The sequence below is a fragment of the Pyrus communis genome, chromosome 10, assembly GCF_963583255.1.
Source record: "Pyrus communis chromosome 10, drPyrComm1.1, whole genome shotgun sequence".
NCBI lineage: Eukaryota > Viridiplantae > Streptophyta > Magnoliopsida > Rosales > Rosaceae > Pyrus > Pyrus communis.
Genome location: NC_084812.1, coordinates 8,722,161 through 8,862,342, shown reverse-complemented (window position 1 = coordinate 8,862,342; position 140,182 = coordinate 8,722,161). Strand labels below are relative to the sequence as shown.

The following is a 140,182-nucleotide window of genomic DNA, read 5'->3' as shown; positions in this document are numbered from 1 at the left end:
ATCTATTGAGATTTTCTCTTAATTAGAACTTCTGAGTTTGCATTTTTTCATTAGAGTTGTATCGTGTATCCTGGTATGTATGACTAGGAATAAATTGATGCGAACTTTCAGTTAGTGGGAAGGAGTGAAGATATGAACTTGAAATATAAGTTGTGGTATTTCCTTCTCTTTCTATTTACTTCGTTACGTATTTGGTCTGTTTTAGGCAACCGACTGCAACTCCGCGGGGATAATCTTGAGCTCCTTTTAAAATCTGCACTCATTCTGAATATATCACACTACACGCTATTCCGTCAAATAAGTTAAAATAGTAGTTGTGTTAATGTTGCATGGACAATTCAGTCTTTTCAACTATGTTGGTGAGTTTTAGTGTTGCATAGGGATGCGAAAACTTTGAATTTACTCCCGAATCTTGAAATTCAACATTTCCTTCTTCCTTTCATTTCTTAATATAGAGAAATCGAACACTAACTTGAGTTTAACCCACATCTGTTAATCCATGGATTCCACTAACATGACATGTTATAGGCCACACAAACAGCTTAGTTGAAAAGACGACTGCTCATGCCACGTCAACACAAACGACGAGTCTTGTAACTTATTTGAAGAAATAGGTTAAACTGGGACATGGAAGAAGATTATAGGTGGTAAAGTGTGACAATATAAGCGTGGAGAGTAAAGTAAGGTACGAAGAAAGAATGGTAAAATGATAAAGTATAAAATGCAAGGGGTAAAACAAGATTTGATGAAGAACATGTGCAATACCTAGCTAAAAATAAGCCAAAATATTATGCAAAAATGTCACAAATTTTTTTCCACAGAAGTTATTCATAAAAAAGTTGAAAATTAAAGGGTGAAAAGTCGGAAAATTATTACCCTGGAAATCCTAATCCTATACGTTGCGCAGCAACAGGACAAATAACAACACTCCTAAAACCCTAAACATTTCAAAAGAACAGAGCTTCCACCCAAAACCCCCAAAAAGCTGCAAAAACCCTAAAAATGTCATCTTCGATTCCCCTCCGCCACCTCCGCCACCTATCCACCACCACCGCCAAGTCTACCCTCTCTATCTCAAAAGCCAAATCAAAGCTCCGAACCGAGTACGACCCTGACAAAGCCCTCCAGATTTATTCCTCCGTCTCCGAACACTACTCTTCTCCCACCTCGTCTCGCTACGCCCAGGATCTCACCGTCCGCCGCCTCGCCAAGTCCCACCGCTTCGCTGACATCGAATCCTTCATTGAATCCCACAAAAATGACCCCAAAATCACCCAGGAGCCGTTCCTGTCCACCCTCATCCGATCCTACGGCCGCGCCGGCATGTTTGACCAGGCATTGAGGACCTTTGATCAGATGGACCAGCTGGGTACTCCCAGAACCGCCATTTCCTTCAACACTCTGCTGTCTGCCTGCAACGATTCGAAGCATTTCGACAGAGTCCCCCAGCTTTTCGACGAAATTCCCAACAAGCATGGGGTCTCCCCTGATAAAGTGTCGTATGGTATACTGATTAAGTCGTATTGTGCTGCGGATAAGCCCGAGAAGGCGATGGAGACGCTGAGGTTGATGGAGGAGAAGGGTATTGAGATCACTGCGGTGACGTTCACCACAATTTTCAATGCTTTGTACAAGAAGGGCAATGGCGAAGAGGCGGAGAAGTTGTGGGATGAGATGGTGAAGAAGGGCGTTGAGGTTGATGCTGCGGCTTACAATGTGAAGATTATGTATGTCCATGGCGGGAACGCGGACAATGTGAAAGCTTTGATAGAGGAAATGGCGAATGCCGGGCTGAAACCGGATACTATTAGTTACAATTACTTGATGACTTGCTATTGCAGGAATGGGATGATGGAAGAAGCTGTCAAGGTTTATGAGGGGTTGGAGGGAAATGCTTGTAATCCGAATGCTGCAACTTTTCGAACTTTGATATTTTATTTGTGTGAAAGTGGGGATTATGACAAGGCGTATAAAGTTTACAAGAGAAGTGTGGAGGTGCATAAGATCCCCGATTTCAATACAATGAAGTATTTGGCTGCAGGATTGGTGAAAAAGAAGAAGATGAAGGAGGCCAAGGGATTGATACGCACGATCAAGAAGAAGTTCCCTCCTAATGTTTTAGTTGCCTGGAAGAAATTGGAGCAGGGTCTAGGTTTGGCTTCTTCTGATACTGGTGCGTCTTCAGTCGCAGATGAGGAGGCTAAAGAGGCTACAGCATAAGTATTGATGGGATTCCGGCTCGTTGGTCTGAGTTTAATCCGGCGATTATTGCATCTTCGGCTGCGGCGGGTGAGCCCATCTGATTAAAAGGCGAGCAAGGATGTCAATTGGCCGCATAAAGAAGCAAGTTAGAAGCTTTTTGAAATTGTAATACTGTATGAGCTTCAATTTTGAATATTTTTATGTTGGTTTTCGTTTCGTTGTCTGCAATTTGGCAGTTGGTAAGATTTACGTGTTCTTGCTCTTGCCGTCTTTTATTCAGAAATGGAAGCAGGCCCATTTTTATTTGCAAACCCTTTGGGACCTTAGCATCCTGCATATGCCATGGCCGTTGTAGTTTGTAATTGTGTTTTTAATAACATGTCATATCTGTTTGAAACTTATCCTGCCACATTTGGCCCCTGAATTCTGTGTTGTGCTTTTGGCTTATTGATGTTTCTGAGTTTAGCGGCGAAAATTTCAATTTTGCAACTCACACCAGAATGAGTTTCACAAATATATCTTGGTTCAAAACTGAAACAACTGTTCGCGGGAGTTGCCAGATTATAGAGGAAAGAGAGCTGCCATATTACTTAGGATAGAGTCGCCAAATTGCATATGAAGTTGTCATGTTTTAAAGGAGAGAGCGACCGGATTATGGATAGTCACTGGATACTGGAATGCAGAGGGGAGAGGAGTAGTCAACCAAAACCTATTCTGTTATACACGATTGAGAAATTGAAAGTCCAAGAAAAAAAACAAGGTCCAAATCATCAATATAAAAAATTTGTGGTCAAAAGTTTAAGCTGAGAATCTAAATCCGTCAACTGCTTACAATTTTTTTTTGGGTATATAGGGTCAGTTATCTTGAAGGAGGAGTGGGGGAATGAAGACTCAAATATCTCCTCCAGGAGAAGGAGCTGACTTGGCCAGCTTGACGAACTGCCAAGCGAAAACAAAGTTCCACTGCTTGTACCGGAAATCGGGACCCTCAGGTTCTCTTCTTCATTCTTGTACTTGTATAATTGTTTTCCTATTAACTTTTAAGGTTTTCCTAACTGTCTCTCTGCAGGAACATGAGGTTAAGTAGCTAATGTTTTGTTGTCGAGTAGTTAAGTTGTTCTATCTTTTGGTTGAGTTGTTGGTTGCTCTGCTTTTCCAAGAATTATTTGGGAACCTTTCGTTCAAATTGGCCATGTTGGTATGCCTCTATTTTCGTTTGTCTGCACTCATTTTTTGTTGAAGCTGCATCCACAGTAATAGCCTTTCTTTGTAGAGCAGATTAACCCTTTGTTCGTGCTTGATTTAGATGGTTGTAACCTGTGTGTTACTCTTAATGAAACTATATGAATATGATTTTTTAAGATATATTGCAGTTACTTAGTGGGAAAAGGCTTTGTTGTATTGCAGTATGAACGTCCTTCTTCCTCTTCCAGTTACTGTGCATGTTCCCAAAGAAAGAGTGCGAAAGGAAACCTCTCGTCAAGGACATGAATTGAATTTTAGAGTATGGTGTAAACCTTATGCATGTCACAGTTGCCCTTCTCTCAAGATACTCTTGCTACTCTTTCCTGCTGTGGTTTTCTGATTCTTACTATTTGTATTTATTTGACTGCTATTGAGGCAGTCAAGGTGCTTCATATGATAAAACTTTATAGGAAACCAATCTGTGTAAACGAGGTATTGAACTGTGTTTTCATAGCTTATCATTTTTGACGTATGTAATATAATTTTGATGGTTTTTGTGAATTCTTCAATTGCAGGCATCCCAAAACGGAAAGAGCTTGGACGTTGGGGAAAACACTTACACTATGACTTAGCTTTAATGTTATAATTTAAACCCGATATCTTTTGTAGGATGCGGATGAGAAGCTCTCTTGTAGTGAAATAGGAGTCGTACTTACGAACCCAAAAGGTAATGCCTGGGCATGTCTTTCATTTCCAAAAGCATTGTTTGCTCAAGGTTTTCACAACCTAAGAGAACTTATTTCGTTTTAGTTTTCTTGGGAGTCTTGTGTCTTTCTACCTCTATATTGTCAAAATGCAAAGGATTTTGTTTCAGTTGCGTTGTACATGTGTATATTGGCGTTTCCTTATTGTTGTATTGCTTGCTGAATTGGTGCCTTTTCATGTGCAGTTGATTCACAATTTTGATTCTTCTTCTTCCTCCATTTCATTTGGGCGACGAATAGCAAACATGACAGTATCTGTGCAATCGACAATAATAAAAAAACAGTGTAATATGCATATAGGGATACTAAAATGGGAGCCTCATAGGATTCTGGCAGGTTAGCCTTCGTACTTAGCTGCTGCTTTGTTCGTGTTACATTGTAATTCATCTCTTTGCCACATGAATGCTTCTGGTGTATAAGACAGATTATTGTTGAATTTAGCAGACAAATAAAATTTTGTGTTTATATCAAGCAGGGAGCAGAATTTGATTGGTGCTAGGACAAACAGCTGCAACGCCATACAACGCCCCGCCTCCCCGTTTTAGCAACCTTTCACTAGCACCTGGTTGGCGGGACATGAACTAGTTTGTGAATTTAATATAACGGTTTGTTTTAAGTCTTAATGCTTCTTGTTTCATTTCTGCCATACTATAGGAACTTCTGTAATATCTAATTTAGCACAGAAAACGTTTTGCTTCTTGTTTTCTCTTTCGACGAAGCCTGCGTAATGCAACCGTGTAAACAATTGCTGCAACTTTCTATACATGAGACTGATGAGCGTAAATCGAATAACTTGCTTAGCCATGGTCAATTTTCATTAACATCGTCTTGTTTGCAGATTACTCTTTCCTCTGAAATATTTGAACAAATGTCATTGTTTTAATTATATAGAATTCCTACTACAGAACAGAGACATACCAAACATATTCGTACTTTCATCAGCATTACATTGCCTTCACCTCAAAAACCCTAAAAATTTCACGTGTTTTTAACTAAAGATCTAACGGGTAAAACACTGGCATCATAAAAAATCCCTAGCTGCTGAATAGGAAGTAGAACCAACTCATAATTATTAAATCCAAACTCAACCAAGAACTAACTCGTATTCCCAAAAACTTTAATGGGAAATGTATATGAAAATGATGAACTTAAAATCAAGAGATTCTTTGGCAATGGTCTTTCGTGTCATGTAACATGTTAGTTCAAACACACACAAAGGTGATCTCATGCATTCGGGTCTTAAACAGGTTTCTTTTGGTGGACCTGAATGCAAGGGTACCACTCGTGTGTGTCTTGGATGCACGGGGTAGATCATGACACAAAATCCCCTGCACAAGAAAATCTCCAAAAAATTATGTTTATCCTAATGGCTGGGCATCGTTGATATTAGGCTCTACCCCTAGTTAGGTTCACAATTCTTGGACAAGAAATCTAGAAAGGACTATACAAGAGTACCCTAGCTAGAAGCCCTAGAGATTTAGTAGCCCATATCCCAATGCAGGTGGCAATAATAGTCCAAGGATAAGAATCCAAGGGTAGATTGGACGTAAGGATAGGGTTAGGGTTATGAGTCCTGAGCTGCTCCCACGACTGTGACTGACTGATGAGTCTGCCTAATGGTACTCTGATGAAAACATAGGGATTCTGCATGTTGTTGCTGTTGCAAGGCAAGCCTAAGCTAAAACAAGATTGGGGATTGATCCATAGATATAGGGTACTGAGCCCCATCAGCAGCTCTCATGCGCTAAAAGGAAGCTTTGCCTTACTTTCTGCACTAAAATGGCTCTTATAGCATTTACACCCATGCTTTTTTGCCATGGATAAGTTCCAATCCAACCCAAATCACACTTCCACCATTAGAGCACTTCCATCCCTAAAAAGTTTTGTGGCAATTCAATCTCCTCAAGTAATTAATAAACAGTAACTATACAAGTGCATATTCATCCCTAAACTAAATAGCCCAAGCAATTTGTATTAAAATATTATTTTTTATAAACTAATAAAAAATAATTTTATTTCAAATAAAAATAAAAGATTGGTTAAAAATATTGAAATATGGTGTAAGATGGAAGAACATGGTTATATACTTATAAAAAAGAACTATATTTTTTTTGTATTTAATCAATCTTTTATAATATTTATTTATTTTTATAATTGTTTAATAGTGGCTAACATCACCATGACGTCAGCCTTGCATCACTGCCCCCGAGGGTTGGGCCAGTCAATTATCCATTGGGTGCGCAACTGGGCTCCCCCGAAGCCCAGTGAAATGGACGGGCTGGAGTGGTTTTTTTTTTATTTTTTATGGAGGGGTGGGGGGGGAGGGAGGGGATTAAATCAACTATCCCCTAAGGAATATTTGTTGGGCTGAAAGTGCTCTTATTAGATCGCCAAGGCTCACCAACTATGACCCACACTTCCATACTCTAGTCGTATGAGAAAAACTCTCCTTAACAACATTCTCTATGTCCGATCCTCTCTCTTTGTTGTATGTAGAAGCTGTGACGGTTTGGTGTTAGTGCGAAAGAGTTCTTTGTTAACATACTTCGCATTGTGGTTTGTGAACCAAGAAACAAGTAACCACTAATAATTATGAAAGTCACTAGGAATAGCCTAGTGGTGAGGATGTGGGTAAGGGGTAGGGGTAGATTTAAGTATCGTTTGGTACGCAGATAGGACGGGACAGGACGGAACGGACGTTTCATGTTATGTTTGGTACGCGCAGGACGGAACGAGATAGTTGTTCTGTTCTACGTTTGGTACACGTTGGACGGAATGGAAACAAAACATTAAATGACTAACTTACCCATGTTCCGTCTGTTGTTTGGTATAATGTTTATGTGTGGGACGGGACGAGACTTTATTTTTTATTTTTTATTTTTGAACTTGTTCATATTTTGAACACATATATGCTTATCTATGATATATTTTTTACACTAGCACATGGCTGAAGATATGTTATGCCATGAATTCTATCTTTTATAACAATACCATGATTGGCTTCAACATGGTTGAAGCTTATCGGATCAATGATGTGAAGAGGCAACATTCAAACAATATGTATAGTATAAGTGTAAAAATTATGAGTCTCTATTTTCCAAAAGTAGGCTTCCATATATGTCTACATCTCAGTAGTCTTCAAACAATAAAAAACAATTACAACAATCATCTCAGCAAACTGTCATCAAACACTAAAATACAATTACAACAACTACCATCTCAACCAATTTTCAAACCCTCATTCCTCTCCACTCATCATATATTTCTCTTGCAAGATCATCCCTCCATTGAGTCCATGTCTGGCTTGGCCCCCAACAAAGATTCTATTTTTATCTCCCTCTTAATCTGCATTTTGAACCAAACAGAAAAGTAAGCGTCACCATAGTGATTCAATACAAAGCTCTTGTACAAAAGAAAAATTTTACTTCATATGCCAGGGGTAGTCAAAATTGTTTCTTGTGGTTGGTTAAACCTTCCAATGCACTAACCTCATTCATTAGGTATCTAACAAATGAAAGAACACTAACTTTCCACTCTAGGAAACTTAATTCTATGAAAACACCAACCGTATACAAGTACAGAATCCGCGATGACATGAAATATTAGTCTGGCATACATGATAACAAGAATGAAACAAATAGAATTACCCAACTGATAAGGACAACGAAATGTCAATCTTTTTCACATAAGAAGGTAAAAGCAATGCAAGTCACCACCTCGTAATCATCCTGCTCCCTGTACATTAATCACAATTAATTCAAAAAAGCAAAAACATTTATCCATCAAAATTCAATTTTCCCACCAACCCAAACCAGATTTTCCTCTATTTTCTCACAATCCAAGCAAGAACAAGAGAATTTCATTAGCGTAAGTCCTAGCCTTGGAGGCGGCGCTAGGACAGCGAATTGATTTCCAGATCTTTTGCGCTAGGGTTTCGTGATAAGGATGAAGTGGCCTCGAGGAGCGATGAAAGGTTGTATGGTGGTGATGGAGATGAGTTGCTGAGTACGTGATGCAGCGGACGAGAGGCGGTGGGGGCGGGTGGAAGTGGTGGGAAGAGAATGAGAGAAGAGATGGCGGAGGGTGAGGGCGCGTGAGGAAGAGAAAGTTATGGTTGTGGGAGACGGTGAATTCCAAGCTATCAATCAATTAAAGTCAAAAACTGAGATTCAACAAACTATCAATCTCATACCCAGGTAAATCTGCAGCGTGACAGAAGTGGCTTTGTGCTGCTGCCTGCTGGCTGGGTGCAGTCAGCAGCTACATGAGAGGATGAAGATGAGGAGGAAGGCTACGTGAAAAGAAAGGCAGCGACAAAGAATGGATTAGGGTTTGTTTTAGATGGTGTAAATATTGAAAAAGATAAGGGGCAATTTTGTCTTAAAATGTTACAATTTTGTGTTCTACGGATGTGGAACCAGTCGTTCCAAGAAGGTGATGTGGAACGAAAATTCAACCAAAACTCGTTACACGGGACAGTGCGTTCCACTGTTTTTGGCACACCAAACGTGGGACAGAATGCCTCGTCCCACTGCATTCCGTTCTATCCCACATCCCAAACAGTAACTTAGGTCCTAGGTTCGAAACCTAGTGGGGTGGGATGGGGGTGAAAAAAAAAAAAGCCACTATTAATTATGTCAAACTTTTGTAACTAGTGTCACTATTTTCATCATTTAACACATTTTTAAAACTTTCTGCACCAATTCAGAAGAAAAAAAAGTTTAAGACCACAGTAAAATAACCACTTAAGTTCATGGATAAACTTGTAATTAAGGCCATCTCCAACCGAGGGCTGGCCAGATTGCTCGTTTTAGCCCTCTAGCCCTCTAAGATATTAATATTTTAATGAACAGTACAGAGCCATATTTGCCTTTGTCTCCAACCGAGGGCCAAAGAGCCATAGAGCTCGTTTTAGCCTTGTCACAAAAAACCGTCTCCAACCCAAGGGTCAAACATAATTTATTATTTAAATTTAAGAACTACAACAACTTAAATTTAAAAATTACAACTTATATGTAAAAATTAGAACGGTAACTAGCCCAAAAAACCAAAAAAAATTAGAACTTAAATTTAATGAATGGTTTAGGTATTTATAGGAAAACAAAATTAGAATTTTTAAGAATTAAAAAAAAAAGGCCCATAAAAACCAAAAAAAAACAAAAAACAAAAAAAAAAATTTGAATACAAGGGCTAGTCAGCTAACCGTTGGATTCAAAATTTTTTTTAAGCATTCCTGTCGGTTATAACCTACAAAATTTTTGAATTTCTGGCCAGCCCCGAGCTGGTTGGCTGGTTGCTTACAGCCAGCCCTTTGGCCCTTTCAGATTTTGTGGGGCCCACGAACCCTCTGGCCTAACCCTCGGATGGAGACAATTTTTGGACTATTTTCGGTCTTCTAGCCTTTTGGATTCTTCGATTGGGGATGACCTAACTCTTTCAACTTTGAGCCAGATAAAATTAAAATTTAATTTCTCAGGTTGATAAAGATTCTCTGACGCCGTGTGTGCCTTCCCCCCACTGAAACCTACCCATTTCCAGAAAAGATTCATTCTCTTTGGCCGAGACAGATTAAATTAAAGACAGTCTTATCACTTGCCTGTCCCATGCAAACTTACTATTAACAGTATTAGTGAAGTCTTACTTTTTACTGCAGTGCTGGGTCACAATTAAAGAGAAGGCTCTTACCACCTGACTGATCACGACTGGTGAGAGAGAGGGAGTCAGTCATCACTTGGTCATCTCGTCGTGGATGGATGGTGGGATTCGATTCCATTGTGTTTGTGGTACATTACGCTACGTCAAGTCTGTACATTACATATCGAAGGGGAGTTTTCTTTCTTTCCGTTTGTGCGTTAAAAGAAAAGGTGAAAGGAATAGAAGCAACTGGTAGACCCAAAGAAGAACGAGGTAGTGGAATGAACAAGCACACTGCACGTTGGTCCATGAGGTAGGTTACGATTAGTTGCCCATGTGCGTGTGAGCAGTTTTGAACGATTGATACATGTGGAATTTATGTTATTTGTAACAGTTAGATCATGCATACATGCTTGTGGACAACTCTTACTAACAAAATTCTATAATCCCATTAAGCGTGACAAATGTTTTAGATTATTAGTGGGTTGAAAATGTTTTTGGAAATGTCTCTCATGGAGAATGTCCTATTAGCTACATGTAATGGCACAATCAAACAAGGTATGTCCAATTGATTAACAAACAATTAAAATCTTTATTAATGGTACAAGTTATGCTAGCAACAGTCATCTACACTCGTATTAGTAATGATTAGCAAACGTTGATGTATTGTAAGAATCGTTTGCAATTAAGTCATGTATTGATAGAACCATACTTTTCGTGTTTTATATACCAAAAGAACCTTAGTAATGAGCATTTCAAAAAGGATTAATGACAACTCCTTCATGGCTTCTTACAAAAAAAAATTGTCTCCTTGATCAAGAAGATCGTTTTTTATTTTTACAATTTTATAAAGGCTTGTTAATTGATTTGCCCATGCTAATTAGTCTCATTTTACCTTTTGAAATTAGTTTTGTCTCACTTTACTCTCACAAATTGTCATTTTCATTTCATTTAGTCTCAGTTCACCTTTCGTCTATTCCATCAAAAGGGCGTTAAATTAAAGAGTAGTATGGACATTTCATTTTGTACACAACTCTTTGCCTCCAACATGCTTGCTAAAACAATCTCACAACTCTAATTTAAATTCACATCCATCATTCTAGCGGATCGGTGCTGAGATGTAGCTGCAACCATTGGCTAAAAGCAAATAATGGGTTATGTTTCAAAACCAAATAATAGATTGTGTTTGAAAATATAATTCAAACCACTCATTGAATCATACGGCTAGATCTACAGCTCTGCACCAATTCACGAGAGAAACGTACAAGGGTTTGATTTAACATTTTGTACATGTCAAAAAATAAAATGTCAATATTGATCTTTGATTTAACATCTTGTTTACGGAATTGACAAAAATGTGATGAACTAAGATCAAATGGGACGAAATTTATAATTTCAAAAAATAAAATGAGACAAAATCAATTTCAAAAGATAAGATGAAACTAAATGGTAGGAACGAATCAATTACTAAGCCTTATATAATGTTATTCACTTTCATCTCCGAGGACCCGAGCGGGATAATCTCCATATGCACCAGCGTGCATCACGGAGAAGAGCGTTTAGCTTTATTCATTCATGTTCCAAGTTGCAAGTTACAGCATAATCATTACAGTCCAGAAGAGAAGGCTGGCTTTTAATCATTGGTTGGTCCAAATGGTTAATTGGTCGTCGTCAATATTTTTATTGATTACTAATCCGCCTGCGTTTACCGATCTGTCTCCTGTTCCTGTCAAACGAGGAGGGCATCAATATCATATCTTGTCGACCAAAAGTGCAAACTCGTTTATTAGCTGTTGCAACTTTGCATCCTCCATGTACTCCATAGGTCCATGGGGTTTCCAATGCCTCCGTTCAACACGGCTTTCATTACATACTATTTGCTTTATAATGACCATCAGTCCTGAGAGTATGAATGTTACTTGGGGACAAAATAAATCTTTTATGTGTTTATAAGTAATTAAGTTATTTTTTATATTGTCGGTTTGTGTTGTTTACGTGCTAGACTTGAAAATTCGTCACACATGACGGAAAGTATTGAGAGTATGAATCTCAAATATGAGAAAAAATGGACTTTGCATGTGCTTAAAAGTAATTGAACTAGTCCCCATATTGTCGATTGATTTTATGATGAAACCACAACTTCTTCAATAAAATACTCATTATGTCAAACGGTTTAACAAGGTTATATTAAGTAACTCTTCGAGGTGTTAGACAATAATTGAACCTGATTTTTCTTTTTGAGTAGTCAATCGCAAAGCCAAAAATTGTCCCAATCAAGCGCTACAATTAGTGAAGCTCCAAATCTCAGAACCCCACACTTCTCCCATTTACTGTAAATGCATCTAAGGTACGTAGTCAAGCATAGGATCAAATTTGAACATCGAGGTGAAGATTAATGAAATAAAAAACATAACTATTTGGGGTTAACATGTATGTCAAACTAGCTTATAGATTATAAACGGAATATAAGTTAAGCTAGTTCACATATATCCCTGCGAAGGACAAAACTAAGACTGTCGAGCAATTTTTTTTCTTCCTTTTTTTTTTTTTTTTTTTTTTTTTTTTTTTTTTTTTTTTTGTTTTTTTTTTTTTTTTTTAGTACATCCATATTTTACATTAAAAGAAAAGGAAGTTTGATTAAGCCACATAATGGGTAGCTTAATTTTGTATGTGGTACTTCTAACTAATTAACATGTGTTTGCGTGCTTTATCATGCTAACCAACTACCAAGTACTACGACAAAGTGATCATCAACTTTTACGTAGAGGAAAATTGCATGACAATAATACACAAATACATTGTGAAGAAAGTAAAGAGATATTAACTTTATTTTCCATTTCAATGATTAAAAGTTAAAACACTAGTTAATCATATTTCAAAGAGCCCTAGAAACCCTAGCTCTTGAGGATCTTGCACTACAACAGATCAAACCCTCCCAAATCTCAGTGAAAGCTTCAACAATAACCCTATGATGCTCTCTCGAATTCAACGACAAGAAGCAATGCAGCAGTTGCTCCAGTTCCCTCTCCTCAAACATCTGCTTTTCCAAAACCATCTCCATCATGGACCTCTTAAAATCCTCGTACGGATCCTCCGACTTCTTCACCACCGCGAAGCTCTCCCTCACTTTTCCCTCCACCCTGCACGGTATCAGTCTCTGAAACATCGACAGCCTCGCCGGCACGGCTTCGCTTTCCCCCGCCGCCGACTTCCTTGAAACGCTGCTCCGCTTCTTCTTTCTTCGCCTTGTCAGCGGTGAGGAGTCGGTGGACAAGCTTCTGGAGGATGATCTGGTGGAGACTAGGGTTTTGGTTTCTTCGCCGTCGTCGAAGCCGCCTCCGCTGCCTTCGCTGCTGGAAAGTCCGGTTTCGAACGAGGACGTGCTGATCCGGATGCGACTCGTCGTTCTTTTCTTCTTTCTGTTGACTCGTCGCGTTTTCTTCTTTTGTTCCTTCTCTATGGCGGAGGAGGGAGGAGGAGAAACGCTGTCGTTTGCGTTGGAGTCGGGAGAGGCGGAGGAAGTGTAGATTTTGCGTCGGGGGTTGATGTCGTAGACTTTTCCGACCACGTGCCACTTGTCCTCTCGGTCCCACTCAAACTTATGAAGATCGGGGGTTGATTCCCTGCGATCGTCGTCGGAGAGTGTTGGTCTGGGTCGGCAGCCGCAGAGTAAAACGTGGCGTTTGATGGATGAAGAGTGGTGGTGGGTTTTGGAGGGTAGAGGTGGTGTTGGGGCGGTGGCTAGGGAAGGGACAGGATTTGAGGGGAGAGTGGAGGGGTCTTTTGAACGGCAGGAATGGAAGGAGGGGATGACCCGGGAGAATCGGAGCTTGAAACGTTTCGCCATGAATGAATGATGGACGTTTCTCAGTAGCAATTAGCTCTGTGTTTGTGTTGGAATTGGAGAGAGTTGGGGATGTAGTGCAGCAATGTGAACAAAACATTGAACTGTTTGTGTGTGAGATCAGGAGGTGGTGGGGCTAGTATATATACAGAAAGGTTGTGTGCCCAATTCATGACAACTTCTTTCCAATTCCACCCATAAAGGGAAGGAAAAAGAAAAAGAAAGTAGTACCATTAATTTTGATAAGTTATAACAATTCACTGTTTCAATGTCACTCATATAATACTGTAAATCCTTCTAATTTTTTCTTGTACAAGTTCTAATCTAATGTTTGAAAAATGTTACTTTATCTGACAACATAAGTCTATTGTTTATATAAACATATATAAGAATCATAAGAGTCATGATAGTTAACAGTTGAAATATATGTTGAAAACTTCTCAAATCGAGACGTTATATGAGTGTTGATAATAAAAATTAAAAAAAAGTTAAAGTATGCTGCTTTAAAGGAGAATCTATATGGTAGGATATGTTAACAGGGTAGCCTATATATTCTGTTTGGCCTTATACTCAAAGTAAAGGGGTGGGTGCCTCTCTTTTTCTCTGTGGATTGCTGTGTTGCTGTCATATCTCTCTTCTTGTATTATTTTCGGGAGACGATCATCTGATCTTACATAAAAGGCTGAGGCCCAAGGGAGCCGACTTCCAAGAGAGTAAGACACAGTCATAATTATATGAGACCAAAGATCTGGGTGCATGTAATGTAACCAGTGCAGTATGCATGCAGTAGTATCCAGACGTACGATGATGGATTCTTGGCAGACGATATCATGGATTACAAAAAATGTTCATATTAGTATTATTAGATACATTAATGGTATTATATTCTACATTATATTCTCTTTTGTGAGAAGAGTCAATTGAGTCATGACAAAGTTCATATCTATAGAGTCCGATTTTGCACCTTGCAGAGCTTGCATACTGTAAAATTGTACGGTGGATCAATAGCCGATCTGCCCCTGCCCCTACCCATAAGCGCCATTGAGTTTTATAATAAGCTCAAGAGGCCATGCTTCTAATTATTTGGCTATGTGAATGGAAAAAGGCCTAGGCACCCCATTTTTTGTACGGAATAAGAAGTTGGAGTGGACTATTTTAGTTCAAGGATACTATTTAGACACACAAAGTTAATACACCTATTGATACATTCTTAAATTTGGTTAGTTAAAATGGAGATTGAATTGGATTAATTAAAAATAATTTACTCTTTTTTCCTATGTTATCTATCACAAGAGATATTGAACCTGAGGTGGATTCGAAGTTAATTAGGGTTCGAAGTTCGGGGACTAACTAATAAACAAGGTTAGAGTCTGTGAGCAGTGTGTGTCCAGATTAGGACCCAGGAGCCATCTTAAGGGACAAACTTCAAATTTTATAACCCAGATGGGTGAAAATGTTCACTTCCAGGCTGCTAGGCCCCAGCACTACTGCAGCTGGTGGTGGATACATAGTAAAAAGATTAGTAAAAGCAAGCTAGTCTTGTCCCTCCATGCAAACTTACTATTGCTAGCATTGAAATTGAATTTACGTACAACGTTGCCAAATTGTGAAACATGAAGGAGCCTAAGCATTTTAATGCTTGAGATTAAATGTGTAGGCAGATTGTAAAGTCAAAGAAAAGTCAACCTGAAGAGATTGAAGTATTTCATCAAACACGTGGTGGGGATCGAAGGAAATAAAATCATATTTGCATGCAAGTGTCTCTTCCTGTTTCCCTATTTTTTTTCCTCTGTCCTTTAATTTGGCTCAATGCTCTTTGGCAAGCAAAGTTAATGCTCCTTTTTGAGTATACAGTAGTCTCTTCGTATCTCAGATGTCCCCCAAGCACAGCAGCAATCAGCATGGCGCGCTCTGAGCACATCCCAGTCGTGACTCGTGGAGCTCGATTCATTTTGCTTTGCATGCATGCTTAAACTAATTTCCTTTGTTTCTCTTTTTCTTCAGCTTGCTTGTACTTTTTTTGTCTTTCTGAATTTGAAATTTGAATACCCTGTTACAATTTTGGTGGGACAGTATTATATTTTTGAAGGAAAGATCAATACGATATTATGGAAGACATTTAGCACTCCATTACAAAAGAGAAACTGGAAGCAAAGAGTAGTTGCTAAGAGATGAAAGCTTGGCATTGCACTACTAACGTAGCCCTACGGACCTTACTCTTATCCCGCACACCAGACGATTAGAAAGAGCCAAGACCATGTAATTTGGTTGTCAACTATTACTGTAGGTTACTTCCTTCACACTCATAGCAATTAGAAAGTATCAACCTCCCAATAAAGATCCCCTCCTCTCAAGCTGCTTATACCTTCTACAAATCAAATATAAAGAGTTAAGTCCAGGAGCTCTTCAAACAAGTGCTTGTAAAACCATTAAGTAGTCCATAGCGTGCAAGTCTGTAATCCACTTGATTAGCTCCACAACAAATATGGGTGATACTAACTCCAGTGATCTCTAATGCCAAAGCTTTTGCATCCTCACCAACTGCCCAATATTAGACATGCTTGGTGACGAATCCTGCAGTGCCATCATGCAGTAAATCACCCTCCACTCATAAATTGTTGATACCCCGTTCTTTGTCACCATTAGCAAACCTTGTCGCATCTCTACGGCTTCTGCTTGAAGAGGGAAAGGCAGTAAGATTGTTCTTCATTGCTAAACCCGCTAATTAAAGAAACCATTTGAATCACATATTACACGTCACATGCGAAAATTTCTCCATACACTAACTTTATGTCCTAAGAGAAATTATTTTGTGTATGAGTCACACCCAATAAGTGCTTATTCGCATGCTATAATAATGGTGTATCGCATAATTTATATTTACTAAAACTAAAGTATAACATTAACAAATACAGGCTGATTTTTCATTTTTTTCTCCATGAATTTTTTCTTAGTGTTGGGGCATAAGCTTCTTTATTCAATCAATTTTACTGTTAATTTTTTAGCATTTGTTCCATATGCTGTCCAAAGTGTCGTGTACGCCACCATTTGAGTAAAAAAAATAGGTTCAAAGTCCCAATTTGATGCAAAGTTAAAAGTTTATAAACAAAACGGAAAATTAATCATAAATAAATATATGTTCTATAACATGATTATATGGATAATACTGCATGATTGTGCAATTAATATTCATACTGAAAAACTTCTCGTCGTGAAAAACTTGGGCTTACTTGAATTTTTGTCTCTTCTAAATCTGGGTTGTTCTCTTCAAAATTACATGGCATACCATATCTGCCAAGAATCGTTGTCTCTTGGCCCAAACTTAACTCTACTTAAGCCTTCCACAGTAAGCCGAAAAAAAATAAGTGTGATACCAATAATTTAAATCATATAGGAATACACTTATACATTGGGCCAAAAAATTTAAGTGTGGACTCATAAGTTCAATATATTAAACTCATGAGCGTGATGTATTAAAATCATGAGTATGATATCAATATATTGCACTCACACTAATGTAGTAGTGTTGCTTGATTACTAGATATAAGGATTATACTCATTCAAACTACTGTAGAAGGCCTATAGCAATTTTGTGCTATTCTCTTCTATATTGCATATCATTTGCTCCGTCAGAAACTTTGAATAAAATACAGAAAGGTTAAGTAGTATTCCATATTGCTGCTACATAAAACTGGAACAAGATTATGGGTCAAGTTTGCGACTAATTTCCTGGTTTGATCAGTCAAATGACATCTTACCTAATTACCGTATATCTTTTGTCGTGCTTTTTCATAATTGCTATGCTATATATATTGTCATCACATTGTTCAGTAAGTTAATTTGATTTGCGGGTTTAAAATACTAGTTCAATAGATTTGATCAAGCCCTGAATATCTTTCTTTTTTTCTGTTTTTGCAAAATTATGTTATACAATGCAGTAGAGTAACTATATATTATCCTATAATGAAAAGTCTGTTGACAAACAAAATGGTATAGCTTATGGATAAGTCTTCATCAATCATTATAACAAAAACTTGGGTGAGTATCGCCTAAGTTCGACTCTCACCTCTCTATTTATACGAAAGTATAAACTCTCCTAAAAAATATTTTGAATCGCTACAAATTCGTACAAATATGCATGCATCACAACAAAGATTTACAAGATCACATATTCATACTCAAATTTAGTAACCCTAGATGGAAACAGAAAAGACCCTGAAAATTATGTAAATTGAATAAAAAAATTTACAATTAATTCGTCTTCAATTGAATGAATTCCTTATCCAAAAAACATTCTAACTCTTATCCAGAAAAAAATAGGTTGACTTTTACAAGAAAATTGTTAAATTGGAAAGAAAGTTAGACCTAAATGGAAATATAGCAAATCCGGATTATTCCTAATAATCTCATAATTATATCTAATTCTAGATGGAAACAGAAAAGGCCCTGAAAATTATGGTAAACTGAACAAAAAATATACAATTAATTCGTCTTCAATTTGAATGAATTCCTTATCCAAAAACATTCTAACTGTTTGTACCCGGTTTTGCGCCATCAGCCCACAAGGCTGTTGAATGTGCAGGGTTCTAAGCTGTTAAATGAGAGAAATATTAAGATGATTTCTAATTATTTTAGATCATTATGGTTGTGATAACTATTACTATTTTCTAAATAATTAAAATTATCCTAACAGAATTTGTTGATTATTTGCTGGTGATCTTTTGGAGTGAATTGGTTAGCAATCAAAGATGAGGTTATATGGTCAAAAGATGGGATTGCATTTGCATGCAGCGTGTGAAGCCATGGAGACTAAGTTGGGACTGCATTTGCATGCAGCGTGTGAAGCCGTGGAGACTAAGTTCATGCAATTGAGGGTCAGTGTATGATTGTTGTGTTTTTTTTAAACTACTTCTACTGTATTTTAAGAATAATCAACTATAAAATAAAGTAGATGAAATTTTAGTTGTTGTATTTTGAAAGAGTTATGAATAAGAAAAATAGTATAAAACATTTAGTAAATTTTAATGTAGAATTAATATAATTGTATACAATGCCAAAATATACATAGTAGGAGTAGGGGAGTCGATCAGTGGCAGGGACAATGGAGGTGGTGGTGGTGGTGATGGTAGCAGCAATGTAGGAGGTATGGAGGTGGTGTTAATAGTTGGATAGGGTGGTTGGGGTCTAGAGGTAACAATGGTGCTAGGGGTGGTGGTATTTGGTGGTGGAAGTTGTGGTTGTGGTGGCAGTGGTTGCGATTGCGGTGGTGGTAGCGGTGGGCGGCAATGATGGTGGTGATAATGGTAATAGTGGCGGTTGTGGTGGCAATAGTGCCGGTTGTGGTGGCAATAGTGCTGGTTGCGGTTATGATTCTAGTGGTGGCAACAATAATCTCTAAGGGATAAAAGGTGTGTGTAAGGCTAAATAACGTCATTTAAAAAAATAAAATAAAAAGATATTACAACAATTGAAAATATTTGTGGCGGTAGGTTGTAGCGGTCACTTTAATCTCTAAAGGATAAAAGGTGTGCCTAAGGCTAAATAATGTCATTAAAAAAGAAAAAATATTACAACAATTGAAAATATTTCTTAAAGGCTCAACTCTACTTTTTATTAAAACTGCTATCTAAAGGTCATTGCTTTTAAAATAAACAAGATATTTTACTTTTACCAAACACTTCTTTACTGCGTAACTTTAAAGTGAAACAACTTTTTATGAAAAATAAAAAATAAAAAATACCACACGGGGGGGCCTATAAGAGTCCAATTTGAAAAAATAATTAGCAATGTGCGTGGTGTTTGATTAATGCCGTGCAAAAGTTGGATTAATGTCCCTGATGTGCCGTTGGTTAGTGATAACAACGGGATGATTGGAGATAAAGAAGGGATTGCGTGTGGTTTTCACAAACAAGTTCAAGAGGATGGCAATCCATGGGATAATTGAAGATAACATTTTTATGAATATTATTTTTGGTTGCTTTAGTAGCTCGGCAAACAATTTTTCAGCATGGTCAGCAAGCAGGTTAGCATTATTAATACGGAGGCATTAGTAACGTGAGGGACCTCAACACAATACACAAATTTGTTCTGTGCAATCTCTCGTTTTACTTAGAAACTGTCTCATCTTTGAGAAAAATCCTAACTTACCTAACTCGGTCGACGAGTTTTCAACATCACCACCACCTTCGTTCACCCACCGACTGAGCTCGGTCAATAAGTTGTCACAAAACACATTCAACCTAGCTCATTAGTTATTCGGTTTGCAGGCCACGTACGTTTGACATTTTTTAGGATCGGCAAACTCTTATCCAGAAAATAAATAAATAAAAGATGACTCGTCAATCCAAAAAGGAAAATTGTTAAGTTCGAAAGAAAGTTAGGCCTAAATGGAATATAGCAAATCCGGGTTATTCCTGATATAATTCTTTGTACTTTGTACATGTGTATAAACAAAATTGATAATGCGTGACGTGATCTGTAGCTATTTCACTGCCCAATCCACTTCATAAGTTGGTACCACAGCTAGGCCTGGCAAACGGGTCATGTTTGTCGTGTTCGTGTCGTTTACGTGTAACACTAGTTATCTTAACGGATCGTGTCGTGTCACATCCGTTATCTTAACGGGTCCTTAACAGGTCGGGTCACTTTACCCAACGGGTAAAGTAACCCGACCCATTATGACCCGTTAAGAAAAAAATATTTTTTAAAAAAAATTTGCACATACCACACATTGCCACATAAATATTACTTCACAACATTAAAACATTTGTTGTTTAAGTACTATATCTACACTCGAAAATAAGAGCCTAATAAAAAAATAATACATACACTACTAATCTATTACAAATATTAAATATGCAAGGATATGCAAAATGAAAGAGTTTTTGTTTTCAAGATTGTAAGTCTTTCTCAAAAGTTTACACCTCTATCTACAAAATTTTCAATTTACATCGATCATCATGAAATTGTATTGAAACTTTGGCTTGATCTATTGCCTTGAAGAGTTATGTTAAAGATGTTTTCAGTAAGGTTTTCCACGCCAAAACTCTCTTCCCCATAAACTAAGTATAGAAAAACCAAACATTAAAAATCATTCAAATTATGAGAAGTTTACCAAAATAATTAAGAAAAGAAATAAAATAATAACACTATACCATATAAAAATATATTAAAATAATCGTTAAATCGTGATTTTTCATTTATAACTGTCGAAAAGTTTTGTCCCGTTACTTGATCTCTGAATGTTTGTTTTTTTGTGATTTTTTGATGATGTGATCTCCAAGCATATACAAACAAGTTTGACAGTTTAGATCGTTGAAATTAGTTTTGGAGAATTCGTATCCCATCAAAACGATAGATTGGCTAACAGTTAGAGTTTATTTATACTTTCATTAAGTATAACATAAGATTTTGTGGTATCCACTTGTGTAAATATTTTAAATTGAAGATCGAATTCATTTATTGTATTCATATAGGGTCAAGGAGTGTAGCTGTAAAAAAAATCATCAAAATTGAAGTTAAAATAACCGTTAAATCGTGATTTTTCGTTTATAACCGTCGAAAAGTTTTGTCCCGTTACTTGATCTCTGAATGTTTGTTTTTTGTGATTTTTTGTTGATGTGATCTCCAAGCATATACAAACAAGTTTGACAATTTGGATCGTTGAAATTAGTTTTGGAGAATTCGTATCCCAACAAAACAATAGATTGACTAACACTTAGAGTTTATTTATACTTTCATTAAGTATAACATAAGATTTTGTGGTATCCACTTGTGTAAATATTTTAAATTGAAGATTGAATTCATTCATTGTATTCATATAGGGTCAAGGAGTGTAACCATAAAAAATCATCAAAATCGGAGTTAAAATAACCGTTAAATCGTGATTTTTCTTTTATAACTGTCGAAAAGCTTTGTCTCATTACTTGATTTCTGAATGTTTGTTTTTTGTGATTTTTTGCTGATGTGATCTCCAAGCATATACAAACAAGTTTGACGTTTTAGATCGTTGAAATTAGTTTTGGAGAATTCGTATCCCATCAAAACGATAGATTGACTAACACTTAGAGTTTATTTATACTTTCATTAAGTATAACATAAGATTTTGTGGTATCCACTTGTGTAAATATTTTTAATTGAAGATCAAATTCATTCATTGTATTCATATAGGGTCAAGGAGTGTAGTTGTAAACAATCATCAAAATCAGAGTTAAAATAACCGTTAAATCGTGATTTTTTGTTTATAACCGTCGAAAAGTTTTGTCCCGTTACTTGATCTCTGAATGTTTGTTTTTTGTGATTTTTTGTTGATGTGATCTCCAAGCATATACAAACAAGTTTGACGGTTGGGATCATTGAAATTAATTTTGGAGAATTCGTATTCCATCAAAACGATAGATTGACTAACACTTAGAGTTTATTTATACTTTCATTAAGTATAACATAAGATTTTGTGGTAGCCACTTGTGTAAATATTTTAAATTGAAGATCGAATTCATTCATTGTATTCATATAGGGTCAAGGAGTGTAGCTATAAAAAATCATCAAAATCGGAGTTAAAATAACCGTTAGATCGTGATTTTTCGTTTATAATCGTCGAAAAGTTTTGTCCCGTTACTTGATCTCTGAATGTTTGTTTTTTGTGATTTTTTACTGATGTGATCTCAAAGTATATACAAACAAGTTTGACGGTTGGAATCGTTGAAATTAGTTTAAGATAATTCGTATCCTATAAAAGCAATAGATTAACTAACACTTGGAATTTATTTATACTTTCATCAAGTATAACATAAGATTTTGTAATATCCACTTGTGTAAATATTTTAAATTGAAGATCGAATTCATTCATTGTATTCATATAGGGTCAAGGAGTGTAGCTATAAAAAATCATCAAAATCGAAGTTAAAATAACAGTTAAATCGTGATTTTTCGTTTATAACCGTCGAAAAGTTTTGTCATGTTAATTGATCTCTGAATGTTTGTTTTTTGCGATTTTTTTACTGATGTGATCTCAAAGTATATACAAACAAGTTTGACGTTGGGATTGTTCAAATTAGTTTCGGAGAATTCGTATCTCATCAAGTTCCAATGGTGTGTGTGTGTATATATATATATATGACATCCCACACTGTCCAGGGGAGTGATCCTTATATGTATATTCTCATCCCTACCTAGCACGAGGCCTTTTGGGAGCTCATTGGCTTCGGGTTCCGTAGGAACTCCGAAGTTAAGCGAGAAGGGGGCTAGAGCAATCCCATGATGGGTGACCCACTGGGAAGTTGCTCGTGAGTTCCCAAAAACAAAACCGTGAGGGAATGGTAAGCCCAAAGCGGACAATATCGTGCTACGGTGGTGGAGCGCGCCCGGGAAGTGATCCGCCCCAGGCCGGGATGTGACAAACTGGTATCAGAGCCTAACCCTGGTCGTGGTGTGTCGACGAGGACGTCGGACCCCTAAGGGGGGTGGATTATGACATCTCACACTGCCCAGGGAAGTGATCCTTATATGTATATTCTCATCCCTACCTAGCACGAGGCCTTTTGAGAGCTCACTGGCTTCGGGTTCCGTAGGAACTCCGAAGTTAAGCGAGAAGGGAGCTAGAGCAATCTCATGATGTATGACTCACTGGGAAGTTGCTCGTGAGTTCCCAAAAACAAAACTGTGAGGGAATGGTAAGCCCAAAACGGACAATATCGTGCTACGGTGGTGGAGCGGGCCCGGGAAGTGATCCGCCCCGGGCCGGGATGTGACATATATATATATATACACACACACATATATATTTATTTATTTATTAAGTAGATTTAAATCTATTTATTTTGTACGTATAATTGACTGGTGCACAGAGTATTTCATCACGTGTGTCATTATAAAAATAGTGGGATATGTCATATGTGTGATAAAAAGTTAATAACTTCAAAAAAAAAAAAAAAAAAAAAAAAAATTTCTCACCACTTCTATTAATTTTCATTTTTCCCTCTCTTTTTTGTCTCCTTTTCAACTTTTCTTATAATTTTCACTTTTCCCTCCAGCATTTTTCCCTAATTCCCTCACTTTTTTGTTTTATTTTCAACTTTTCTTATCATTTTCATTTTCCCTCCATTTTTCTTCAAAAATGGTGGCATGAATGGAATGGAATCAAATCAATGGATGCATCATGCATCATGCATATTAATTAATAATTATTATATTTTTTATAAAATTTAATTCAAAATTTAATATATATATATATATATATATAATTACATAATTATTATAGATAGTTAATATTTTGGGGGTATAATTATTATAGTATATATAATTATTATAATTATTATAGACTTTATAGTTAATAATTATTACAGTATTTTTTTAGGGTTATAAAATTATAAAAATAATATTCTGTTTATCGTGTATCGTGTTACCCACATGTATAACCGAATCAACCCGTTATCTTAACAGGTGCTTATTGAGTTACCCGATAACGACCCGATTCGTTATCGTGTCGACCCGAACACCTGTTAATTTCGTGTCGTGTCGTGTCGGGTTATTGGATCGTGTCAGAAATTGCCAGGACATCTAGTATTATATGAGAATAGTTTTGCTCCCGACCCCCATCACCATCTTAGCTATTGAGTTTAAAGTTTGAGATATGTGGAGTGGATGAATACAAATCTTAAAATTTAAACTTGTCCAACAGTAACAAGTAGAATTGTGAGCATTACCACCATTTGAAGGTGGTGAGCAAAAATGTACCCTGTAATCTAGAGTGTAATATTGGATAATGCTAGGAAGTTTAAATTTGTAAACTAAATTTTATAAATCAAATGACATGGAAGTTGATGATTAAATTATTGCTTAACGTGCTTATTTTTTTATTGGTGGCATATCATTTAGTTTTCAAATTTAATCTCCCTAACATTTACTAGTACAATATTATTGTGTGCCATAAGTGAAAGCAATTCTAATTATGTCACTATCCAAACAAAATAAAAATAAAAATAAATAATTTCACCAATGTTGCTACAATAATGCATGGATGGTGCAAATCTTCCAGGTGCTTTTCTGTTACACCTTTTACATAAAAACAATTGAATGCTTAGTACCACAAATATGAAATACCCACTTATTCGATCCCACCAAGAGTTTTTATCCAAATTTTAACCAAGATCTCGTTTTCTTTTTCCAAATGTCTGTTTTAGAGTCTAAAGATGCCTTGGTCAATGGCACATCAAGCGGGTGAATTTGGCCGATTATACAGGTCGGATTTCATGCAATTTCTTCGTGTGTTCATGCATCTGAGGTTCTATATATATCAAGTTGACGATTCTATTATCCAGGGAAATTTTCATATACAGTACAGTACCACAATCTTATTGTTTTTCCATTGAATGTTTCCCTACAATAATTGTTATAAAAAGAGACATAAGAATTGTTAGTGGTACCCAGATATAGAGTGTGACAGACACACGCTACAAGCTAAAATAAAGTGTCAGATGAGCGCAGATATGCCAGAGAATATTACTACATCCCCGATGGAGGTGGAGGGCAGTGGCGAAAGCCATGAAGCCCCGGAAAGGATCAACAAGATTTCTGTTGCTTGTGCAGTGGTTGCCTCCATTATATCTATTATATTTGGCTATGGTATATGCTACATTTTACACTCTAGTTATTTTTCTTTTAATCTGTTAACGCTTGTAGTTTATTAACCCCCGTTAATTAGATTAATTGGCTTGTAAACAATTTGGTTTTCCCTTAGTTATATTTTTTTATTATACATGAATGCATGATCCTACAATTTATGAAGATCGTAATCATGAAAACAATTTCTTTCACAATATAGATACTGGTGTGATGAGTGGAGCCATGATCTTCATCAAGGAAGACCTCAAAATCCACGATGTACAAGTCGAAGTACTTGCAGGAATACTAAACATTTGTGCTCTAGTGGGATCCTTAGCAGCTGGAAGAACATCTGATTACATCGGTCGGCGTTATACTATTGTTCTAGCCTCCACTACTTTCTTAATAGGTGGAGTGCTAATGGGGTATGGTCCAAACTATGCAGTCCTAATGACTGGGAGGTGCATTGCAGGCATTGGTGTAGGGTTTGCACTAATGATAGCTCCAGTTTACTCTGCAGAAATTTCATCTGCCAATTCAAGAGGCCGTCTAACCTCGCTCCCGGGGTTTTGCATAAGTCTTGGAATCTTAATAGGATATGTGTCAAATTATTTGTTCGGAAAACTGACTTTGAAACTCGGATGGAGAATGATGCTAGGAGTTTCTGGAATTCCTTCAATTGTTTTAGCTTTTGGGATTCTCAAAATGCCCGAGTCCCCAAGGTGGTTGGTGATGCAAGGTAGGCTAGCAGAAGCTAAGAAAACTTTGTTACTAGTTTGTAATTCCAAAGAAGAAGCTGAGCTTCGTTTTCGCGATATCTTGGTAGCTGCTGGAATCGACGAAAATTGCAACGAAGATGTGGTGAAGGTCAGTAATACTACTAGGGGTGAAGGGGCTTGGAAAGAACTATTATTGAGGCCGAAACCCGCCGTCCGCCGGATTTTCATTGCAGCGGTTGGAATCCACTTTTTTCAGCATGCGACAGGGATAGAAGCTGTTGTGTTATATAGTCCAAGAATTTTCAAAAAAGCTGGGGTCGTTGGCAAAGACAAGTTATTGCTTGCCACAGTTGGAGTTGGGGTCACAAAACTTTTGTTTATAGGTGTAGCCACAACGTTCCTGGACAAAGCTGGGAGGAGGCCCCTACTGTTGATCAGCACTGGTGGCATGATTATAGCCCTAGCAAGTTTAGGGTTTGGTTTGACCATGGCCGAGCACTCCAGAGAGAAACATACTTGGCCTCTAAGCTTCAGTATCGTGGCAACTTACGTGTTTGTGTCATTCTTCTCAATTGGCCTGGGGCCCATAACATGGGTTTACAGCACTGAGATTTTTCCTTTGAATCTTAGGGCTCAAGGTGCTAGTATTGGGGTGGCTGTGAATAGGCTCTTGAATGCTACAGTTGCTATGAGCTTCATTTCAATTTACAAGGCAATTACAATTGGAGGGGCCTTCTTTATGTTTGCAGGCATAGCTGTTATAGCTTGGTTATTTTTCTTTTTCTTCTTGCCAGAGACCAAGGGAAGATCCTTGGAAGAGATGGAAATGGTATTCAGCAAAAATAGTGATGCTAGTAGGTCTAAAAATGGTACTGTATGAATGGGATCAAGAAGTCATGTGCAGAATATGACTAAGTTGGGGATAAAATTAGGGGAACCTAGAAGTTGAAATCTGTATGTGTGACAATAAATTAATTCACAATTGTTATTTTTTTATTACAAGAGATATTATTATTTTACATTAGACTAAGACGATGGGAGAGTTTAAACTAAGGATGCAGTGAATTGCAAAGAAAGTCTCTATCCCCTAGGGGAATCCACCATAATTGCGTATAATTATTCATTAATTAGTGTATTGATTTAGGGTGGTGCCAGCTATCCGACGCCCATTTTACCTCTTACATCGAATAAATTAAAAAAAATTAATGAACAAATTAAACAAGCATGTATGATAAAAATAAAAATAAAAAATAAAATAAAATAAAAGAATGTGTAAATAACACTATTCTTGATTTATATTATGCTTTTACCAATTGCAGTAGTGTAGTGAAGAGATTTTATTTTTGGTTTATTCAAAAGCTTAATTATGAGGTGATTACAGCCTTTGCTTAATTATTATATAGTGGACAGATCACAATCTTTGCTTATATGGTAAAAGATTCCAGTTCACACTACTAGAAAAAGGCCAAATGCCATAGTTCACCTTGCTTTATTTTTTGGGATGATTGTTCAAACAGAACAAACAACCGTATATATGAGGGAGTTATTACTGGAGGACCTTTCTTATGTGTTGAGAGGAATTATCGGAAACCTTCATTTTTTTCATGATATCAAAATTATGTTGCTCCATATGTGAAGCCTAAAGGTTAAACGTGTTTCACATCATCTGATTGTGTTATTTACGTATTTGGTTTGAAAATTCACTATGAGAGGGTGTGTTGAGAGGAATCCCGCATCAGGTTAAGAATCAACATTTCATGTAGGGTTGGGCACAGGCCAAGTTGAGCCCAACTTTGAAGGGACCAGACCAAACCTGGGTTTAAAAGAAACAGGTTAGGCTGAGACGGGTACAACAAATTTTAATACAAGAATCGGACCTAACCCATCCACGGGTCTTTTTTTTTTCCTTTTTCCTCTTCTTTTTTAGCTCTGTCGATCGTTCCAAGAGATGTTGGATCATGGCAACAAGAATGTAAGCCTTCTAATTCTCTTCTTCTTCAAGTTTCTTATTCCCATTTAACCCTTTCAATCCCTACACAAAGATTGGGGGATTCTCCCCCAACCTCAAAACCCTCAATCCTGAAAATGGAAATCACACCAGCAATTCATGCTTAAGCCTAGCCACACCAGCAGCTTTGGTTGGAGCCGCTGACCTTGATGCACAAATCGAACCAGAGAGACGTCGTCTTCTTCACGGATCCAAGATCTCCACCCTTGCCATTACAAATTACACCAATTGATGAATCAAAACAAAATCTTACATACCCAAAAGCAAATTTTCCCCAAAGCACTTATTATGCAATCACAGTCCCAAAAACCCTAAATTCCCAAATCGAAAACCCACATAATTCCTAAATCAAAAACCCACATAATTCCTAAATCAATTGAAAAGCTTATGCAAAAATCTTAAATTCCTAAATCAGAAACCCTAATTTATAAATTACCTAGGGATTTGCAGGATGATGGTGGTGTTCTCGACGACAAGGATGATGTGGTGGTGGTTGAAACTCGTGATTGGGTGGACTGGTGGAGAGTCAGGAGAGGATGTCACGATGGTGATGGTGGCTGGCTGCTGTGAAGTCGACATAGTCGAGGTTGACTCAGTTACTACGGGTGGGAGGGAGAACGAGAAAGTATGGATAGTCGATGGACGAAGATGGGCCTAGGCTCGAGATTGAGGCCTGAGACGAAAGAGAAAAGAAGATTCAAGGAGGAGAGATAAGAGAGTTAACGCCCGTTATGAGTGCTCCAGTTAGGAATTCAAGGGAGAGATAGTCTATCTTTGTTGAAGAGAGTAGATGGTGCTGGTTGCATTAAGGAAAGCAGATGTGGTGTCCGAGTCGAGATAGAGACCTCGAGGTCGAGGCTCGAATTCTAGAGGGGGGGAGAGTTAAGTTGAGTGAATTGGGTTTGAGAACATGAGAGATAGAGAGGATGATAGATAGAATAGATGGTATAGATTTAATAAGGTAGGAAATCAACGATTCGAGCTGGGGGGCCGTTTTCTCCAATTTCTAGAACCAGCCCACCCCGTTATTTACCTAGACCTACCCCCCCCCCCCCGCGGCTGCCCCATTTTGTATTTATAATTTGTGGACCCGCCCCAAACCGCATAGATCAGCACCGACCCGTGGGTCCAGGATCCATTTGCCCACCCCTAATTTCATGTGCTTATAAATAGTAAAATTACTTCCCATATTACCGATTGTAATTGTATAATGCAACTTTAAGCTTCTTCAATATGTTTGCAAGCATTTCTGTGGTCGCTTGGGCCTTTTTTTTTTTTATTTGTATTTTTGCATGTCAGAGAAAAGACTAAACAGGGATCTTTGGAAGAGATGAAAATGCTTTTCTATAGATACACTTGTGATTTGATTCTAAAATTGAAGTTACAGACGGTGTTGGAATGCAGTCAAAAAGCAATGGTAGCAATTTACAATATAATAATTTGGAGAGCATATTAGGTGAAGCTTTGTATAGATGTATACATGGAGACAAGAACATTTTGTTATCGATCTTGTCAATAATTCTTTCACCAGGTTAATACTTTCTTTTTCTTTTTTGAAAAGCGACAAAAGAGTGATTCATTAATTAAAATCAAACAATACAAAAAGGTGTCATTATGGATACATATTTTTTACTGACCAAATATTGATTGGATAGAAATTTGCCCATCAACCACATCAGATAAACTCCTAAATGGCTACCATCAACAATTACCATAAACACGAACGACAAACAATACAAATTTAATGCATAGACGATAGACACAACAAGTTTAGTATTGAATAATCACACAAAGTCATCACTAAAACAAGCGAGGCCACATCAAACACTAAAACTGTAAGGCTACAATAACTTATCGGAGTAACCACAAAACAGGTCACAAAATAGATCACAAAACAATTAACTAGATAATTGGCGTATGAAACCACCAATCAATTCATTTTCATCGTGAGGGCCACCGCTGTTAGGAAGATTTGTCACCTCCATTGAAAGAGCTATCACAGATCTATTCAGATAAGACGGCTCAGTTGTGGGTTAGCCGATGAGCGCACATGCACCATGGAAACCAAGTTGTAGAAGGTGAATCCGACCCCCTACAACCACAAATCTGCCCATAACCACGAATCAGGGCCAAATTCAAAGGCATACTTGGTTTTGGAAAGAAAACTCCCAACAAACTTTGGAGATTTGTCGGCAAAAATGTGGGAGAGAGAATGGGAGTAGGAGAAATGCAAAGTAAAAGCAAGTAGAGACGAGAACACATAAATGATGCATGGAAAGCCAAAATGAGGGAGATGGGAGATGGTGATGGGAGGGAAAGGGGTAACGCCGTAGGAGGAAGGGAAATGGAGAGACGAGAAGAAGTACTATAGGAGGGTGAAGATAGATGTTGGGACCAGCGGCTATGATGTTGTGAGATTTAGGTTTTTTTAGAAGAAATGCTAGAGAGAGCGGTTGTTGGGGTTTTTATTTTACCATGTCAATAGTATTTTGTAACATCGTAAAAGTAATGCAACCATATTTCTTATACTACATTTGTACTACCCCTCTAATAGAAGTAGGGTTCACACACACATGTGAGTCTCGTCTCTATTACAAAGGTAATATAACTATGGTCTGAAAATTATGGTAATAGTAGCATTTTTTACATCGTAATCATTTACGTCTCTTAAAAAAAAGTAATGTTGTATTTACCATATTTTTCATACCACATTTGTACCACCTCTCTAATAGAGATATGCCCACTAACATAAGTGGGTCTCATCTATATTAGAGAAATGATACAAATGTAGTATGAAAAATATGGTAAAAATAGTATTTTTGTAAAAAAATAAAAAATAAAATAAAAACCACTAAAACACATACATGAAGACAAGAATACTTTGTAATTTGAAGGATTTAAAGACACAGATATACAATTGTTCAAGTGGGCCATGTTAGACTATAAAGGTGCATTTGTTGTATCTGACTATCTCGGATTTGACTAGCTTCAAGGGCTAAGCTAGATTGGCTTAGAATAAATTAAACTAGACTAACTGACTGAAGTATTTGATGTAGTGGCGGACTAAAAAATTGATAATTAACAAAGTATTCTATAATATTATATTATTTAATACATATTTAATAATACTTTATTATTAATTTAACAATTTTCTTTTTCTTTTTCTTTTTTTGGAAAAACTTTACTCTCTCAAGAAACTTCTCATTTTCCCCCTTGTTAGCTCTGTCCCAATCTCTCCTTATCTTCCTTTTTTCCCCTCTGTCTCTCTCATCTCTTCGTCCCCAAACTTGTTTTCTCCACTCAAAATTGTTTGCAGAGATGACTGGAGCAAAGGATTGCCATTTCAAGTCTTCAACAATGTTTCACAGCTCTGTTATTGCGTTGTCAATCCTAATTTCACGAATTCAATAGTAACTTCTCTATTCAATTAGCCAGTTTTGAAGTGTGAAGCTATCAAAACTTCATTCATATGCACGATTTGGTGTAGCAGTTTATTATTCTTTTTTCGAATTTTGGTATTTGGAATTTGATTAGGCAGTCGGTGTGGGCGTGTCGGCTGTGAGCTACAGTTGCCCCTTTGGCTCGGGCTATGGAAAAGCAACTGCTTAGCCACGGTGATAGCGTTACAGGAGAAAGATGGTGAAGCCCAGGGACTGGATGTTAGGGTTTAGCAAGCGCAAGCTTGGGTCTAGATTGTTGAGAATGAATCTCACATTGATGAGAGAATGACCTTGCATAGGCTTATAAGAGGTTGGACTATTCCTCATATTGTCAATTGGTTTTATGGAGGAACTCCAACTTTTTTCATTGTATCAGAGCAAGTTGTCTCACGTGTGAAGCCAAACAGTCATATGCGCTTCCAGTCACCCCATTGTGTTGTTCACGTGTTAAGCTTATAAGAGGTTGGCCACACTAGAGGGGACGTGTTGAGAATGAATCCCACATTGATGAGATGAGGGACCTTGCATAGGCTTATAAGAGGTTGGGTTATTCTCCATATTACCAATTAGTTTTATGGAGGAACCCCAACTTTCTTCACCTCAACTTTCTTCATGGTATTAGAGCAACCAAACGGCCACACGCGCTTCACATCATCCCGTTGTGTTGTCCACATGTCAGGCTTAAAAATTCACCACACAGGTGTGTTGAGAATGACTCTCACATTGATGGAAGGATGGACCTTGCATGGACTTATAAAATGTTGGGCTACTCCCCATATTGCCAATTGGTATATGGTGGGACCTCAACTTTCTTCATAGATGTCGGCCACTTTTTCATTTTAGTCCTACTTAATACCATGTGAAAGTTCGGGACTCTTAAACGGGGTTTAGCAAAGTGAAGACAACCTCCTAGTCGAGATGAGTCTCATTTATTGTAGTCCAAGACCAAACCAAACGTAGGATTATAATCCTACTTATGCCAATCTAAGCTAGTCCCACCTAAGGAGGTGTAACAAACGCACCCTAAGAAACCTTTTTTTTACTAGTAAGAACATAATTATATGTTATTCAATTTAGTTTAAAAAATATGACTTAATTATGCACCTAAAATAGAAAGTTAAAAAAATCAAATCCATCTATAAATCTTGCCCACATGACACCTACAAGCAAGGAGAACCTTTGGCAAATTCACAGCCACCCCCATCCTCTCATCATCCCCACTTTCTCCACATAGCTCCCTCTTTTCCCTCATCAGGTTTGAGGAAGGAGAGCAAGGCGTTTTAATTAAGCCCTTGACTCTAAGTCTCTCTCTTTTTTACTTTCCTTTTCACCTTCTCTCTTTTATGAGATCATAATACACATGAGGAAGCTTTGTCCAAATATTGATAAAGAAGATGGCCTCGAGACCGTTCTTGAGGTCCCCATACCAGAAGAGATGTTCACGAGTATGGGAAGCAATGTGCAATTGCGATGGCAAAACATGTTAACGTGGATGAAGGCTCAAACTTCTGACAAATGGTCTGCGCCGGTCATCGCCGGACGCTTAAACGAGCTGCGCTTTTTGCTTTACCTTGTTGGCTCTCCTCTCATCCCTCTTCAAGTTCAATTGGGACATTCTGTACATCGTCCAGTTAGAGATTCTTCCATTGTAAGAATCATCAATCCATCTGATAGTTATTATTTACTTATATATTTTGTTACGGATTTCTATTGTTGTTACGTGAAAATGAATGGTTATATGGCATCTAACATCTTTACTTGTTATGTTAATGTTATTGATAAAATCTCAAACTAATGAAGAGTTGAGACAATTCATTCGAATGAGTACATAAAGAACTTGCGTATTGTCCATAAATGAGAGAAGAATTAACAACCAAATACATCAAGCAATAATTCCACTCAATAATGAGAATCTGAGTGCAGATGAAAAAAATGAGAATCTGAAGATCACTTCCTATGCTTGAAATAATCACATAACTCCACTCAATATGTGACAGCAAGCTTCAACAGCCAAATACATCGTGCAACAGTACACAGCCGCAACGGGAGGGCAACCAGCACTGAACTCGGTGAAGAGCATGTGTGTGACCGGCGAGGTTAAGATCAGTGCATCGGATTTTCACCAAGGGGACGTGAGCGTTGAGGTGAAAAGGAGATCAGACGAGAGGGGTGGTTTCGTGCTGTGGCAAAAGAATCCGGACTTGTGGTGCTTAGAGCTTGTTGTGTCTGGCTGCAAGGTCATCTGTGGAAGCAATGGCAAGCTTTCATGGAGGCATTCCTCTAACCAACAAGCACCCGTCTCCCAAGGCCCTCCTAGACCCTTGCGTCGCTTTCTGCAGGTATATATATATATATATACACATATTTTTCAACATTTTCTTATTTACTTTGGACATAATTATGAAAATAAATATATTTTTCCAAATGATTTGTGCACGCCCTTTTTCACTTTATGTACACTTCTCTTGTTATCGGATACAAATAAATCAAAGAAAAATCAAATGTCAGAATGAAGAGAGCGTAGAAGGTGAAAATGGTGTGCACAAAGTCTACTCCCAGCCAGCTCGACCATCAAAAACCTAGTCTCATCTACTTGAATCCGTTCAAGTTCTCAATCTATTCAAAACCCATTAGTACGTTCACACAGAGAATTTGTTCATACAAGTAGGATTTTTACATTTCTTGACAATTCTTGAGTGATTAACTTACTTCGTGGCACTGACAATGTGATATGAACATGAACACATGCAGGGTTTGGATCCAAGGGCCACGGCCAATCTATTCGCAGATGCAATGTGCATTGGTGAGAAGATCATCCACGACGATGATTGCTTCATTCTGAAGCTTGAAACAAGTCCAGCAATTCGTGAGGCACAGAGTGGTCCAAATTATGAGATAATTCACCACACAATATGGGGATATTTTAGCCAGCGATCGGGTCTACTGGTGAAATTTGAGGACTCGAGGCTGCTTAGCATGAAGAACAAAGGGGACGACACGGATGTGTTTTGGGAGACAAGCACCGAGTCGGTGATACAAGATTACAAGTACGTGGACGGCGTCAACATTGCTCACAGTGGGAGGACTAGGGTTAAGGTGTTCAGATATGGTGAGCAGTCTGCAAACCACAAGAGGGAGATGGAGGAAACGTGGAAGATTGATGAGGTGGATTTTAATATATGGGGTTTGACAATGGAGAGCTTTCTGCCCCCTGCTGAAATGAAACAAGGATATAGTTGATTTGATTGAGAATTTTTGTTTGAAATTTATAAGGAGATAGCTGAAAGAAAGAAAATTATGTAAATATTAGTGAGTGTGGAAGTGATACACATGTATGGCAAGTGATGAAAAGATTTCGTAACAGCAATTTTGTTAAGCTGCATAATTGAATTGAAATTTTGTATGTACGTAATTTTTTTAAGGGGCGTTTTGATATAAGCGCCTTGTTTTTTAATTTTTTAGACTAAACATACACTCTTTTTGAAAATTTGATCAAACATTTTTCTAAAATTTTGGTTATTAATTTCAGTTTTTCACATAAGTTCAATTTTGTTTAGAATTTTAGTTTTTCACGACTTCTCCTGGGCATTTCGTTTTCTTTTTTTCTTTCTTTTCCTATTATCCCTATATTTATGCATTTATTATCCATCTCTATGCATTTTTTTATTGTTTGTTATAATTTTTACTTTTTTTTTGTGAATACGGTAGAATATTTATAAAAAAAAATTGTCAAAATTTATTATTTAGAAGACCCAACACATAATAAAGATTTGTTTAATTATATAGCTACGTCTAGGTATCTATAATACAGACACTTTTAGTTTTATAGTGGATTTGATTTTTTGTATTTCTCAGTACATTTGGAATGTAAATATACCAAAATTGTTATCTGATAGAGACATTTGGTTTTGTGGTACATTTGAGATTTTTTGTTCATTTGGTCTTTTGGTACAATAGGAATCTAAACGTACCAAAAGGATTACCTGACAATGGGCACATTTGGTTTTATGATACATTTGAAATTTTGGTACATTTGGTTTCTCTGTATATTTGAAATCTAAACAAACGAAAAGGGTTACTTAACAATGGGTACATTTGGTTTTATAGTACATTTGAATTTTTGGTGTATTTGGTTCCTTGGTACATTTGAAATCTAAACGTACCAAAAGTCGATACTTTTGTTCTCAAATGTACCATAAGTTTTAAGTATATTTTTTATATATCTATACAGGCAAAAAATATGTATTGAAGACTTTTTATTGAGACAATTTTAATAAAAAGAGTTTTTTTTTTAAATGAGGAATTCGTTAATTAATTTTTTATTTTATTTTATTAAAAAATGTCATTGAATGCATAGAAGGGGATTGATGAAATTAAATTTCTATATTATAGGCAATTAGTTGCTAAGCTACCTTATGCCTCTATATAAATGCATTTAAATGAAGAACATAGAAATTAAATAAATAGAAAATGATTGAGGTAGTAATTGATCGAAGCACCTTAATTAAATCTTTAAAATGGATGAATGTTTAATCTAACAACTATAGAAAAAATATAGAGCATTCTAATTTTCCCATTTTTTTAATGACAGTAGATAATAATTTTGATCAAGGGTTTGGCTTTGCATGTATAAAAGGTTTGATGATGGAGTTGTATGATTTTTTTTTTTTATTTTTTTTTTATAGCAGTTGGTTCTCAATGCTCAAATCTGACTGTTCATTTTTTGAGTATCTAATTCTTTGTTGCGGTGTAGGTCAAAAACTGATATATGAGCTTTTAATATTTGATTATTGGGAGAAAAGTAGTTTATGACCAAAAGGCATGATCAAAGTTTAGTGAAGTGAAGTGAAGTGGAGTTTTTGGCTCCTGTAGTTTGTTTTTGCATATTCAGATACATGCAAGTACGTAAACGTGTTCACTAAATTCTGCTTGCCAAATGAACCAACAAATTTCACTTTTTCAAACACGATAAATCACATTTGTGTTAAACATGCAATGCTAGAAAGGCTAACTATTTATACTAAATTTTACAAATTATATGAGATTATTGATGATTGAATTATTAGTTAAGTATTGATTAACGTGTTTATTTTATATGAGTGACACATTACAGGGTTTGCAGATTTGATAAAAATAAAATAAAATAAAATAAAGTTTACTTATGAATATTATACTATACCATCCACTGGAATTGGATCCTCTCCTGAGCCCAAGCTCAGAAGCCTCCTGACTAACACACAAGGGTTGTTAGATTTTGATCCAAAGGCTACAATTATTATAACTTTTAGGAGGCCCCCTATTTGTAGCCGTTTGATCAAAATCTAACGGCCCTTGTGTGTTGGTCAGGAGATGATCCAATTCCCCATCCACTAGCTTAAAGTCTATAAAACGACGGATGTTTTAGTATGTTAGAAATACAGTTCGATACAACAAATGTAATAATGCAATTGGTTAAAAATTAAAAAAAAACCTAAAGATATTATTACACTTAATGTATCAAATCCTGTTCCCAATAGATTAAAAAAAAATCATATAAAACTTCCAAAGCTAGCTACGTGTTATTATCTAGCCAAGCAAATGCACGAGAGGAAGATAAATCTTTGTAGGGACCATGATACAGATAGGGGCTTTCTTCATAGTTTGACACATTTTCCAAATTGAATCCGGGACACCATTCCGTACGGGCAACCTCCGAACTTGATTGGTGACTTGTTATTAGAGGATTGAAATTCATTTGTAATTATAGTGTAGGATGCCTTTTTTTTATTTAATCGAATTGAAATCCTCCATAAAATTTTATGGAGACCTGAATAAACAAACCCAATCATTCATTGTACTCATTCATTTTTGCACTATTATTGTAAATAGGTTTTCTTTTTCCAAAATAATAATAATAATAATAATAATAATAAATCCTATTCAACTATTAACACCTATTTGTTGTACGCCTATTTAATTGAACGGTCTAGGGTTTAGAGAGAGAAAAGAGGGGGGGGCCACAATTAGAGAGAAGAGATAGTGATTTAATTGTGATGTGTGTTTGATTTACCCCATTGTGCCTTTATTTATAGTAGTATGATAGGTAAAAACATTTCCCTTTAGGATTACAACATTTAATAGGTAATCTACTCCTAATATGAACATAAGATACATTCTCAAATTCCCTAGGATTTACATAATCACATTCTTATTCTAAATATGACTACAACATTTCCCTTTGAGTTTGTAAATACTCAACAAACCATCGCATCAGATCTTCAGTAGATAAGGTAGAATAGTTGATAAAGTCATCGACACAATGGGTGATCTTGAGTCTCAAATTTAAGGAAGTATGCATTTGTAGTAAAACTCACAAAACATCGCTATGGTAAAACCCAAGGTATGGGGCAAAACCATAGACTAAGGAGAACAGTGAGACGTATGCATAATGTCTAAAACAAATGTCAAACAGGACGGAAGTAGTGAACTAAACGGAGTATGATCATCCTAGGATAGGTGCCTCGTTACAACCTTGTTAGGCAGCAAAAACCGAGTAGGAAAAATGCTCCTAATCGTAGAAAAAAAAGTACATTAAGATCAAGTGAGTATTCTTCTAGATACTCCCCTTGAGTTAGACATAACTTCTAAATAAGAGAACTACAAGCGACTCAACTCAAATAATTTATGCATACCGATTCCTTGGACGAGCTTCTGAAATGTAAACTTGGGCAATGACTTGGTGAAGAGATCAACCAGGTTGTCCTGGGAACAAATTTGCTTAACTTCAGTGTTCTGATCTTGCTGTTGCTGGTGTGAGTAAAAGAACTTCGGTGCTATGTGCTTAGTGTTGTCTCCCTTGATGTATCCCTTCTTTAACTGCTTAATACATTGTCTTCAAAGATCGTCGTAGGAAGATCAACGACTAATGTAAGACCACTAGTGCTTCAAATATGCTCCATAACTTCGCTTAGCCAAAGGCACTCACACGATGCTTCATACAGGGCGAGAATCTCAACATGATTCGACGAAATCGCAACTAGCATTTGCTTTGTAGACCTCTAAGATATAGCGGTATCTCCAATGGTAAAGATATAACCCGTTTGAGAACGTGCTCTATGTAGGTCAAACATATATCCAGCATCTGCATAACCAACAAGGCGATAATCAATCCGAGAACCATAGAAGGCGGTAACACTCGAAGATTCATGGGTATAGAACAAGCCCAAATCCGTAGTACCCTTGAGGTAATGGAAAATGTCTTTAACACCATTCCAGTGCCTGCGTGTGGGCGCATTGATGTATCTTGCCAAAAGATTAATAACGAATAAGATGTCAGGTCTAGTGCATTGATCTAAGTACAATAAAGCCTTAATTGCACTTAGGGAAGGAACTTCGGGTTTCAAAATCTCTTCCTTATCCTCATTAGGACGGAAGGGATCTCGTTTAGCATCTAAAGTCCGAACAACTATGGGTGGACTCGAAGGCTTCGCTTTATCCTTATTAAAACGACGCAACACATTTTGGGTGTAGTTCGATTGATGTACTAGGATTTCATCCGAACAGTGCTCAATCTCCAGGTTAAGATAGTATTGAGTTTTCCCAGGATCATTCATCTCAAATTCCGAATTCAAGTGTGCAACAATTTCCTCAAGCTCTACGAGAGTCCTGATGAGGTTCATGTCATCGACATAAACTGCAACAATTGCAAATCCGGAATGTGACTTCTTTATGAACACGTATGGGCATAATTCGTTGTTCACATAACCCTGACTTGTCAAATATCCACTTAGACGGTTATACCACATCCGCCCGAATTGTTTTAATTCGTAGAGTGACCTCCTCAACCTAATTGAGAGAGTGTTCCGTGGTCTAGAACTATTTGAACTAATCAATGGAAGTCCTTTTGGAACCTTCATGTAAATTTTCGTATCTAAATCCCCATAGAGATACGTGGTTACCACGTCCATAAGCTGCATATTCAGTTTTTCGAAATCTACTAAACTGATTAGGTAGCGGAACGTTATAACATCCATTACGGGAGAATATGTCTCCTAGTAATCAATCCCAGGGCACTAAGAGAAGCCTTGCGGTACGAGGCGTGCTTTGTATCGCACTATTTCATTCTTCTTATTACGTTTCCTCACAAAAACCCATTTGTAGCCAACGGGTTTCACGTGTGGTGGTGGAGGAATGATAGGTCCAAACACTTTACGTTTCGCGAGCGAATCGAGTTCGACCTGAATTGTTTGTTTCCAGTTTGACCAATTAATTCTACGTCGGTATTCATCGACGAAACATGGTTCAATGTCATCGCTAAGCATGATGCTAGCACCTACTGAGTACGTGAATGCATCGTCGACGATCATCTTATTCATATTCCAAACCTTATCCAATATTGCATAATGAACCAAAATCTTGCGATTCTCGAAAAGCTGGTATGTTTCGTCTAAAGCATCATAATAATCCAGAATAACCTCATACGCTAGATTGGATGAGTGAGTGATGGTCAAACTCAAACTAGGGTTACTAGTTGGTGCAAATTTCCTCTTTCGGGGTTATGAATCCTTTGAACCAAGGGGTATACCATGCTTCAGGATCATAGCAGATAATTGGCTAACCACCAATGTACCTTGCCGTGTGGAGGGTGCGGCCTCCCCACCTTCGGGGATGGTCTGACCTTCCCAGGCGGATTGTTAACGTACACGGGGTACATATATCATTGCACGTACATTTACAACTGGTATATGTGATATTGTCACATTCGCTAGATCATTAAAAACATCTGGCATGCTTTGAGCAATGCTCTAAAGATCTATGATTCAACGTACCTCAGTTTTAGACTGGGCAGTGCGGGGATCTAAATGAGACATAGTGAGAGAATACCACGCCAATTCGCGGCATTCTATGGGAACGTTAGCATGCTTATCTCCCTCTAACGACAGGAAGACTGTCTCATCAAAATGACAATCCGCGAAACGTGCGGTAAAAAGATCTTCTATCAAGGGTTCTAAGTAACGAACAATTGATGGTGAATCATAAGAGACATAGATTCCCATTTTTCTCTGAGGACCCATTTTGGTACATAGTGACGACGCTATTGGCACATAAATGGCACACCTAAACACCCATAAATGCGAGACGTTAAGCTCGTATCTAGTGACCAACTGGAACAGTGAATGTGGTTGGGTAGTGATGGGTCTCAGGCGGACCAACATAGCTGCGTGAAATATTACATAGCCCCAGGCAGATATCGGCAGTTTGGTTCTCATAACCAAAGTTCGAGTTATCAATTGAATGTGCGTTATGAAAGCTTCTTCCAGGCCATTTTGGGTGTAAATATGGGGTACAGGATGCTCCACATTAATCCTTACTGACAATAATCGTCAAAAGTCTGTGACGTAAACTCTCTAGCGTTATCTAGTTAAATCAACTTTATTGGATAATCAGGGTGGTGAGCCCTTAGCTTAATGACTTGAGCTAGGAGTTTAGAAAACGCGGCGTTGTGTGTGGACAACAGGCAAATATGTGACCATCGTGTCGATGCATCAACCAACACCATAAAGTATCTAAATGGTCCACAGGTTGGTTGGATAGGTCCACAATTGTCCCCTTGAATCTTCTAAAGAAATTTAGGGGGATCATGAATAATCTTTGTATCTGAGGGTTAAGTATTCAACTTCCCTAAAGAACACGCTTTGCATGGCGGAATTCTAACATAGGGATGTAACTTATGCTCGTGTGAAGATTTGAGGATACGGTGCATCATGTCACGTCCATGATGTCCCAAATGGTCATGCTAAAGCAACAAAGTGTCCTGGAATGCAGGCATAGGGCCGGCCACACTATGGGCTTCTATGCCACAAATAGTTACGATGTACAACCCACTCAGCAGACGTTCCAACTTCTCGTGAATACGCTTCTGGCCATATTCATACGAAGTGATATGAAGAAATTCAAAATTATTATCTTTAGTGGTTTCAATATGATATTGATTATCTCGAATATCTCTAAAACTCAACAACGTTCTTCTAGAACATGGAGAATAAAGTGTCTCCTTAATGGTTAAAATTGTACCATTAGATAACATAATACGTGCCTTTTCGTATCCTTCAATCAGGTTGGATGGGCCTGAGAAAGTTGTCAAATGAGCTTTCTTGGGTATTAAGTTAGTAAAATAGTGTCGTTCACGCAAGATGGTGTGCGTGGTTGTACTATATGCCAGACAACTAACTTCCCTACTAGATATACCTAGAAATAAATTGATTGGATTGGTCACATGCATAAATATAAGTTCATTCAATAAATTAAGCAATTCGAGAAAATAATATCCATTCAAATAACAATCCATTATTCAAAACAACCCAAAACCAAACAAATTATTCCAAATGCTTAGAAAAATTGTTCAAAATTAAACCATAAACCTAGAAAAATAGGGGGTAAGGGCCAGCCAGTCCTAGTGGGTTCGGCCACTAAGGGTAAACACCCTAAAAACATGTCTAACTTATTCATTCATAGGAGCTGACGCATCCTGAAAATCTGATATCTTCATTGATGTAGTTGCATATTCCGGATGTTCCACATGTGCAAAGTTAGACTCATGACTGGAATGATACTTGGCAATAGCCTCAGGGGAAGCTCGGCATATGCGTGACCAATGATCCCTTGATCCACAACGATAACACATGTCCAATTCAGTAGAAGCGGGCTAAATGGGAGCTTTGCCCTTGTTCTTGAAGTTTGGGGCCTTAGAAGCGAGTGGTGGATGCTGCTGGGTCACATTTATTCCCTTAGGTGCGGCACTCTGTTGACCTTGGGCCCCTGGTAGAGCTTGTCGCCCATTGCCACGGCCATGACAATTCTTTCGTTGTTTATAACTGCTAGAATTGGTCACATGCGCTTCAGGCGCAGTATTCGAGCCAGTGGGTCGAGATTGATGATTTTTCATCAAAGATGGTTCTGCTTTTCAGCGAGAAATAAAACAGAGATCAAATCTGAAAACTTGGTGAAATTATATGCCCTATATTGTTGTTGCAGGACAATATTGGTGGCATGGAAGGTCGTATAGGTCTTCTCCATGAGACCCTATTCGGTTAGTTCCACTTTGCAAAATTTCAACAGTGAACGGATTCTACAAACTTCAGAGTTGTATTCATTCACAGACTTAAAGTCCTGGAAATGAACATGCTGCCAGTCGTGTCTTGCTTTAGGCACGTATATGTCTTTTTGGTGATCGAAACGGTCAGCCAGAGCAAGCCAGAGGGTGCGTAGGTCCTCATCAGCGAGATACTCAGTCTACAGTACATCATGGATGTGTCTTCGAATGAAGATCATTGCAGTAGCCTTTTAAGCTTCGTCAATAGGTTTGTCGGCGACGGGTGTTTAGATGGTGGCTCTAATACCCTTTGCAGTCAGATGGAGCTTCACGTCTTGAACCCACTTCAAATAGTTTCTTCCAAAGACTTCTAAAGCAAAGAAATTGAGCTTGTTCAAGTTCGACATGTCCCTAAAACAGAGGGAAAAACGTGATTAGTCATATGGTAAGCCGTAGACATATATCGTAGAACATACAGGTTATATAGACATGTATTAGTTTAATTTATGCATGAAAACTACAGGTTTCATGTGGTATTTTTTAAATGAAAACTTCAGGTTTCAAATGCATTAAATTTGAAACTACAGGTTCAATTTAGTTTTATGAACAATTAGTTCATAATGAGAGGTTCCTACAAGAAACACATAATGCAATATACTAATTTGAATATAGTGGATTTGAGGTTCTTCGGAAACTCAAGTGTGAGAGCTTCGTTACTACGAAAGTATGTTACGGTTCAAAAAATAAAAATAAATTATTAAATCGTTAATGTCCAAAAGTGATATTTAGGTCAATAATTTTGGATTCATTATCAAATTAATGGACTACATGTCACTTTTAATTAATTCAATAAATCGAGCCTTATAGGGTCAATTGTAGAAGCAAAAATACGATTAACTTACGGGTTAAAATTATTTAGAATGCTAAAATAATAGCATTTGGGTCGAAAAATATTGCCCCAAAAATAATTAGGCTCGGGTTGGGTGCCTTTAGTAAAAAGCAGGGCCCTAAAGGGCCTTAGGAGTAGGAGAAGCCTCAACCGCAGCTGGTTTTCAATTTTAGGTTGAAGATGGGGCACGAGTTTCAGGCTTAGCATGTTTGCTGGCTTGTGGGTTTGGATGAGAAGTCCAGCCGGAATGGTCTAGCTGTATGTGATGCGAGCCGGGCTGCTGCAAAGCCTAGCAAGCATAACAACTTGCTGGTGTGGACCTAGAACTAGGGTTGCAGGCCCGCAGTTGTGGCACAAGCCCAACAACCATAAAAGGTTGCGGCGTGTAGTTCGGGGAAGAAAACCCAGCCAATATGGGCTAGTTGAATGGCGCGGGCCAAGGTGCAAACAGGTTCAGGGCTTCAGGCCGATCAAATTGACCCCTGGCCAAGGCTTAGCAATGGCGTGCACAGTGTCGAGGCCTAGTTCTCCCTTCTTTTTTTTCTTTTTTTTGGAAATCCCCTAGGGTTTAGGAAACCCTAAATTTGCTTCTAATGTAATTTTATACTTTGACTCACATATTCCACATAACAATTTAATTGTGCGATACATGAAACAAATATATATATTAACAAAGATATAAACATATACAATGTATCTATCGTAAGGAAAATATAAACATAAAGGGGTTCATGTATCATGGGAAATGTTTTCATGCTTCGTGGACATTTCAAATATCTTCTTTTATTTTAAGCGTACCTGATTAGCAAAAAAACAAAAATAAGCCTTTGAAGTTTGTGGATGATAGTCTCCTCCTACGGTGCGTCAATTCCTCAGCTTCTGACAAGAGCATGCTGATAACATGTTGTAGGCTTATTTGATTGAACAATCTAGGGTTTAGAGAGAAAGGGGGGCCGACTACAATTAGAGAGAATAGATAGTGATTTAATTGTGAGGTATGTTAGGTAAAAACCTTTCCTTTTAGGATTACAACATTTAATAGGTAATCTACTCCTAATAGGAATATAAGATACATTCTCAGATTCCCTAGGATTTATATAATCACATTTCTATTCTAAATATAACTGCAACACTATTCAGCTATTGTGGAGGGCGGTATTGTATTTAGAGTTTGACGGGTATTTTTGGAAAGGACTGGATCAGAAACTACGGTCAACATCATATGGTTGATTTGTTATAGGGGTGTTTTTGGGAAGGATCGGATTGGAAACTACCTTTCAATTTCGTTTCAAAATTTCATAATCAAATTGGATCATATGACAATTTTTATATACATTTTCGTCATACTCGGAAATTTTGGAATTTGAATTTTGTAGTATACTAGTATGCTTATTCTTTTTAATATATAAGAACATTGAACAATAACATACAAAATAATTTTAAAGTATATAATTTAAGTAAATAACCATAAAATCAGAATAATTGAAATTTTTTTTTTATCCGAATACGTTCATAGCACTTCAAAATGTTCGAAAATTTAGAATTCTCACATTCTCTTAATGCATTTTAATTTCTGTCCTAATTTTGGTCTCATTCATTAAGGTTGTTCTCAAAAATGAAAAATATAGAATCTTGCGTCTCTAACTTTTCCACCAATCTATATCCTTATTCGTGATCAAATCCATTTTTTATTTTGAAGTTTGGCAAATGAAAAGCCTTCGTGGTCCTCCCTGGTTGGTCACCGTAGGGCGCAGCACTACGCCGACAAGTGTCCCCAAGAAAACCACCATAAGTCTCCCCATTTGGAAAAAAATGTCGGAATCACGGCAAACCCACAGTTTCTACACAAGGACGAGTCAACCATCAGCCGCCACGTGGGGCATCCCCGTCCCCTGAATGCCACGCACTCGAATTTCTGTGGTGGTTACTGGCCACGTTAGTTACGTGGTGATCTTGGTCTCCCCATGCATTGGCTTGTGAGATAACCAGTCAATGAGTCACGACCTACCACCAAGTATATATAAACACAATCCCTTCACAATATTTCATTTTCTTCATCAGATATCATTTCGTTACGCGCTTTAATCTGTTTCTGTCTCTCAGCTCCCAAAAAGCAAAAGAAATTTTCTGCTTTCTCTCTCTAAATCTTTCTGCTCTCTCTATATCTTCCTGTCTGTCTCTCCCTCTTCAGAAAATGGAAGCTGCTCCAACCCGGATGGATAGGAAATCATCGATAGAAACCGAGCCAAGAACGTTGCGGATAGACCAAATTAAATTTGCAAGGGTACCGTTCTAATCTTTTCTGGGTTTTTGGGAAATGCATATGCTCCTTAGCAAGGATATCTCATTTCAGGTACCAGTAGCAAAAAGGGAATGATTTATTATTTACCGTATAAGTTCTTTTTATTAGGTAAAAGGCATGCAGAGAGTAAGATATACAAGAGGTTCTATATATGGCGAGTACATGATCATTTTCTTCTTCCTTTTATTGCTACAGTATATGACGAATGCATGCATGATCATTTTCTTATCCTTTCTGCTACAGCTGGAATCATGAGTTTGAATTTGTTTTCCATTTTATCTATTTTTTATGGGTTTGTAATTTTTAACTATGGTGATATCTTGCAGGAGGCAGCCAAGTATGTGGTGAATACAAAGAATATAGAAGAAGCAATGAGCATTTTCACAGAGGTACGTTGTGGTTGAAAAACCATTTTAATAACTTTTCTCGATGAATATCTAACAATATTAGAAACCAAGATTTAAATCAACTAAATTAATTATTAATTTGTAGGGTTTGAAACCAGTAGTTAGTTCAATCAAGCAAAATGGTGATGAAATGATGATAGATTCAGTTGAGGAACCCGAGTACTCGGATGATTATTTCATAAGACCACGAGGACCCCAGGATGTTGTCTCAGCTCCTTTTTAGCTGCCGGTTCACTCTTATAATTTAATTACTGCAGGTGTTTTGGATGTAAAATTTTGTACATGATATGGATTTTTTATGTTTTTCTTTTTCGTTCAGTCGGTTTTTTGTGTGACTTGTTCTTCATACGATTCCGAGAAAGTTTTGAATTGATTGTTTTCCTAAAGTACTGGGGCGAGATATTCTATGGAATGGTTTTTTCTTGATAGATTTAGTCAATCAGTTTTAGTTGTATTTAACCTGGTCAGGTTTTAACCACGAGTTAGTGGTATTACAAGATTTTTTTTTAAATTAAAAATTGAAGATCTCGAGTTTGAAATCTGCGGTTGATGTGGAAGTCATACTTATGGTCATGAAATATTAAAATACTTATGTGAGTCTTCACGACCACTGAAAAATAGTGGTAACCATAGTTTGTCATCAATTGTTCTTATTTTTATAATAATAATAAAATTAAATTACATTAAATTAAAAATAAAAATAAAAAAAACTCGATCAGGTTTTAATGTTGGATATATTTTAAAACATGGGAGGTCACTATTTTAATAGGTGCACGTGATATGTCCTCTTCGTTTTGGTTTTAGGAATTTTTTATTAAAAGTTTTAACGAAATACTTTTAGTATTATTCATTTTTAACGAAAAATTATATTTTTATTTTTCTTTTTGATATCATTTAGTATACATTTATTTGTTTTTTTTTCATTAAATTAAAAAATATTTAGATTTTTCGTTATTTTTTATTATTATTATTTTTATATGTTTTTGTCGAAAGGAGAATTTTCATTAAAAAAGATAAACGGTACAAAACTTAAGATAGAAGGACAGCAAACTACTAAAGCAATAAGTGAGCTACAACTTAATACCATTAGAGCAAAAAAAATTTCAGTGTGACTTGTACATAGGGTAGTTCACCACGTGTTACTATACAAATAATGGAATATATGTGCTAAAATGTTAATAACTTAAAAAATCAAATTTTCCACTTCTATTAAAACATTTGATGTACTAGTTGTATTCTCTTCATAATTAAAAATTTCTCCATTCGAGCTGTCCAGACAAACTTAGGCCTAGCAAAAATAAAAAGGCACCAAAAGGAAACTTTAATCTTCAAAAGTAGACCTTAATCTCTAAAAGTAGCGCACCGCACCTGCAATGCTTGCAATCGCAGAAAGGAAAGCAACTCAAAGTTGAATTGGGCAATGCATTGCAGCGCCATCCTTGTTCCAAATCCAAAAACACACTCGAATCGTAAGTTTAATTTTAAAACGTCGAACCAAATCGAACTCCCATGATAAATTTAAAACAAAAAAAAAAAAAAAAAAAAAAGGTGTTTAAGACAAGAATTCTAAGTTTCTAACATAGTGGTGAAAAAAAAAACTCTGAAGTATGAATAACAAAAAACTCGTGACATCAAAAATGCATAAGTCATATCCGAATTCACATAGCTCAAATTCCTAACTGAATCTGTAACGCTAAATAATAACTATCACCACACATAGAAGTCACATCGCCATTAAATCCACCCATATCTAGCTATGAAGAACTTGTAGTATAAAGAGGATCTGGGAAAGAGTCAATCTCTAATGATCAAATTGTGCATCATAGCGACTAAGAGTTGTTATCTAACAAAAATTTTAAAAAATAAATGGGCAAATCGCATCAGAGTCATTCAAATTGACAAAATAAATAAAGCTAGAGCAAACGAGAAAATTCTAGAAAGCATCTTGGGGAAGGATTGAACCGAGGAACGAGCAAAACATCGACAATATAAATAAAGTTAGAGCAAACGAAAAAATTCAAGAATTGGGGAAGAATTGAAATCAGGAACGATCAAAACAAAGATGATTAAGTATTGAATAATGAGTATAGGTCAAACTATCTCGCCACATGCATGAGACTTGTCATTTGCTTTAGGAATTGAGGCTAGGTACATCTTGATGGAGGCTTTGATTCCATTTCAATTCCTCTTTTACTTGGTCGATGTATGAATTTTCCATTTCTATACCTATTAAAATTTTCATTTCAAGTAAGGCCAAATCAAATTAATATTCCATGTCGTGATAGAATATTTGAAAGATAACCACCGTGTTAAAAACAAATTAGAATTCAAACCCTCATGGTAAAGACCGTTTGCAAATTTATCCCAAAAGCGAAATTTTTCATTAACTCCATTATAGGTGCGGAGATAAAATTGTCCAGCACCACCTTTTCTTCCAGTTACCTTCTTCTCTCTTGGTCTTTCCTGACGCTCTAATTGTAGCTTCACCTTCTCATCTCCTCTCTCTTCAACCTTTTTTTTTTTTTTTTTTTCAAGAGGAATATAAATAATTATAGAAATTATTTCCAGCCTCATTCTTGCAGCTATTGCGCTATACAAAATTGTTTAAAATGGTTACTTCAATGGATGATGAAGGGACTTGCCGACAGCAGAGGTAATGAGATCGATCCACTGACCTGACATCTATCTTCCAACTTCTTCAATCTCTTATCGAGGCTTGTTGAGACCTAGCTAGGTAATAAATACAAATCATCATAGAAATCAAACTTTTGGATTTGCCAAAAAGGTCGCCATGTGAAATGGAATAAGAGATTGCAAACAACCTAACTGAGGAATCGGCCATGAGAGTGTGAGAGAAGGGTGGACGGTGGGGAGAAAAGATATCGGATTGATCTTGAATACCGGTTTGTTAACGGCAAATTTGAGAAGAGAGAAAGATGACTTTGAGAAAGATATGTAAAGCATGTTAAAACCATCTCCAATCCTTTGGTTAAAACCTAAACTTTTTTTTTTTAATTTTTTTTTATCTCTCCTTCTGTGAGAGTTTCTTCCCCCCCCCCCCCAACCCCACCCCCAAAAAAACCAATTTTGGTGAGGACCTTCATCTTTGTCCCTTCTCAGGCGTCGACTTTGGCTTTGGCTGGAGTCGGTTGCCCCCTTTCCCTTTCTTCTTCTGTTTTCTCCTCTTTTCCCTTTCTCTGATATGTCCTCTTTCTTCTCTTCTGCTTCTTCTTCTTCTTCTTCTTTTCTTTTCACTTCTCCAAATGCTTTCTTCTTCTGTTTTCTCCTCTTTTCCCTTTCTTTGCCATGTCCTCTTTCTTCTTCTTCTTCTTCTTCTTCTTCTTCTTTGATGCTTCTCCCTTTTTTCCCCTTCAGCTTGTCTTGTTCTTCATCTCTCGTCGGTATACCTTTTCACTTCTCCAGATGCTTCTCTTCTTCTTCTTCTTCTTCTTCTTCTTCTTCTTCTCCAGATGCTTCTCCCTTTTTTCCCCTTTCCCCTTCAGCTTGTCTTGTTCTTCATCTCCCGTCGGTATACCTTTTCACTTCTCCAGATGCTTCTCCCTTTTATCCCTTCCGGCCTGTCTTGTTTTTCATCTCCCGTCGATATACCTCTCCCTATCTCTTCCTCAGTCCGATCTTCAGCCATATTCTTCTTCTTTTTTTTCACTTCTCCATATGCTTCTCCCTTTTTTCCCCTTCGGCCTGTCTTGTTCTTCATCTCCCGTCGGTATACCTCTCCTTATCTCTTCCTTAGTCCAATTTTCAGCCATAGTTCCTTTTGAGTTCGTGTGTAGAGCTGGGTGTTTTTCCTAGCTCGGGTGTTTCCCACACCACCACGTTCTCCTTGTTGTTTGCCGTTTTCGACAGTGTTGCTTGTGGGTTTCCATGAGCTTCTTACTGGTAGTTGGCTAATCCCTCTTTGGTGCCAACTATCTCCTGTTAATGGCTGTGATCTGGTTGCTATTCATGGTTGGCGGTGGTGTCTGTGACACACCCCGACCCAGAAAGTCCACTTGGACCCTGAATCGAGCTGTGCTGGCCGACACCTGGAAGGTGACGAAGCCATAAAATGTGATAGTGTATAAAAAGTGAATAAATTTGAATCTAAAAGTGTCTAAGTACCAGAGGGCGCTACGAGTGGGAGCGAACCCATTTCACACGCGATGTCAGAGCATAAGTAAGGTACAGTAGTGTGGGTAAGAATCATACCCTTAAAAGTAGCCACCAAAACTAAGATTAGCTATAGATTCTTGTCGATACAAACTCAGCAGCTAAAACCTGGAGGGCACCAAACAGAAGGTGTGAGTAAGCAATAAAACCAAGCTATCCAAAGTTATTACCTTTCTAAAAGTAATGCCCCTAAATGTAAAACCCGTATCGTTTTCCATAAGACAATACGACATATATACATATATCCAAACCATACTCAGAAATGACCAAAACCACGGTTTGCCATTAACTCCACCATACATTAATAAGTAGGCCAAATGAACTAAATCAATACAAAGTGATATATCAGTCAGAGTCATCTAAAATGACATGTACAACTTATCCGTATCTCATCAATCATGGCTAGCATATAAGTCGGAGTCACCTCTAGTGACCTGTACGACTTATCCATATCTCATCAGTCATGGCTAGCATATAAGTAGGAGTCACCTATAGTGACCTGTACGACTTATCCATATCTCATCAATCCTGGCTAGCATATAAGTCGGAGTCACCTATAGTGACTTGTATGACTTATCCATATCTCATCAATCCTGGCTAGCATATAAGTCGGAGTCACCTATAGTGACCTGTACGACTTATCCATATCTCATCAATCCTGGCTAGCATATAAGTCGGAGTCACCTCTAGTGACCTGTACGACTTATCCATATCTCATCAATCCTGGCTAGCATATAAGTCGGAGTCACCTATAGTGACTTGTACGACTTATCCATATCTCATCAATCCTGGCTAGCCAATAACTCAATAAGTATACCTGCACACGAGTCGGAACCACCTAAAGTGGTCTGTACGACAGGGCTGGGTGTAAATAAGTGCTACGATCATGTGAAGACTGGGCGAATAATCGCGGGTCACCTACGAGTCGGAACCACCTAAAGTGGTCTGTACGACAGGACTGTGCACCTACCTTGAATCCAAGGTGAGCATAAGGTGCGGGAGGTGAACATCACGTGAAGGACTGTGCCCTGGCCACGGGCGGGAGCACTAACACCGGGGTGCAGGTTTATGAGCTCTCAATGCATCTTAATATAACATATGCAACTCATGGCAACTAGTACGACAGTATCGAAGTTGCCTAACACATAACTGTAGTCATGCTATAACGCAATCGATTCAACTAGTACCATAAACTCACCTGAACTTACCTGGGCGTCCTGAGTTCACCTTTGCACTTGAAAGCATTCCCAATAATTATATGCAAGTATTATACATATTGCTATACCATGATGCAATCTAATACTCAACCATGTCGTAGCATGTTCAATTATAAACAATACAGTGAGAAGTGTACAATCAATAACGCCTTACTCCCAAACTACTTATTTTCAGGGATAATTATCCATGACGACCCAATTAACACTAATTTAGCTAACTAATTCATAAAACTAAAACTTGCCTTTACCAATTTCCTTCGCCTTACTCAATTTCCCAAGCAAAGCTTTTGTCTCAAATATTTTATGGCTGCATCTAACGTCTCGTTAGACTGCCTACGTACCCTAGACAGGGATCAAGCCATTCGTAGTTCATATAGTACTTCAAGCATTCACAATAATTATATATGAAAGTAATATGCCTAATCAATTTATAAGTGTCGATAGAACTCTCAACAATATGTAAGATAAAAAGGAAAAGATCCACTCACCTGGAGCCCACGCTATGATTCTCTAGCGCACGCATCGAGGCGTCCTGAATGATTGGTCCCTGTGACCAATTATCAAATCACATCTCAGAACTCTTATCCGTAGAATATGTGATTCACATAAAACACAACCTCAACGACATTCTAAAATAGTTTGATACCCATTGACCACAAGTCAACCGTCGATCAAAGATCGACGGTAGGGTTTACAACCCTGTATAACTTGACCCGGAAGATCCGCATATCAGATTTCCAATCCGCAACTCCCAACGATCCACAATATGTTTCTAGAATAACATACTAAAATTTCATTACGATCCAACGGTCAGATCTCCGCCAATTGCCTAAAACAAGTGGCCGTGAACATTTATTTTACTAACTTACAAATCCAATTCAGGAAGATCCGTAAGTCGGATTCCCGATCCGTAAATTCCTATAATCTTTAAATATTAGGTATTATAATGTATCCAATTTTGGTGAAGATCCAACGGTCGGATCATCGATTCACATTTTATCAAGTAACGTATCGTAACGAATTTAGGTTCCAACTATCAACCTACGTCATTCAAATGACAAAACTGAATTCAAAACATTCGACATAGCCTAAAAATAGCATTGGCGGCTCACTGACCACGCGCCGCCGCATGCGCCGCCGCGGGTGGCGGTCGGCCGCCCCGACTCGCCGGAAAATTCAACTATTTCCAAAAATTCTCAAACTTCACAGAAATGAAGATCTCAGTGAGTGGAGCAACTTTCATACCTGCCACGAAGTCCAAAAGTGGACGGAAGATGGTCAATTTTGCCCACAAAGCCGGCGGGTGCCTAAAACTTCCCGACGTCGATTCGTCGTCTACGGTGGTCCAACGGGGTCATCGTTGGTTGGGTTTTGCTCCTGGGATGATGGGCTACAAAGCCCAAGTGGTGGCATCGGCCATTGTTTTGCCGATTTGACGGAAAATCGAAAAGGGTGGCCGGAGCACCATTGATTTTCGTCAACTTTCGTGGCCTCAAACCGCCTCATACCATGGTTAATCAAGGTGGTTCTTGGGTGGGTTTTGTAGAGGGGAGTGAGAGCTTCAAGATGGTGGTGGTGGCATCGAAAAACTTCACCGGAGTTGGCCGGAATCGGCCTTGGAAGATGGGTGGTCGCGGGTTAGAAAAACCCACGGGAAAGCTTGTTTTTTTTTTTTTTTTTTTTTTTTCTTCTTTCTCTTTTCCCCATTTCTGATTGGGCTTCATCTTAAATAACCAATTTCTGATTGGGGATTTAATTTAATTAACACTAAACCTTGAATAACCAATTTCGAACGTCCGTAACTGTATCGTTATAATCCGGACTCGCAAACGGCTTTCGCCTATGCGTTCACATCCACAAGTATTACGAGAATATGTTAAAAGAATAAATCATACGTCTCTCTAGACGATGGCCAACGGAAGTCAAAGTCCTTGCCTCTAGGGCAATTTCGTAAATTCACGCTTTTAAAATAAAATAAAAACGTAAAATTTGGAACGGGTTGTCACAATCTACCCACCTTAAGAAAATTTCGTCCTCGAAATTTAAAATCATCAATCCAAAGTAGAATACTCAATATTAAAGAGATATATGTATGTAACTACATACACGAGGAAGACACAAAGTGAGAGCGACTACATAAAAGAAGATGACATTCCGTCATGATCGGAGTGTAGTGACTCTTCTTTCATGCCTCCAAATTCCTACTATCCTCTCGTAAACGTGTTCAAAGCGTAACGCACTTCGAAATTAAGCATGTAATATTTTTGGGTCAAGCCCAAACAACCATTAACGAATTAAATAAGTAAATACAAATATTAACGTAGAATAATCTACTTGTTTACTTGCTTAACAACCCAACGAATAAGTTATTAATATTACGGTCTGCACCCCGCAAAACCGACAATTCACTGTTGTCTTGATAAGCAAGTAACAATTCCCGAGGGTGCAATATTACCATCTTGCCCCTCAATGGGAAATACACATGTCAGCCTCGATCGTACTCATTCACTACCTTCTGAGGCAACATCGTCAATAACATAAATTTTCTACATCACAATCTCAATCAAATATTTGTTCGCAATAATCTGCTGTAAATCACAAACTGCACATACAATATTTGTATTATATTTCGAAGGATATCATACTCCTAAACAGGAATGTAACCGTAGTTACCCATAATTCTAACAAAAGTATGCGTCCATTAAATATGGTTGTGGGTAAAATCTCCATACATTAACTCCAATGATACCATAGTTAACCCGAAATTGTAACTGTGGTTACAAGTGACTAGAATGGAAATAAGGATATACTGCAACCATGCTACTGGTGGAACAAACAAGATGCAACTCGTCCACAAAGGTCTGAGTAACTCACTTCAAACTAATCGTTAATCTAGGGATAGAAATGCAATAAGGAACAACTTCTAGTACTCAAAACCTTCATAACGACTTCCAAAGGCTTGGAAGTGAAACATGTAACACGATGAAATATAAATACACCAAGATGATAATATTGTCAGGTTTCTGTTTGCTGAATTTGTAGAAAAGTCTAGGAGTAGTTTTCTCAAAAAGTCATCGTCCTCTGGACGCAATTAGAAAATTGTAGTTGCCCAAGGAAGTTTGAACTCTATATCCTCAATATCCCTACAACATTAATCAAAAGTGGGGTGCATCTAGAGTGAGGATTCATTTAAAACACATCAACGGGAGCCTCGATTGTATCTCTTTGCTACTTCCACATTTGGTCACGTCACAAAGAGAACTTCTAGATCACATCACCCGAAGAGGTTGACTACATCTCACTTCTATCTTAGTGGTCTTCACAAGTGTCTTATTGTTGAAATTTCAACACCCATTTTCAGGAAATAACTATTGCCAATACTTCAATTTTTTGAGCAAGAATAATATTGTTTTCTACTTAAGTAAACAACCACCAATTGGAACATCATATAAGCGTATCATTGGTTTAGCATCACGATTAATGAATTTCACATTCTTTACATATACCACACATCTCGAACTGCGCATATAAAAAGATACTTCCTAACTCCATTCATACAAAATGATTAAAATCATTTGAACCATTTCTTGATAGATTAAAGGTAACTCTATATCAATACTCATATTTCCCAACCAAATAGAATAGGACATGCTGGAAGTGTGCGAGAGTAGATACACGATAATGCACTCATAGATGCTAATTTAATTCTACTATTGCCTCTGACAAAACTTAGCTTGTTTCAAAAAGTAAATGTAATAAAAAGTTCTAAGATCAATGAAGATTTGGACACACATTACTACATAAAAGTCCCAATCAATATTCCAATAAAATTAGAAATTGTTAATTCTAAGTCATAAGTATGATGGTTCATCTTTAGCGGTTCTACCACCGAGAAACATAAGCGTTAACCTACTAAGAAAGTCTGAATCTGAATTGACTTGTCACATCAATCGACAATCACTATGCATCATCAAAATCTCCACCGAGAAGTGTCATTTAGCCTTCGAAATAAGGTAATGACTGTTGACTTTAGGTCAATGAATAAGATGGTTCGTTTCAAACGGTTCTAATCGTGAAAAATAAAAGCAATACTCTGCCATGTTGCCATACCAACTTAACAATGTGGTGGTATCCGCGGTAAGATTTTTGGGATATGACGCCAAAAGTATACGTCATCAAAATTTGCAATACTACTAACCAACTCTACGACACGAACTAAAATGTCTTCACAGTTTCCTCCACACTTATAACAATCTAACAGTGAGATATCATCCAGCATTTCGATTCTAATGTCTACTTATGGAAGTGATCGAGAGGTGGTTAGTCAAAGGGTTTTCGTTTACCTAGATAAGTGATAGGGTAAAAACAACAATCATGAGTTTAACGTCCTATTGCAAAGCTTATTCCTAAGCTTCCATGATTCTAATTTATTCGGCTCAAGCGAAGTAGTTCATTGATCCTAGGAGGATTTGATGATTGCTTTTCAGATTTCTACAACTCCTAGGATATGACAACTTACATTCGCAAGCCTATTCTCACACATTTAATAAGTACAACTACGAAAGAAAAAATCTGGAATAGCGTTGATTGAAAAATCTCAATGCTAGAAAAAAAACCTTGCTTAATATCTACTTTCAAAAAGATTTCATCGACAGTCGATCTTCCTCCTAAAAATCCAATATGAACACAAGTACGCTTGAAGATATTAGTGCTAATAGGGACCGAACAATAATTATCCCTCCGATGATCTTCCGCGAAATGTTACTAAGAAATCAAGACTAACTAAGATTTCCAATCTTTAAAGAATCAATACTAACGGCGATAGGACAATGATAGAATTATTTGGTAATATCTCTGGCGATACCTGATTATCAAAACATTAATTTAGGTCATCAACTTGCCTCAAATCTACACTTCCCCCCCTCAAGGGAAATCTTCGTTTTAGTTCTATGGACATGGCCAAAATGATTTTATAAAATGTCGTCAAGGCCACAAGATTGTCCAAAACTGAAGAAAAGTTAACAAATTTTTCCATATTCGACGAGGTGGCATCATTCGAACGTCAAACACAAAAACCAAGAGTGCTCACATCACGCGTGTGATGAACACAATACTGCCCAACATATGCTCTGATACCAAACTGACACACCCCGACCCAGAAAGTCCACTTGGACCCTGAATCGAGCTGTGCTGGCCGACACCTGGAAGGTGACGAAGCCATAAAATGTGATAGTGTATAAAAAGTGAATAAATTTGAATCTAAAAGTGTCTAAGTACCAGAGGGCGCTACGAGTGGGAGCGAACCCATTTCACACGCGATGTCAGAGCATAAGTAAGGTACAGTAGTGTGGGTAAGAATCATACCCTTAAAAGTAGCCACCAAAACTAAGATTAGCTATAGATTCTTGTCGATACAAACTCAGCAGCTAAAACCTGGAGGGCACCAAACAGAAGGTGTGAGTAAGCAATAAAACCAAGCTATCCAAAGTTATTACCTTTCTAAAAGTAATGCCCCTAAATGTAAAACCCGTATCGTTTTCCATAAGACAATACGACATATATACATATATCCAAACCATACTCAGAAATGACCAAAACCACGGTTTGCCATTAACTCCACCATACATTAATAAGTAGGCCAAATGAACTAAATCAATACAAAGTGATATATCAGTCAGAGTCATCTAAAATGACATGTACAACTTATCCGTATCTCATCAATCATGGCTAGCATATAAGTCGGAGTCACCTCTAGTGACCTGTACGACTTATCCATATCTCATCAGTCATGGCTAGCATATAAGTAGGAGTCACCTATAGTGACCTGTACGACTTATCCATATCTCATCAATCCTGGCTAGCATATAAGTCGGAGTCACCTATAGTGACTTGTATGACTTATCCATATCTCATCAATCCTGGCTAGCATATAAGTCGGAGTCACCTATAGTGACCTGTACGACTTATCCATATCTCATCAATCCTGGCTAGCATATAAGTCGGAGTCACCTCTAGTGACCTGTACGACTTATCCATATCTCATCAATCCTGGCTAGCATATAAGTCGGAGTCACCTATAGTGACTTGTACGACTTATCCATATCTCATCAATCCTGGCTAGCCAATAACTCAATAAGTATACCTGCACACGAGTCGGAACCACCTAAAGTGGTCTGTACGACAGGGCTGGGTGTAAATAAGTGCTACGATCATGTGAAGACTGGGCGAATAATCGCGGGTCACCTACGAGTCGGAATCACCTAAAGTGGTCTGTACGACAGGACTGTGCACCTACCTTGAATCCAAGGTGAGCATAAGGTGCGGGAGGTGAACATCACGTGAAGGACTGTGCCCTGGCCACGGGCGGGAGCACTAACACCGGGGTGCAGGTTTATGAGCTCTCAATGCATCTCAATATAACATATGCAACTCATGGCAACTAGTACGACAGTATCGAAGTTGCCTAACACATAACTGTAGTCATGCTATAACGCAATCGATTCAACTAGTACCATAAACTCACCTGAACTTACCTGGGCGTCCTGAGTTCACCTTTGCACTTGAAAGCATTCCCAATAATTATATGCAAGTATTATACATATTGCTATACCATGATGCAATCTAATACTCAACCATGTCGTAGCATGTTCAATTATAAACAATACAGTGAGAAGTGTACAATCAATAACGCCTTACTCCCAAACTACTTATTTTCAGGGATAATTATCCATGACGACCCAATTAACACTAATTTAGCTAACTAATTCATAAAACTAAAACTTGCCTTTACCAATTTCCTTCGCCTTACTCAATTTCCCAAGCAAGGCTTTTGTCTCAAATATTTTATGGCTGCATCTAACGTCTCGTTAGACTGCCTACGTACCCTAGACAGGGATCAAGCCATTCGTAGTTCATATAGTACTTCAAGCATTCACAATAATTATATATGAAAGTAATATGCCTAATCAATTTATAAGTGTCGATAGAACTCTCAACAATATGTAAGATAAAAAGGAAAAGATCCACTCACCTGGAGCCCACGCTATGATTCTCTAGCGCACGCATCGAGGCGTCCTGAATGATTGGTCCCTGTGACCAATTATCAAATCACATCTCAGAACTCTTATCCGTAGAATATGTGATTCACATAAAACACAACCTCAACGACATTCTAAAATAGTTTGATACCCATTGACCACAAGTCAACCGTCGATCAAAGATCGACGGTAGGGTTTACAACCCTGTATAACTTGACCCGGAAGATCCGCATATCAGATTTCCAATCCGCAACTCCCAACGATCCACAATATGTTTCTAGAATAACATACTAAAATTTCATTACGATCCAACGGTCAGATCTCCGCCAATTGCCTAAAACAAGTGGCCGTGAACATTTATTTTACTAACTTACAAATCCAATTCAGGAAGATCCGTAAGTCGGATTCCCGATCCGTAAATTCCTATAATCTTTAAATATTAGGTATTATAATGTATCCAATTTTGGTGAAGATCCAACGGTCGGATCATCGATTCACATTTTATCAAGTAACGTATCGTAACGAATTTAGGTTCCAACTATCAACCTACGTCATTCAAATGACAAAACTGAATTCAAAACATTCGACATAGCCTAAAAATAGCATTGGCGGCTCACTGACCACGCGCCGCCGCATGCGCCGCCGCGGGTGGCGGTCGGCCGCCCCGACTCGCCGGAAAATTCAACTATTTCCAAAAATTCTCAAACTTCACAGAAATTAAGATCTCAGTGAGTGGAGCAACTTTCATACCTGCCACGAAGTCCAAAAGTGGACGGAAGATGGTCAATTTTGCCCACAAAGCCGGCGGGTGCCTAAAACTTCCCGACGTCGATTCGTCGTCTACGGTGGTCCAACGGGGTCATCGTTGGTTGGGTTTTGCTCCTGGGATGATGGGCTACAAAGCCCAAGTGGTGGCATCGGCCATTGTTTTGCCGATTTGACGGAAAATCGAAAAGGGTGGCCGGAGCACCATTGATTTTCGTCAACTTTCGTGGCCTCAAACCGCCTCATACCATGGTTAATCAAGGTGGTTCTTGGGTGGGTTTTGTAGAGGGGAGTGAGAGATTCAAGATGGTGGTGGTGGCATCGAAAAACTCCACCGGAGTTGGCCGGAATCGGCCTTGGAAGATGGGTGGTCGCGGGTTAGAAAAACCCACGGGAAAGCTTGTTTTTTTTTTTTTTTTTTTTTTTTTCTTCTTTCTCTTTTCCCCATTTCTGATTGGGCTTCATCTTAAATAACCAATTTCTGATTGGGGATTTAATTTAATTAACACTAAACCTTGAATAACCAATTTCGAACGTCCGTAACTGTATCGTTATAATCCGGACTCGCAAACGGCTTTCGCCTATGCGTTCACATCCACAAGTATTACGAGAATATGTTAAAAGAATAAATCATACGTCTCTCTAGACGATGGCCAACGGAAGTCAAAGTCCTTGCCTCTAGGGCAATTTCGTAAATTCACGCTTTTAAAATAAAATAAAAACGTAAAATTTGGAACGGGTTGTCACAGTCTGAGGCGGCGTTACTCGGTGGTGGATGACGTTTCCAGAGGCTGGCTTGGATCTCTGTCAGTGGAGGCGATTTCTGTAGAAGCTTCTCGGTTGGCTGTTGTGTGTTTTTTTGGGCTTCACTATTCTAAGGCCTCTTTCTGTTTTGATGTTGGTTTCGGCCCTTTTTTGGTTGTGTATATTTGTAAGTTGGACCTTTGGTTTGCTTGTAATTTTGGGCTTGTTGTTTAATGGAGTTTTGGCTGTAGTTTTGCTACGGTCAAATTTTTTCCAAACAAAAAAATAAAAAATAAAAAAAAACCTAAATTTTTTAACTCATAACAGTTTTTCTCCTCCAACCCTTTTGGCTTAAAGTTTTAGCTTGAGATTATTAAACAATGAATTTAGATATATTTTCTCTTAAAGTAACTTTTTTAAAAAAAAAAAAAAAAAAAAAACTATGTAGACTATCCTAATTTGATTTTATAACATTTTAATCTAAAAATATTTAGATTCCGATAAATATTGAAAAATCACTGAACCGATATCATAAAACTCGTGGAAAACTATGAAAGGATATGAAACACATAAAAAAAAATTTAATTACTTTACCGTTGGGTTTAAATATGGACCGTTATATATATATATATTTTTTTTTTTTTACCGTTGGATTTGATCATATTAGATCTTAACCATTGAGTTCAATGAATTTATAAATATAAAACTAAAAAAAAAAAAAATTACACATATATGGTGAGTTAGCCTTACTAACTTAAAGGGAATCCTCAGGTTAAATTTGCCCCAAGGAGTTTGTTTAGAACCCAAAATTTGAGTTTTACTTCAAGGGTTGGAGCATATCTAAAAAATGTTGACATTTTTATCTTACATTTATTGGAGAGTCAAAGAAAATCTCACTTTTAAATTAATTTGCTAAATTACTTTTAACATAATAGTTTATATTTTAATTTTTTTATCACAAAAATTATCTTCCGAATACGCTATGAAATCATTAATTCGATTTCGCCTTGAAGTATCTCACTTCGAAGTTTTTGCACAAAATCGAGATCCAGCGGCCACAATTCCCCCGCCACAGCCCATCAAAATCAAACCCAATTAAATGTCAAATCCATCGAAATTTATAAAATGTGGTGGCCCGCATGTCTTTCATTGTTTTTTTTTTTTAAAAAAAAAGCTCCACACCGTGCTTCCCTGAAACAGCAGATCCAACCAGGAAAGCAAACACTCCTTCGATTGGATCCTCCACGCTCACAATGTGCACAGCAAGCACAAGATTCACGTCCAATTTCCAAATATAGAAAGAATAAAACCACAAAATAATCAAGATTTTTGGGTGTTTGAATTTGAATTGAACTCAATCTTTGTGGGGGTTAATCCGCAATGAAGGATGACGACGGCCTTCCAACAACGATGGCGGCCAGCAGCGGGAAGAAGGAGAGCTCGGATTCGGGTCTAATACTCGGCAAAGGCAGGTACAAGTTCTGGGCTTTGGCCGCGATTTTGTTGCTCGCGTTTTGGTCCATGTTCACCGGCACCGTCACGCTCCGGTGGTCGGCCGGCAACCTCAACCGTCTCTCTGACGACTTCGACTCGCCCATTCACGACGATCTCGACGTTCTTGTATGAGTTTTCTCGTTTTGTTTTTGTGGGTCGATTTGGTTGGATCTCTGATTTGATCGGTTAATGGGGATTTTGGATTTTTTTGTTTTTTTTTTCCTTTTTGGTGGTGGTGTAGGAAATGGAGGAGAGGGAGAAGGTGGTGGAGCACATGTGGGATGTGTACACTAATAGCCGTCGGATCAGATTACCGAGGTTCTGGCAGGAGGCATTTGAGGCTGCCTATGAGGAGTTGACCAGTGACGTCCCTGGTGTTCGAGAGGAAGCCATAACCGAGATCGCTAAGATGTCCGTTCGCTCTGTGGATCTTGATCCGCCTCCGTTCCAATCTGCAGTGAGTGCCCTATCCTTTGTGTTGTTTTGTTTGATTACTTAAGGACTTGTATAGGGTTCATTTGCTCTGTGTTAATCAAGCTACGTTGCTCATTATCTGTAGATTGCATTGCTCTTTTAATTAGTGAAATGGGTTAGTAACTTAGGGAGTTGGGTACTACTGTTAGGACGTCAATTAGCAAGAGTGTTCCATTAGTTAACCTGTTTATGATTATTGATTATTGGTTACCAAGAAAGCAATAGAGCAGAACTAATTCAAAATTTCTTTGCTTTCATTGTTATGAAGATCGGCTGGGGCTAAGTAGGAATTTAGATTTGGATGCTCCGATGTTATGAGCGTTACTGCTTGAGATTGACATTATAATCAATTTAACTCGGGTGATAACTTTATGCTGCGTAATCAGTTTTTATCTTGGTCTGTTGTCAATTGTTTTTGGTTACTAGGTTAATCTTTATAGGAGCACTTGAAAACTGGGTTGATTGAGATCGCCCTGGCCAATGTCCGAATTCAACCCAAATCTGTCATTGTTCAGCTTTCAATTGATTAGGTGCTGAAATTTTGGGCAGGATGAGTGACAAGCAGGACTTCTAGCCACATTGGCTGTGGAATTTCAATAACCATTTTGCCTTCAGAATTTGGGTTGCTGTGTGGTTAACAAGAATTAGGTTTCACTTAGCTGACTGCTAAGAATTACCTTTCACCCTTTGTATGAAACTTAACTGAATTCATTTTGCAAGTTAGCTGCAAACCGAGATGAGCAACCAGAGTTTAGGTGGATCCATTTGTGCATCATTAGTATTTTAGCCGACTTAGTTGCGACCCTAGATTGTAAACTGACAAAGGCCAAAATGTCCCTACTTGCCAAGAACTTTCACCCTTTGTATGATAATTTACTCAATCCATTCTGCAAGTGAAACTGAGGGGCAATTGGAGTTATTTTAGAGTTGGAAAGGGTGAGAGGTTGGCAATTTCCTAGTTGTATCTACATCTGTACATCATTAGTTTCCTTAGCTGACTTAGCTGCCACCCAAGATTGTCAGAAGACTAAAGGCAGAAGCTACTTGCCAAAAATGTTCACCCTTTGTATGAGGATTAACTTCATCCACTCTGCAAGTGAAGCTGAGAGGCTGTGGGAATTATTTAGAGCTGGAAAGGGTGAGAGGCTGGTGATTACCTTCTTAAATCAACATCTCTACATCCTTGCTTTCCTTGGCTGTAGGAACTGAGATTCACTCCCTTCCAGTTCATGCATGTTGTGATGCGTCTGGATGAGCATGTTCCGTAACAAAAATCTGTGTGATTTTCGTTCTTGCAGAAAAATATGCGATTGACATGTCAGATTACTGAATTCAATTTTCTCGTTGGGTAAAGCATTTGTGCCAGCCTTCTTTTGGTGTTCCCATTTTGTCTTTTACGTTTTGTACCATGTAATACCCATAATTAACTAGAACGTAAGGTTTTCTCCATGGGCCTTTGATAAGAATTATGCTAAAAGCGCAGAGGATTTCCTCTGAATGGAAGAATTTGTTAAGCATGACACAATATGTGTAGTCAATTAGCTTTCTAAGTGACAAATTAGGCCTGGAATGTTAAATTGATGTTTTATACTAGCTGAGCAGATGGTGTTCTATTATGTAAATACTAAAATTTAAAGCATAATAAGAATTAGATAGCTGTCCACACATTTAATTTCAACTGATCTCGACAGCTAACCATATTGTTTATCCGAGGACAATGTCAGTTGTATTTGTATGCCTGTGTCATGCCCAACACAATCACCACAATGGCGCATGTTCTCTTAAGATAACGTGGTCGTGTGGTTGATGGGAATAATTAATTCAGAAGTTCGACCTATGCATGAAACCTACTCGTTTAGTTTCTTGGCATGAACATCTTGATCTTGACTAAAGTAATCACTTCCTTGTATGTGCCCTGATGATTAGACCAAGCCTTACCATTTGGTTCCTTAATATTTGCAAATAATTTCATAGATGCCTACATCTTAGCATGGAAATTTGTTTATGCATGGTAAGTTTTAACAAGTTCCGTCCTTCTTTATCAGAGCGCACGAGAATTTAGCAAGACTTTGAAGCAAGCAGAGAAGGGTAGAGAACTGGTGACTTCTACGGGCAGTGGTCGATGATGTCTGGATATGTGTTGAGGACCATCGTCCAAGTCTGCATTATCATGCAATTGCAACTGTGTGCTGCCCAGAGTCTGGTGACCGGTAGTGATGCGCACGTCACACTCGGTTCTTGATATGTTTTTCATAGGGCAAAACTGTGTAGTTGATTGGGTTCTTAAACGTTCCAGTTTTGGAGTAGATGAGTTCAAACGTGCAGGAATTTTGTTTTTGGTTTTTTTTTTTTTTTTTATATCTCTTTTATAAATTTAATTTTTCAAGTGAAAGAAATTCGGAAACGTGGTTCGTGTAAACTTATAAATGTTCGCACTCCTCCGAGATGTGGAAATGGATCATCTTTGGATCCTTCTATCAAATCCACATAATCCACAAATTTGAGCTCTTAAAATTTGATTCAACAGTTAAAATTATTATAATTTTTAAAGAGATTTTCTGTTTCTAGTCGTTAAATTAAATTTTAAAAATTTGAATTGATGAATTATGTGAATTTGGTGGAAGGATCTGGAGATGGTCCCTTTCCGGCTTTCCCTAAGATGTTGCTTTGACAAAATTGATTGAATTACAGTGGGGTCCAAAGTTTGACACTTTGAAGGTAAATCTTGCCGATATCAGATGTGGACCCACCGACAAAATCTTACCAAATGTCTACGCAGACTACGCTATCCATCAAAACAAAAATATTATTTGGTCGGTAATCACGAAACAATTGTCACCCTTAAATTGGAGAGATTTTTTTTACGGTGTTGGGATATGATTCAGTATATCAAATATCATAATATAAATAGTTAGATGCTTAAAATTAAAATTTAACTACTTGTATTATAATACTTCGTGTACTGAATTATGTTACCGAAAAATTTATCCTTAAATTGAATATAAACACTTTGAAAATAAATGAATGTGTTTTTATTGTTTCATACGTCTTTGAAATCATCAAAACAAAAGGTTATGCATGCATATCGGACCACGTGTTTAAGCTCTCAGATTCAGGGACTGCTCTGGTCTAGGCTATCAGATAGGCCCAAGAGCCCATAACCCTCCAGGTAATTACACTTATTAGTGCTAATTGGGTTTGTAATTATACGCATTTGGAATTGATTTCTGATTGAAAGTCTGGATTTTGATGATGGGTTTTCAAGTTTTGTGGTGACTTGGAATTTGATTTTTGTATTGTAGGAAATCTCGATTGCAGCCGATGTACCCAAGAAGGAAATCGGTAAGAACATTAAGATGCTTGAAGAAACACTGCAGCTTAGTCAGCCCATCAACAGCAATTCCTTATCGGTCAATTCACTACGGTTTTGCACTCTCCACCATCTCAATAAATATGCTCAAGCACCCTTCATTTCGATGCTGTATTTGCTACTTGGACTGCTCATTGAATCTACTCTTGAGAACGAGTTCATATTGATGGGAAAATAGACATTGTATGGGTTTATAAGAGGTTGGACTACTCTCTATACAACCAATTAGTTTTATGATAGAATCTCAACTTTTTTCATGATATCAGAACAGGTTGTCCTATAGGCGAAGCCCAACGGCCATACGTGATCTACGTCACCCAAGTTGTTTTGTCTAAGTGTTAGGCTTGAAAATTCGCCACACGTGGTGGGACATGTTGAGAATGAGTTTCACATTAATGACATAAGAGACCTTGCATGGGCTTATAAGAAGTTGGACTACTCCTCATATAGTCACTTGGTTTTATAGTTAGATCTCAACTTTCTTCATCTGCGTTACTTGAAATGAGTTGTTATCCTTGTCAAGTCTGACCATGATTCACATACTTTATTGTGGAAACTGGCAACTCACATTGTCATCAACAAATGCTTCTGCACGTGTAGAAGCTCCCCATTAGCATCTTCGTAGCTGCAATTTATATAGCCTGCCAACTTGAAGACAAGAAAAACTCAGGTAGAGATTTGTAAGGTGACTGGTCTTACTGAAGTCTCTCTCCGAAAAGTCCACGAAGATCTCTTGGAGAACTGGGATGACTTGCTCCCATCTAATTATGCTCCTGCCGAGCATTCCCTACCACTGTAATCACTTCAACTCGTTCTTTGGCCTCTAAAGTTGATTTTGTTGATATACCACTTTATTTGGAGAGAGAGAGAGAGAGAGAGAGAGAGAGAGAGAGAAAACCTGACAAACCAAATAATGGCTTAGACTTGAAGGCTCCAACTAAGGCCGGCCCAGGCCCAGTGCAAGCAGGACGACCATCCGGAGCCCAAAAAAATTAGGAGCACCAAAATTATTAGTGTGCATATTTATATACGTTGTTATAAGATTATAAATTTATAAAATTTGGTTTAATAACATAGAAATTTAACTAGAACTGGTAATTTTGTTGTTTGAAATTAATGAGGAGGTTTTGGGTTCAAAACACCATGTGTGCTTATTTAAATTTCATTTTTTACAAATTTCTTTTCATAACAGTATAAATTTATAAAATTTGACTAAGTAATTAGAAGCAATGGTTTTTGTACCAAAATTAACGAAGTGCATGTTTATTTTTTTTTATTTTGACTATGTGCATGTTTATTTTTTTTTATTTTTACGAATTTTTGTTTAGTTGTTAATTTATTTTTAATTACTAGTTAGTAACTATGTGGGTTGCTATTTTTAAACATTCATTCCAATTCAAGTCTAATCTTCAACAAAGAGTAATACGTAGACTAAATTTTTAGACCAAATTTGCAAATCATATGACGTGTCATCAAAAGGTTTAATTTCGTGCCCATTTATTACTTATACATATCCCTAAAGACTCGAAAATATCATTATTTTTTAGTCATATATTGATGAGGTTGGTAAATAAGAAAAAACACCTCAATATTTATACAAAAAACACTTTAAAAGTTCAGATGGAAGACAAAACTCATAATCTATCTACTTGTACACCTAAAGTTTTTTGGTTTCCTTCTCTCGATACAAAATTAATTAATTTTTCCATGTGTTCTAAATTACTAAGTTTGAATTGCTTTTCTAAATATAAATGTATCAATGTCTTACGTGTAAAAACAAATAATTTTTTGTATGAAGTGACGTCACATTTTTTGGCTTCGTCCCGGGCCTCACAAATCTCTGGACCGGTCCTGGCTCCACCCATATGTAAAGATGAGTATGAGCGTTAAGGTAACTCTCAAGGTGTGTTGAATTATTCAACTACTTTCTGGTAACCCCAGGTTCCTTACAGGACTTCTGGTCTAAAGGCAATAAGAAAGGAGTAAAAACACTCATCATCCTCAGTCAAGTCAACAGTACCAGCTAGACTCTAAGTCACCAACACAATCAGCAATTACTTAGTGAAGAAGTTTGTTTGCTATAACTGTTTTTTAACTAATCATAGATTAAGATTAATTAGTTACATTAGTTGGTAACTAATCTTTATTAACTTTTGTGTATAAATACCCCAATGTAATCAGTTTTTAATCAATGAGAAATACTTTTCTAATAAGGAGTATCAAAATGGCATGGAAGGAATGGACATCGACGAGCCACAACCTAACCAGCAGCCTAACCAACAGTTGGAACTGAAGATGGATAAGGACTTAAAGGGTGCGTTTGTTTGCACTCACTAGCATTCACTAGATTGGACTGGACTAAGTGGTAGTCTAGTCCTGTGTTTGATACAAACCGGGACAAGATTTAATGAGACTGGTCCCGACTAAACGGGACTAAGCACTTCAGTAAATGGTCTTAGCGAGACCCCCCAAAATTGGTCGGACCGCTAAGCCAACTCCTCCTTGTTTCGTCCCTCCTCGCTTCGCCCCTCCCATCTACTTGTCCCTCGCAAGATTCGAAACCCAGGTCCCATATATAAACTATGCCTCGCTTCGCCCCTTTCATCTACCATTTCAAAATCCAGATCCTGCAAAATTTGAAGCAAAATAGGCAAAAAATTTTGCAATATTTCCATTTTCAAAACCAAATCAAAATCCAAAATTCTAAACAAGAAAACCATTTTTTTTTTTTACAAAAATTGTTGTGCATCTGAAATCCACAACAGTCACTCTAATCACACTGCACCTAGTCCAAACTCCCTGATCGTAGACCTTCGCCATTGATGCTGGAGAAGCAGACCCATGAATACCCAGATAACTTAGACTCTAATTTGGGTTCTGATTCGCTAATTGTGTCCTAGAAAAATTAGGAAGAAAGGAAGATGAACGGAGAGAAATACGAAGAAAAAGATGGAGATGGACAAATAAAAATTTGGAAGAAACTGAGGGAGAGGAACAGAGCAAAATAAGGAAGAAAAGGGGGGATTAGCGGAAAAGAATTGGGAACAGAGATGGGAGGTTTCTAGAATGAAAAAACCAGACAGTAATAGTAATAAAATATTACTAAATATGTATTAAATAATATAAAATATTAATAAATATGAATTAAATAATATAATATTAGAATTTGTTATTATCTAACTTTTTAGTTCGACACTGTATCAAACGTTTCACTAAGTTAGTCCAGCTTAATCTAGTCTAAGCCAGTCCAGGTTAGTCCCTAAAGCTAATCCAGTCCGAAATAATCCGATACAACAAACGCACTCAAAGGATCTTACTAGTACTCAAACGCCACCTCACATTGTAAACCACCACCCCACCCACCCCCACGCGCGCCCACCCCCCCCCCCCCCCCCCCCCCCAAAAAAAACAAAAAAACCCAACTTCAGGTGCGTGTTCAGTTACTAGGCAGTTTCGGCACCCATCTTCATCAGTCTCCTCTTCATGTTATGCATGTGGTGCCGCCGAAGTTGGCACCTGGATATACCCAATGTTTAAATTTTTTCGATGCGGTCGATATTTTCATAGGAATATCCAAAAAATCAGAGGAAGGTTTGAAAATAGGGGGTGAAGTCTAAACTTCCCCTCATATTGAAAAAACTCTTAAGTTTAGGCTAAAATCGACAAATATTGTTGATATTTCTACGACCTCTGTTAAATATCGGAAAAACTTTTATATTTCATCCAAACAAATGTTTGACAATCCCCAAAGTTTCATTTTATAATCCCTAAAATTTCATTTTAAATGTTCATAGTTTCCATCGAAAACAACCGATATCGATATCGATATTCGCTATATCTATCGATATTTCCACAAATTTACATATCGATATTTCTACTGATACTAATATTTTAAACACTGATTATACCTAGCTTAGAAGTAGTGGTGGAAGTGAAAATGCCAGACAGAGTGGGGATGTCTAGTGGCGTGATTGTTGTAGATAGCCTTGAACCTTAAACGTTACATCGAGGCACGGGTGTAGCTTCCTTCTCTTCTTCTTCTTCTTTTTTTTTATTTTTATTTTTATTTTTTTATGTCAAAGTAGCTTCATTCTCTTGATCGACGCAATTCTTCTGTACATGGGTGAGAAATACATACACTAGTTAGTTGTTTTGGGGTATAAAAGAGGTTAAATATTTGTTAATAGTTGTAGACTTTTAGTGTTGTTGTACTAAGTCATGAATTGTGTGTAATTTACGATCTGCATCCGCTTTGTAACATGATTTTTGTGTTAGATTTTTTATTTTTTTAGTAAAAAGGTAAGTATATTACCATAAGAAGCAAACAAACTTACAAACTATACAACCAAAGGTCCAAGGACAAAAGTACATAGACATGCAAAATGAACCAGCCAAGCAAACCAAAGCAAAGCCCAACCAACAGTGTGGGCACAAACCAGAAAAAACTAGAGAAAATCGAGAATTCAGTAGCAGCCACTGCTGCAACAGTATTCCAAGATTCGCCCAATTCCACGCCTCCAACCTCACGCCGGAAGTCGATCATAACATCTAACTCCAAGCACCACCTGGTATGCATCCTCAATTGAAGAAATCAAGCAACCAAAAGAATTTTGGCTACCAGAAGAAAGAAGCTTGTGAAAATCCACGAGTAACATTGTCAAAAAGGGCAAACATAGATAAGGTGGTGATGTTAGGAACACCCGAGCCTGTGCAAGCACCAAAGCTATACACACCATCTCAATAAAGTATGACTGCATATTGGAGTATGGATGAACAAGGATGAGGGACGCTAATGGGATAAGAAGAAAAGGGCAAAACGAAATAGAGAGTAAGGGAAAACGCAGTCGAAAGTAGAAAGATGAGACAACGAAAGGAAGGAGAGAACGGCTAACCAACCCCAATCGAAGCTAGGGTCGCGCCACCAGGAAAGAAAGTCTCTCACAAGGGGAGGGGGGGGAGAGAGAGAGAGAGTCTATTTCCTTTTATTTTTGTGTTAGATTTCAGTCCCAAAAAATCAACAGCTTTCCTTAACAGCCTTATATCCTTTACTTGCAAAACTGAAGCTTCTATATGAGGGTTGGAATTGACATTGCCAACCATAATTCTGATTCAACCAATGAGCAAGTAGAAACTTGAACTGTGTAGACTCTCTCTGATTTGCTCAGGATAAATTTGCATAATACAACCCTAGAAGGTCACATGTTATGCACGTGTTGGAAGTTAAAATGCGGTAAAATGTAAGACATGGAGAATGAGTGAATTGGTCCAAAATGAAAATTAAGGGTAATAGTAGAAACAAATAAAAAAGTAAGGGCTCGTTTGGAAGTGCTTTTGAAATGACTGACAAAACTTTTAGAGGAACACGTGTTGGAAGTTAAAATGCGGTAAAATGTAAGACATGGAGAATGAGTGAATTGGTCCAAAATGAAAATTAAGGGTAATAGTAGAAACAAATAAAAAAGTAAGGACTCGTTTAGAAGTTCTTTTAAAATGACTGACAAAACTTTTAGAGGAAAATATTTTTGGGTTTCAAAAGCACTTGAAGTGCTTCCTACAAGAAATATCAGTTACATGCTTCTTCCAAAAAATAATTTAAGTACTTTTCTAGGATTCACTAGCATTTTAACTAAGAATTAATTTCAACAATATTTTCACCAAAAACGCTTTCAACCATTCTAAAAATACATCCATACAAGCCCGAAGATCTTATGCAACAATCATAAGTCTATGATATCCATGAACTATTATTGAGAGTAAAGCCTAATTTGAAATATTTTCTTCCATATGAGTAGATTGGTTGAACATGAAAATTGAAAGTAAAATGGAAACTTATCATAAAACAGATTTTATGTCATTACCATATTTTCCATCATCCACATCTAGTAAATATTTTTTTTTTAAACGATAAGATAATGTACCTTGAATCTATCTAAGTCACAAAAAAATGACTCTCTAACTCGGGGCTAAGCATTAGATTTTCTTATTACGGTTATCCAAAAATAATAATACATAATAGACAAAATCTATTATCAAATTTTCAATTTATGTCGTTATTATATTTATGTTATATCCATATCAATTGTGTGATATGATTCATATTTTGCTCATATTACTCCGACTCATGTCACACTTTTATCAACTGAAAATACAAAATCATATTACACGACATTAAATTTAAAAAGCTCAAACTCAAAGATTATGTCACCTTGTTAACCACAAAATATGGTTTTTTACTACGACATTAAAACTGCTAAAAAAGCATGTCGTAGATAAATAGATAGAAACAAAACAAACAAAAGCAGCGTGGAAATTACGACACGAAACGCAAATCGTTCGTCATGAAGCATTGTGGCAATCCCGTAATTTGATCAGATGACATAGGCATTTCTGTAACCTCTCCGATATTTCCCTCAGCACTGACGTCTGTTTCATGCGGAGCCGAAATCCTCTCTATCTCAATCTCTCTCCCCTCTGTCTCCCCCATACAAACAAACACAACAAACTACAATCTCTACCTTCCATTTGTACACGTCACCGATCCGCGTCTTCGTGATCGAACGGCCACTTATTTTTCGATACGGGTAGGTTCAGCCCCACGAACCCTAGCCACGGAGACCGAAGACTAACGAGCCCAATCAAGAGGTTTATCCCGAGTCACCCACCGCCCAATACGAATAGGAGAGAGAAAGTAGAGAGAGAGTGGAATTTCATTTTTGGTCCTTTTTTTGTTGTTTTTTTAATCCTGAAGCATCTCCTACTTGCAGAAGAGTCCGTACATCTCAAAAATTAGGGTTTTAAGGCGGTTCAGAGAGGGAGAAAACGATTAGGATTCGTGTCGTTTTGATCTTCGAATCTGTGATTTGGGGATAAATCTAGGGTTACTGTTTTAGCTCCCATTTTTGTTCTTCCCGGGGATTGAAAAATCGTAGCTCCGTTGATTTTTCACAAAATATATATAAGAAAAGAAAAATTAAGGGTAAAATTCGTATATTTGTTCTTTGTATGAGATAAATTAGGGTTTCGAATTGATGGACGAGATCTGGGAGCGAGCCGTTGAGACAGCGCTAGAGGGCCAGACCGACCACGCCGCGGCTCGAGCCCTAACCCTAGACGGCGCTGTTAAGTGCGTCCAGGGTCGCCTGCCCCCGCCGAGCCTTCTAGAGAAGTTCCAGAACCTTCAACACCTCTCGATCGCAAACGTCGGTGTTTCGTCCCTGGAGCAGTTCCCGAGGCTTGAAAATCTCCAGAAGCTCATCCTCTCCGATAACAGAATCGCCGGAGGCCTTGAATTCCTCGTTGAAGCCGGACTCGACTCGTTGAGGGACCTCGACCTCTCGAACAATCGGATTCAGCAGGTCGAAGATCTTGCACCCCTCGCTCAGCTGAGGCTCGTCTCGCTTGATCTGTATGAGTGTCCGGTCACGCACGTCAAGGATTATCGATCTAGGGTTTTTGGATTGATTAAATCGTTGAAGTATTTGGATAAGATGGACGCGGATGAGAACGAGAGGCCGGAATCTGACGACGAGGAGGAGGAGGAAGAGGACGAGGAGGATGATCCTGGGAGTGGTGAAATCGACGGTGAGGAGCGGCCGTTTGAGATGACCAATGGGCATAGTGAGGCGGTTGAGGGAGTTGTGGATGCTGATGAGGATGAAGAGAGTGATGCGGATGAGGAGGAGACGGTGACTGCAGGCAGAGTGAACGGAACAAATCACCCGGCCGAGAATGGGTTTCGATTTGCTGCGGCTGCGGAAGATGGCGATGAGGATGAGGAGGAGCCCGATGAGGATGATGAGAATGATTCTGGTGAGGAAATCGATGAGGATGGTGAGGATGACGATGTGGTGGAAGTTCATGAGATTGAGGATAGTGATGATGAGGAAGATGGGGTTGAGTATGATGAGGATGATGATGACGACGACGATGATGAAGATGACGAGGAAGAGGAGGTGGACAATGATGAAGGGGATTTGGCAGAGCCGGAAAGTACAGGGCGGTTGACGAGCACGGAGGGAGAGATTGATGGGCATGAACAAGGGGAGGATGATGATGCAGATGAAGATGATAACGGAGAGACCGGGGAGGAAGAGCAGTTAGTAGAGGAAGGTGGAGAGTTTGAGGAGGAGGATGGTGATGAGGAGGTGAGCAATCCCTTCAAATAACATTGTTAAATTCTAAATCTTGGTGGTCTGCTTTTATATTTACAATTGGCTATAATTTTATTTGCTTATTGTTTCTGTTAATTTATTGATTTTTCTGGCTGTGTTTAACTGTTTATGGCTGATGTTCTTTTAGATCACAGGAGAGGAGAAAAATGGCTGATGTTCTAATTATGATATGAGCATCTTGTGCATATGGGTTGAAATTGATTTTCTGCGTACATCTGTGTGTATTTTTCGATTGGTATTGTCGTTAATTTTTCTTGTAGGTTTACGAAGATGCTTCTTTTGAGTGTCTTCTCCAGTAGTATGAGATAATGTTTGTGCTATTGTGTGCTTTTGTGTGGTGACATGTGGTACATACTACATAGCATGCTGGGAATGTTTCAAACCTATATTTTAGGCTGTTTTGCCTTATTTGTAGGTAATTGTATTTATTTCGGAGTTATGACAACATTATTTTTTAAGGTGTTGTGTTATTTTGTGCTATTGCTACAATATTTTGTTTCTTTGGTTAAAAAAAAACATTATTTTTTACCTTTTCGAATGTGTTGTGTTATACCGGGACTGATGGACTGCGTGTTTTAATGTGTAATTTCTTTGTTTTGAATTTTCCAATTGATTTCATGTTTTTATATCTTGTGGACCATGAAATTGGAGGTGTTTACTATAAATTTTGAAGGCCTTTTTCAGGCATATTTCTGTTGTTTTATTTGAATTTTTGTAAAGTTTATTTATTGACTGCACTTGAATCATGGTTTTGAAGTTGGCAAATAAGTCATTAATAAGGTCTAATATTCTTTTGTTATTGCTGGTGTCCCAGTACCTGTATGTGTTGATTTGGCTGTCAATTTTCCTCCTATGTCAGGTTACATGAATTTAAGTATTGTTTTTAAGAGTAGTTATGTTTCTGCTCTTTCAGTCCTGCCCGCGAATGCTTAAGAAAAGTTGTGTAGTGATTAGTGCTGTTATTTGATTATTGAGTTTGTTGTTTATTTAATGTAGTTTCAGAATTGATTCTGTTCTGTAGATTCATATGTATTTGGCCGTCTTTGCTTTGCTTCTTAATTCATCAACTTACAGAAATGTGATTGGATCGCAGGAAGAGGACTGTGGTGCAGGTTACTTGGTTCAACCAGTAGCACAAGCTGAGGAAGAAGATGCTGGCGGCAGTGACATGGACCCCGGAAATGACCAAGGAGATGGTGAAGAGGAAGAAGTGGAAGATGAAGAAGATGAAGTTCAGGTGCTACCGCCCTCCTCATCATCCCAACCTAAGCGCAAGAGAGGCGGAGATGCAGATTCAGATGACAATGGAGAGGACGACGAGGAAGATGACGATGTGGTTGAGTACAGCAAGTCTTCGAAGAAGCATCGTTGACAGAGAGTCGGTAAACAATCTGGTGATGGTATTTAATGCCTTTGTTGATGGGTCCTTTGTTGTCTTAGTTTGGAAAAACAGAGAAAACCTCATATAGAGAGCTTAGATTTAGATTTGGTTGGTTGGTTGGTTGGTTGGTAGTAGAAGACATGGATTTTCCTGAGATGTTGGACAAACAACATATATAAAAGGATGTTTAAAAAGTCGTTGGTGAATCACATAGCCGTTGCTGGTTGTTATTCAAACGACAGTTATGCGCGGTTTTTGCTTGGGATGGAAGGAGGGAAAGAGCAATTGGGAGTTGGAGGGAAAAGAAAGAGACTTGAAAAACTGTAGGTTTTTGAATGCGTGTTTGTTTGTCCAACCGGGTTTTTTTTTTTAGGGAAAAAAAAATGGGGGGCAACGTAAACACTCTTTGTAGATAGTCCTTTTATTTAATCTTCTTTATATTATGTAGCAGGTGACGTGGAATTATGATTTATGTGAATATTTACCCAGGTGGGAATTTGAGACCTAATGTGTTATAGGTGTCGATATCTGGTGCAAGAGTGCAGCAAAATAAGGTGCACTTGGTTGTATGGGGTATTTTTCACCCAGGTGGGAGTGAGAGTATAAGTCTATTAAAATGAGCATATTTTATAAAGATAAAAGTTTGTTGGTCATAAGATCCGTCCTAGTGAGCTGAATTTGTAGACGGCTTTGCTCAAAAGCTAGCTGCTGAGAAAAGCAGCTTCGCTGCGCAGCAAAGCTCAAGCATTTCATGGTCTGCTCCTACTTTCCAGTTTAGAGCGGCTTGCTGAGCCTTGAGAAGGAAGAAAGATATAATTACGAAACATACCCCTAAAGTTTGTGGTCTTTTTCATAAAGGGACACGGCCACCTAATTTTCACATTACTAAAATTATTTTAAATCGTTAAAACAATTCAAACCGCTCGTCTCTACTACTGTCTAAAGCCAATTAAATCACGGAAAATTATTTTTCCACACATTATTTGTCCTTTTTTACTTTGCAATCTTTCTTTAATCAATGAATTTAACGAATTAAATTAGAATCAAGGGCCAGAATTGAAAATCAATAGACGTGTTAAAATTATTTTTGTTAGATTAATTCTACAACCGATTGTATTTATCGCTCAATTTATGGTTTAACATACCGAAAATACAAGATGATATAAATCTTATAATTGCGTTAAAGTGATATATCAATTATATCGTTATTTATATTACATGTCGTGTACCAAATTTGTCCAATTTATATTGCAAGTATTGGAGTGTCACTCGGTTGGATAAGGCAATATTTTGATACCGTCTTTCGCCCTCCCATTTTTCATAAATTAGTTCTCTAAAATACACCAAACACCATCTCTCAAAACCTCAAAGGATGTTGCTAATTTGTCCAGCATCCCCCTCACTATTCCCAAACCCACTTCACAATTTCAATGCCAAACACAAAACAACCAGATTCCAACCCCCAGTGAAAATCTCAGCCAAGGCAAAACAAACCAGCGACGACAGCACCACCAGCATTGCGGAGATAGCAGCCATCGCTGGAGGCTTGGTTTCCACCCCAGTGATTGGCTGGTCCCTCTACACTCTCAAAACAACCGGGTGCGGCCTGCCACCCGGACCCGGAGGTTCAATCGGTGCACTCGAAGGGGTTAGCTATTTGGCCGTCCTGGGAATTGTGGGTTGGTCCTTGTACACCAAAACCAAAACCGGGTCCGGTCTGCCCAACGGACCGTTTGGACTGTTGGGTGCTGTTGAAGGTCTGTCTTACTTGTCATTGCTCTCCATTTTGGTGGTGTTTGGGTTGCAGTTTTTTCAGAATGGCTCCATTCCTGGTCCTCTTCCAAGTGATCAGTGCTTTGGTTAATGTGGGATTATTGGCCACTACAATCCTATCTCGTGCTTGTGGACATGGTTGGTCCTCCACTTTGTCATGCTTTTCCATTACTAGGATAATGTATAGGGTATCTGTCTAAAAGAAATGCCATTACAATGTTTTATTTTCCGACTTTTCATTGTTCTTTGATATCTTTTTTATAGCCGTTACAATGTTCCTAATTGACGGGATGATAGATCACAAGTCATTATACAATATTTTGAATAATATGTAATGTATCATCCCATGTGCTAGGCACACAAGTAAATCTCACCTAACTCACAATGATATTCTACTTCTAGCAAGGAAAATTGCATTCAGCTAAACAATGAGCGATTATAATTAGATATAGAATTCAACAACAACGCTATACATCGTATAAGTTTAATTTAAGACCTCTTATTTATAGATTAAGAAGAAAATCACTAAACATGTTGTAATATCCTCAACTTAAACAGTTAACCTTTTCTTGTTTATTTCAACTAGTTTATTTTTTTTGGATTTGCACAATCTAATCAGCTTGCTGCTTATTTAATAATCATGTGTGCCCAAAACGAATTCTAGAGTGAAGATGGAGGTGACAAGATGGTAGAAACTTATATGTAATTTGGTTTATTAGAGAAATGCTATTACTTAATTACTTATCTTTTAAAGGTTTTCATTTCATGTTGTCAAGAGTAGTCTTATTTGATGTAGTTAAAAATTTGAATTATTTGAGATTTTATAAAATTAAAAGAAGGAAGTGATGTTTGATGGAGAAAACTAACTGAAGAATTGAAAATTTAAGGTTAGAAGATTATTTGCCGCTGCCATATCTTGAGAGTTGATGTTCTGAACTTTTTGAGTAGCTCGACAAGTAAAAAACAAGGAAGAGTCAATTTTGACAAATCCGTGAATTTTTAGTCTCGAGACTTGTTTATTAGGGGTCTATTATCGGTATTTTAAAAACTCTAGACCTCTATGATAAAAATCTTTATTATTCGTTTTCCATGTTTTAGGAAACCTTTGGGAATTAATTGTTTTTTATTTTATTTTTCTTTTGGAGCTAGAGTTTGCTAAGACTTTATAAACAACTTTTAGGTGGTATTGCAACAATTTATTTATATTAGTATGAGAATGGTCCTTCAACTTTTATCAAATTAAAGCAATGGTTCCTCAACTAAAAACTCATTACCATTAGTCCCTCAATTAAAATTAAACTTTAGTTTTCTCTATTTTTCGGTGGATTTCAAATTGCTAATAGACTTCAGCTTATGTTCTAGGATTTGACGATGGTCGATCCTACTTATCACGTTTCTCACCTCGTTAGTTGGTATCGAGCAAGGATTTGCCTCGCTTGATGGTAATTGGTTCTAGGGGATCAAAACTCTAGGCGATGTTCATAAGGGAGTTCAAAATATTGAAAGGGAGAATGTTATGAGATTCGCCATATTGAAAGGGATAATGTTATGAGATTCGCCCCTATCCAATCTCATGAATATGAATTTCAAGATATTGAAGATATTTTTGGAGGAAGTTTGTATGTGACTAATAGATGATATCCAGCGTTACTTTGAGATCATGAAAATTCCAGAAAAGAAATAGTAAAAATTACTTCATCTAGACTATCAAGAAGTGCGTCTTCATGGTGAAATCATCCACAGAAAGTTCGAGAAAAACAAGGCAAGTTAAATATCAGAACATGACAAAAGATGAAAAGTGTTTCGCCGAACGGAATTTTCCTTCACATCGCTTTATGTTCAATGATGTTGATGATTGTGCAATTAAAAGTAAACAATTGGTCTTTTGAATTTACTTCAAGAATTTGACATCAAATTGATTATTAAGAGACCAATCTAAAAAATTTCAAAAGCTCTTACAAAAATAATTGACAAGTCGATTGTTGAGCACTTGAAGAAAAAGAAGTTAACCAAAAATTCTTCTATTGTTAAAAAAGATGGTCTCAAAGAAGAAACTCTAAATTTTCACGTGTAGAATTTAAAAAGAAAACGAAACTCAAAAGACCAAAGTGAAAGTGTCTTAGATAATACAAATCTCGAGGTCGAATTCTTCTCAAGTGTAGGAGAATGTGAGAAAAAAGAACAAAATCTCTTATTATCTTCCTCTTATTAAGTCTCATCCTTCCCAAACCTTCACATATGTCCTTTCTAATCCTGGCCGGAAGGAAACATTCCGAACCAAACAACCGCAATTGACTTAACCTTGTAGTCAACCTAGAGTCCAACTTTCACACGAGAATTTTTTAATTGTAACAGGAATATAAGTAGTACATCACGTATTTTAATAGAAGTAATAAAAATTTTTATTTTTTAAGTTATTAACCTTTTAGCATAAATATTTCATTATTTGTATAATAATATGTGTATCATCCGTGTACCGTGACACTGGAAAAACTCTCCTTTACCCAGGAGAAAAAGAGGGGCCCAAAACCAGATGCAAAGTCCAAAACCACGGCACCCGTTTCTTCAGAATCTTCGTCCCGATCGACTTGACGACTCCGATAGGTACGATCCCTCTTCTCCTCTCTATTGGCACTCTGAGTTCTTCGATTTGATCGATTAATTAGTGTTGTTAATCATGATTAACTCTCTGCAAATTTCTACATTAATGTCGTATGCTTTCAGATTTTTTCATGGAAATTACTTAGGGTTCTTAGTCTAGGGTTTCACTTTCTGGGTTTTCTGTGTCTTGATTGTGTTTGAAGGATTTTGGTGTTTTCATTTCTGTTATTGTCTGTTTGGCTGCTCAGAAAATTTAGGGAAAGGGTTTTCTTTTTCATTTTTCAGCTTGTGTATGCTCTCAATTTCTCTTGTTTGTAAATGTGAGAGGAAAACGAGGAGCCGTGAAAGCCTGAGGTGCCTTGAAATTGCAGGGTTTTTATTTTCTTTTGGAAAATTGGAAGATTCTATATTCTGTGTGCAAGTTGATTTTGGAGGGTCGTTAAGATGGGGGAATCTCGTCTTTGATATGCTCTGAGATCCCAAAATTTGCAGTGGCTTTATGTAATTTTAATTCAGAGAATATGCAGAAACTGATAGGGATTGATGGTTGTTGGTAATTAGAGCGAATTGGTCGATTTCACCGGGTTTATGAAATTTATGTGGTACACTATCCTTTCAGGCTTATACTCATAAAATCGAATTTGCATTTGATATTCTGTATGAAAACATTTGAAATACGAGAGAAAGAGAGATCTGATTTTTTTCTTGGTTGTGTTTGTTTGTCTGTTTAAATGTCTCTTTTGCTTTAGCTTACGTTGGTGAACCTGTAATCTTAACATTTCTTTCTGAGACGTTTGAAGATTGATTGTAGTTGAAGGAGAGGAAGATGAGCGTGATAAATCAAGGAAGGAGAGCAAATAAGTTGGTAGGAAACAAAAACAGTATTTTATACATGGACCTCAAGGACATCATTAGGAACCATGCCCTCCAGTTTCTACCTGCTAAATCACTTTTCAGGTTCACTGGAGTTTGTAGGGACTGGAAGCTCGATATCACAACTCCTTTCTTTGCCCACAAGCAGTCAAATAGCTTTCGTGATATCTCGGGCTTCTTTTTTCAATCCGGAACAGCCCCACCTTCATTCATATCTCTTGACCCCAAGGCGTATGGTGTTCCAGATCCATCTTTGAGCTTCTTGCCTGAGCCGGTTGAGATAAGGAGTTCTTCCAATGGATTACTTTGCTGCCAGGCTCATGATGGCTCTAAGGCTTACTACATTTGCAATCCTGTTACTAGGAAGTGGAAAAAACTTCCCAAGCCAAATGCGGATCACGGATCTAACCCTGCTATTGTTCTCATCTTTGAACCATCTTTGCTCAATTTTGTGGCCGAGTACAAGCTCATATGTGTTTTTCCATCTGTTGATTTTGACAATGGGTATGAGTTTGAGATTTATTCCTCCAGGGATGAGACCTGGAGAGTTTCTGGTGAGATTTACTTTGGCCATCAACATCTCGTGCCAAGAACTGGTGTTCATGTGAACGACATAGTTTATTGGGTATTGGATTATCAGATTCTTGTTTTTGACCTCACGATGGAGCGCGCACAGCAACTTTCTGGCAATTTTTATGGAACTGGAGGAGTTGGGGCCCTGGGTCTGATGGATGGAAAGCTTTGTATGACAACGCCTAGTCATACGGGACTAACTGTGAAAGTGTTGGCTAACGCCTACACGAACACTATGGGGATGCACAGCATTGCCAGGGCATGGGAAACCAAACATCAGATCAGTCTTTCACCTCCACCGTTCAGGGCATCGGATTATAACCCTCGAATGACCAGTAATATATTGTTTGCCGGTGGAAATGTGGTTTTGTACCGGAGTGGCGGAAATTTGCACACGTATGACCTGAAGACTAAAGAAACTCAATGTTTGGGTGATGAGCTTGATCAGAATGCGAGGATTGTTTCTCATGTGAATAGTCTTGTGGAGATCTAGCTGGCCTCGCTTGTGGCTTACTCTGCCATTGTGGAACCATGAAGAAAAATAAGGCATTGGAAGCAAAGTTGAATGGATATATTCATGTGGTTGCCTTGTACTGTTTTTATGTTTAAATAAAACTCTTATCTTTGGTGTATCTATCGAATTAAAGGCTCTTTTGGTAACTATTTCGTTTAGTTTTTAATATTTGTGAGGTCAAAAATAATGTTGTACAATAAAACTTGCTGCTCAAAAGATAAGTAGGAGCTCTTACTCAAAACTTTTCGTTTTCGATTCATAGGACTTCGTGTAATTGTTCATATTATAAATGATTGATCTGTGCGGAGAAAATAAGCAATATGGCCCATGCTTAAATATATGAGAAAATTGTAGAATGACCCTTCGACCTTAATGGAATTTGAGCAATAGTTTCTCAACTAAAAATTCATGATCATTAGTCTCTTATCTCATCATTAAAATGTGCATTAGAATCATTTTCATCAACTCTGTAAGAACCTCCATTAAAATGAGCCGTATAACATGCACATGAGACTAAATCAAGGGAAAAATATGAAGGGAAAAAAAAAAATTGTAGCAATGGTCCCTAAGCATTAACCCAATTAGAACAATAGTTCCTAAATTTTAACCCAATTGGAGATATGATCCCTCAATTTTAACCCACATGTAGCAATGGTCATTTCACTGTAGCTCATTTCGACAAAAGTTCAGACAAAGTTGAAGAAAATGACTATAGCTGCACATTTGATGAGTTAAGGGATCAATGGTCACAAATTTTTATTTGAAGGACGAACATTCTAATTGGATTACCAACATTCTAATTGAATTAAAATTGAGAGACCATTGCTATAATTTTCTATAAATATATGAATGATATCAGTAGTTTTGGTCACATGGCGACTCAGATTTATACTTAGTTAATCTCAATGTTGTATCAAAGATTAATTTGGATTAATTTCCTTGAATTCATTTTTTTTCAAGCAAAAAAAAGGAGATCCATTTTCGTGGATTTGGGCCTACTCATTTTTTTTACAAACAAATTGGGCCTCAAGCAGTCAAATAGTTTTCGTGATATCTCGGGCTGCCCTTTTCAATCCGGAACAGCCCTACATTCATTCATATCTCTTGACCCCATTGCATATGGTGTTCCAGACCCATCTCTGAGCTTCTTGCCTGAGCCGGTTGAGATTAGGAGCTCCTCCAATGGATTACTTTGCTCTGCCAGGGTCGTGATGGCTATAAGGCTTACTACATTTGCAATCCTGTTACAAGGAAGTGGACAAAACATTGCTACACATTGCCATTGTGTTTGTGTAGGCTTTACGCAATGTTTGTACAGTCCGTGTGGGAGGATTTGGGACCGTAGGTATGATGGATGGAAAGCTTTGTTCAACACGTTCTAAACCTCCCACGCTAACTGTACAAACGTTGCGTAATGCCTACACAAACACAATGGCAGTGCATAGCAATGTTAAGTCATGGGTAACGAAACATCGGATCAATGTATCAGCTTTGATGTCATCTGGAACCTGTGGTGGTCGAATGTTTCATAGTGTAGTGTTTGCCAGTGGAAATATGATCATGTTTCGGGGTGGTCGAAAAATGCACATTTACGACATTAGGACTAAAGAATTTAAGTGTGTTTGCGATGGGCTTGTTCAAAGTGGAAGGCTTGTTTCTAATGTGAACAGTCTTGTGGAGCTCTAGCTGGTGTGAAACTATGAAGAAAAAGGAGTCTTCAACTTTTAGGTCGTTTTGTTTTGAACTTTTAGTAAAGTGCTTTTCTTTTGGTCAATAAATAGTAAAATGCTTATTTCTAGTTGGCTTTTTCTTAGCCAATATATATAAAGTGGATAGGAAAGTTCTTGGATTTGAGTTGATAGAATATTAAATATTATGCTTTGGAAACTAAGAACAAATCACACCCATTTTAAATTTAGCTAAACAAAAAACATGCTTTTTAACCCTACCATTTCCATATTTGAACTATCATTACTCTCCACTCATTGTTGTTGAAGAAGCATTAAGTCCTTAATCATTAGCAAAATCCTTTCATTAATTTACTAATTGCTTATAATTCTCATCAAAGACAAATGGCTCATTTGAGAGTGATTATGACTCTTTCATAATCATTTTTCTCGAGAAAACCGTGTTTTTCAAATGTAGTTTTTCAGATAATGTCACATAAAAGGACAAAATCATGACAATTGCAAGATGGACGTTTTTTCTTTCTCCAATTGATCCCAGTGTTTATATAAATATATATATATATATATATATATATATATATATATGTATGTATATAACTTGTGATTCTACAGGGGGAGGAGAGTCACATAATATTTTTTGACTTTTTAGCTAAAAATTGGTCTCTGAGATTTAAAACCAATAGAAGCGGTCCATGAAATTGTACACTGTAACATCCCACATCGTCCAGGGGAGTGGATCTTGTAAACCTTATATGTATATTTCCATCTCTACCTAGCACGAGGCCTTTTGGGAGCTCACTGGCTTCGGAGTTCATCGGAACTCCGAAGTTAAGCGAGTTCGTGTGAGAGCAATCCAATGATGGGTGACTCACTGGGAAGTTACCGTGTGAGTTCCCAGAAACAAAACCGTGAGGGCGTGGTCAAGGCCCAAAGCGAACAATATCGTGCTACGGCGGAGTCGAGCCCGGGATGTGGTGGGGGCCCAGGCCGGGATGTGACAATTTGGTATCAAAGCTAATCCCTGGCCAGATGTGTGCCGACGAGGACGTCGGGCCCCTAAGGGGGGTGGATTGTAACATCCCACATCGCCTAGGGGAGTGGATCCTACAAGCCTTGTATGTATATTCTCATCTCTACCTAGCACGAGGCCTTTTGGGAGCTCACTGGCTTCGGAGTTCATTGGAACTCCGAAGTTAAGCGAGTTCGCACGAGAGTAATCTCAAGATGGATGACCCACCGGGAAGTTCTCATGTGAGTTCCCAGAAACAAAATCGTGAGGGCGTGGTCAGGGCCCAAAGTGGACAATATTGTGCTACGATGAAGTTGAGCTCGGGATGTGGTGGGGGTCCGGGGCGGGATGTGACATACACTGTCAATCATTTTTGTCCTTCAATGAAAAATCTATGTTAAATTAAAGAAACCACAATTCAAGTGGAGGGAATGATTTGATAAAAAACCTCAATTTAATGGAGATTTTTCACGACTAAAATGATTTACGGTAGACAATCTCACGAACCACTCCTATCGATTTTAAATATCAACGACAAAATTGAAAGGGTTTTACCAATTTCAAAAACTTTTTTTTTTTAAGTCTATTTTTTCCAAATGTAAGTAGCCCTTTATTCACATAACATTCGAAATTTTTTACCGTTAAATTTTTAACTACACATCTAACATTTTACACACATGGTACATGTTATAAACCCATGGTAAAATTTTCGTTAATAAACTCCTAATGAGATTTAACTTCCTAAAGACTAGGCAGCAAAATTATTCGTGAAAAATGCAGTAATTATCTATTAAAAATTTACTGCGTATCAAATTACGCAGAAAAGATGAATTTTTTTTTTTTGAGTAAAAGATGATTTCATAGGATTTACAATTTTCCGAACTTAAAACTTAAGCAACCGATTGACCTCGCAACGACTTTTACAACCATTCTTAGTCGTTCACGTGTCCGCGGAAAACCAATACGAGTCTCGTACGCTGCTTTTAACTGCTCTCACAGAGTCCCTCACTCTGCACAGACTTCTCAGTTGGTCGGGCTCTGAGTCTTCTCTCTCTCGACTCCGACGCAGCGTTCCGATCGCCGGTTTGCTTCTCAGGCGTACGACGGTACGCTGTTGGGTATTACTTCATCTTTTGTGTCTTTATTTTTCGAATGAGAAGCTTCTCTTTTTTATTTGTTTATTTATTTGTGTTTTTTTTGGAGAAATCTTGAATCTTTCAGGACGTGCATGAGTAGGGGTTTCTGGGGTTTTTCCGATCGTTTCTGATCGTTGATCTGTCTCTGTTTAATGGGTTTTGATTGATCATAGTCGTTTTATTCGTATCTGTTTGTTCTGGCCTCTGGGTTTCTTGCTTAAACAGTAAGCTCTCTGGTTTCGTTCTGTCTTTGACTCACTTTTCCTGCAGTTATTTACCCTTTTCGATTTGTTTGGTTACTGAGAAACGCAAAGAAGGGTAAAGAAAACTGGATTGAACCCATTTTGTTCGAATTTTCAATTTAATTTAAAGAAAAACGATTTGTTATTTCCATCGGGAGAAAATACCATTTGTTACTGAGGAAATACCATTTATTTATGGGGTTTTGTTGTTTTTCTCTTTTTTGCAAGACCCATGTTTAAATTTTGTAAATTAAGATATTAGAATAGCTAATTGAAGCAATCGAACAATGACTTTGTGGGATTTGTTGTGATCTGATGTCGTTAAGTTTGGTTTGCTTTCTTTTGTGCCAAGCAACCATAATTTGAATGCTAGGGTTTAATCAAGCTGCTGTGCGAACAGTTGTTCTTTTGTATGGAACCAAAATTCTTGTTCTGAAAGACTGTATTTGGCATCGAAGTTGTTCTGAGGTTTAAGCTTGTGTTTCCCTCTTGTTTGAAAGTTGTGAATTTTCGTAGGTCTCGATGTTTGAGAAATTCACTTAACTGCATTGAATGATTTGTCATTGTGCAGCTGTGAATTCTGAGGATCCTATCATGGATAACGATAAAGATGTTGGCAGCGACTCTGACTCTTATGTCATTGTGAGCATTGCCAATTCTGTGTGCAGTGATTCTGAAAGTGTTGCGGATAGTGATTCTGAAAATTACGAAATTGTGAGTCCTAAAAACAATGTGGCTACTGATTCCGGAGAAGATCTATTCGATGGAAGCACACAACAGTCGAAGAATGTGGAAAAGGACGGTTATGTGTGGTCTGACTTTGATTGTGGTGAGGGCACTGATTCTGAAGAAGTTCTATCTGATGAAAGCGAACAACATTTGAAGAAAGTGGATATTGATAGTTATCTGAGTACCGATTCTGAAAAAGAACTATCTGATGGATTCAGAAGACGGTTGAAGATTATGGATAATCACCATTACATGGATACTGTACTCACTGGGAAACAGTTGAAGATGAGGCACTGTTCTTGTGAGGTATGTGACTGTCGACAGCCCTAATGTTTGGTATTGTGTATTATTTATGGGATATGTTTTCATTTCTTTTATATTAATCTTTTGCTGTTTTGATTAATTGATGTTGCATATGATATTACATTCAGATTATCTACATATTTAATTTTCGCTGTATGAAAGCTTGGAATCCAAGCGGTTGAGGGGATCCCTGTATACGTTAGATGATAATTTTATGTTCCCCCGTGTAATTGGTTTTGGCTATGAATTGGAGGCGTTGGCATTGTTGATGTGATTAAATGTTCAATTTGTATCTTCTTATTTTTTCTTTTTCTCTGATATGCATCCTAATGATTGTCTTTACATGCAGTTTCACACATATCCATGTAAAAGAATCGGTCCTGCCCATGACTGTTCTAAACTTTCCCATGATGAAAGGCTTTATAAGAGAATGGACATAGGTGATGTTGCAATGGAGAATGTTCTTCCTTTCCTCCCTGCAAAAATGCTGTGCAGGTTGAGAACTGTTAGCAAACAGTGGGATAAGTGGATTTCTAGTCCTTTCTTCAGTCATAAGCAAACTTACTACTTCAGGAAAATCTCTGGTCTTTTTTGTCAATCCCCTGGTTGCAACCCTTACTTCCTTCCACTTGATAATGATTCTTACGGTGTTCCTAGATCTTACCTTAACTTCATGCCTGAACCAGTTACTGCAAGGGCCACTTGCAATGGTCTGGTCTGCTGTCAGAGCAGAGACGAAGAAGATACCTACTACATTTGCAACCCTGTGAACAGGCAATTTAGAAAGCTTCCCAATTCAGTTTTGTATCATGGATCTGAGTCTTATCCGGCACTAGCCTTTGAGCCTTCTGTGCTTGGCTTTGAAGTGCATTTTCAACTTGTCTGTGCCTTCTCTGTACCCGGTCATTTGGGTGTCTATTTTGATATATACTCTTCAAGGTCAAGCAATTGGGAACTCTCCGAGACAGTATGCTATGAGCTGGAGGCTACAAAGTTGGAAGGTAATACCCTCTTTCTGAAGGGTGTACTCTTTTGGGAAACTTTAACGGGTGTCATTCTGGCTTTTGACTTGAAGGCGATGCAATATAGTATTCTGTCACTCCCCTTCAGCACCGGACCACGCGGTGTTATTTCACAGATGAATGGAGAGCTGTGTTACATTCTGCCTCGTGATGAACTCGGTCTGTACTCCGTGGAGGTCTATGGTAACATGGACATGAGCCTGAAGTGGAAGATTATTCTCTTTGGCCAGAGTTTCTCCTCTTATATGTACACATTTCGGGTATTGGCTTGTGTGAATGATGATCTGATGATACTTCTTGTTGGACAGAGGGTGATTGCGTATCACGTGAAAGTCCCGGAGGAAAAAGTATTGAAAAGAATTGATTACGGGCTTGCTGCTGGAAATGAAAGGTATCTTCCATATGTGAACAGCCTTGTGCAGATCTAGTTCTGTCTGCCTTCCATTTTATTATGTGGTTATGTTTGGATCAAGTTGGTTTTAAGTTAGTGTCGAAGTTCTTATTTCTCATTGGCTTTTTTCTGGACCTGGTGCCTTGATGCACATGTGCTTTTGTCAGATGGTGCTCTTGCTCCATCAACTGATATTGTGTTTATAAATAATATGGTGCTTGATGTTAGCTTTGGTAATTTGGGAATTCTGTTTCTTTTGGCCTCTCGAAAACGCCAATGATTTTTTGGTGGTGGTTTAAAATTGCTGATATTCACAAGTGCTTTTTTTGTGCAATTGCTGAGCAGTGACAATAACATTTTTGTATAAAATGTCACAATAGGTATTGACTTGACGCCAAAGAAAAAACAGTGACAGAAACTCCCTGGAAATCCATGGGTCTCCTTCATCTTGGAACCATCGCTTCTCAGCTTTGGACTTGAGTGTAAACTCTGTTTATCTTCTTGTGTGGCTTTTTGTCACCGAATGACGGAATATTTGAACTCGGGACATCTTCCGACATTGTGGTTGAAAGAAGTTGGTTTTCTTTTTAATCAAATGAGGAGAGGGACAAGGAAAAAACCACCCTTAAACTAGCGTTGGGGTTGAAAGAAGCGTGAGCTCCAACGAAACACAAATATTTGGAATTACAGAAAGTGCTAGGACGCTCACGAATGAGGATCCGGATTCTCTTTGTGAGGATTATAGGGATTCTCAAATCATGTCTGTTCATCGTACATTATGCAGCCAGAGATCATTTTAAATACTTTTATTTAAAATTAAATAGGAATAGTACCTGACAAAAACTGGCTGCACGATATACGATGAACGGACATGATTTGAGGATCCGATCCTCATTAGACGCTCACCCTAGTGAAATGTTTTTCTTAAGACGGATTTATTATTATTATTATTAAGGAGAGAAGTGAGAGTTCGGAACTTCCTCCTCCTTTTACGCTTTTCCCTCTATTTTCTTTCACCACCCTGCGCTTCCCCTTCCCTGTCTCTTTACCCTTTGTCAGCAACTATCCATGTTTAATGGAGATTCTTTCCAAATCCCATCTCTACGCCTTATTTCGGATTAGATCCTGCGTTGAGGTTGGATTTGTGGTCAGGGGCAAAGTAGAAATCGAGGTTAGGAGAGGCCTCGAGGCCATATGAAGAAATTATACAAAATATAATATAACTAATAAAATAAAAGTTGAATGTTCTTTTTTTTGTATTGGAATGTAAAATTTTGATCAAAAGAGAGTAGTTGAGTCACGAAGAAACCAATGACATGTTTAATAAACATTGAGAAATTAAAAAAAAAAAATTAGTGGGGCCCACACAAATTTTAGAATTCAATTCCTAGTATTGGTGGAATTGGATTCCTTGGATATAGGTGATAATCCAATTCCAAGTGTTACGGGAAATCCGGAATGCAATTCTTCAACAAATTATACCCTCACTTTATTTTCAAAATTCCAACACTACCTTTCGCATTACCAGAGCAGATCCATCCTCTGCTGCCAGCGCCCTTGTGCAATGCCACTCTTTCCCTGATCACTGAACCACCCCAGGCCATCAACCCAACCCAAATCCACTTGCCCTTAGATGTCGTGAACTTGAAACAGATAATCTTGAAATCATAATGCAATGGATTGAAAGGGAGAGTTACAGTGGCGATGAGGAGTAGGTTTCTATGAACCGAAAGATAAGTTTTTTTTTTTTTTTTTTTTTGGACGAGAGAGAAAAAGATAAGATTATTAGGGTTTCTTTTATTTTTTATTTATTTATTTCTCTCTTTTAATAAATAATTTTATTATTATTAATTAGTATATAAATAATAAGGTTAATCTCAGTTTACTACCCTAAAGTTTCTTGGTTTTCAACATTTGGTACATGAAGTTTTTTTCATCCCAGAGTCATACCTCAAGTTTTAATTTTGGGACAGTCTCATACATCCGTTAAGTTTGCTGTTAAGTCAGCCGTTAATTGGTGATGTAGCGTCTACGCGGATAATGGTTGTGTGCCACGTGTCATTAAGGGCCGATGTGGAAAAAAAAAAAAAAAATTAAAAAAGTGTCGCCCTCCCCTTCCCCTTCCCTCCCTTCTCTCCTCTGTGCTCAACCAACCCTTCTCTCTTCATGGTCGCTACTGGCATCACCTTCCGTCGGCCCCAACAACCTGATTACCTCCCCCCAAGTCTGAATTTTCTTTTTTCCTTTCTCCTCTAACTCAGTTTGTCTTTCTATCTTCTAGGGCCCTCCTTACTACCACCCCTGGCCCTACTTACCACCACTCAATACAGATAACAGAGAGAAAGCCTCATTCATCTCTCTCTCGAGGCTTTCAGTTGGCGAAGATATGAACGGCGGCGTTGCGAGAAGGGAGGTGTGGCGGAGGTGCGTCGCAGAAAAACATCACTCCAAATTTTTCAATGTTCTCAAACAATCACATGGTTTAGATTAACTCACATCAGAGGCATAGGAAAACAAACTCAGCCTTCGATTGACGGTTCTATATTAGGATCCATGGATTGAGCATGGATCTGATGGTTGTTGGACTAGATGCATTTTTACCTAATGGTGGTGGGATCTTTGGGACTTGGGCATGCAATCCCGACTCTCTGAGCTTTTCACAATGATGGCAACAAGAATTTCTACGTTTTTCGAAGGCATGAGCGCGACAGTCATTTCTCGAGGCTTCGAGTAATCTCAGAACCTGAATGGATGGAGGGATTCTATTGCAGAGAAGGTTGAGGGTTTGCTTTGTATATTTGGAGTCTGTATTCTGATTTGAGTTTCGATTGGTGCCAAGGACAACGAGAATCAGGTTGTTGGGGTCAGCGGGAGGTGACGTCGGTGGCGGCCGTGGAGAGAGAAGGGAGGGAGGCTTAGGTGGGCTTGGAGGAGAGAAGGGAGGGAGGGGAGCGGGGGAGGCTGATATTTTTTTTTATTTATAATTTATAATTTTTTTTTTCACGTGGACCATTAAAGACACGTGGCACACAATCATTGTTCGCGTGGGTGCCACATCATCAATTAATGACTGACTTAACAGCAAGCTTAACGGATGTATGAGACTGTTCCAAAATTAAGACTTGAGTTATGACTCTAGGATGAAAAAAAATTCATGTACCAAATGTTGAAAACCAAGAAACTTTAGAGTAGTAAATTGAGATTAACCCTAAATAATAATACAATTATTATTTTCGATAAGGACATTTTAGTAATTGTATTGGATTGTATTCTGATTTTGGTAAGTTAGTAAACAACTTATACGAAATCAATACTATTTTTACTCCGATTCCAGATAATTTTAGTAAACAGTTACAATAGTAATCCAATTCTAACTCCTCATCTATTCAATTCCTTCAATTTTTATTACGAATTAGTAAACGAGCCTTGAGATCATAGAAATCGAGGTTAGAAGAGGCCTCGAGGCCATATAATTAATAGGATAAAAGCCGAAGGCTCTTTTTTTTTTTCGCATTGGAAAGTAAAATTTTGATCAAAAGAGGCAAGTTGAGTCACGAAAAAAGCAATGACATTGAGAATTGAGATCATAAGCAATCAACTTGTTTGTAAGTTTTGCTAAAACAAATATTACTATATTAAAGTAAAAAATAATCATGGTTCAAAACTGCAACTATGTGATTTTTTTTTTAAACTAATTATTCTTCCATTCCATATGGGTACTATGGTTTTACTATTAAATAAAAAATACATGCAAAATAATAAACAAACTACGGAAGGCCAATTGATATAGGCTTTTGTTTGATAATAATACACACTTTTTCTTGTCAGATGAGAGAAACGAAAGCACATACACTTAAACTACAACCTAATGAACATAAACAAAAGCATAAAAAGTAAAGAAATTTAAGAATAAGTCTGAGCCCCTCCTCTACTGTTTGTGGTTGTGTTGGGATTATTCTTTTGTGATTTGGTAGATTTGAACGAACGAGGATCCTTTGCGGCTTCTCTTTGTGAGGATTTCAGAAATCCGTAAATTTTTTTTGTTTATCTTTTTGTGTAGGAGAAATTTTTAGTTGTGACGGAAATATGGATAATACACCACGTGTTGCTATGTAAGTGATGGAAAATTTTAAATTTTAAATTATTAACATTTTAACACACATATCTCACCATTTATATAGAGACACGTAATATACCATCTCGTGTGACGGTCACACTGAAAAATCTCTCATTGTGTAGGTGCTCTTTTGTGTTGGTTGTGCTGACCATGTAGGAAAAAACCGGGAAAAGGGGGAATAAAAAAGGAGACGATAACGATCAGATAGGTTCACCCGGTGCAAAAATGAATCTCAAACTTGTAGCTCACGTCATCAACTCAATTAATACAAGGCACACACGTGTCAAAACACCATTGGAAACTCAACCGACCCCATATAAGTCCCTGGCCCAGAAGACTAAAAAACTACGGACGGCCATTAACCACTCTCAGGTTCAAGTTCAAAGCAGCGATCGATCTCCGGCGGTTTCTGGCGGCTACGACGGTGAGTTCTCGTATTTTTCTTTTTTTCTGGGTTTAATCGAAGCATTTAGAAGTTTCGCATGCACACATTGTAATTGTATACGTTTATACGAAATGAAAAAAACTCAATTCATCGGCAGAGCGCTACTCTGTTTTATGGTTCTTTTTTTCTTCACATTTTTTTTTTTTTGTGTAATAACCTTGAATTCTTAGGGTTGAATGAAATGGGCTCTTTACGCCCTTTACGATCGCTTCGAAGATTGTGTTTGAATTTCTCTGTTTTACGAGGGTTTATTTGTTTTGTGTTTTTTACGCTCTCTGTTTCATTTGTTTGGTTTCTGAGAAAGCCAAGGAAAATGCAAGAATACTGGGTGTGATGGTGTTCTGGATTTAAATTTGGTTTTTGAAAAAAAGACCAATTTTTACCCAGAAACCCATTTCTTTCCTCTAATTGGTTTTGGGTTTTTCAGAGACCGCTCTCTGTTTTCGTTCGTTTTCGTTTGTTTGGTTACTGAGAAAGCCCAAGAAAATGAAAGAATCCATTGTTTTCAATGTGATTATGTTCTGGGATTAAATTTGAATTTCGAAAAAAGTGGCCGACTTTTACTGACAAACCCATTTTTTCCTCTAATGGGTTATGGATTTGAATTTGATTTTCGAAGAATTAACCAATTTTTACCATGAAACAAGAAAACCCGACTTTGATTTGTTCTTTGGGGTTTCTTATCCTTGGTGTCCTTGTGTTCCTTATCTTTGGTATCCTTGTTAAGTTGGGTTTCTTCGTTTTTTGCAGAAATGGCGATTTCTGAGGGAAGTGAGGAGTTTACCATCATTGATAAATGCAATTCTGATTATTCTGAGGAAGAAAAACTTTTCGATGACTGCGGACAAGAAGAATATATGCGTGATCTATCTCCGGATCATTTGGTGAAAGTTGAGGATGGCTGTGGATACGATGCGGTATGTCACTGGTTGATTAATTGCTTTTTATTTTTACTGCATTCATGTTTACTTAATAGATCACATTAATTTTGAGCCTATACATTTGCTTCAGTTTGCTAGCTCTTCTCAAGAATTACGCTGAACAGATTATCTACGCTTCATTTCGCTGTGCTCCAAATAGAATCCGGTTATAAAAATTGGTTCATGCAATATAGGATTACCGGATTAGTTGTCCTTTTCCTTGTTTGCTTGGTTCTGTAATTCTTCATGTGACCAGATGTTTTAATTGTGTTGGCAAAGTTGAGGTTTGGATAGGAAAGTTGAGGTTTGGATAAACTTTATATCATTTTGTCTGTGTAGTGTTTTCTTAATACTCTTAATCCGTAAATCATTTCTTTGAGCGGGTCGGCTTTTCCTTTCATGAACTTATAGGGGTCGTCGGGGTTTTTATACTAATTTACTAAAATTCAAAGCAAAAAGGAATTCTCTTTGTCCCTACTTTGCTTTATACTTCCGATTTAAATTCAATCACCTACTTTGATTGGTTTAATGATGAAAAAGCCTTACCATTGTTTGTCTACTTATGCGTCTTTCTAATGTGTTATTTCTATTGCAGTTTCACGGATATCGCAACAAAAGGATTGCTCCTGTAATTGAAATTTGGGAATATCCGGGACACAAAAGGTTCAAGCGTACCATGGAGATCAAAGATGTTGTTACAGAGCATGCTCTTGAATTGCTCCCTGCAAAAACACTCTCCCGGTTCAGAGCTGTTAGCAAAGAGTGGAATGAGCTGATTACCAGCCCTTTCTTCATGCATAAGCAAGCCTACCGCTTCCGGGACATCTCTGGCCTCTTTTGTCAACTCCCTGGCGACAGGCCTTTCTTTGTATCTCTTAATCGTGATGCTTATGGCGTTCCCAGTCCTTCCCTCAGCTTCTTGCCTGAACCGGTTACTGTCAGAACCGGCTGCAATGGTCTGCTTTGCTGCCAAAGCTGTGATGGAGAGAACACCTACTACATTTGCAATCCTGCTAACAGGAAGTGGAGTGCGCTGCCCAAGTCGAACTTCTATCATGGCCCTGAACCTGCCCTAGCTCTAGCCTTTGAGCCTTCTGTGCTTAATTTTGCAGAACATTTCCAACTTGTTTGCGCCTTCTCTCTAACTGATCATCCGGTTATCTGTTTCGAGATCTACTCTTCAAGGTCATCCTCATGGAGACTTGCTGACACAGAATGCTGTGAGTTGGATGCTCTGAAGTTGAATGGTGACGGGCTCTTTCTGAAGGGTGTTGCCTTTTGGGAAACTTCTGCTGGAGCTGTTTTGGCTTTTGACTTGAATGACGAGCATTATGGTATTCTGTCGCTTCCTCCCAACAGCGGACCACACGGTGTATTGACAGAGATGAATGGTGAGCTGTGCTACCTTCTGCCTCGCAAAGATGAGAATGAATACACCCTGGACATCTATGGTGACATGGACATGGGTCTGAAACATAGTATTGCTCTTGGTCGTGAGTTTTTCAACAATTTTAACAAGGAGTTGAGGGCGTTGGCATGCGTGAACAATGACGTGGTGATATTTGATTTTGGAAAGGGACTCTATGCTTATAATCGGAAGACAGGGAAGGCTGAAATTCTAAGAAGTGGCGACGGGACTGATGTTGGATATGTAAGGTATCTTCCTTATGTCAACAACCTCGTGCACGTTCGCCCTTCGTACAAGAGCAGTATACTTGCTGTGGATCCTTCTGCTAAGCTAGCTAGCTAGAGCTTCTTTTAACATCCTTCAACTGCGACTGCGGTGCTGTGAAATAGTATTCCATTTTTCTGTTTTTCACCCTCCACTCTCAGACTGGATTTTCGATTTAGGATTTGATGATTGTTTGCAAGTTCAATTTCGAACTTCTTTTCAAATCCATGAACAAGTTGTTAGTTGAAACTTGTTCAAGTTCATAATGTTTAGTTTCTTGAACCACAAGTCATAGTGATCAGTTTCTTGGACCACAAGTCATAATGTTTGTTCTTGGGTTTTGACTCTGTATGATATGCGGATCATGGAAACATCATTTGACAATTGTGTATTGTAGCATCAGCTTTCACCTTAATGAATGCTGAATATTTCTTTAGTCAAAGGTCCTTTGAATGCTGAATGTTTTCATTTCTTAATCAGCAAATTGATACAATTTGCTCTTTAATTCTCAAAGTACAACCGTAGCCAAGATCATATCAGAAAACAAATCAGTTCTGGAAAATTGTTAAAATTTAGTTGATGTACATTAGAACGAATCACATCTTCCAATTCTGTATCCGTCGAGCTTTTTTCATCGTCATCTTGCTTATACATACTTTTCTTTCCAATATCTAGTGATATTATTACTATCTATTGTTCTGATGAGAAGGAAGGGAAAATACAATAATGATAGAAAAATGCTCGACATATACAAAATTAACCGATTTGTGTCCTAACTAGAAAATAACAAAGAAGTGTAAGAATTGAACTTTTACCGTGGTGTAAGAGGGGATAAGGTGGTGAGCGGGTACAAAATAACGGATGTATGGCCTATACGGACACAATACCTACAAGTCACTATTCTTGGTACCATTTTATGCTGTGTTTACTTGTTACTGAGTAGGTTATTCAGTTGGTTGATGTGAGTTGTAACAAGTGTGAAGAGAAGCGCGTGAAGGGTGGAGGAAATGTCTAAATTTGAAGGCAATATTTGTTGGCTGTGAGGGAAGAATGTAAAGCAAATACAAATGTGGGGGATTGCAGCGAGGTGCCAAAGTGGGAGAGAAGAACTGGTAAAAGAAATAACAAACAAAATGCTAAGTTAAGGGCTGGCCTACACAGATAGATAGGTTTAGAGAGAGAGCTAAGGGGTTGGTCCCTCCTTTGTAGGAGGCCATAATGCCATGGCAATCATACCTTCTTTCCCTTTCCTTTGAGAACCCTTCTACCTTCTTTCATTGATCACCAGGTACCACCTTAATTATTTGTTTTCCACCCCTTAATTTCCAGACGGTCTTACGAACTTTTCTCCAAAAATATCCGATTTTAAATTTCAGAAAATTCTTTTTTAATGTTATACGTACATGTCAGAACATGGGATTTAAATCCTGGAGGGAGATCGATACTAATGTTGTTATCTTTACTTGGTAGCACTTGTACATGTACATTTGTTTAAGTTACACATTTGCATTTTCTCTCTTATATGCATCTGCATGATTGCATGCGTCGTGAGATACATTGATCTTCCAAAACCTAATGTTGTTTCTTTCAAATATTGTTTAATTTGATCATGGTTTAGGGGACTTCAATCATTGCGACGAGCAGTTCTGGGAGAGGTGAAGTTTCCGGGCACCACAACATACATCTCTTTGGGAAAGTAGTCCTTGGCCGGAGGTTGATCAAGAGACGAATAATGTCTTCTGATAGTGAGCCATCCCCGGACTCTTCATCTTCTTCACCACCTGCGCCGGACTCGTCCAAGTCATCTCCATCTGGTCCATCTCCAAAGGAATCCCCAGAGGACTCATCTTCGGCGCCACCACCATCCTCGACGCCGGCATCATCACCACCACCGTCCTCGCCGCCTCCATCATCATCCCCGCCTCCAAAGGACTCGTCTTCATCGTCATCGCCGCCTCCCAAGGACTCGTCTTCATCATCATCGCCACCTCCCAAGGACTCGTCTTCATCATCATCGCCACCTCCGCCCAAGCAGGGCTCCCAGTCTCCACCTGCACCAAAAGAGGCGACCCCATCTCCACCTCATGCTAAGGAATCGCCGGGGAAGGCAACACCGGCACAACAGACACCAGCGGCTGATGCTGAAAATGAGACTTTGAGTGCGCCTCCTCATCCAGGGCGTTCTCGGACTTCTCCCTCAGGTGCACTCACGCCACCACGTGCTAGTAGTTCCTCATCAAAAAGTAGTTCTGATGATGACGACACATCATCATCTTCAAATAAAGGCAGGGCGGCGGGAGTTGCAATTGGGGCAGCTGTAATTATAATTGTCTTGCTCGTCGTTTGTGTGGTTTGCATCAGGAAGAGAAGGAGAAAGCGACGTGATATGCAGTACTATGGAGATGCTCCTAAAGGTGTGTCAAACCCTAACTCGTTCATCACCCATGCATTAATCCATGTATAACTTTCATTGTTTTTTTCTCCTTTTTTGCCCTAGCAACATTCATTATTTCGCTAATGCTTGAAGTACCATATTTTCCTACCACATTAGCTTACCACATGGTATGATGTACACATAAACTGACAGATCATATAAGCGTGATCTAAAATTATGATTCTTTTAGGAAAGTTTTGGAATTCTTTGATGTGTTTTAGGAATGTTTGTTTTCATGTCTTGCTAATCAAAGAGCTTAAGACATATACGGAAAACGTTGAAATGGTTGAACTAAAAGAAAATTATATAATTATCGTAGAACATGCAATAGACTTATTGACTTGTTCATACAATAAAGGAAAACAACTTTATATGCGCGCAGCTGGTGGTGGCTATTACAACACACAACAACAAAGTTGGCACGATATGAATAATCCACAAGGAGACCATGTGATGAGGCTAAACAACCAACCACCTGGTGGTGGTGCTTGGGCTTCAACACCTCCTCAAATGCCGATGAGCGGTGAAGTGAGCGCCAATTACTCAGCACCCCCATTACCACCTCCCTCACCATCAATGGCACTTGGTTTCAACAAGAGCACATTCACATATGATGAGCTAGCAGCCGCTACTAATGGGTTTGATCAGGCTAATTTGTTGGGTCAGGGCGGGTTCGGGTATGTGCACAAAGGTGTTTTGCCTAATGGAACAATAATTGCAGTGAAAAGTCTCAAGTCTGGCAGTGGGCAAGGAGAAAGAGAATTCGCAGCGGAGGTAGAGATCATTAGTCGCGTTCATCATCGACATCTTGTGTCACTGGTTGGATATTGTATTGTTGGTGAGCAGAGAATGCTGGTCTATGAATTTGTTCCCAACAAAACCATGGAATATCACTTGCATGGTGAGTATGAATGCACTTAGCATATTCCCCTATCACACAATCTAGTACATTGTCAATATTTTGTTGATAACACTAAATGACAACAAATCATCAACAAAAAAAAAGATCAAATTCATCAATTTACTTTAATCTATTATGAGTGCTACTATCCAACACATTTTTGTTGATCATCTCTCGTTTTATAAAAATGAAAAGAGAGGCGGTCAACAAGATAATCAACAAGTTTGGTTTAAATGGTTGTGTATTTGTTCATCTTTTGAGCTATTTTTGAAACTTTGTGTTGCAGGAAAGGGTCTACCACCTATGGATTGGCCAACTAGACTTCGGATTGCAGTTGGGTCTGCCAAAGGGCTTGCATACCTTCATGAAGATTGTAAGAAAGTCGCAGCCCTTGTATCGTTTTTCCCATTTATTTAACTATTGTATATGTCTGACATATATATGGAGTCTCATCATTACTAATTAATTGGAACTTGAGTTGCATCCAGGCCACCCGAAAATCATCCATCGTGATATCAAATCTGCTAACATTCTCATTGATAACAACTTTGAAGCCATGGTATAGTCCCCAAGATGTTTATAATTTCATGCCAAAATCATTCAACATCTCGATCATCCTTTAATGTATTCATTTTTCTGTTCTTTCAGGTTGCAGATTTTGGGTTGGCCAAGCTGTCCTCTGACAATAACACCCACGTATCGACACGAGTCATGGGAACTTTCGGGTATGTCACATAGCTTCTCTCATAGATAGCCTTTACCCCTACATTCGAGACCTGAGTTCGAATAGTACAATAGGTTATGTCAGATACGAAAATGAATCAATTTTATTAGTAGCTTGCAACGCAAGCAATCTGTGTAATTATTTCTCAATCTCATCTTAATTAGTGGGTTGGTCTAATTACCAAATATAATTATGGTTTTGCGTCTGAATAATGCAGGTATTTAGCTCCAGAATACGCATCAAGTGGAAAATTGACAGAAAAGTCTGATGTTTTCTCATTTGGGGTCATGCTCCTGGAACTCATAACTGGAAAGAAACCAGTGGATCCTTCAAATGCAATGGACGACAGCTTGGTTGACTGGGTTAGTACTTGCTTGCTCTATCCTTTCCAATGTTGATCATTTTTTTTTATTTTTTATAATATTTAGAGTATATGATCACTAAGGTTTTACTAATTTTGTGCAAAATGTGACACAAATGTACAGGCCCGACCACTTCTCACTCGTGCATTAGAGGATAATAATTACGCGGAGCTAGTAGATATCCGTTTGGACAATAACTACAACCCCAATGAGATGGCCCGGATGGTCGCGTGCGCGGCTGCAAGTATCCGTCACTCTGCTAGAAAGCGCGCAAAGATGAGCCAGGTATACATATCAAACATGTTATGTTGTCATAGACTCATAGTTATTAATGTGGTCTCAACATTTAAATTAAATTTCATTTTGACCAATAGTTGAGATTGACAGTTTGATAACATATTGTTTATTTTGTGAACGAAACAGATAGTACGTGCACTAGAAGGAGATGTATCGCTGGATGATCTAAATGAAGGGACAAAACCCGGGAAGAGCTCTATGTTCAACGCCAGTGGAGGAAGCTCGGACTACGATACGCAGGCGTACAATGCTGACATGAAGAAGTTCAGAAAGTTAGCCCTTTCAAGCCAGGAATTTGGGAGCAGTGAATTCGGGACTTCAAGTAATGACTCCAGAGAAATGAGTACACCCAAGAAATGAGGACTTTGAGCCCTCATGCTCAACAACAATACTGAATTAAAAGGACATAATTAAAATTCACAGTTCGATAAAACTGTAAAAACGAAAGCAAAGGATGATCATATGCATGCATGCATGCAACGTGATTACTGTTCTAATTTGTCATTGAACTTTGTGATTAAGCTGAAAAAATGTGAGGTTAATTGAAGATTTGGAGTGCCATTGATCTGGCCGCGGGCTGATTTGCTTTGGGTAATTGTGTACTTTGGGGGTAATTGAAATGACCCAGATCTCGATTAGCTTAATTAAGTTTGATCTTTTCTCTGATAAATATGGATTTGTACTATACCGTACAAATACTTTGGACTTAGAAGATAGATTGTCTGTATTATTATGAATTGCCTTGAATGTTGGATACTTTTATTTTCAATAAAATTATTTGTATCACAAATTATAAAGTTATTGATGGTATCTTTCAGAGAGGTAGTGCACCTCCTAGACTTTTGATCTCTGTGTTTTTAGCTCAAACATTTAATTTATTCAATGTGTTTCAAATTTCACTAGTTTAGTCTTTAGGCAAATTATGTTTATTCCCATCACAATCATTTGCACTATATATTATTAAGAAAAGTTTCATTCTCAAATCGAAGGATCTAAAGCTAACGTTTTCATCTAAATTTTAAGTAAGTTAAACAAATCTACTCAGCTTAAGCATATCCTTCAAGAAACGAATTTTGTAATTGGTGCAATTGCAACTAACGATCTTGTCGCAAATGATTTGCTAATCTGAATTAATATTTTGCCCAAAAAAACCTCATTTTTCTAACAAATTGGAATGTTTAGTGGAGGTTGATGTCGTGGGTTTTTCTTGTAATCTTTTAATTCTTTATGAAATTAAAAAGCAACATAATTTTTGCTGCATTTTTCATGCTAAGCCTTGGGATTTTTCATGGTTTTAATATTGTCAAATATTGTTTGGTTATCTTTTGGTTAGGAGTTTTCATTGGTTCAGGGAGATCTTTTCTGATGCTCATGTTCATTATGAAAAATATGTTATAGTTCATACTTTAGTTGACTAAATTGAGTATGTATAAACATTAATAACATGTTTCCAATTATGAATTATTTATGCGTTTATTAACTATGGATGAATCAAAACATATATGTTGTCGACACAAAATAAAGAATTATTTTTTGCAACTTAATACTACATATAGTGTTATTCCTCTTCACTTGTAAGTAAGTGGTCTTAGATTCGATTCCCGCTAAAGGCGAACTTGAACCACATTATTATGGTAGGCCCATTGTAAGGCTTAGCCAACTCCCCCACCCCTTTGATTTAGAGACTATTGTTTGTTAAAAAATAAAAATAAATAAAATAAAAAGTTTTGATTTTGGAGGAATATGGCTCATTTGGAAGTACTTTTAAATGATTTAGAGTGCTTTTAGAGAAAAAAATGGGAATTATTATTGGACTCCAAAAATCTCATTTTGCACTCCAAATTTTCTATAATTAGAAAGAAAAATACACTTGTGAGGAGTGTAGAATGAGATTTTAGGAGTGCTAATTACACTTCCCAAACAAATTTGGAAAAAATATTTATTGGGAATGCAAGTTAATTTTGGAAAGGAACTTGAAGTGCTTTTGGAACCCAAGAATGTTTAATCTAAAAGTGTTTTCAATAATTTAAAAACACTTTCCAAACAAGCGGTTAGATTATTTGAGGAGATGTAGTATTTTGATTTATAAAGAATAAGGAATCATGAATTCTATTATTTTACCCTCGCATTAGTATGAAATTTTAACCTAACATCTCATAGGGCATCTTAATAATCAATCTGGTTTTCATTCATGCTCCAATTTCATACATATTTTGTTTTTATACAAGGATATTATGAAAACTAAGGAGACGTGGGAATAAATTGGTTACAAACTCATCATTTATGAGATTCGAACTTAAGACCTCTCACATATAAGTGAACAGAAAAACTATTAAACCATAGTACTATGAGCGTTGTGCTTCTAAAAAAACAACTACTTTTGTTATGCTATTGAAATAATCAGCTATGAAATAAAGCAATTAGGTGTGACTATTGGATTTGATTTTGGTTTTGTTTCGATTCACAATTTGGTTCTAGAATCAAGGGCAATGACTGTGATTGTTGAAACTGGGAGTATTGAACGATGTCGTGGCGGAGTCAAGGACAACGTCTTTCCAGGTGACCAACACTCCTTCAAGTTGAGGTCAACAAGATCGGCAATGACGTCCTCGAGGGTAAGATCACTATTTTTAAAAAAAAATCATCAAAGAATACCGTTCATATGCCTACTTTGAAAAAAGCAGGTTTTGAGAAGCAAAATTTTTGCTGCTTCAGCTTTTCTTTGCTTTTTTTGCTTTGAAAGGCCTTGATTTTGAAAAAAGCAGGTTTTGAGAAGCAACATTTTTGCTGCTTCATTTTTTCTTTGCTTTTTCTGCTTTGAATGGCCTTGACTTCGAAAAAAGCTGGATTTTCTTTAGTTACCAAACACAAATTGGAATTCAGCTTTTTTCCACCCTTGTTATTATTAAAAAAAAATAGTTAAACAGTTTTTAGTATTATATATCCTCCAGTTCCATATTATTAGTAAATAACTTCAATGAAAATCATTATTTATTGATCTAATTGCTCTGTACTTCAATTCCTCTAATTTCAATTACAGATTTTAATAAACGTTAGGCTTTAACAACAGTAAGATGGGTTCCAAAAAAAAAAAAAACAACAATAGTAAGATGGGCCGGCACCCAGTATGATTTTTGCATTATTTTTTTGGGCTTTGCCACTTCCGTAACCCAAAAAATTAAAAAGTCTATTCTATCCCCAAACGAGAAAAACTACGGGGAAAATTGCCTTTCGAAAACTTTTTCATTATGACCGAAACATAAATGATATACCACGTGTTTTTATATAAGTAGTAAAAAATTTTACTTTTTAATACACATATTTTATCAAATGTATAATGATATGTGATGTATCATTCCGTGTTCAGATTACATTGAAAAATCTCACTTGTTTTGGCCGACTTTGGCTTCTATAAATACCCTCGCGAAAACCCTTCCCAGAAAGGGGGAAAAAAAAAAAAGAAACTTTCCCTGCCGCTATCGGGCTTGACTGGTACGAGTCCGACCTGACTGTTTCAACCGGATTCATATATCTTCACTATCTGGTTACGATTACTCGGACTGTTCATATACCCGTAATCCAGCTCCGATCGTTTCGCCATGGGAGACTTCAACAGCGATGCCTTCATGCGCGGCCAAAACGCCGCCGTCCAGGGCCGAACCAAGGCCCACAACCGCCAAAATGTTGTTCAGCTCAAAATGGTTAGCCGTAATTAGGGTTTCTTGTTCTTATTCGTGAAGGTTTAAGTTTTTAAATTTTTTTTTTTTTTTTTAAGCCTGAGTTTTTAATTAAAAAATGCTTGTTTAGTTATGCTATTTTCTTTGATTAAAAAAAAAAAAAAAAACCCTAGCTAAATATTTACTAATTTAGCTTATATCTGTTATTTTGTCATGATTCATTTGATTTCGATGTGTCCCCAATTGTTAATACTAAACGTAGCACTTTAATTTTAAGGATTTGATATAAATAATTGTGATTATATTCTTGATGTATTGAAAATTTGTCTTATTTGTAAATCTTTTATCATAATTATATGTAGCTAAAACACCATTTAGATCAATTGACGAAAACGCCCTTGACTTAAACACAATCTATCGGCACATTGATAGAATAAAAAGGTCTTTTCCGGCCCGATGAGAATGAAGAATACCGGGAAAATAATGTAATTACCCGAAAAAACTCACACACAATATTGGCGTCTATAAATACCTTCGCGAAAACCCTTCACAAACTTTCGCTGCCGCTATCTGGCTTCACCAGTCCGACTCCGACCCCGACCCGACTGTTGCAACCGGATCCGAATCGCCCATATATTTATGCAATCTTCACCATCTGAGTACGAGTACTCGGACTCCTAGCCCAGATCCGATCATCGCTTCGCCATGGGAGACTTCAACAACGATGCTTTCATGCGCGGCCAAAACGCCGCCGTTCAGGGCCGAACCAAGGCCCAGAACCGCCAAAATGTTCTTCAGCTCAAGATGGTTCGTCCTAGGGTTTTTTATGCTATTCACGCAAACGTTTGTTAAAGCTCGAGTTTTTAATTCTCAAATTGCTTGATTAATTATGCGATTTTCTTTGTTTTTAGAAAAACCCTAGTTAAATTTTGGACTTATCTCTGTAATTTTATCCTGATTTATCAAATTTCGATGTTTCTGGGCAGTGTGTAATTGGTAATTTTGTAAATATTGTGAAGTTCTGGATGTATTTTGTAAGGGATGTTGATTTGGAAAAATTTGTTTGCAGATTGGGCAGAGCCACCCCACTGGTCTAACAACCAACCTTTTAAAGCTGTTTGAGCCTCGACCGCCGTTGGATTTCAAACCGCCTCCGGAGAAGAAAAAGTGCCCACCTTTGACAGGTCTGTTTACCATCTTAAATGGGCGTTGATTGGTTTCAATTTGGTATTAATTTCTGTCTTGTAGCTGTTAATTTTATACTAGTATTTATTAATGTTTTTGTTGATTTTTGGATAATGAAGGGGTAGCGCAATTTGTGAGTAAGTTTGCGGAGCCTGGAGATCCTGAGTATAATCCGCCTGTCCGAAAGGGCGAAACTCCTGTAAGGTTTTTACTTGAATCACTTGTATGAGGACTTAGCGTTATGAAATCTTTGTTCGTACTGACATGTATCTGTTTTGCTCTGTGGGATTCAGACACAAAGAAGGGCTCGAATACACCAGTTAAGGCTTGAGAAGGGTGCAGCAAAGGCTGCGGAAGAGTTAGAGAAATGTAATCACCTCCTTCTTTTCTTGATTGTAAGAGTTTGGAGTCTTGGAGTTTCTGTTTTCTTGTCTTCCTAACATCGGTTTTCGTGCAGATGATCCAAATAATGACCCGAGTATTTCTGGAGATCCATACAAGACTTTGTTTGTTGCTAGGCTCGTAAGTAACATTTTTTTGTATAGTTTTGGATTTCCTTCTCGTATTCTTCATATTCATTAAGATTGACTTGTGATTTTCCCTGTATTCTTGCAGAATTATGAGACAACTGAGAGCAGAATCAAAAGGGAGTTTGACGTTTATGGTCCAATCAAGCGGGTAGGTATTTTGTTTGAGAAACCCTAAGGGGGTTCGGTAAGAGGTTCACATGTGCTGTAGCTTATCCTTTATTTCCCTTTACAAATTGCAGATTTTCTAATCTTTCAATTTAAAAAAGCATGCTGGAGTCTCAGGGTTTTCAGGATTGTTTTCCTTTTTCATATTTTCTTCAAAAGATATCTGGGGTACATATTTACAAATTTTATGCATGAAAAACTGAATTTGAAAAATCCACCTTTCAACCAACTTGTTTGACGTAAACGTTGCCGTTACCATAAATGGTAATGCATCATCACGCCTTTCAAGTTTGTTCTCTCTGATTTAGTTTTAGTGTTAGTGGAGTCGGTGCAAATTTGTATTACTATTACAGGTGTCTCTGCAAATATACCATTAATGTCTTGCGGGTTTGTTTAAATCCTTCCATAGCTCTCTTTTTGAAGTGGTTTTATATAGAGATCTTGGAATTGGGTGTTTCTAGGGACATTAGCATTAAGTTTTAACGTTGAAGAAGTTCCCTGGTAAGCAGTGAGCACTCATCAATATCTTTGATTTCTACCTACTTGATTACAAACATGGTGTTTCGTCCTGCACAGCAGCCTTTATATTAACACAGGTGTCACTGCAAGTATTATGGTAATTTCATATTGGTTTGCTCCATTCATAGATCCCTCTTTGATGTGGTTTTATTTAAGAGATCTTGGAAATGGGTTTTCATAGGATATATATTCTTTCTAAGTCCTAACATCCAAGACTATCCCTGGTAAGATGCGGTAATTGGTTCACATATGGTATCTTTGATTCCATAATTTGTCCCTATCCAACTTCAAAGATGCTTCATCCTGCATAGCAAAGCTGATAACTATAAGTTGAGCAGAGCAGTGATGCATTGTGTCTTTTGGCCTTTATTTCAAGCAAGAAAAGGAGTCCCCAACTTCTGTTCTTTTCCCTGCACTGGGTAAATCATGTAGGGAGTATTACCATTTCTTTCATCTTTGAACTTTTAGTAACGTGCATTTCCTGCTGAAACTTTTACTTGTGGCTTTAAAGGCTCTCAGAAAAGATACGTCAGCAGCTTGATGTCATGGTATTTTCAATAGTAGTTATAAGTTTTTATTATTTAAAAAATCTCCCTGGTAAGGGGACAATAGTCTATCCAACTGGTAAATTGGCCACAAATGTCCGTTTTTCTGCAACTCTAGCCGGTGGTGATGCATCTTGCGATGGAAGCTGTATGATTTAAAGGTGAGCACGGCTAAAGAGGCATAGTGCCTGTCTGCCGTGCCATTTAGGATTCAATATTTAAGATTTTGTAGTATGATGCCTTGTTGTAAATGTTAAAACATCTATGCATATTTCTTAGTCTTGAGCAGTCTTTGCTTAAGATCTGAATTGTCTATTTATCTGGTTTATTAATTTTATTATTATTTGAGATTTCAGGTTCGATTGGTCACTGACAAAGAAACAAATAAACCTAGAGGCTATGGATTCATTGAATACATGCATACAAGGGACATGAAAGGTTTGCCTTGTTATTATGCACTAAAAATTATCTTGTGATTGGTCCTTTGTTTCTAATGCTAGCTGTATATGTCACAGCTGCATACAAACAAGCTGATGGGAGGAAAATTGAGGGAAGAAGGGTACTTGTTGATGTTGAACGTGGTAGAACAGTTCCTAATTGGCGACCCCGCCGACTGGGTGGTGGGCTTGGAACTACCAGAGTTGGAGGTGAAGATGTCAATCAGAGATATTCTGGAAGGTATGTAGTTCGATTTCAACATTTCCATGCTTCTGTCATTGGAAAACTGACGTGCTTCTACACTTACTTTGTTACAAGAATTTATCTTTTAAGTGTATCTCAGGAGCAGTTTCTTTGTCTTCCTATTATGTAATTCAGCATAATATTAAACTGTTTTACTGTTTCTTTGTTGACTTCCAAGTTCTATGTGTTTAGTTGTTTAAGTTTGTTTTCTCATATAATTTTCTTGGCGTCTTTGCTAACTATAACATTCATCATTATTTGCTTAGGGAGCAAGTACAATCTGGAGGACAACCCCGGTCTGAGGAGCCAAGGGCACGCGAGGAGCGACATGTAGACTTGTAAGATTTTCCAAATTGTTGTGCACACTGTCTAAAGGTTTTAGGTGTAGTGAAACTCAACACGAAATTTTAAAAAATAATATAACTGGATTCTAATTATAAAAAACAAAAAGAAGATATTACGTGCTGCATAATGGTTATGGACTGCTTTTTACTTGTATACTATAATGATAGGTAATCGTGAGAGGTAAAAGTTTTGCAACAATAGTCTTGAAGTTTTCGTTCTGCCATTTGTTATGCTTTGTAGGTGTTGCCTAAGTTTTCTTAGATTGATGCAATTTCAGTATTTGCTTTCTGTGTGATTGATATTGAGTGAAATGATTTTCAGGGATAGAGAAAAATCCCGTGAAAGAGGAAAAGAGAAAGAAAAGGAAAGAGAACGGGAGAAGTCCCGCGAGCGCTCTCGTGAACGCTCCCATGACAAGTCTAGAGATCGTGATCACAGAGAAGATAGGCACCACAGAGATCGTGATAGAAACAGGGACAAGGACAGGGATAGGGAAAGAGATCGTGGTGGTCGTGATCGTGATCGGGATCGTACGCGTGAACGAGGACGGGATCGTGGTCGCGACTATGAGCATGGTCGTGATCGAGACAGAGACCGTGATCGGGAGCGTGATCGTGATCATCGCTCTAGAGACAGGGAGAGGGATTACGAAGTTGGGGAACCTGAGCATGACCGTGGCCGTTCCCATGACCGTATTGAATCAAAACATGAGAGGGTCCGACATGGGGATCGGGAGCGGGGTTATGACCACACTGCCCCAGAAGATGACCAGGGTTGGTTTGAACAACCTGGGCATGGCCATAGGCACTCAGAGCCAGATGATGATGTTGAGCCCTACGAGCATCATCGTAGCCAGTATGATCAATTGGATGTCCAGCATGATGATGACCGCTACAAACAATATCCTGACCGTGCTCATGATCGCTATGATCGAATGGAAGAGGATGATTACCATTATGAACAAGCACCAGCTGATCCCCGTGAAAGGGAGAGGGGTGGAGATGTCGAGGGAGATTATCAGAGGTCATCTAGATCACTATCTCGAGACTACAATGAGTATTAAGACTGAAATTTGAAACCTCTCAAGCTTCCGGACCTCACTGGTGAGATATTCACTCTACTTGGTTTGATCAGTGCTCGAGATTGCGTCTTATGCAGAAGTGTGGATCTTATTGCTATATTATTTTTCTCGTTCTTTCGTCTAAATCCTATTTAGAGACCGTGTTTAAATGTTTTGCGATGAAGATGTCTTTAAGTTGGAAATATTGTGTGTTGTTGGGTGGTTTTAATGTGTGAACGTTTGTGCTGGTGGAAATAGGTAGAGATTTCACCTCTATGTAAACCTTTTATCACATTTGTGAGAATTAATTGTTTCTTGTGACATTTTATTTCTCTTGAAAATCCTGTTAATTTTGGGCTGCAATGGTATGAGGTCCAACTTTAAGCCGAATTGGTTTTCTTTTAGGCTAAATTTATCGTTGCCCACCCACAATCGTTGCATCGATTAAATATGTTTTCCCTGTTACCTGCCACTGTTACTTTCTGTTATTGTGAAGAAACGGGAATTGTGGTATTGTGAGTTGATCACGTATTGTCATGTGTTTTTATATTATTTTTTTCACGAGATTGTGATTAGTGGATAGTACTCGTGCCACATAAGTCCCTCTTCTTCAACGAGCCAGAATGCCATCAGGTTGGCTCCCAAACTACTCACGTACTAATATGCATTGTCATCCATAGCGTGATTAGTTTTCGTTCTCATTTGAAAGTTAGGGTTAAACGTTATTTTCTTTGTTTGGAAGTGGTTGTGGGGTGAGATTATAAAGAGCAAAGAAGCAGCCAAAAACCATGAAGCAGCGATGAAGCTTCATATAGACAGACTAGACACTAGAGCACCACCGCCTCGCCTAACGCTTGTTCGTGCAGCCACTGCTGCTTCAAAGAAGCCGCTTCTCAGAAATTACTCGGAAGCCGCTTCTCGGAAATTTCTCGGAAGCCGATATTCTTGTTTTGTGGTAAAAATAACAAAAATTTCAACAGAGCAACTTGATTAGAAAACAAGTAACAATGATTATGTTTTGATTTGTGATGTCATTTATTTACATTTCTAATTAGTCACAGTTTTGCTCGGGCGCTAACTCATATCTCAACTTTTTTAAATTCAAACCAATATATGGGAGAACATAACCCGAACCTCATTTATTTATGGTTAGTAAAATAAAAAATTCTTGTTATGTTTTATGTCAATTGGTCGATCGTTGTAATCCCAAAAACGAGGAGTGAACCCACTTGTTATTATCATATCCTCTTACTTGAACTTCTACAAGGCTTCATGATCAGAAGGATGATGGATTGTGGACGAGAAAACATGGGATTCAGAAATTGGGACCGGTGCACTAAATTTACCAAGAACTAGTAATTCTCACTTACCAAAGGAAATGAAGGGATTATTGTCATTTTATTATTTTCTTGAATCCTTGATAAAATAATTAAAGACACAAAAGATGTGAAAGTTTGCTTACCAAAGTTTAGAGAGTGCATTTGGTGTTTTCTCCAATCTGCTTTCACTTTCATCAATTTCAAGTTGGAATGATTGAGAATCCAAAAACAATGGTACGTGATATTATCAATGAACTCATATTATAACACGTGAATTTATTTAATGACACCTTACTTTTAATTGTTTCATATCAACTTTTTAGTCCAGTTATATTATAACACGTGAATTAGTAACACCACGTAACAGTATGCTGTCACGCTCAAATCAAATTCTCATATATATATATATATATATTACATGTATGTATGTATGTATGTATGTATGCATGCATGCATGCATATATGTATGTATGTATGATTTGTGGGTCCCAAATGGGAGCGTAAATAGGACATGCAAATAAATAGAGAGAAGAATTATAAATGTAGGGAGCAGGCATTCTTCATGTTTTCCTCCACCCCTACACTGCACTTGAAAAACACACGAATTTTAAGAGGAGTTGAAAAATAAATTCAACTGGAGAAATATACATACAGAAAATAGCTTCTGAGATTCATAACTTCCTTGCCTTGTTATCAAATTTTCATCTTTTTTATACCCGAATGGCTCGAAACATGTTCACTCAGAGGGCAGTAAAAATGTCAGCAGGAGCAGCAGCATTAGCAATAGCATGGGCAGTATTCACTGAAGTTGCCAGTGCAGAAAGGCCTCTGAAAGACGAGATTATCAAGGGGGAAATTTTTGTTGAGCAAGAACCAATTTTTGCGAGAGTGATTAATTTTCTATGGCAGGCTGGAGGTTCTTCTTATCAGCCTGTTTGGCCTGTGAGTTGTTCAATCTCTCTTTACACACAGAAAGAGACGGAAAGACAGATGTCTTTCGGCTTTTGTGGTTTTATTTGAATTTTGACATGTATGTGTATATTTTGGTTGAGCAGGAGATGAAGTTTGGTTGGAAAATTGTAGTAGGTTCAGTAGTTGGATTCTTTGGTGCTGCATTGGGTAGTGTTGGCGGTGTTGGTGGTGGAGGAATTTTTGTTCCAATGCTCGCCTTGATCGTTGGCTTCGATCCCAAGTCTTCCACCGCGATTTCCAAGTGTCAGTAATCACCTCTCAATCTTTCCTTTAACTTTGTTAATCTAAAGTTTTAATCTTGAATCAACTGTTTGTCATCCTTTTGGTGATGCAGGTATGATAATGGGGGCTGCAGGATCAACAGTATACTTCAATTTGAGGCTTAGGCACCCAACATTGGACATGCCCCTCATAGATTATGATCTGGCGTTGCTCTTTCAGCCCATGCTCATGCTAGGGATCAGCATCGGAGTTGCCTTCAACGTCGTGTTTGCCGATTGGATGGTCACAGTTCTACTTATCATCCTCTTCTTAGGTATGTACTATGTAGTAACATTCCGAACATGGATTTCTATCAGTTTTGTCTTCTTTGAATAGTGATATGATCAAATGGAATATGAACTCTGCTAAAAGAGAAGCAGATCAAAGTTTTTCGATATATCTATGCATTCCCAATAGTCTTATAGATATTCTTCCGAGTTGTGGCAGGTACAGCAGCAAAAGCTTTGATGAAAGGCGTGGAAACATGGAAGAAGGAAACAATGATGAAGAAGGTAAGATATTTATTCACGGGAAATGATTTCCGCAAATAACCCTTTTCTCCCTTTTAGCACCTTCCCATATTTCTTGACCTTTGGATTGAATAAATCAAAGGTCAATCAAGGGACAGAAATAAAGAGAGGTGGAGAAGGAGAAGTGTACGAAAATCACTTCCCTTTCCACTTAGCTATTTCTAGAGCTATCAATGAGTGTGTTCTTTCCAACCTACTAACAAGGAATCTGATGTTTTACTGACTTTCAGGAAGCAGAAAATATGTTAGAATCAGAGACCAAACAGGATGGTGAGTGCTCATTCGTCGCATCCAAACATCCAAATGAGGACTCAAAAGAAAATTGATAATAGTAAACACTTATTCAATATCTATATGTTTGCATATGTTTGAGAACAATGGTGCTAACTAACCTCCTTAGTTGCAGAGGGTTCTGGGGAAGACTACAAACCGCTACCTAGTGGTCCAGCTTCATCGCAAGATGAGGAGGTGAGTCCCCACTCCCAATCATATCATTAGACCTCTTGCGCAGTACTCTTTCGGAAAATTTCTTGGTTATCTGCATTTTTTTTTCAGTTGCTGTTGTGTTGAATTTATAAACAATTCTATCCAGGTACCAATAACGCGAAACATTTACTGGAAAGAGTTATCGTTGCTCATGTATGTCTGGGTGGCTTTTCTTATTGTCCAGATTGTTAAGGTTGGTTTAATCTGATCATTACTACCAATCTAGTCAATAGCTAGTAGACCTTGGATTTCTTCAGCTACAAGTTTCATATTTTTAATTCCTCTGCCTTCATTCCGAAAGCACAATGGTTTTGTACTTTTGTTACTGAATGAAACTATCTGAATCTTTATGCAGACGTATACCGAAACTTGCTCAACCACGTTCTGGATCATGAACTCATTGCAGGTAACGATAAAAACTCGAGTAGTAAGTATGAGAATTCTCCTAAGAACTCGAGAAACATGAAATATGAACTTTAATACTCATATTTTCCCCAATGATGATCAGCTAGCTCAAACATAATTGTTTTATAATTGCATACATAGGTACCAATTGCACTTTCCGTAACGCTCTTCGAAGCCATATGCTTACGCAAAGGCACCAGAGTGATTGCATCAAAAGGAAAGGAAATCACAAACTGGAAGTTGCATCATATTTTTCTCTACTGCAGCTGTGGAATTGTAGCTGGTATGGTCGGTGGACTACTTGGCTTGGGAGGCGGTTTCATCTTGGGACCCCTTTTTCTTGAATTGGGAATTCCTCCTCAGGTATAGTTCGATGCAAGTAGTGAACCACGTACTTTTAACTCGTAGATTGTTGTCGTACTTCTTCGATATGGGATTTTGGTCATTCACGTCCACTGCTTGTGTTGGGCGGCATTTCATCTATAACCTACATAATCGGGTATCATAACGGAAAATGTCGCGAACTTAAAATCTCTGCTGCAACTGAAATAAGCAGAAAAATGAAACCAGATTGATGAATTTTTATTTCATTTTCTATTGCAGGTAGCAAGTGCTACATCCACCTTTGCAATGCTATTCTCATCCTCCATGTCAGTTGTTCAGTATTACCTTCTCAACCGTTTCCCGGTCCCCTATGGTAAGCAAGCAATAATCTAACTCCAGATAAACCCGGAAAACAAAACTAATTGTTTCAAGTTTACTCTCTGCTGCAGCTGCTTATTTCGTCTTGGTTGCAACAATTGCTGCATTTACTGGTCAGCATGTAGTGAGAAAGATCATTGCAGTCCTTGGGAGAGCATCCATCGTCATCTTCATTCTAGCTTTGACAATCTTCGTTAGCGCAATCAGCTTAGGTAACCACTATCACGCGAATTATAACACGCGTATATTTATTAATACTGCCCTAAAGCACTTCCTCTCAACAACGCGTAACTTTGTTTTGATGTATATTTCAGGCGGGGTGGGCATAGCAAACATGGTTGAGAAGATGGAGAATCAAGAGTACATGGGATTTGAAAATTTCTGTATCCCGTCTTAAGGATATGTTGTGCAATTCGATTATTGCCATGGAATTTCTCAACCCAAGATAACTACATCCACACTTCAATCTACTTTTCATATATGTTTGTATATTTTTCCATTAATTTTCTGGCAAAGGTTGCGTGCTATTTATGTACTGGACTTTTAAACAATCAATTGTTCCAATCAGTTTCTAATATTTGCGCATTACAAGTCCGTGACTGAATCTTGGAGATTGTAAGCAAAATCGAACAGCCACAAATGTCCCGCACCCAACCCAGCCGGAAAATTGTCAAGGCTAGAATGTAGATGACGATGGATAATCTCCCAAGGACTGCAATTATCTTTCTCACTACACGATTGCTGACCAGTAAATGCAGCAGCAGTTGCAACTAATACAAAAAATGCAGCTGCAACACATGATTTTTTCTTCGTGACAGTTTCTGTTATGATACCGGAGTACATAGGTTACAGATGATATGGCTTGGGGTTGTGTGGCTCGATACAAAACATGAATATGAATGGCCAAAACCCTACATCGGAAAAGTACATAACAGTCTACAACTTACACAGTTCATTACAGTGATTTAGAACCATTAGCACTTAAATGTACGTTGAAAATAAAAGGGCAGGTCTATTGATACAACCTAATCAATGATCACCTACTCATTTAAACAATCCATGTTGCTAGTTCCGTCTTTCCTCTCACGCATTCTTCTCATCATAACGTTCCTCTTTTCCTGCCTCGAAAACTTCTGAATTAGGGAACACAACGTTTGTAACTACGGACATGGTTTAACGGTTGCTGGAGCTCCATTTCTCTTAGAGTTGCCTCATCTCTTAACGTGCCAACCTCATATCTCAACATGTCAACCTCATCTCTTAACGTGTTAATCTCATTTCTTAACCTGTTACCCTCATATCTCCTGTTGGCCATCTCGATCATCATTGCGCCTTGGAGAGCAATTTGGTCCGACAATTTTGCACATTCATTGTTGGAAGTCCTCCGTTTCTTGGAACCCTTTTTCTCAATAGGCCACTTAGCACAAGAGATAAGAGCAATCAGACCACTAAAACCCTCCATAATAATAATCACGACGATATCAGTTTAATCTAACTTTACAACGATACAAGAACATCCATGTATAACTACGATCTACAAACCCAACCCAATCGAACAAGATATAAAGTTTAAGCAAGTAAAGGAAGCACGGAATCTCTTACATCATAGTAGTTTAAGGAAGCTTTTCTTTTCATATCGCGAACTCTCTTTTCGTCAACAATTCCTCTGTGCTGCTAGAAAGTTCGAAATGTAAAACATCACCGCTATTAGATTGAAACAATTCAGACCAATTCATCAAATCCAACATAAACCAAACCACTAAGACATCACATCTTCGCTGAAACAATAGATCGAGCACGCAGTGCGCGTCAAAATATCAATGTCTAACGGCAAAACAAAAACTCGGAAATTTCACATGTTCACTCAAATTCTTCCACATTGATCCTATCCTACGAATCAAAACTGAGCGACGGAGAGATGATGTAGAAACAAACGCCGTTAGATTAGACAGAACACAGAGGTGAAAGCAAACCTCGTCCTCAAGAACCGGATCCGGAGAGTCTGCTGAGGAGGAGGCATCGTCATTCTTCGTCGCCATTGCAAAGTCTACAAGCGAGGAACAAACATTAATTACAAAACAAAAATTACAAACTAGACAAAAAAATTAACAAAAAGTTGAATTAAAAAGCATAAAATGTGAGAATTTCGAACTCGAACCTTGCGGGTTTTATCTCAGAGAACCGGAGTGATCGAGAAACGGCGGCGGAAGAATGAAGAAAAGCAGCGGTTTCAGTGACTTACAGCGAAAGAGTGAGCAACGACATGGTGGAATTATATAAAGACTACCATCCAAAATAAATAAATAAATACTTGGCGGGAAATGGAGTTGGAATATTTACTTTGGCGCCAATTATTTACCTTCGTTTTAAGTTTAACGCATGCTTGAATGATTAAGGTGGCTACAAGCCTACAAGTCTTTTAAATTTTTTTTTTGTCAAACGATAAATTTTGTTAGATTAGTTAACAACGGAGTTTGAACTTACGTTATCATATAAATGCTCTACACTTTTCCATCACTATGGTAAAAGACCACTTACACCTCAATAAAAAAATTAAAATAAGTTCTTTCAATTAAAGACATATATATGTATAAAAGAAAATCTTAGACAATACAGAACGAGGTGGCTTGATTTTTTGAACCGTTATGAGGTGAGTACCTCTATCCCCATAAACAATTAACAATGCAACTGAGTTTAAATCCTAATTTTTCTGCTACATGTGCTATCTTTCGACTATTGTAACACCATGAGGACTGGTATTTCAATTAGGCCTTTAATGGATGATTCTACTACTATTGGACCGAGACATTTTGTGTGAAACCCTCATACATGTTGTTCTAAGTTGGGGTAGCACCATGTAATTATTGTTGGATGGTTGGTCCATCTTCTAAAACTTTATAAAATAAACATCTATTTTGTTGACATCTTGAACCATATTTTGTAGATTACATAATGTGGCAGTTGATGATTGTATTCATTCTTTAAATCATTAAAAAAATTCAACAATTAACCGTCACATCACATGATTTACAAAATATGATCTCTCTAGCATTTTCTTTATGAAAATTTGACTTCCTCGTCCACTTTATGCAAGTATGTACTTAATCTTAATGTATTTGGACAAAACTCATAATTTATAAAGTTACAAGAACCAACCGTCGTGTGTGAATAAACATGAAAATTTATAACTTTAGTGTGAAAAAAATATATGTTGGAATATTGAGGTCATAAGTTTCAACTTTTTTCAAAAGGCAAATGATTAAGTAACATGCAACGTAAGATCACATAGAACAATTTTGTCTAAACTTGATCTTTTTCTTGGAGATCTTAGGGATTCCGTGATCGTGACCATTAATTGTACATCGTAATGGTCAGTTTTTGTTAGATACTATTTATTTTAAATTTTGAAATGATTTCTGACCACATGATGTATGATGAACAATCATGATTACGAGATCCCTATAATCCCCATGAAAGAATCCAACAAGGGTCATTTTCCCATCTTGGTTGATCTACTCACCCAATAGCTAACACGTTGTATTGTCCACTTGTTTTTGTATCATCCCATATATCGAAGTCCGCATGTTGCATGCCGGATGCCAATTATTTTTTGGGAGTTTTAACGAAAAATCATATTTTTACACTAAAAAGTCAAACTTGTAGTACTTACTTTACCTTTTATTTTGTCCTTATCGTTAAAACTCAAAGTTTCCAAACCTTTTTCATTAGTTTTCCTTTATTTTTTTCATTGAAAATGTTTTGCTTGTGCTTGAAATTTTAAGTGGGTGCTTGATTATGGATTTTAACAAATTCGAGAAGAGAGGATGTGTTTAATTTTTCTTTTAAATACTAGCCATATCGTACTATAAATTTATTCAAGTTACAAAATAAATCCTAAGCGCATAAAGCTAAGACCATTTTCAGTAGAGCTGTTAAATTTTATTTTTATAGCTGATGTGACAAAATAATATTTTGTAAAGTTCTTATTCCAACTAAGATGTTAAGTTAAAATGCATTTTTGATTATTTATAAAATCAAGTAGGTCAAAATTTAATAATAAAATAATTAATAAGTGAACAAAAAATTGACGCTGCTTTCAAATTTGGCAGTAAAGTGGAGAATGTCAATCCATATAGAATTTTGGTATCTCCCTTGGAACCAGAAAACCATCATTTTTTTGTCAAATGGGTTCATGTGGGATTTTTGACCTTTCCTTTAAAGATTCTCTAAGCTTTATGCAAGTCGGTGTTCTAGTCCAAAATAAACTACACATAAATGCTATTAGCATAAGGCCACATACTCAATGGGTGAAAGAAATATACATATATATATATATATATATGTATATATACAAGGAATTGTTATTAGCACTTCAAAACCCTAAATGCTATTAGCATAAGGCCACATACTCAATGGGTGAAAGAAATATACATATATATATATGTATATATACAAGGAATTGTTATTAGCACTTCAAGAATCTTATTCTACACTCCAAACTTTATATATTAGGAAAGAAAAATATACTTATGAGGAGTGTATAATGAGATTTTTGGAGTGCCAATAACACTTCCTGTATATATTAAGAGTAGTGATTTGTTTCTAACAGTTAGAAGTTAAGGAGAAGAGAGAGCACAGTGGGAGAAAAATGTGGAAGAGAGGAAGAAAAATGAGGATTACCTGGATGTAAGGGAGAAAAAAAAGACATCAAAATTGTTTGTGTGTAATTTAGTATATTGCATATAACTTTTTTTTCGGTTGTTTTTCTTTACTTTTTATTGGTAAATTAAATAATATTTTCATCATCTTTTAGACGATATAAATGTTCTATTAAACAAGAGAGATTAAACACGAAAAATTATAAAGATTTAGTGATCATAACTCAAGTATTATCTTTTTCTAATACATAATATATTATCTACAAAGAGGGTGAGGGAGTGAGCTAAATTATACTATAAGTTAGCCATAATAATGTGATTCGAATTTGTCTTTAGCGAAAATCAAATTTGAAACCTCTCTTACTTACAAGTAAAGAAAAATTCTATTAAACTATAGTATTAAGTGATAAAAAAAGGGGGATGGTCCATGGAATACACCTAAAAATTTCAAAAGTTATTTAGCAAAAAGAAAACTAAATTAAAAAGAGTGGATACACCTAAAAAATCCAAAGAGTGGCCTCAACAATAAGAGATTTTTTGTGTGACCGGAACACGTGTCATCATATAATAGTATGATATGTATGTTAAAAAATTAATAATTTAAATATAAAATCTTTCATTATTTATATAAAAACACGTAATATATCATCTTCTTAGATAACATCAAAACCTGAAAGTGGGCAGACAAAAAGTGCATGTTCCCCCAATATGGGAACCCACAAACCCACTTAAATACCACTGAAAATACTAATTAAACCCTGTTCACCAACGCTAAAAGACTAACCAAAAAAGGCAAATCTTCTAACACCACCGCAAAATGCGTCAGAGTAATTAACTACTAATCCTAGGGCGAATTCGAAACCCCATTTTCCCGCCCAGTCACACCCATCACTTCAAAAAATAAATAAAAAATGGATTTGGTGATGTACGAACTTTAATACCTCTCTGCTCTTCCACCACCCTCCTCACTCTCTCACTAAATATCTCAAGCGCTTCTTCGCCTTCCCTCCTTTTGCTCTCTCCGCTTCCGGCCTCTGGAGCCCAGTCTCTCCGCGCTTCGCACTGAGAAGAAACGCTACCGCCGTACGGTTCTATTTCCTACATTTCATTTTTTTTGTTAATTTTTCCAATTTTTTATTTGGATTTGGGTGAAAATTTCATTTCCATGGCTATTTCTGGAATTTGAACCCTAGGGTTTGTGTTTTCATGATATCGTACAAATTTATTTGTCATTAGGGTTTTTTATTCGGTTTTTATGTAATTAGTGTTTGTTCTTCGCTTGTAGATTTTGAAATGGCGACTAAGAACGATCCGCCGGCAGATTCCCCGACTTCAGTACTCGAGGACGAGGTTTTCTTTCATTTATTCTGGAATGGCGTTTGTTTGTACAGTTTCTCTATTTGGGGATTTGTAATTTGGTGGAATTTGGAGGAAAATGCTCGTAGAAAGACATGAAATGCTCGAAAAAAGGATTTTTTTTTTTTTTTTTCCCTGAAGAAAATCTATGCATGCTTGTGTTTGTGTGTGTCTCTATCTTTCGAACTAAGTCCGAGTTAATACTCAATGAAATTTTAAGTTTTCGTTTGCTGTGTGAAATCAATGTTTGCACAGACATGCTCAATCTATTATTTCTGTGAAATATTGTGTTTCATAGTATTGGCAGACTTCTGGGCGACTAAGTAGATAGGTTTATTGTTCCGTTGTGTGGTTTTCGTTGGAGTTGATAAATTGGTCTAAATTTGTTTTAATCTTCTCGTAATGTTACATTTCTAGTTTCTTGACCCATATTTTTGTTGTTGATTGAATAATGTTGTTGCATTTTAATCATGTTTAAGGATGCATGTGAGACAAAGATCGACGTCAAGCTGACTGAGGTGGAGGAGAAATTGCTTGAAGAGCGGGTTAAGGAAGAGGAGTCAGAAATGGGAAAGGGACCAGAGCAGTTGCCCCACCTTAATGACACTCAGTATAACAAGTTGGATGAGCTCCTTACGCAAACTCAGCTGTACTCGCAGTTTTTGCTTGAGAAAATGGATAACATTACACTTGTACAGTCTCTTACACTTTCTTGAATGGTGAATTCCTTCTTTTTACTGATCAAGTTCTAAAATGAAATGTTTTACTAGGTTGGAGCCAATCAACCGAGTGAAACTGTTGAGGAAAAGAATGTTGAGGAAAAGAAAGGTCGTGGTAGGAAAAGAAAAGCAGCTGCCAATTTCGATAATGTAAGAAATTCTATGCTTCCTTTACTTTTCTTAAATGAGATATTTCTGAGTTTGGTTTGGTAGGTCATAGTATACATGGATTCCCATATAGGTGTAAATCAGATTAAGTTGATATTATATTGATTAACATTGAGGTTTTTAGTAGTCTGATTGCTCTTGCCTCCTGTACCAAGTCGATTCTTCTCTATTTGCCATGTAATAAATCTTGAGAAATCTTGGGAAAGTCTTATTCTTATAAGTTTTACTTTTCCATCCCTTTTGAAAAGCACGTCTTTATTTGATATTTTGGTATGCTCATTAAGTTCCTTGTATCTTCATTATATATTTAGTATCTTGACATCTTTACCTGTACATTATCATTTCCCAGAGGAAGGCCAAGAAGGCAGTTGAAGCTATGCTTACAAGATCTAAAGAGGGTGTGAAAATTGAAGACGAGAACCTCACTGAAGAACAAAGAATTGAAAAAGAACAAAAGGAACTTGTACCTCTGCTGACTGGTGGAAAGTTGAAGTCTTATCAAATCAAAGGTGTAAAGTGGTTGATCTCATTATGGCAAAATGGTCTGAATGGGATCCTTGCAGATCAAATGGGACTTGGAAAAACTATCCAAACCATTGGTTTTCTTGCTCATCTAAAAGGGAATGGAATGGATGGGCCCTACTTAGTGATTGCTCCTCTTTCTACTCTTGCGAATTGGGTAAATGAAATTTCAAGGTAAATTGTTTATATACTTTTTGTTTAACTGATCTGAATTTTTTTTCATCCTATGATTTTCCAACTTTAATTCCTCATTTAATTTCCTTTTACCCCAAAAAGGTTCACGCCTTCAATAAATGCTATTGTCTACCATGGTGGCAAGAAACAAAGGGATGAGATACGAAGGAAGCACATGCCTAGTAAAATTGGCCCTAAGTTCCCTATAATTGTTACTTCGTATGAAGTTGCAATGGCTGATGCAAGAAGATATTTAAGACATTACAGTTGGAAATATCTGGTGGTTGATGAAGTAAGTAATCTAACAAGTCCTACAGATACAGTTTCCCCTTCAAACCAACTATATAGCATGAATGTTGAACTTTTATGCATCTGTTTATTAAAGGGTCACAGATTGAAGAACTCAAAGTGCATACTGCTGCGGGAATTGAAACATTTACGTGTAGACAATAAGATTCTGTTGACTGGGACACCTCTACAGAATAATTTGGCAGAGCTTTGGTCATTATTAAACTTCATTTTGCCTGATATATTCTCATCCCATGAAGAATTCGAGTCATGGTAAGTATGATTTTCTGATTAATTATTGTTTCTTCAGTTTGATGGTTGTTAGCTTGCAACTTGTTCGTCTAGTGAGGTGGACATCCCACATGTAGTCTGGTTGACAACTTTCTGCCCCTCAGAATCTGCATAATGCAACTAAAGTACCATTGCACATGTATAACTAGAGGAAATGAGCTTCTAGCCTACTTAAATATTAGATTTTAGAAATCCTGTGATGAAGGCTAGCTGTTTAAGAACCATGCTATATGTTGGTATATTTTGCCAGTGCCACTTAGTACAGTGTAGTTGTATTTCTCTTCACTTGTAAGTGAGAGGTCTTAGGTTCGAATCTAGTGTAAATATATTGTCTTATAAATAAAAAAGGTCCATGATATGTTAGGTGAGTAGTTTTTGTGGAAAACTTGTGAATTTACTGTGTGGCTAGATTGTGTTAGTTTGTTGGATGAAAAAATTACGGCAGATAATGGTTCTAATATTACTTGAGCCCATCAATTAACTTACTTCAATCATGTTGTCAGGTTTGATTTGGCAGGAAAGTGCAGTAATGAGGCAATGAAGGAAGAATTGGAAGAGAAGAGAAGGGCTCAAGTATGTGTTCTTGCAAATATTGTGGCTTAAAATCTTGCTCAAATTTGAATTGGGTGATGTTGAATTGGTGTTCCATTGTCTGCAGATGGTTGCAAAACTCCATGCCATCTTGCGTCCTTTCCTTCTTCGAAGAATGAAGTCTGATGTTGAGCACATGCTTCCTAGGAAAAAGGAAATCATATTATATGCATGCATGACAGAGCATCAAAAACATTTTCAAGATCTTCTGATCAATAAGACATTGGAGAATTATTTACTTGAGAGGGGAGACCATGGTATGATATCTGTCTTTGCTGTGAAATTTTTGGACTATAGATTCCTTGTGAGAAATCTGGGGTCTTAATTTAATTACTTTAATTAACTAAGGCAGTTAAGGAGGTGGATTATTGGTGGGGCTTGTATTTTTGCCATGGTTTTAGGATTTATTATAGACTAGCTATTTGAATCTTTCCTTTTTATACTGCGGTAACACATTTTGTAATGTGCCTGTTTTATGGTTCTTAACCTTAATCAGGATATTGGACAAAGGTATACTATGTATACTTTGGCATGGTGTTGAAATGTGATGGTTAGCTTGGTGTCTTTTACTGTATCATATTATGCTGCGATCTGTGTTATTTAACAATTCTTAAACTTGCAGTTTGCGGTATGAAAGGAAAGCTTAACAATCTGATGGTCCAACTTCGGAAGAACTGCAATCATCCTGACCTTTTGGAGTCTGCATTTGATGGCTCATGTACTTTGCCTTGAATTGATTCAGTTTTATCATTTCAAATAGGTGCTATGCCAATGCTTATGCAGTTTTTTTTTTTTCGTCTTGACAGATTTCTACCCACCTGTTGAACAGATTGTTGAACAGTGTGGAAAATTTAGTTTGCTGGACCGGCTGTTAAAGCACCTGTTTGCCCGCAAACACAAAGTATGTCTACCAATTATTTTTGGATTTGTTTTAGTTTATTACTGGGTTGCTAATATCTTGAATTTGTATTCAGGTTCTTATCTTCTCTCAGTGGACTAAGATTTTGGATATTATGGACTACTATTTTAGTGAGAAAGGATTAGAAGTTTGCAGAATTGACGGCAATGTGAAACTTGAAGATCGGAGAAATCAGGTCTCTGGTTGGTTTGAATCAGAACTCTTAATTTTTCGTTTGAAATTTTTGAAGTTGAGTAGTTGTTGTATGCAATCTCTTTCTTTGGCCACATTAAAACTAGACTTAATTTTCCACCATGTAGCAACCCTTGTTTTCTCGGACTTCTGCAATGTAACATAATGGTTCAATCAAAGCATAACTGCCAAAATAAATGTGGTTATGCCGTTGGAATATATTTCTTGGCAGCTCAAACCTTCAGTTGCCATAGATTAGTGTTCTCACAGTATGTAGATTTGGGAGTTTATTTTCTCATTGCCCAACTTGTTTACATACTCAAATTTGGTTTTCCCCTCCCCTTGGGTTCAGCGCTTACTTTTGAACAACTATAGTTTAATTATAACTATTCTATTCCTGAAAGCAGATTGCAGTGTTCAACGACGTGGACAGCAGTCATAGAATCTTTCTTCTAAGCACCAGAGCTGGTGGACTGGGTATCAACCTTACTGCAGCTGATACTTGTATACTGTACGACAGTGATTGGGTATACACTCTCTCTGTTTAATTCTTTCTTTGATTCTTCTGCTTCAATTAAAGATCCATGAATGATTGTTTTCATTTCATATATTGCATGTGCATACCAGAACCCTCAAATGGATTTGCAAGCCATGGATAGATGTCACAGAATTGGTCAAACGAAGCCTGTTCATGTTTACAGGTTGGCAACAGCACAATCTGTCGAGGTAAGCTGGTGTTGCTTGCAGCTTTTTATATGTAACTGGGTTTATTTTATTTTGTTATTGTTAAAAATTTCGGAGAAAATGTTGATTAACAGGGTCGGATTCTGAAAAGAGCTTTTAGCAAGTTGAAGCTTGAACATGTGGTGATTGGGAAAGGGCAATTCCATCAAGATAAAGCGAAGAGTAGTACTGATTTCCTGGAGGTTAGTTGCCCCCCTTGTTTGTTATGCTGAACTGAATTAGAAAATCAATTTACGGAGTCTGATGCTGTTGATGCATGAATCATCCAAGCTCTTTCTTTTTATCTCAATCATAATTTCGTAAGTCTTCAATGGTCTGAGCTGAAATCAGTCAGGTTAATCAGGATCTCGCTAATTTTTGAGTTGTGCTAAATTTGTTTCAGGAAGAGGATCTTGTAGCATTGCTCCGAGAGGAAGAATCTGCTGAAGACAAGATGATACAGACAGTTATCAGTGATGAAGATTTGGAGAGGGTGTTGGATCGCAGTGATCTAATGGGCAGTCCTGCTGATCATGAAGAAGAGAAGGCCAATGGTGTTGCCGATGTTCTTCCCCTCAAAGGCCCGGGTTGGGAGGTGGTGCTGCCTACTGCAGGTGGAGGCATGCTCTCCACCCTCACTAGTTAAATTTTAACAGCATTCGGATGTTGAACTTGGTAGGGTTAGTCGGTTTATTCAAGTCCGATGACTATGGATGTTTTTTGAGTTAGGGGTAATGAGTATCGAAAGGCTAACCCCCGATGAGCCGAAATGGAAGGGCTCGATCATTTTGTATATGATCGAATCGAGCTCTACTTTGCATTGGAATGTCCAAGTTCCATTCCAAGACACTTGTTGAAGTGTAATTTTAATGCGAAGGACAACTTATTTCATGTTATTAGGAGTTTAACGAATGAATGTTATTTTTCTTTGATTTTGTTTCGTTAAAATGGATGTGTAATATTGTTGTGTTCGCTAATAGTCAATTGTTTGATCCATTAACGTGGTTGCTTAGCTTTACTCAAAAAAAATGAATATGCAATGCTATAATTCAAAATATATCAAGGAAAATTGACTAAAATTTCAGAATCCGGAATCTCTTTGTGAGAATTTTGAGAATATATTTCGTTTATTATACATCGTGTGGTTATTAATTATTTTAAATATTTTATTTAAAATTAAACACAAATCGTATTTGATAAAAATTAATTATAGAGTATAATAAGCGGATACGATTCAGAATTCTTACTAAAAAGATCCGAAGAGGATCTGTTGGAAAATCCCATATTTGTTAATTTCAATTCCCCATAATTCAAATCTTAAACGTTTTTTTTATCAATGAAAAATATTTGGCAAAAAAGTTCCATTGCCGGGAATCGAACCCGGGTCTCCTGGGTGAAAGCCAGATATCCTAACCGCTGGACGACAATGGATAATTGTGTTAGTGACTGTACTGTTTTACATAATAAATGCATAAGCTAACCCTCCCGGCAACTGAACTTTTTCTCTCATCCCCCAACCGGGAAAATCGAAGAACAGTCCAGAACTGGTCTAACTCGTTGAGTAACTCGGACAGCAGCAGATCCAGTACAAACCTCTTGGTACCTCTCTATGCTATTATCCCCACCTCTTCTATTTATTTAATTTCTTAGAAGAAAAGATTACATTTTTATTGCACAATCTGAAACTGGTTAATTACTGGTTGGCATGTTATATGCTGAAACATGTTTGGGGTTTAAAATTTGGTGGATTTTTAGTTGGGTGTTTAGGTTTCTGAGAATCCCATGTTCTTGAAACTTGAAAACGTTGTTTAGTTACCATCGTCTTTGTCTTGGTGGAATAGTTAGGTGTTTTACCAAATGCATTTGCTGGAGAAAAAGCTTTGGCCCAACACTAAAAGGGGTCGACCACAACCATGCGTATTTGTTGCTGTTTAAAAAGGGAGATAGAGACTTGACAGCGACTTGGAAATGATCCATGTCTTTCGAGATAATGCCTGGTGGAATCATGGGATTTTGAGGTTGCCTTTTTTGAGTTGCACTACCTTGTCTTTATTTGGTGTGTGAGGGTCATGGAATCATGGAGTTGGCATGCATAATTTGGTTTCCAGTTTACAACTCCACTGTTTCCACAACGTTTGAGCAGTAACAATTAGTTAATAAAGTCGTAGATTTATCCGGTTATATTTCCTCCCCCTTTTCCTACCTAATGTATTTCATGAGAACCTTTTGTTGTTTTATCTGCATTGTTCAAAATTTTATCGCTTCTCCGGTGCGTTAAACGTCTCAAAATTATATCAATATGATGCAGGGGACTGATACTGCTGTGGCTATCTTTTCGGCCTTAGTTTTCCCTGTACTCCTTCAGGAAAAATCTTGAGTAGTTATGTAGTTTTATGCTTTGGCATCTCTCCTTGTAACATCGGCAGGCTGTGGCCATGATAAGGGAAACAAGATTTTTGTTGACATTATCTATGTGATCATGTATTGACAGCTCATTTAATTTGTGGTTAAAAGACTCATTGCTCACATTTGATCCATTGGGATATTAGTTGATGTTACTGAAGCCTTAAGTGATAGTCTTGGTCCACAAGCTCTTGGATTACTCTTTCTGGAATAAATGATTACGTTTTGTATCAAACCTTACAACTCGTACACAAACTAAGAGAATTACAATTTGCTCACATATGCACACACCATAAATATGAACCAAGTTTGGAGGTTACTTCCTGTCGATCATTTTTCTGTTTGGTTTGTAGTTTTGTTCCAGGTGAAGAAACTTTGTTTTTGATTGTTCTGTTGACGGGGTCATTTTGTTCTTCAGGTTTAAGTTTCGTCTTCCAACTGAATTATAAAAATTAGAACTCATGTAGAAAGTTTGAATGATACATTGTTTCATGATTTGTCCGATATTATTGTGGGATGAGATGTTTATGTCTGTATTTTTCCCATGCAGCTCAGCATGTTACTCAGCATAACTTCCGTATCCCTGAAGTAAGAAGATCAAGGTGCTCCACTAATGCTACAGTTCTACCTTGGGTTATTAGCACGAGGAGAAAAGTTGAATTTGGTAACATAAATTAATTACTTTTCAAAAGGCGCTTTATTTAGAAAGTAAATTGGTAACAACTTTAGATGTTGCCTGCATTCGTACTATGATTTATCAAATCCATGCTTAGCCTTTTATTATAACTTTGTTTCTCGGGGAATAATATTCAATTATCATAACAGGTGCAGTTTTAGAACTATTTTAGGCTGTTTCGCGTTGCCTTTGTGAAGACACAGACTAGAAAGAAAGAAAAAAACATAAAAAAACAGAAAGTCTGATATATATTTCTTCTAATATGTCAAAATTTTAGTTTGTTTATCATTTTTCATTGTTAATTCAAATTACATATTTGAATTCTTTAACGCTGGAAAAGACATAGATTGCACTGTTGTACCAAGATCTGCACATCATAGGATAATGTCAGTTTTATGTTATCTCTGTAATTGCATCCAATTAACTCAACTTCTGAATTGATGCTCTATTGATTTCTAATATGTGTTTTTCTTTTAATGTAATAAAAGGGAGAGGAGGATCAAACAATGGCAATTTTAGTAACCCCAACGCGAATGCATTTTTTGCTTGTATATCATTTTTCATGCACCTGTGTTTTCTTGGTCCCCCACCTACAGGACTGCATTGTTTCTTTTCCTTCAAACATGGCCCAAGGTCTAGTATGATGAACTAGGGAAGAAGAAAAGGTAGAAATAGAACGAAAACTGAGTGCTGTCAGTGGCGTACAAATGTCATAATTGCTTTAAAGTAATAAGTAAATGGCCCCAAGCATGCCCAAGTTATGCAGGATTTCTTTTATCTCAGAAGAGGATGAGTAAGAACTATGCAACAAATTATTGTTGTCGAATACTGCTTTTGTTTCTTGTTCAGTTGAAGTTCATATCATTTATTGCTTTAGTGTGCCTTTGGATAGAATAGATTGTTCCATGAAGCTCTATTCGATTATATCATTCTAATACTCGAAAGAGATTATACGTATATAGCCTGTTTGCTTTTAGCAGTTGGTGCCACTTGGAGACTGCAATTACCCTAACCCTAAAACCCAAAGGTAAGGATGATGATGGGGTTGCCCACTAAACCAAAAAAAGGAGAAGATTTTTATTATATGACCCGAAATGGTGTATTCTGGGTGGGAAAAAGGTGGAAGTAGTGGCAAGAAACTTTATGGAACATATTAGTCGTATCAAACACTGTTTTTCCACTAAAGTACGTTCTTCGTCTGCATTTCTTCTAATCGATTGGAACATTTTAGTTGTATTCAAATATAGAAAACCATAGAAACCGTCACTGCTAAAAACTTCGAACCATTTGTGAAGATCCGTCTGTCACAGTAGTGTTCAATTAGTTCATAGAGTCCACTGAAATTTCCCTTTCTAGGCACCTGGACTTTTTGCAGGGGTTTGGCTCAACTTAGAACAAAACATGAGTCATCTGCTGTATGTTAAAGACCAAACAAATGATGTGGATTTTGTATGTTTCAGAGGAAACACAAACAATGCAAAATTCAGGTTATGGATTATGATAGATGATTCATCCAGAACAAGATAACGCTATTTTATAAAACACCTGTACTCTTTAGTCTAATGCTCTAATACTATTAGGTCTAGCTGTCATGAGATTATTAGCCTAACCACGTATTTAGCTGATAAGAAAGTGCAAATACTCGGTTAAATTTCACGAAGGGCCGAAATTTTCGGCCAATTAATGATTCTCTTCCCACTAAGTCTAAATTAATCTACATCTTTGTTGTATCTTTAGCTTATACTGGCCTAAGAATGCCATCATAGAAAACCCTTTGATTAATTGTTGTATTAAATAATGATTATATATGATAAATTAAAAAATTATGGTGTTAATGTGTTGATGTATTCATTCACTTTGTCTTTGTGCATGAATCCTGACCATCTAAGTATTGAGGGGACCATGTGTTGCTGCTTAGCAGAAAGGGCAAGTTCACCCTTTCTTTTCTTTCTTTTGTGCTGGAATGTTGGTGTTCTGAGCTGCTTTTATTGATGGTTTTACAAATTTTTAATTCGCAGAATTGATAACCACACACCGTTTTTCTCCCTCGATGCTCATGTTTGATTTTGCTTCTTGTTTCTGTTAGATTTATTCAATCCGATGAGTCCATATAATCTCCTTTTTAACTTTTTTGACTTTTTTGGCTCTATGTTTTGCTTTACAGAGGTAGGCCTATGTTGCCTTGATTATGTATTGCTTAAAGCCTCCCCCCGTGTGGCACATCTTTATGAACTTTGGTTCTTCTCCAATACATTTCCAGAACCCTGTTTCTGCAACTTTTGTTCTGTCAGTGCTTAGAAAACGAAATCATTGGAACACTTTGGATCCTTCAATCTTTATCTTTCTGTTTTTCCTATTTTTTCTTATATGGTACATACTGCTTAGTGGTCCGAAAATCAACAGTTTAAATCTTGCATATGAATTGTAAACCGTACTATTGAGTGGGACGTAATATTGTAGCCAAACCCCAACAGAAGTGGGTTCTTAGTAATATGTATTGATTATGGTAAAATTGTTTCTTTTCTTTTTGTTCTTTGGTTGAGCGGATGGATTTGAACTTGGGATCTCTTCAAACTCTGAGAAGAGAGAAATTTCTATACAAGTCATTGTAAATGATAAACTTCCAACTCAAGATTTTCCCATGTTTATAAGATGTAGGAAAATGTTCCTTTCTTACTATTCTTTACATAAGATAAAAACTTGGGTCAAGATTTTCCCATGTTTGGTAGGATCATGTTCAATATAGTAGAAATTCCAAAAGGCAACCTTACCTTTTCAAAACCCTTGAGGCAAACTTTCCTTTGTTCTTAACCTAATTCAATATGGTTCTAGTTTGCCTCGTCTCTTGAATGAGATAGTCTAATTAGGACAACTCTTACATCATCTAGAGTTTCAATAAGAGATGTCCTACCAATCATGTGGTCGGAAACTCAGTACAAATTTTTCTCCTTGTGAAGATGCTCTAACAAGCGTAGTTAGTGTTTCGTATAATACAACAAGTGGAATGGATGATGCCGCATGTTAAAACGAGAAGACACACATAATGGTGTATCATTAGTGAAGCAAGAGCAAATGGTCAGCCATGCAAATTCAAAATTGTTATCTCAAATGTGGTCCTGCAACGCAGGGAGCCCTATTTATCTGATTGATAAAGCAATGGAAGGAAAAAAAAACTAGTAAATCGGAGGGCAAGGAAAACATCATCATTTTTTTTTTTTTTTGGACGTTAAAATTTCCAACCCCCATTTAAATTGCACAGAAAATTAACAAAGCTATGACCATAATATTGGTAGGTAAATTTACATTGTTGGTCCTTGTAATTTGAGAAATTTTTCATTTTAGTCCTTTAGTTTTAATTTTGACAATTTTAGTCTTCTATGATGATGCATAAAATTGGATCAACAAAATAGCAACTAAAGTCCATCCAAAAGTACCAAGTAGTGATGAAAATGTAATCTGAAATGGTACTTGGGTGATACTAATCAACTACTCTCCGATAATATAGTCATGTATTTACAAAGATTGTACACAAGGGAATGTTGACGTCATTTGCAAGCATTGTAAGAAAGGAGTATGGACCAGACGTCGTGGATGTATTCTTAACCTTCTCTTCTGCCTGGTTGGCTAAGCATGGACGTCTATGTTCCATATATTATGAACTTTCAACACAAAAAAAAGGAATTTTAGGGTTTAGGAATGTTCATACAGAGTCATTACACTTCAAATGTCAAGTTAGTCGTGTACGATAGATGCACATGTTGACATGTCAAATTTTCCGTCTTCACTTATAACGGGCTAAGTAACTGGTGACCAAGATTGCCCCAATAGATCGGAAGAGGATCCAGCCTGGATCTCTCCCATCAAAGGTCCAAGATCAAGTGATCATACCCGTTGAAATTTGATCCAACGGAACCTGCACAGCTTAGCTGAGGACCCAGTCACCCAAATGATCCCACTTTATACATTACTTTCGACCAACTTTGACTGAACTGACTAGTTCATTTTCTTTCTCCAAATTGCACTTTTGGCTAGGTAGTTTGAGTAATTTTCCACTTAGTTTGGAACCTTGGATTCTGGCCATTTTAGCCATGTAATTGTAGTTGGTCTATTGGTTGGTCTATTGGGAAGAGGATCCAGGATCTCTTCCATCAAAAGTTTAGGATCAAGTGATCCAGGTTGTTAAAATTTGATCAAACGGCTACAAACAATGAGCCTTTTTAAAATTATAATAATTGTAACCGTTGTATTAAATTTCAACGAACATGATCACTTGATCCTGAATCTTTGATGAGAGGGATCTCGGATCCTCTTCCCAATAGACTAACCAATAGACCAACTACAATTACATGGCTAAAATGGCCAGAATCCAAGGTTCCAAACTAAGTGGAAAATTACTCAAACTACCTAACCAAAAGTGCAATTTGGAGAAAGAAAATGAACTAGTCAGTTGAGTCAAAGTTGGTCGAAAGTAAAGTATAAAGTGGGATCATTTGGGTGACTGGGTCCTCAGCTGAGCTGTGCAGGTTCTTGGAGCATCGTGCGGCCACGTTTGTAAGGCGAACCCGCTCGTGAGCAATGATTGATTGAACTAGTAACCATCCTTGGTTTGCACAATCATCATCATCTTCTTTCATGGGCTCACCTCAGTCAGCAGTCAGCAGTCAGCTGTGGACCTCCCCTCTCCCTGCTATCTGCCCCTCTTCTGCCCTTACGTCAACACTTAACATACATCAATTTCGAAAGAGAAACTTGTATGAAATTGTTACCAATTCAATAGCGTTTTATGTGGATAATAGGTTATTCGAGTGTATTTAAATAGGTATTATGTTTATATATAGATTTCTACATCATAAAAATTTCATCTAAGATTAGGAATAAGACGTAAATAGACATGCTTCTTGCATATCTCTTGTATTTGGGATGAGATCCTATTTACCTCATCTCTTTGGCCTCCTGTTGAATTGAAAAACCTTTTGATTGTCCATCCTGCTGATATAATAATAGACATGATAAAACCTTATTTCATATTTCTTGTATCAGTTTTTTTTTCAAGTTTGTTACAAATAAATCTTATATTAATGAGATAAAAGATTTTGTATGAGCTTATAAGTAATTAATTATTAATTTACTTCTTATATTGTTAATTATTTTATAATAAAACCTTATTTGTTCTTGTATTATAAGTACGAGACATTACTACGACATGATAGTTGTGACCTATAAATAATTATTCAATTTAAGATTCTTCCACAATGCACCGAAACATGTTATGTATCGCCGTCTTAACCAGTTGATTTCTTTAGTCACTTAGCTAAACAAAAAGAAAAAGAATTTCAACCCACAATTTCCTGATACACGGTATATACCCGAGCATAATACTCCAACTTTTTTTATTCAAATTGTAAAACTAACATTGATTTCTGTACTTGGAAACATTGAATTTGACTCTGTACCAGCTTTTTCTTCATCTTCATCTTCTGCAACACGAAAATACAAAAACTTCATTTCGTAGAACAAAACTCTTTGACTCTGCATAAAAAGATAAATTAAAAACCTTACCTTAATCAAACATGTCTTTGGACGTTTCTGCTTGTTTTGGTCAACAATATATATAGCCAAATTAAGTTTCCAACTTCCCAACGAGGACGTGTTTCTTTGTTTCAGTCTCTTTCCTCCATTTGGCTCTACTCAATCTTGATGATCCACTCGTGACATCGGAAGGGACTTGCATGCATTCGATAACCATACTGTATTATGTATAAAGTTATGTTTGTTACATAATCTGAATAACACGTAACTCTAAATGTGAAAGATGCATCATACAACGGATTTACATGAAATTATTTTTACTCAAATTAAGCAGGAAAGTGAATATCAAACACATTCGATCACCGACAAGAGTTCGTTTACAAATTTTTCGAGAATCAGTTTATAGCGTACAGTTGTAGAACCAATATAGGGTTATTGGTTGTTAATGATCTCGACAACTTTAAAAATCTTATGAATATTTGTATGTGTATTGTACTTGACCTTATAAACAACTAAAACAAACTAAATCACAACTTCATTCTTACTTCTTCTATTTTTTTATCATCTGTCTTTCTTTTCTCTCTTTTTGTGTTTGACTCTTAGTGAGCATCAAATGCTTGAAGAAATGCCTAGTTGACAAGTCTTGACAATGTTTAATATTAATCTACAATTCCATGTAGTTGTACTTAACAAGCCTATAGTTGTTAACATATGTCGACATAAGCCTTCAGCAGATTTTGCAAACATCAACATGTTCCTACGTGTTTGACAAAATAGTCAAATGAAGATTTTTTTATTAAAATTATAACATCATTATTTTAAAATCTTAGATCCGTCACATACCGAGTTCATAGTTAAAAACACATGACAAAACTCATAGTATGCATGCATGTCTCTTGCCTTAACCATATAAATTGTAAATCGGTAAACTTTATGCGAGGAACACATGTTTTTGGAGATGGTAAAAGCACACATGCATGCATTGCAAATCGAAATTGAATGGATTTGTACTTTGGTCTTGCTACATGAAAGTAGCATAGAAAATCCCGCCGTACGAAGTGTCGGTCGTGGCATGTATACTTGTCCTAAACTACATAAAGACTGAAAACAACCGCTCGACTTGATTTGACTGCCGTCGTGAGTGAATAATCCACTTGCCTAACCACAGTTGCTTAATTTTGTGATTCGTGATTGATCATTTTGTATAAGTTTGACGGGATATTTATATTATTTACCTATTTATTTTTACTTTTCACACGTTATTTTTAATTTTTTATGATCGAATATAATGAATTAAAAAATATAAATAATCAAAATTTACAAAAGTGTGTAAAATAACATTATTCACACGGTTTTTATATCGATAATTAAAAAAAATGCTAGAAATAGTTGACTACAAATGACTCAATACTGAAAACACAGCTTGATGAGGAGTTTAAACCCTAGCTGCCTTAAGTGTAAGTGATGATTTGTATCGTATCATCTCTCAGCTATCTCGCGTTAATTTGTTGCTCGACCAACATACAAATGCATTGATTGACGGATACTCGTATAAAAAAAAACTCATCCCCCATAGGATGATGTTGGTTGCTTGGCACTCTTATTTCACCGTCGACTAACAATCCTAACTTGCGACACTCATCCTGTATCGGAAAATTTATGATGACTAATAATGCTTGCAAATTCAACAAAAGAATAAGTAGCAAGAACAGTGACATAGTCCCACTGGGCACATAAAAGATAAAGTTAGATGAAGAATCTAGTAATGCTTTTTTGGTTATGTTTATAACTCAAAATGTTGCACAATAATTCGATACCATCTAATGATTATGTCTATGAAATAAAACAAAAGTTGAAATTATTTTACAAAATTACAAGATGAAAAGGACAGCCGAGATAGTAGATTTCATTTTTCTCAAGCATTCCGAAGTTGGATTATTGATGTAAAATGCATTGAAAAAGTGTGACATCCCACATCGTCTAGGAGAGTGATCTTCAAATGTATATTCTCATCCCTACCTAACACGAGGCCTTTTGGGAGCTCATTGGCTTCGGGTTCCATAGGAACTCCGAAGTTAAGCGAGAAGGGAGCTTGAGTAATCCCATGATGGGTGACCCACTGGGAGAGTTTCCAAAAAACAAAACCGTGAGGGAATGGTAAGCCCAAAGAGGACAATATCGTGCTACGGTGGTGGAGCGGGCCCGAGAAGTGATCCCCCCGGGCCGGGATGTGACAATTTGGTATCAAAGCCTAACCCTGACCGCGTGTGTGCCGACGAGGACGTCGGGCCCCTAAGGGGGGTGGATTGTGACATTCCACATCGCCAAGGGGAATGATCCTCAAATGTATATTCTCATCCCTACCTAGCACGAGGCCTTTTGGGAGCTCACTGGTTTCGGGTTCCGTAGGAACTCCGAAGTTAAGCGAGAAGGGGCTTGAGTAATCCCATGATGGGTGACCCACTGGGAAGTTGCTCGTGAATTCCCAAAAAACAAAACCGTGAGGGAATGGTAAGCCCAAAGCGGACAATATCGTGCTACGGTGGTGGAGCGGGCCCGAAAAGTGATCCCCGGGCCGGGATGTGACAAAAAGAGATTATTTACGAACTTTCAATTATTTCATGTTTTTAACATAATTCTATATCAATATTATAAAATATTATGTCTAAAACATAAAATACGAGAATTCATGAAGAGTTGCCCTCGGAGAGAATCTCGTTAAAGTTTCTCAAATCTACAAGGTTTGTCTTATTAAAGATCCCTTGCTCGACTTTTTGTGAGTGTTCCCAGCAAATCCCAGTCGAATCCAAATGGGTTGTTAAAAGGGCGTTTCAGGAATCAGGCATACAGTCACTCACCCGGTTGGTGCGCATTAAATTCTCCCTCCCTCCCTCCCTCCCTCCACGGGAACTGCATCGATCTTGGCACCCACACGTGCGGGATCTGCCACGTGGACGATATACCCAGTACAGTCTTATGGTTGCAATGATTGGCGTGCTGGCCGCGCGCACGAGTGGCTCCGACCACTTCTTCAACGTTCGTGTGTTGTTTCTGCTAGCTTTTACCCATGTTTATTACAAGTCTAATTTTATGAGTAATTATTATTATAAAACTAATAGCACAACTTGCATCATGTCTCTATCAATCAATTTACATAGTTAAAGTACTGAAAATAAAAGTTTATTAAACACTATAACACTGTTTTTTGATAAAAAATATTTTTATAATGATAGTTTATCAAATACTTAACTGCTTTATTTCATAGCTATTTATTATCACAGCACAAACAGTTTTTTTTAAATCACAACAACCTCAAACTAGCCCTTAAATAATATTATCTCTTCTTCCTCATAACTCTTGTATAAGCAATGTTTAAAATATCTACGAAATTGTCGATATTTCCATCAAAATATCCAAACAATCAATAATCGATATGAAAAGGAGGGTTGAAATGCAAACTTCACCTTATATCGGCAAGAAATGGGAAAATCAATGAATACCAATGATATTTACTGATTCACTATAAAAGTTGCTATAACCCATTCCAGATTTCAAACTTTTGAATATTTCCTAGAATTCCTTCTTTAATTTCGACTAAATCTAAATGAATTAATATACCCTATATTGACAATATGTATGAAAATCAATGAATACCAATGATGTTTACCGATTCACTACACAAAAGTTGCCAAACCGATATTGATATCAATATTTTTATAAATTTGTAATTTTCACCTATATCGATATTTTAAACAATGCGTACAAGCAGTACTATCTCTTATGCATGGTTTTCTTCTTCCTCTTTTTGTTCCTTTTTTTTAGGAAAACTAATAAAAAGGGTTTGAAAACTTTAAGTTTTAACGATAAGGATAAAATAAAGAGTAAAATATGATTTTTCGTTAAAATAAACAGCACTGTGAACTTTTCACTAAAATTTCTTTTTGTTTTTTTTTTTCCTCCTTCTCAAAATCACTTTTTCGTTCTTCCACGAATTGCAAATTCTCATGATTCTCGTTTTATTCATATCTTCTTTTAAGAAACATTTTGCTAAACGAATTATTACGTTTGTTTGGTTTGTTTATATATATTTCTTCCTCAATTTTCTTATGTGTGTATATATAGTTGCATTTTATGATCATTGCCATCATCTCTCCAATACCAGCCTTTGAACCCATAACCATGGCTGTTCATGCTGGAGCATTTAACCACATGGCTAGGAAGAAAGCCTTCGAACCCAAAACCGTGAGTGTTTATGTGTATATATAATTGCAGGCTCTCACTATTAATTTCTTCCTCAGTTTTTTGTTTGTTTATATTGACTTATCTTTTTATGAGTAAAAACGTTATAGCAAATGAAGTTTATTTATTTTGTTCATCTACCTATGTATTAGGTAGATGAATGTTACAATAGGTAGAGCCGTAGAGTTAGAAAATACTTTTGGTATATAGTAAGTCGAATATGTCTGCTTTATAGGTATAAGGTATGTGACTTCCTATACAGTAGATATACATGATGTACAATTAGAGTTGGACCTAAAGGTGTGCAAAAGGTGCCAACGCACAAAAGTCCCGATTCGGGAGGTCACCCAAATATTCTTTACATGTGTACGTATATTAAAATGTGCAACATAATGCCAAAGTTCTCTTCCAACACTAGTGGTTAGGCTTTCTACCATTTTGTGCGTGAGTTGGGTTCAACTCACTCTGGTTTTCCTTTGCTAATTTTAATTGTTGTGGTTTTCCTTTGCTAATTTTAATTTTTGCAAGTTTGTAAAGTTATCAAGCAATAAATTTACACAAAAACATTCAACATGTTTCAAACTCAGAACCTTTTGAAGGTAGTAAACACTCCTGTCCACTAAACAAACCTTATTTTTGGTTCATTAACTTCTAATATTTTAATTTTATATAAGAGAAATTGAAAAAAAAAAAAATTTAAAAATAAAACATTGAAAATGGTTGGCCCTGATGTGACGACCCAGTCCCTAATTTTCCATGTAATTTTCTCCTCTAGTGTATAAATTGACATTTATGTCCTTATTGGTAAAGTGGAACCTGACATGTATGTAGTTATTCGGCTTTTAAATTATTTTTCTCGATACCGTAATTAGTTAGTACTCGTTGTTACAAATGCGTGAGCGCGAGTTAGACCCGAATCAGAGTTGTAATGAAAAAGTTACGTTTAGTTAAAGTACGTTAACAACGAATAAAATTGTACAAGCGTGCGATACTTATTTAGTACTGGAAGGTACTGTTTTTTATAAGGTACGTTAGATTTCGTCTGATTTCAAATTGTACAAATCTTATCACTTTTTCCCTTTTTAAAACCTGTCTCGTGCCCTATTTTCCCTCACCACTAATCTTTTCAATTCCCACTCTTTTCACCCAATCAGAAAACTGTCTTTCTCTCTCTCTTTCTCATCTTCTCCTTCTCTCTCCCTCACCCGTAACTCTCTCTACTTTGCAACAACAAGGACCATCATTAAACCTTATAGATCAACCCTTAAATTACCACCATCATGCTCCCTTTATCCTCACGAACCTATATGTACTAACCGATCATGAAATGATCAAGTTTTGAGTGTACAACTCGAAGCTTCGACTCGGGTGGAGGTACCCCGTCGATTTCCAGCTTGTGTTACAAGGTTTTGGGACATTTGGAAGCACCAACTGAACTCCCCATGGCCACTAACCCAGTTTGGAAGTCAAGTTAACGTGTATAATCACGATTTTGAAATGTTGGAGTTAAGGCCGAGAGTTTCGAGGCAATTTTAGTCCATCTCCATCCACCTTTTGGACTTTAAAAGGTATAAACTTGTTCTACTCTTCATAAGCTTCATTTCCATATAAAGTACGTAAAAAAAGGTTGAGAAATGAAGAAGATATGAAGTTTTGAAATTTTTTCCAGAATCCAATGATTTTTCCCAGTTTCCGACAAACCAGACAACAGCAGCGGACGGTGGCAACATCGGTGGCGAAGGTCCACTGGAGAAGAAGACAAAATATTCCGTTAAGTTAACGGAATATTCCAATGTCATTACTATTTAGCGAAATATTCCGCCAAGTCTGACGGAATATTCTTTAAGGTTTCTGCCAGCTTATGTTAGGCGTGCATGTGGCCGCGACTTAGCGGCGTGTGAAGGTGCGTTCGACCTCTGGGCGGCGCGTGCTTGACGTGTACTGGTCTGTGACATCGAGTAGAATGTTTTCGTATATTTAAACCCTCCGTTTGAGCAAACTATAGGGGATTTTCCTAGCCTTTTAGTTTAGGTCCTAATTGATTAATTAGTAAAGTTATTTCATATATAAGTGAGACTTACCCAAGGAGGTACGAGGACAAACAAGGCTAAAAGGCTTCAATCCATCGACGTATCAGCGAGTGGGCATTTGTTTATATATATATATATAAAGTTTGATAGTTTCCACAAGTGCTCGTGTGTTAGCATAGATTGATGAACACCTAATTTTATTATGCTATTGTTGTAATATTGTGATTTTGCGTATTTCTGGATTTGTTGTTGATTTACATTTGATTTTATACTTATACATAGTATGATTTTCTGGAAACTATGCATGTTTTACGGCGAGGGGTTAGTATGTTCAGAAAATAAATGTGTTTATAAACCTTTGTTTTTGCCCACTCACCCTTCTGTTTTTCGCCCTTCCAGGACTTAGATAGCCGAATCCTCTATGGCATACGAGAAATCTCTGGCTGTAACATCCCATATCGTCCAAGGGAATGGATCTTGTAAGCTTTATATGTATGTTCTCATCTCTACCTAGCACGAGGCATTTTGGGAGCTCACTGGCTTCGAATTTCGTAGGAACTCTGAAGTTAAGCGAGTTCGTGTGAGAGCAATCCCAGGATGGGTGACCCATTGGGAAGTTCTCGTGTGAGTTCCTAGAAACAAAACCGTGAGGGTGTGGTAGGGGCCCAAAGCGGACAATATCGTGCTACGTTGGAGTCGAGCCAGGGATGTGGTGGGGGCCCGGGTCGGGATATGACACCGGTGGTTCTAGCTTATCCTTAAATAAATGTAGGGGGCTTTTCCCGGTTATGTATTAAGTACTTTAACTAGTTTCAACTGCACACTTTTATGTCATTTATGCTCTGAACACTTGTGTTTTATGGGTTCTTCCACTATTGCACACTAGCTACTTTAGATTAAATAAATGTTAGTTTTGGTTCTAAATTTATCCATATTTTTATGCTTCACTTTCCTTTTTGGTTACAGCACCTTTGGGTGACGGCCAGCATGCCTCGATTTCGGTCGGGGTGTGTCACCTTAGTACAACATATATGGAGGTCGACAATACACTGGTTTATCTAAGTTTTTATTTCAAAGTCTACCTCACATGTAGTGTCTCACATCGCCCAAGGGAGAGGATCCTCTATGCCTTATATGTACATGCTAACCTCCCATTGCAAGATGCGTTTTGGGAACTTACTGGTTCCAGATCCCATAAGAACTCCGAAGTTAAGTGAGTTTGGGTGAGAGCAGTCCTAAGATGAGTGACCCCCTGGGAAGTTCTTGTGCCAAAATCTAGAAACAAAACCGTGAGAGAATAATAAACCCAAAGCAGACAATATCGTACTACGACAGAATCGAGCTGGGATGTGACATCACATGTTTTTTTTGTTGGTTATAATTTGCCTCTATTACAAATTGAGTATATTATTTACATCACAAGTTTTTTTATTTTTTATATACGGCTCATAATTTTTTTTTTTATCTTTATAAACTTATCATACTTGTTGGATATGAGTTTTTAAAAATGTTTCTTATTTGAAAGTGGGTAGAATAAGGTATTAAAAAATTCAAATTTAAGAAATTTTAATAATATTTTTATTTTAATTATGAAGGGTAAAAGAGACGTAATAAAAAAAAATCAAATGAAAATGGATTTAATGTGAAAGCAGCTAAATTTATGGATTTGGATCAAAATGCCCATTTATATATTTGTTTTTCCTTTAATTTATGTTCCAAATTTTGAGT

General features: G+C 37.4%; 17 protein-coding genes, 1 long non-coding RNA gene, 1 other non-coding gene and 1 pseudogene across 29 annotated transcripts in view; 17 read left to right on the top strand and 3 right to left on the bottom strand.

The window, feature by feature from the left end:
* LOC137746848 (splicing factor U2af large subunit A-like) overlaps positions 1-163 on the top strand; it is a 5,219-nt gene extending 5,056 nt beyond the window's left edge. For 5 of the 6 annotated variants that reach the window (XM_068486859.1, XM_068486858.1, XM_068486857.1 and 2 more), the window contains one exon: positions 1-163. This exon is cut by the window's left edge and continues 166 nt beyond it. The gene's annotated coding sequence lies outside the window, so the exon portion shown is untranslated. The other variant, XR_011069911.1, reaches the window with a different exon arrangement.
* An 801-nt stretch (positions 164-964) lies between these two features.
* LOC137747599 (small ribosomal subunit protein mL103 (rPPR7)-like) lies at positions 965-2,603 on the top strand. Its single transcript, XM_068487735.1, has one exon. It carries the CDS (start codon positions 1,003-1,005, stop codon positions 2,218-2,220), a length of 1,218 nt encoding a protein of 405 aa, XP_068343836.1. The 5' UTR covers positions 965-1,002; the 3' UTR covers positions 2,221-2,603.
* Positions 2,604-12,602: 9,999 nt separating this feature from the next.
* LOC137749000 (transcription repressor OFP7-like) lies at positions 12,603-13,745 on the bottom strand. The gene has a single exon (XM_068489181.1). The coding sequence runs from the start codon at positions 13,630-13,632 to the stop codon at positions 12,661-12,663; it is 972 nt and encodes a 323-aa protein (XP_068345282.1). The 5' UTR covers positions 13,633-13,745; the 3' UTR covers positions 12,603-12,660.
* Positions 13,746-25,115: 11,370 nt separating this feature from the next.
* On the top strand, positions 25,116-26,829 carry LOC137748546 (probable polyol transporter 6). Its single transcript, XM_068488714.1, has 2 exons — positions 25,116-25,251; positions 25,451-26,829. Exons 1-2 carry the CDS (start codon positions 25,116-25,118, stop codon positions 26,827-26,829), a joined length of 1,515 nt encoding a protein of 504 aa, XP_068344815.1.
* Positions 26,830-32,622: 5,793 nt separating this feature from the next.
* LOC137748547 (uncharacterized) lies at positions 32,623-34,890 on the top strand. The gene is made up of 3 exons (XM_068488715.1): positions 32,623-33,045; positions 33,395-33,736; positions 34,149-34,890. Exons 1-3 carry the CDS (start codon positions 32,758-32,760, stop codon positions 34,635-34,637), a joined length of 1,119 nt encoding a protein of 372 aa, XP_068344816.1. The 5' UTR covers positions 32,623-32,757; the 3' UTR covers positions 34,638-34,890.
* Positions 34,891-45,426: 10,536 nt separating this feature from the next.
* Positions 45,427-47,569, top strand: LOC137749033 (uncharacterized). The gene is made up of 3 exons (XM_068489216.1): positions 45,427-45,641; positions 45,986-46,048; positions 46,152-47,569. The coding sequence occupies exons 1-3, from the start codon at positions 45,552-45,554 to the stop codon at positions 46,287-46,289; spliced, it is 291 nt and encodes a 96-aa protein (XP_068345317.1). The 5' UTR covers positions 45,427-45,551; the 3' UTR covers positions 46,290-47,569.
* A 13,612-nt stretch (positions 47,570-61,181) lies between these two features.
* LOC137748549 (uncharacterized) lies at positions 61,182-64,458 on the top strand. The gene is made up of 3 exons (XM_068488716.1): positions 61,182-61,619; positions 61,735-61,950; positions 64,013-64,458. Exons 1-3 carry the CDS (start codon positions 61,380-61,382, stop codon positions 64,091-64,093), a joined length of 537 nt encoding a protein of 178 aa, XP_068344817.1. The 5' UTR covers positions 61,182-61,379; the 3' UTR covers positions 64,094-64,458.
* Positions 64,093-68,954, top strand: LOC137747804 (plant-specific TFIIB-related protein 1-like; annotated as a pseudogene).
* Positions 68,955-72,228: 3,274 nt separating this feature from the next.
* Positions 72,229-75,234, top strand: LOC137748182 (acidic leucine-rich nuclear phosphoprotein 32-related protein-like). Its single transcript, XM_068488288.1, has 2 exons — positions 72,229-73,481; positions 74,602-75,234. The coding sequence occupies exons 1-2, from the start codon at positions 72,366-72,368 to the stop codon at positions 74,878-74,880; spliced, it is 1,395 nt and encodes a 464-aa protein (XP_068344389.1). The 5' UTR covers positions 72,229-72,365; the 3' UTR covers positions 74,881-75,234.
* A 943-nt stretch (positions 75,235-76,177) lies between these two features.
* On the top strand, positions 76,178-77,895 carry LOC137748658 (uncharacterized). Its single transcript, XM_068488825.1, has 2 exons — positions 76,178-76,800; positions 77,550-77,895. The coding sequence occupies exon 1, from the start codon at positions 76,262-76,264 to the stop codon at positions 76,751-76,753; it is 492 nt and encodes a 163-aa protein (XP_068344926.1). The 5' UTR covers positions 76,178-76,261; the 3' UTR covers positions 76,754-76,800; positions 77,550-77,895.
* Positions 77,896-79,140: 1,245 nt separating this feature from the next.
* Positions 79,141-81,482, top strand: LOC137748125 (F-box protein At5g03970-like). 2 transcript variants are annotated; one of them, XM_068488208.1, is made up of 2 exons: positions 79,141-79,266; positions 80,075-81,482. In XM_068488208.1, exon 2 carries the CDS (start codon positions 80,090-80,092, stop codon positions 81,200-81,202), a length of 1,113 nt encoding a protein of 370 aa, XP_068344309.1. In that variant the 5' UTR covers positions 79,141-79,266; positions 80,075-80,089; the 3' UTR covers positions 81,203-81,482. The 2 variants fall into 2 exon arrangements, with proteins under 2 accessions (XP_068344309.1, XP_068344310.1); XM_068488209.1 differs by having other exon boundaries at positions 79,149-79,266; positions 80,064-81,482.
* Positions 81,483-84,897: 3,415 nt separating this feature from the next.
* LOC137747246 (F-box protein At5g03970-like) lies at positions 84,898-87,980 on the top strand. 2 transcript variants are annotated; one of them, XM_068487318.1, is made up of 3 exons: positions 84,898-85,026; positions 85,870-86,333; positions 86,680-87,980. In XM_068487318.1, exons 2-3 carry the CDS (start codon positions 85,893-85,895, stop codon positions 87,778-87,780), a joined length of 1,542 nt encoding a protein of 513 aa, XP_068343419.1. In that variant the 5' UTR covers positions 84,898-85,026; positions 85,870-85,892; the 3' UTR covers positions 87,781-87,980. The 2 variants fall into 2 exon arrangements, with proteins under 2 accessions (XP_068343419.1, XP_068343418.1); XM_068487317.1 differs by having other exon boundaries at positions 84,907-85,038.
* Positions 87,981-92,224: 4,244 nt separating this feature from the next.
* LOC137749045 (putative F-box protein At2g02030) lies at positions 92,225-95,262 on the top strand. Its single transcript, XM_068489231.1, has 3 exons — positions 92,225-92,284; positions 93,056-93,222; positions 93,821-95,262. The coding sequence occupies exons 2-3, from the start codon at positions 93,058-93,060 to the stop codon at positions 94,973-94,975; spliced, it is 1,320 nt and encodes a 439-aa protein (XP_068345332.1). The 5' UTR covers positions 92,225-92,284; positions 93,056-93,057; the 3' UTR covers positions 94,976-95,262.
* A 1,196-nt stretch (positions 95,263-96,458) lies between these two features.
* On the top strand, positions 96,459-100,441 carry LOC137748830 (proline-rich receptor-like protein kinase PERK4). The gene is made up of 8 exons (XM_068489019.1): positions 96,459-97,311; positions 97,714-98,232; positions 98,519-98,605; positions 98,721-98,791; positions 98,881-98,957; positions 99,174-99,318; positions 99,442-99,603; positions 99,742-100,441. The coding sequence occupies exons 1-8, from the start codon at positions 96,630-96,632 to the stop codon at positions 99,973-99,975; spliced, it is 1,977 nt and encodes a 658-aa protein (XP_068345120.1). The 5' UTR covers positions 96,459-96,629; the 3' UTR covers positions 99,976-100,441.
* Positions 100,442-103,069: 2,628 nt separating this feature from the next.
* On the top strand, positions 103,070-108,645 carry LOC137746742 (U1 small nuclear ribonucleoprotein 70 kDa-like). 2 transcript variants are annotated; one of them, XM_068486753.1, is made up of 10 exons: positions 103,070-103,316; positions 104,362-104,476; positions 104,597-104,676; positions 104,771-104,846; positions 104,935-104,999; positions 105,093-105,155; positions 106,593-106,674; positions 106,752-106,914; positions 107,184-107,255; positions 107,584-108,645. In XM_068486753.1, exons 1-10 carry the CDS (start codon positions 103,215-103,217, stop codon positions 108,323-108,325), a joined length of 1,560 nt encoding a protein of 519 aa, XP_068342854.1. In that variant the 5' UTR covers positions 103,070-103,214; the 3' UTR covers positions 108,326-108,645. The 2 variants fall into 2 exon arrangements, with proteins under 2 accessions (XP_068342854.1, XP_068342853.1); XM_068486752.1 differs by lacking the exon at positions 103,070-103,316 and adding an exon at positions 103,702-104,099.
* Positions 108,646-110,199: 1,554 nt separating this feature from the next.
* Positions 110,200-113,608, top strand: LOC137748655 (sulfite exporter TauE/SafE family protein 3-like). 2 transcript variants are annotated; one of them, XM_068488824.1, is made up of 12 exons: positions 110,200-110,583; positions 110,697-110,856; positions 110,948-111,148; positions 111,322-111,386; positions 111,635-111,674; positions 111,811-111,872; positions 111,997-112,083; positions 112,246-112,296; positions 112,437-112,658; positions 112,899-112,992; positions 113,069-113,209; positions 113,312-113,608. In XM_068488824.1, the coding sequence occupies exons 1-12, from the start codon at positions 110,362-110,364 to the stop codon at positions 113,392-113,394; spliced, it is 1,428 nt and encodes a 475-aa protein (XP_068344925.1). In that variant the 5' UTR covers positions 110,200-110,361; the 3' UTR covers positions 113,395-113,608. The 2 variants fall into 2 exon arrangements, with proteins under 2 accessions (XP_068344925.1, XP_068344924.1); XM_068488823.1 differs by having other exon boundaries at positions 111,805-111,872.
* Positions 113,609-113,816: 208 nt separating this feature from the next.
* On the bottom strand, positions 113,817-115,263 carry LOC137746479 (uncharacterized). 2 transcript variants are annotated; one of them, XM_068486500.1, is made up of 4 exons: positions 115,156-115,263; positions 114,971-115,044; positions 114,600-114,671; positions 113,817-114,414 (listed from the first exon to the last, which is right to left on the bottom strand). In XM_068486500.1, exons 2-4 carry the CDS (start codon positions 115,034-115,036, stop codon positions 114,136-114,138), a joined length of 417 nt encoding a protein of 138 aa, XP_068342601.1. In that variant the 5' UTR covers positions 115,037-115,044; positions 115,156-115,263; the 3' UTR covers positions 113,817-114,135. The 2 variants fall into 2 exon arrangements, with proteins under 2 accessions (XP_068342601.1, XP_068342602.1); XM_068486501.1 differs by having other exon boundaries at positions 114,600-114,668.
* Positions 115,264-118,605: 3,342 nt separating this feature from the next.
* Positions 118,606-124,517, top strand: LOC137748816 (ATP-dependent DNA helicase DDM1-like). The gene is made up of 16 exons (XM_068489006.1): positions 118,606-118,738; positions 118,941-119,005; positions 119,491-119,703; positions 119,782-119,880; positions 120,248-120,594; positions 120,697-120,886; positions 120,980-121,155; positions 121,677-121,746; positions 121,832-122,021; positions 122,387-122,482; positions 122,571-122,665; positions 122,739-122,858; positions 123,262-123,381; positions 123,482-123,580; positions 123,673-123,780; positions 123,981-124,517. Exons 2-16 carry the CDS (start codon positions 118,949-118,951, stop codon positions 124,221-124,223), a joined length of 2,223 nt encoding a protein of 740 aa, XP_068345107.1. The 5' UTR covers positions 118,606-118,738; positions 118,941-118,948; the 3' UTR covers positions 124,224-124,517.
* A 419-nt stretch (positions 124,518-124,936) lies between these two features.
* Positions 124,937-125,008, bottom strand: TRNAE-UUC (transfer RNA glutamic acid (anticodon UUC)). The gene has a single exon. It is a non-coding gene; the product is annotated as a tRNA-Glu (tRNA).
* A 44-nt stretch (positions 125,009-125,052) lies between these two features.
* Positions 125,053-126,772, top strand: LOC137749056 (uncharacterized). The gene is made up of 3 exons (XR_011070147.1): positions 125,053-125,176; positions 125,423-125,595; positions 126,531-126,772. It is a non-coding gene; the product is annotated as an uncharacterized lncRNA (long non-coding RNA).
* The last annotated feature ends 13,410 nt before the right edge of the window (positions 126,773-140,182 follow it).

Bases quoted from the DNA above. Each gene is read 5' to 3' on its own strand.
- LOC137748182 (XM_068488288.1), top strand. From the start codon at position 72,366: ATGGACGAGATCTGGGAGCGAGCCGTTGAGACAGCGCTAGAGGGCCAG. The intron at 73,482-74,601 runs GTGAGCAATCCC...ATTGGATCGCAG, and splicing joins AGGAGGATGGTGATGAGGAG to GAAGAGGACTGTGGTGCAGG.
- LOC137747246 (XM_068487318.1), top strand. From the start codon at position 85,893: ATGGATAACGATAAAGATGTTGGCAGCGACTCTGACTCTTATGTCATT. The intron at 86,334-86,679 runs GTATGTGACTGT...CTTTACATGCAG, and splicing joins TGAGGCACTGTTCTTGTGAG to TTTCACACATATCCATGTAA.
- LOC137748125 (XM_068488208.1), top strand. From the start codon at position 80,090: ATGAGCGTGATAAATCAAGGAAGGAGAGCAAATAAGTTGGTAGGAAAC.
- LOC137748549 (XM_068488716.1), top strand. From the start codon at position 61,380: ATGAAGGATGACGACGGCCTTCCAACAACGATGGCGGCCAGCAGCGGG. The intron at 61,620-61,734 runs GTATGAGTTTTC...GTGGTGGTGTAG, and splicing joins ACGACGATCTCGACGTTCTT to GAAATGGAGGAGAGGGAGAA. The intron at 61,951-64,012 runs GTGAGTGCCCTA...CTTCTTTATCAG, and splicing joins CGCCTCCGTTCCAATCTGCA to AGCGCACGAGAATTTAGCAA.
- LOC137749000 (XM_068489181.1), bottom strand. From the start codon at position 13,632: ATGGCGAAACGTTTCAAGCTCCGATTCTCCCGGGTCATCCCCTCCTTC.
- LOC137747599 (XM_068487735.1), top strand. From the start codon at position 1,003: ATGTCATCTTCGATTCCCCTCCGCCACCTCCGCCACCTATCCACCACC.
- LOC137748655 (XM_068488823.1), top strand. From the start codon at position 110,362: ATGGCTCGAAACATGTTCACTCAGAGGGCAGTAAAAATGTCAGCAGGA. The intron at 110,584-110,696 runs GTGAGTTGTTCA...TTGGTTGAGCAG, and splicing joins CTTATCAGCCTGTTTGGCCT to GAGATGAAGTTTGGTTGGAA. The intron at 110,857-110,947 runs GTCAGTAATCAC...TTGGTGATGCAG, and splicing joins TTCCACCGCGATTTCCAAGT to GTATGATAATGGGGGCTGCA.
- LOC137748546 (XM_068488714.1), top strand. From the start codon at position 25,116: ATGCCAGAGAATATTACTACATCCCCGATGGAGGTGGAGGGCAGTGGC. The intron at 25,252-25,450 runs GTATATGCTACA...TTCACAATATAG, and splicing joins ATCTATTATATTTGGCTATG to ATACTGGTGTGATGAGTGGA.
- LOC137746479 (XM_068486500.1), bottom strand. From the start codon at position 115,036: ATGGCGACGAAGAATGACGATGCCTCCTCCTCAGCAGACTCTCCGGAT. The intron at 114,672-114,970 runs GTTTGCTTTCAC...CGAACTTTCTAG, and splicing joins ATCCGGTTCTTGAGGACGAG to CAGCACAGAGGAATTGTTGA. The intron at 114,415-114,599 runs GTAAGAGATTCC...TCTTGTGCTAAG, and splicing joins CTTCCTTAAACTACTATGAT to TGGCCTATTGAGAAAAAGGG.
- LOC137749045 (XM_068489231.1), top strand. From the start codon at position 93,058: ATGGCGATTTCTGAGGGAAGTGAGGAGTTTACCATCATTGATAAATGC. The intron at 93,223-93,820 runs GTATGTCACTGG...TTTCTATTGCAG, and splicing joins ATGGCTGTGGATACGATGCG to TTTCACGGATATCGCAACAA.
- LOC137748658 (XM_068488825.1), top strand. From the start codon at position 76,262: ATGTTGCTAATTTGTCCAGCATCCCCCTCACTATTCCCAAACCCACTT.
- LOC137748830 (XM_068489019.1), top strand. From the start codon at position 96,630: ATGTCTTCTGATAGTGAGCCATCCCCGGACTCTTCATCTTCTTCACCA. The intron at 97,312-97,713 runs GTGTGTCAAACC...ATATGCGCGCAG, and splicing joins CTATGGAGATGCTCCTAAAG to CTGGTGGTGGCTATTACAAC. The intron at 99,319-99,441 runs GTTAGTACTTGC...ACAAATGTACAG, and splicing joins ACGACAGCTTGGTTGACTGG to GCCCGACCACTTCTCACTCG.
- LOC137748816 (XM_068489006.1), top strand. From the start codon at position 118,949: ATGGCGACTAAGAACGATCCGCCGGCAGATTCCCCGACTTCAGTACTC. The intron at 122,022-122,386 runs GTATGATATCTG...TTAAACTTGCAG, and splicing joins ACTTGAGAGGGGAGACCATG to TTTGCGGTATGAAAGGAAAG. The intron at 122,483-122,570 runs GTACTTTGCCTT...TCGTCTTGACAG, and splicing joins GTCTGCATTTGATGGCTCAT to ATTTCTACCCACCTGTTGAA.
- LOC137746742 (XM_068486753.1), top strand. From the start codon at position 103,215: ATGGGAGACTTCAACAGCGATGCCTTCATGCGCGGCCAAAACGCCGCC. The intron at 106,915-107,183 runs GTATGTAGTTCG...TTATTTGCTTAG, and splicing joins AATCAGAGATATTCTGGAAG to GGAGCAAGTACAATCTGGAG. The intron at 107,256-107,583 runs GTAAGATTTTCC...AATGATTTTCAG, and splicing joins GAGGAGCGACATGTAGACTT to GGATAGAGAAAAATCCCGTG.
- LOC137748547 (XM_068488715.1), top strand. From the start codon at position 32,758: ATGAGGAAGCTTTGTCCAAATATTGATAAAGAAGATGGCCTCGAGACC. The intron at 33,046-33,394 runs GTAAGAATCATC...AATATGTGACAG, and splicing joins CAGTTAGAGATTCTTCCATT to CAAGCTTCAACAGCCAAATA. The intron at 33,737-34,148 runs GTATATATATAT...GAACACATGCAG, and splicing joins CCTTGCGTCGCTTTCTGCAG to GGTTTGGATCCAAGGGCCAC.
- LOC137749033 (XM_068489216.1), top strand. From the start codon at position 45,552: ATGGAAGCTGCTCCAACCCGGATGGATAGGAAATCATCGATAGAAACC. The intron at 45,642-45,985 runs GTACCGTTCTAA...GATATCTTGCAG, and splicing joins ACCAAATTAAATTTGCAAGG to GAGGCAGCCAAGTATGTGGT. The intron at 46,049-46,151 runs GTACGTTGTGGT...ATTAATTTGTAG, and splicing joins CAATGAGCATTTTCACAGAG to GGTTTGAAACCAGTAGTTAG.